The 130,171-nt window shown below is 42.8% G+C and overlaps 1 protein-coding gene across 1 annotated transcript; it reads right to left on the minus strand.

The window, feature by feature from the left end:
* Nucleotides 1-33,439: 33,439 nt before the first annotated feature.
* Nucleotides 33,440-95,719, minus strand: ZNF366 (zinc finger protein 366). The gene is made up of 5 exons (XM_069492625.1): nucleotides 95,672-95,719; nucleotides 49,283-50,628; nucleotides 45,957-46,148; nucleotides 36,836-37,010; nucleotides 33,440-33,966 (listed from the first exon to the last, which is right to left on the minus strand). The coding sequence occupies exons 2-5, from the start codon at nucleotides 50,612-50,614 to the stop codon at nucleotides 33,440-33,442; spliced, it is 2,226 nt and encodes a 741-aa protein (XP_069348726.1). The 5' UTR covers nucleotides 50,615-50,628; nucleotides 95,672-95,719.
* Nucleotides 95,720-130,171: the final 34,452 nt, after the last annotated feature.

Consider the following 130,171-nt stretch of genomic DNA (forward strand, 5'->3'; position numbering starts at 1 on the left):
CTTTTAGATATTCAAGTGGAAATGTGGAGAAGGCAGTTGACTATTGAGGTCTGGGATGGGGAGGAGATACTGGCTTGGGTGTGGGGGGTGTATGTGCAGATGGTGCTGAGCAGAGAGAGAGGAGGTCCAAGGACCAAGTGGCAGGCACACAGGAGGTCGGGAGCTGGGGGGGCATTGCCCGTGAGGAGGGAGGAAGAAGAAGAGTGAGGAAGCGTCTCAGGAAGGCGGCTGTGACGGGCTCTGTCCAGTGCTGAGAGAGCAGGACAGGCCAGAGGATGGAGCAATTCGGAGGTGAATGGTGACATCAACAGCAGGAGTTTCAATGGGTGCAGAGCGGTGGCCCGAGAGAAAGGGGGGAGGGTGCAGAAGCAGCAGGGTAAGCTTTCCTATAAAGGGGAGCAGAAAATGGGGCAGAAGCTGGAAGACATGGGGTGAAGGGAGTGTTTCTTCACCATGGGAAGTAAAAGTGCTGTTTTTTCCTCTTATGTAGTGTTCATTTATTTATCACACAGAGAAGACAGTATGTTGTAACCACATTAGAAAATACACGTAAGGAAACAAGAAGAAATTTATTGAAGAAACCTTTTCTATTACCATGAAGACATATAATCTCTGTAAACATTTTGGTGGGGAACTTTCTGGACTTTTTCCCATGCTGTTTAGTTACCTCCTTTTAAAACTGAACAGTAGAATCTTAACATGTTTTCATGTCAATATACACTTGTATCATCTTTATTAAATGGCTACATAACACGTCATTTGAATATATGTGGATTTGCTTAGCCAATCTCTTTTTATTAAATATTTAAATTGTTTTCTTCTTTTTAACTATTAAAAATATTTCTTTGTACTAATGTTTTTGTGTACTGTCCAGTGATTTCCTTAGGACAAATTTAGGAAGTAGAACTGCTGGATCTATACACATTTTAAAACGATGTTTACTATATGATAGACGATTCTAATGTCCTGTATCTTATTTTCCAAGAGCATAAACAGCAGTGTGATATGTTCTCCGTGGACTCTGTAGAACTGAAAATTAAAAATCTCCAAGTCTTTAAAGTCAGAAATTGGAGTGAAACCAAAGGTCATGGTTTTTAAATATCAGAAACTTTGAGGAAGGGAGAAACTTTGTTGGCAAAAGGCCTTGAGAATACATCTTTTACACAAATAAAGGTAAAAGAATATGTTTAAATCGGATATTTCGAAGACTGAAAAAATAAAATTTAGTTTGAGTAAAATTTGTTTTAAATTGTCAAATATATACGTATTCTGTATCTTGTCATCATAAAATTTGGTCTGGACTTGCTTATTTGTAAGAAGCATTTCTATGACATGCTAATTGCCATTGCTTTTTGTTGTATAACCTTGTCTTGAGAAGACGATGTTTATTTGTTTTTGTAGGAAATTTTATTGACTTCTTGCATTTTTGTTAAAGGTAATCAAATTTCAATTTATTCTCCAACCTCGTAACTTTTAACCCATTGACTATACCTTCACGTAATTGATCCTGTTTTAATAAAACCAGCCAGGATAAAACTTATTCCAATTCTCCTGGAAATAAAAATTTCCCCCTTTGTATCCGTTATGGTAGATTCTTGGCTTTTTCCTGACATCACAAAGGCTAACATTTTTTTAATGACCTGGCACTGACCTAAGAAACATAGCATAGTAGAAAAGCTTCATGTCCTGGTTCTGCTAATTTGATTGTGAGATCAGCAAAAGGGAGATGATACCTACCTCTGAGGTGTTCATTTTCCATTACTTAAAAAGGTGAATGAAGGCCTGTGGGCTTCTGTGTCATCATTTCATAAGCACTCAATGGAGACCTATTGATTTATGGCTGGGCACGGTGGCTCATGCCTGTGATTCCAAAACTTGGGAGGCTGAGGTGGGAGGATAGCATGAGGCCAGAGGATGGCTTGAGGCCAAGAGTTTGAGACCAGCCTGGGAAATGTAGTGAGACCCCATCTCTATAAAAAATGGAAAAATTAGCTAGGCATGGTGGTGAGTGCCCATAGTCCCAGCTACTTGGGAGGCTGAGGCAGGAGGATAGATTGATTCTAGGAGTTTGAAGTTATAGTGAGTTATGATTGCACCACTGTACTCCAGCCTAGATGACAGAGTAAGACCCTATCTCACACACACAAAAAAAAGGTACATGAAATCCTGTGGGCTGCTGCGAGGTTACTTTACCAGGCACTCTAGTAAACATCTACTGACTATAACATGCATCAGTCGTGTCAGACCACTTCAGCTTCAAGAAGTGACAGATGTCTTTGCTTTTCTACAACAGATTCTGGCCCCAAGGTCCCACTTGGGAGGGTCAGTGTCAATTCAGTATCTGTCATTTTTCATGTTCTCCCTTTCCTTTGGTTTGACAAGGACAGTGGCTCCTTAACAGTGTTTCTCCAAATATGTGTGTGCACACGTGTGTGTAGGTGTGTGCGTGCATGTGTGTTTGGAGGGGCTTGGAAAGGCATCTGGCTATCAGATCACACTGGTCACCCTCAACATCAGAGCTCCTTTTGCTGCATGCTGCTATGGTGAGGTGTTGGCCACCTGCTCCTCAGTGAGACCACTCTAGGCAGGTTTCAGCAGAGCTCTGCCTTCGCTAGAGGCCTGGACATAAGGCCCCAGCTCTGCTCCGAAGGCCGGGAGAGTCATTCAACATCTGGCCTCTGCAGGCAGCACACAGGGTGTACAGGTCAGAGCTTGCCCCATGAGGAACCCACAAGCGCTACCTCTTTCCTAGTATCCTGGAAGCCGACGACCCCGTAAGAAACACTTTCCTCTTTTATCTTCAAAACACAAAAACATTCTCCATGAAGAAGAGACCCCCAGGCTTTTGAAAATAAGGCCTCTTTGGGGTTGTCATTATTCTTTTGTGTGTGTGTGTGAGAGAGAGAGAGAGAGACAGAGAGAGAGAGAGAGAGACAGAGAGAGAGTGTGTGTGTGGCATCACTGAAGCACATAAAAGTGCTGCTAGCTCCCTCATGAAGGTAGGAACAGACACGGAATTGCCTAGCCTTTATTTGTGGGCAAAGGCAGTAAAATCCTTTGTTTCTGTAGGAAAGGCTAGAGTGAGGAGGAACAAAACAAACAGAAAGACAACAATGAATATGACAATAACTCATCTTATTACTTGTGAATTCAGTCTAGACTCAAAATCAGGTCACATCTGGGTTCCAACGCGGAAATAGATTCGAGCCAAAAGAAAACAGCAGGGCGGTGGTGGTGGAGGGGGATTGCGGGAGCCGAGACGGCGTTCATGCCGGTGGCAGGCAGGGCCTACTGCGTGTCGGAGCGCTGAGATCTAGACTCCGAGATCCTAGAAAGTGGGGAAATCACTGGGACTGTCACATCCCTCCCCGCTTACAGATCTATTTCCGACATGCCTGGCAAATGATCACCTCCACTCACACCACATATTAAATAGGCACCGCCAGAAAGAGCTCACTTCTTCAGGAGGTGGCTCATTCCATCACAGGACAGACCAGTTTTTAAAGTTCTTATCTTAAATCAAAAATATTCTAAATTCTATCTGTTAGCCTTAGGTTTTTTTGTTTGTTTGTTTGTTTGTTTGTTTTAGCAGTAACGTGGAGTAAGGGCATCCCGGTGTTCAAACATTTAAAGCCAGTTGTTACACTCCACCTCCGGCTCTCTGAGAGCCCCAGTCTCTACAGCCGGAACCGTGTACCCCTCCTTGCAGGCCTACTTAACAGATAGGCCTAAGTCCACCAGAATATTGCTGAATCCCCACTCTCTGCTCTAGGATGTCTCTGATACTACTTGCTTTCCTGGGCCTCTATCAGTTGCCATCTATAAGATGTTCCTGTTCTCCATCTGACTTCCTGGGCTTCGGGATGCTAGAAACTTCCCTAATCACAGCCACTGCATGGTGGGTTCATCTGGGCTGCAGATTCTACTCTGTCTGTCCCGCCACTGACTGAGCTGTGGATATGGCAGCTGTCACATGTACCTTAAGTCTTCTCTGACGTAGGACAATTAACCTAGGTCACATGTTCTCAGGTGATGTGGTTTTCGACCTGGTTCTGTTCAGAACACCCTCCTCCGACCTTTCTCTAGGCCTCTGAGGCTCAGAACTGCACACACTGCTCCATATAAGGTCTGACCAGTTCATTGGAACCATCACTTCTCTTTTCCCAGACTTTGATATTCTACTAATACTGCCTGGGATTGCATTCGTCTACCCTTTTGGCACATACTGACTTTGTGTCCAAGACTTCCAAATATTTTTCAAATAAACTGTTCTCAGACCCATCTTCCCTCCATTTTACACTTATATAAGTACCTTTTTTTTTTTTTTTTTTACCTTGACACAGAATTTTACAGTTATTCACGCTAACTTTCGTCTGGTTTGTTTTTATATTCTTTTAGCCAGTGCAATTTTTTTCTTCTTGAAATAGATCTCCTCTTTTATTATTTTTTCTCATTATGAAAGGAATATTTGTTCATTACAAAAACATCCTAAAGTACAAATAAACAAAAGAAGAGCATTAAAAATTTTATTATGCCACCCACCCAGAGTTGATCATTATGAATACTTTTGTGTGTATCTTTCCAGAACTTTAATAAATATCTTTCCAAATTATCCATAAATAAATAAGTTTCTGTACATAAGTGGCCCATAGAGATAATTTTTAGACTCATTTTTATATTCAGTGGATTTACTGTTTCTTCTATTTCTGAATCAGCCACAAAGTGGCTTCTGTGTTTTGGTGGTTGTTGATAAATACTGTATAGGATGGGCAAGAACAGAATCCTGTAGTCCAGCCCAAATCCTGCCCTCCAGAGGCTACTGAGTCATCACTCAGCACTTGCTGGGTAGCAGTTTTCAACCAGTTAGAAATCCACGTACTTGTACTCTTAGTCCAGTTTTCCACGTGATTCTAATGGACAGTGTGAGGGGCTTTATCTGTTTAAGTCGTGATAATATGCAGCCTGCAGACCTGGTGATCTAAGTCTTGATATTCCCAGATAACCAGGCTTCACATTAAATAGACTATTTGTCGATTCTAAGCCCCAATATTGTACTACTTTACCTTCTTTCAGAAATAAAGTCATTTGTCCATTTTCAATTTTCAGGCACTTTTCCCATTCTTTTTGAATTTTCAAACATTAATGGAAGCCATTCTGCAATTATTTAGGGTAGCTCCCTCAGCACCTTGAGCTAGAATTCATCCAGGTCTGAAGGACTGACTTTTACAGAGGCTTCCTGTTCTCTTATTATCTTGGGCCCTATCTTAGACTTCAGTTACCTTTTAATCACGTTTGTTCTACACTTTCAGGCCTGAAGATCTTTCACTTTCATAGAGAAGACAGAAGCAAAATGAAAGTTGTAAAGAAGTTCTACTTCCCTCTCTGCCATCAGTTAGCTTTAGAACATGAGCCTCAGAACACAGTTCTGGCCTTTTTTATTCCGGTCATTTCCAACAAAAGACCATTTGATGCCTCTAGATTTTTTTCACAAGTTTTGATTCTTTTTCTTTCTTTCTTTTTTTTTTTCCCTTGGCTTTAGCTTCCAGCTATGACTTTGACTCTTCTACACCAATCTTTCTTTTCCCTCTTACTTGTGCTCTGTTCTCTGATCGTGTGTGTGTGTGTGTGTGTGTGTGTGTGTGTGATCTTTTATAGTCTGATTCCACTGAAGTGGAATCCGCTGCTCATTTCTTCCTTCCATTCCTATCTCTTTTCCTTTACACCAAGATCATTTTTTAAAAAATAATATTTTCATATTTTTAGGGGGGTAGAGTCTTAAACCACTTCTCCTTTTATACAAAGGCTCTAGCTATAGTAACACACATATCTCTTTCTTGAATATTTGAAATCTCAGAGAGATGCCCCATTATACCTGCTGTTTTCCTCTGGCTATCACAAAATGAAGAATGGATGGATGTCATAGTCAATAAGGTTATTAGGTTAGTAGAAGCAGAAACAGACTATAGCTAAGTTAAACAAAGGTGGAATTTTCAGGGAGGGTTTTCAGGAAGCACAGAGACTGCTGAGAAGGTTCAGAACCAGGCTCTGCAACAGATAGAACCAGGGTGGCTCCAGGAGTCTGCTCCTCAGGAATCAATCTGTACTGGTGCCCATATACCTGAGACCCAAAGTCCTAAGAGAGACAGTGAATCTGACTGCCCTAGCTTAGGTCATATGCCCATCCCTTGGCTAGGGGAGGGCACGGAACCCTGACTTACATACCCAATAAGACCACACACCATGGGGAAGAGGTAATGGCCCCAGAGGGAATTAGGGTGCAGTTACTTGCAGTGGGGTGAATTCATGAGAGAATGCTGAAGAATGACAGATGTCCACTACAGCTACTGTCTCCCAAGACTCACCTCACTGCCACTTTATTAATAAGTTCTACCTTTTTGCTCAGAAATCAGAGTTGGTCATATTGCTTTTATTGATCCCTCTGCTTCTGAGAAAAGATGTTATTAGCAAGGGACATTAGGACTTTATTAGATGTTCTGCTTTTAGCAAGATGAGACTACCTGCAGGTATCCGAACAGTGGAAGTCCCAGGAATACCAGTAATCTCTGTGCCAGTTCTAGCAATACCTCTGAAATTCTATTACCTTGTGTCCCCAAATCTTTTAAAAAGAAATATCAACAAAAAAATACATGTATGTCATATTAAAATATTGAATTACTTTAACAATCATATTTTGGCTTATTATATAGCCATTAAGAATCCTAAATATTACTTCTGAAACTTTCTCATTATTTCTTCCTGAAAATTATTAATTGTCCCCTCAATAATATAAATGACCCCTCCCAGATGGGTAGTGACTCTGTGCCAGCTGATACAGTTTGATCTTTCTTTTATAGCTGGTACTCTTTATAATAATCGATTTTATAGTTTTTCTTAGACTTTCTTCCTCCCCATCATTTCTGGGTTGTCGTTTATCCTTTTAAAATATGTTCCTTCAGGTCTTCATAGGTGGCCCTAGATCTTCACCAGGAACTTATCCTGAACCATGGTATGCCACCATGTAGCTGGCCACTCACTTCTCACGCTCATCTTCTTTTGAAGACAGAGTCTTAAAAAAAACAGATAAAAATATTATTGTGGTGCCTGGTTCTTAAATTTCCTATTTAGGATTAAGGATGTATGTAAGTTTCTCCTAATTTTATCATTTGTTCCCATGTGAGCACACAGATAGGTGGTGATTGATGTAGGCTGGGCTCTCCTTTTTAAATATCTCCAGACAACACAGTGCTGAATTAACCAGGTCAGATTAGCTACATTTATCTCCTTACCCTCACTATGGATAAGCTCCACAAAACACACCTTCCTTCTGGAAAATTAGTGGGCATATAGATATTGGAAAAGTAAAAGTAATTCTTAGAATCACCGATTCAAAGACAAAGTCTTAGGAGGTGAGAATAGTGGTTGGAAGAATGAGATTAAGGGAGTAGCATCGTAACAGGAGAGAAAAAAGTTCTCTTGATAAGTTTTCCTGTAAATGAGTTTTCTCATACCACCCTGGAGATCTCCACTGCCTCACAAATTGGAATTACAGTTGAACTGGAAAGTTATTTTTTAAAACCTTCTGACCTCTGGGCACTGTGTTTGAAACTGAAGCAGGGAACACAAAAATCCCAAATGTCATGTACAGGTGTCATCAGACTCAGAAAGGGTTGCACTTTATTAGAGAAGTTGGTGACTCTTAATAAGTCACAGCTGCCAAGATGGGTTGCAATTCCCATTAGGAGTCTGCATTGGCGTCTCTCACTGGGATGCCCTTTCAGCTTTAGAGACTCTAATCTGGAAATTTGAAACTTGCTGATGACTCAGTTTTTCTTTCCTCTCAGCTGTCTTTAATGAAGTCATAAAGTGACTGACAATGACAAGGCAAGCAGCCACAGAATGGATCCCAGGCTCTGGCACTGACTAGGCAAAGTAGTTTTGGGGATACTTAGCCACGAAGGAAACTGAGGGTGAAATAATGTCTAAGAGAGTCACTAGGAGTCAAAGTTCAGGGAGCCAAATCCACGGTTCAGGGATTCAAGAACAGTGCAAGAAGAGGATAGAAAAGGCAGAAATAATGAAAGACCATTTTTGCCATAAGTGGGGCTAGGAGTTGAGAGCTTTCTCTTTCACACAAGTGACTCCCCGGCATATGGGTTATGGGCAGCCAGGGTTAAAGGCACTGGGCAGACTCAATAAGAACCTCTGTTTCCAAAGACAGAAACATCTTTCATTCTCTTCACCTGCAGCAAAGTACAAATCAAGAGCACTAGAATCTTAGCATCAGGAGCTGCTCCACTCAGTGAGCAGAAGCTGGAAAGGTGAAGGTGTGATGTGTCATGCACTATACCAAGACCGGTGGCCGCTCCTGAACATCCACATAGGATGGTCTCGGGCATGACAGTATTGTTGGAAGAAGGGACTGGGGGCTTAATTGAAGTCAGATTTAGTTTGATGGTATATTTACTTTGGGGTAGCTTTAAGGTTGATGGAGTTGGGGTCTGATGGCTATGGAGAGGCAATCTTGGCACTAATTTCTTTCACAATCAATAGGTTAACTCCACTGATAACTAAGGCATGCTGTGAGAGACACAGAGAAGGCCTGTGGAAAAGATGTTTGTGGGAGCCATGATGGACAGGACACACGAAGATACTTCCTGACCCTGATAATATAATATATATAAATTATTCCAATGGAATACAATTCAGATTTCCAGGCTGTATTTTCATTTTTGTCCATGCAGGTAAGAAGATAATGAAAAGAATGGCGAAGGAAAGATATATATTAGGAAGGAGATTATTTCTTCCTATTAGGGAAGAGAGAGAGGAGTTAATCACTAAGTCTAAAAAAGACGTTGGTGAGCACATATCTCCAGGTCCAGGGTAGACATAATAAAAGGAAGCAGGCTGAAGTCCATGGTCAGAGGGGAGATTGACCTGGGTAATAGAATTTCCTTCTCTGGAGACTGTTGGAACAGAAGAGATGCTCTTTTTCTAGTACAGCTTAGTTGTAGCCCCTGCCCTTCAGCGATGCCCATCCCTCAGGCACGGTAGGCATTGTTGGTCATCTTCACACCCCTTTCTGCCTGGGGTGGAAGAAACAGACCCACTGATGTATTGACTACATGCTCATGAGAGACCATCGCCACATCAACCTAGGTAAGCCACTCAAATCTCTGACCCACAGGATAATAATGTTTACAGTTGTTTTAAGCTACTAAGTTTTGGGTGGTTCATTACGTAGCAATAAACAAATGCTATAGCATGTGTGGAAAGAAGAGAAAGCAATGGATTTAGACAGAGGGAGAAGCTGAGCTCTGACACAATTTCAGTGAGGGCCTCTGTTGACCACATGAGAGCTTCAAAAGGTGGGACAATGCTTTGGAGTCATAGTTATTCTTTTCTTGAACTATGAGTGACTATTCCATATCTGTACATAAAGAGCTTCCTTATTTCTTCCCACAGCCGTATAGTATTCCACCGTATGGAGGTAGGTGCCATAATTTATTTAGACAATTCACTAAGGATGGACATGTAGATTATTTTGGTAGTTCAAAACATGCTTCAATGTGTGTTTCTTTGTGTACAGGTGCATACAAAAGCATGGGGCCAATGCCTGGGATTGGGGTTGTGATATCCAGGCTTCTCATCTGTCATCTGCAGGAGGGGCCTGTCCTTCAAGCATCGTCTCCTGCCCCTGGTTCTCACCCAGGTACCAGAGTCTCTATCTACTGGGAACTGCCTGGAGATCCCACTCATCAACGAGAGCATTTTTCGTAAGCTCAGAGAAAACAGCTGAAAACTAAAACAGGGCTATTTCAACAAGTCTATCACTGTGTCCTGTATAGATTTTCAGGTCAATAAAAAGTTCTCAAACACCTACTGTGACAAGATACAGTGAGAGCCAAAAGAAATAAAAGACTTGGCCTTCGTTCTTAGGAGCTGAAAATCAACTCAACCCACCAGTTGGGACCCAGAAGAGCTGAATCCGATCAGCTGGTTTTTCTCCCTCACTGATACAGCTCCAGTTACCAGGTGGGAACTGCCCTGAGGTCTCTGGGGACGGGCACACACTCTTTGGTGGACTAACTCTCTCTCTCTCTCTCTCTCTCTCTCTCACACACACACACACACACACACACTTTCTTTTTGTGATGCAGTAAAACTATACCATTATGAACACAAGGCATGGGCTGAATGATTTGGATTTCCCACATCTTCATGCAGTTCTTTAATCCAGAGTGGATGCTTTCCTTTATTTTGGTAAAATGACCATATGTTATGTATATCTAGTGTTTCAGTGGCTTTCAAACTATTTTGAGCATGATCAACAGTAAGAAAGACATTGACAATGCAATCTATTTAACCATCCACCCATCTGTATGTATCGAAAAAAAAAAAAAGCATCACCAAAAGCACTTAGGCTTCTTATGCATAATACTCACTGATGGTTTCTATTCTAGTCTCTTCCATTTTGTAAAAATTGCTGGTCTCAACCTGCTTGATTTCATGATCTACTAATGGGCAGTGACCTGTAGTTTCAAACACACCGCTGCTGTCTGTGCTGCACCACAGGCCTGAGGTAAAATTCCAGTGTTTGCCCTGAGTAATAAACACCTTAAAAGCCTTTGCTGTCTGCTTGCTAAGTTTGTTCTTCCTTTAAAAGTTAAAAGTTATCCCTGCTAAATGCACCGGGAGCAACATAAATCCGAGACTTTCTCAGAAGTCGGCATTAATGTACCGTAATTTGGTGCTGGCACTGGGACATCAGTAAGTGCACCTGGCTCTGTCATTCTGCTCGATTGTCTGTCACAGTTGGAGAGGTACTTTCCTCCAGATGCCCTTTGATGGAGTTCATAGGAAGGGAATGCAGATGCTCCTCAGCCCCGGCCAAGAATCTGTCTCCCTGCAGCTGATTGGGTTACACGGCAGGGAGAGGCGTGTGCGTCTCCGTCACTAGGAAGAGTGATCCGATGTATGAAGAAGCCTGGGGAATGGAGTAAAATGAGAAGGTAAGGACATGGGTGTAGATGTGGGAGACTTCTCCCTAACTTTCTGTCGTCACCCCCAAAGCAATATTCATGATCTCACATTTGTGTTAGGTCAGTGCAGGGACACGGGAAGGAAACTGGCATGATGGCTTGTGGGGCACCTGGGTGTCAGACCCTGCTCTAGGCTCATGCCTGTGTGGTCACCGGGGTCAGTATAATAACAGCTAACGTGGACTGAGTGCTTATTTTGCTTTAGGTATTTACAAGCATTATCCCACTTAAATCTCACAATTCTGTAAGATGGATGCTAAATGACTCCCAATTTGGCAGATGAGGAAACTGAAGCTTAGAGGGAGAGAATAATTTCCCCGGGGTACCATGGCCAGTGGGAGATAGAGCCAGGACCAGAGCCCAGGTCTGCCCAGGGCCACAGCCTGTTGTTGACACCACCCTATGTTCTCTCTATATTATAGGTGGGAAACTGGTTCAGAAAGGTTAGTTTGTTCAAGGTTCCACAGCTAACAGGTGGCAGAGCCAGGAGTCACAGGGAGTCCGTCCTGACACCAGAGCCGTGTTCTTTCACAAGAACCACTTGGCTCTGCTGTTTCCCAGGCCCATGGTGACTGGCAGTAATTTAAGGGGACATGTGGTTCTTTCAAGGGTTGGGTGGAAAGACCCCAGGGCTGCCATTGAGAAACAAGTATTCCCGCGTTGACTTTCCACAAGCATGCTGGGGGTGAAGGGCGAGGCGAGGGAGTCTTAGGTAAATCATTCTATGTCTTTAGACAAGAGACCATGCAAGCTAATGGACTTTCCTGAGCTCCCTAAGGATCGAAACTAAAGGTGTGAGGGATTGGAACATTTTTAATTTGAAAATAAATGTAAAACTTGACTCTTAAAATTCCCTCTTAAACCATGTACCTTATGCCAAGAGAAATGTTATGCTTCATTGCATGGGTAAATAGAAATAAACTGCTTGTGGGCAGGAGCCATGGTTCATGGTTCCTAGAAGACTTAGCACTCAAGTCCTTTTCACTGTTACCTTGTAAAACCCCAGAAAAGGAATTTCCAGTGCCAGGGAGGACATTGAAAATTTGGGGGAGAGGAGAGGTGTCCAGATTGACAACTCTACCAATACCACTGAAGGCATTGAAGTAATAATTATGATTGTTGTAAATATTATATCTAATTAATTTATTTAAATAGCATTCTAGAATCATTATCTCAACAGGCACTTAGTTATTCTGCTTATAATTTGGGAATTTTCTATGTAGCTGATGTATTGTTGTTTATTAGGGTAGTCACATCAATGGCCTTTTCATAGAATGGCCTACTTATAAAGGCCACACAAAGCTATGAGTTCATTTAGGACGGTGTGCCTGGAATGCTCATTCCAGTGTCTCCAGAACCTCCCCAGCACAATGTCTGTCACATAGCAGATGCTCACTGAACATTCATGGAACGAGCACATGAAGTTGTTGATCCTTTTGTTTTGATTTCAAATGGAAAAGTCATGGTTGGCAAATACTACAGACAGATTTTTAGCTTTGAGACAAAGTATTAAGGTTTTGGTAAATTATTACTATTTGATATTTTTAGTGGCTAAGTGTAGACTTTGATCACTAAATGCCTCATATGAGTAGTAAATTAGCCACATTGGTTCTTTTTCTCTCAACAAACAAAAGCCCATAGAAGTTTTTTGGGTTTTTTGTTTGTTGGCTTGCTTTTTGAAGTTTGTTTTTTTTTTTTTTTTTTTATAATTTAAAGAGGTTTATTCTGAGCCAAATTTCAGGACCAAGGCCCAGAGTGGCCCAAGAAGCCTTGAGCAAGTGGACTCACTGTGGCTGGGTTATAGTTTGGTTTTACACATTTCAGGGAAACAGGGGTTACAGGTGAAGTCATAAATCAATACGTGGAAGGCATACATTGGTTTGGCCCAGAAAGGCAGGACATTTCGAAGTGGAGGCTTACAAGTCACAGGTGGGTTTAAGGATTCTTTAGTTGACCATTGGTTAAGAGAGTAAGGCTCTGTCTAGAAGACCAGGAGTCAGTAGAAAGAAATGCTTAAGGGAAGGGTCTTCTATCTTTCATGTAATGCTATGCTGGTAACTATCAGGTTGGGAAGTAAACCACATTATATTGGGTTAACAAATCCTGTTCAGTGAGATTTTATCATTTGTTTTTTTTTTTTTTTTGAACACTGGTGCTATATTTAATCCCTTTTTTTTTTCAATTTAATTTTACAGAATCAAAGAGTCTAACAGTATATCTTGTTAGATACAGTATGTCCTCATAATGTATACATTATTTCTAGTACAATGATATGAAATAATATGGGAAATATTCATGATAAATTATTAAGTGAACAGTGCAAGTTAAAAACAATAGTTTCATATTTTTTTCCCCACTCCCCCTTTCCCGAGTCAGCACCTTCAAGTGTTACCACTCTCCAAACGGTGCACAATGCACTCATTGTGTAGGCATACCCCCATCCCCTCCCCCACCCCCCACCTCAGTCTGATGTCCAATTGGTGTCGTTCCCAGATTTGTATTTAGGTGATGATCAGGGAAACCAATTTTCTGGTGAGTACATGTGATGCTTGTTTTTCCATTCTTGGGATACTTCACTTAATATAATGGGTTCCAACTCTCTCCAGGAGAACCATAGAGATGTCGTATCTTCATCATTCCTTATAGCTGGGTAATATTCCATGGTATACATATACCACAGTTTACTAATCCAATCATGTATTGATGGGCATTTGGGTTGTTTCCACATCTTTGCTATTGTGAATTGTGCTGCTATAAACATTTGGGTACACGTGCCTTTGTTACAGAATGACCTTTTTTCCTTTGGGTATATGCCCAGTAATGGGATTGCTGGGTCAAATGGCAGGTCTACTTGAATCTGTTTAAGATACCTCCATAATGCTTTCCACAGGGGTTGCACTAGTTTGCAGTCCCACCAGCAGTGTATTAGTGTTCCTGTCTCTCCACACCCACGCCAACATGTGTTGTTTTGGGTTTTTTTGATAAAGGCCATTCTCACTGGGGTTAAGTGATATCTCATTGTGGTTTTGATTTGCATTTCCCTGATGATTAGAGATGTTGAACACTTTTTCATATGTTTGTTAGCCATTTTTATATCTTCTTTTGAAAAATTTCTATTCATGTCCTTTGCCCACTTTTTGATAGGGTTGCTTGATTTTTTCTTGCTGATTTTCCTGAGTTCTAAATAGATTCTTGTTATCAGTCCTTTATCTGATGTGTAGTATGCAAAAATTTTTTCCCATTCTGTAGGTGGTCTGTTTATTCTCTGGACTGTTTCTTTGGCTGTGCAGAAGCTTTTTAATTTAATCATGTCCCATTCATTTATTTTTGTTGCTGCTGTGATTGCCTTGGGGGTCTTCTTCATAAATTCTTTGCCTAGGCCAATGTCTGTAAGAGTCTTTCCTACATTTTCTTCTAGAATTCTGATTGTATCACGCCTAAGGTTTAAGTCTGTTATCCACCGTGATTTGATTTTTGTGAGAGGTGAAAGCTGTGGGTCCTGTTTCAGTCTTCTACAAGTGGCTAACCAATTCTCCCAGCACCATTTGTTGAATAGGGATTCTTGTCCCCAGAGTATATTCTTTCCCGCTTTGTCAAAAATTAGGTGACTATATGAGGATGGTTCTATATTTGGATTTTCTGTTGTGTTCCACTGGTCTGTGTCCCTGCACTTGTGCCAATACCAGGCTGTTTTAAGAACCACGGCCTTGTAGTATAGTTTGAGGTCTGGCAAATTAATACCTCCCATTTTGTTTTTGTTGCTTAAAATTGCTTTTGCTATACGGGGTCTTCTTTGATTCCATACAAAGTGTATAATTATTTTCTCTATGTCTGTAAAGAATGATGTTGGTAATTTAATAGGGATTGCATTGAATCTGTAGATCACTTTGGGTAGTATAGACATTTTAACAATGTTGATTCTTCCGATCCACGAGCATGGTATATTTTTCCATCTATTTGCAAGTTCTGCTATTTCTTTTCTCAGTGTTTCATAGTTTTCCTTATAGAGGTCCTTTACCTCTTTAGTTAGATATATACCTAGATATTTTATTTTCTTTGTTGCTATTTTGAAGGGTATTGAGTCTTTAATTTGGTTTTCCGATTGACTGTTATTGGCATATATAAATGCCTCGGATTTGTGTATATTAATTTTGTAGCCTGAGACTTTGCTGTATTCGTTAATCAGTTCCAGGAGTCTCTTGGTTGAATCCTGGGGGTTTTCCAGATATAACATATCATCAGCAAAAAGTGAGAGTTTGATCTCTTCCTTCCCTATTTGGACTCCCTTGATTCTGCTCTCTTGCCTGATAGCTCTCGCAAGGACTTCCAATACTATGTTGAAAAGTAATGGAGACAATGGGCAGCCCTGTCTGGTTCCAGTTCTAAGTGGGAGTGCTTTCAGTTTTTCCCCATTCAGTATGATGTTGGTTGTGGGTTTGTCATATATGGCTTGTATCATTTTTAGGTAGGTTCCATCAATGCCTATTTTGTTAAGCGTTTTTATCATAAAAGGGTATTGAATTTTGTCAAATGCTTTTTCTGCATCTAATGAGAGTATCATATGGTTTTTGTTTTTGCTTCTATTTATGTGGTGAATTACATTTATAGATTTACGTATGTTGAACCACCCCTGCATCTCGGGGATGAAGCCCACTTGGTCATGGTGGATTACTTTTTTGATAAGTACTTGGATTCGATTTGCTAGTATTTTATTGAAAATTTTTGCATCTATATTCATGAGGGAAATTGGTCTGTAGTTCTCTATTTTTGTTGTGTCCTTTCCAGGTTTTGGTATTAATGTTATATTGGCTTGGTAGAACGTGTTGGGGAGAACTCCATCCTTTTCAATATTGGAGAATAGTTTATGTAGGATGGGCACCAGTTCTTCTTTGTATGTATGGTAAAATTCAGGTGTGAACCCATCTGGACCAGGGCTTTTCTTTTTGGGAAGGTTTTTTATTGCTGTTTCGATTTCAGTTCTTGATATTGGTCTGTTCAGGTACTCTATTTCTTCCTGGTTGAGCCTGGGAAGACTATGTGTTTCTAAAAATTTGTCCATTTCCTCCACGTTCTCCAGTTTGTGTGCATAAAGATTTTTGTAGAATTCATAGATGATATCTTGTATCTCTGTAGCATCAGTTGTGATTTCTCCTTTCATGTTCCTAATGGAGGTTATTAGAGATTTTACTTTTGTGCTCTTGGTTAGTCTAGCCAGAGGTGTGTCTATTTTGTTTATCTTTTCAAAGAACCAACTTTTTGTTTTATTAATTTCCCTTATAGTTTCTTTGTTGTCCTTTTCATTTAGTTCTGATTTGATCTTAGTAATTTCTCGCCTTCTGCTGGGTTTGGGATCGTTCTGTTCTTCTTTCTCCAGCTCTTTGAGTCTATTTGTTAGGTTGTCTATTTGCATGTTTTCTGTCTTTTTGATATAGGCATTTATGGATATGAATTTTCCTCTCAGGACTGCTTTAGCTGCATCCCATAGATTTTGATAAGTTGTATCTCCATTGTCATTTAATTCAAAGAAATTTTTGATTTCCATTTTGATTTCTTCTTTTATAGAATAATTATTCAGGAGAAGGTTATTTAGCTTCCATGACTTTGAGTAAGAGTGAGGGCTTCTGTTTGTGATCATTGTTACTTTTATTCCGCTGTGATCTGAGAAGATGCATGGTATAATTTCTATTTTTTTGAATTTTTGAAGACATGATTTATGTCCTAGGACATGGTCAATCTTAGAGAATGTCCCGTGAGCTGATGAGAAGAATGTATATTCTGTGGACTTTGGGTAGAATGTCCTATAGATGTCATCCATGCCCATTTGTTCTAGCATTCTATTTAGGTCCATTATGTCTTTGTTTATTTTCTGTTTAGAGGATCTGTCCTGTACTGTCAGTGGGGTGTTAAAGTCTCCAGCTATTACAGTATTGTTATCTATCATTTGGTTGAGATCTAGTAGGGTTTGCTTTATGAATCTAGGTGCACCTAGGTTGGGTGCATATATATTGAGTATAGTCATGGCTTCTTGATGAATTGTGCCTTTAATCAGTATGTAGTAGCCATCTTTGTCTTTTATTATTTTTGTTGGTTTGAAAGCTAAGTTATTGGAAATTAAGATTGCCACACCAGCTTTCTTTTGGTTACCATTTGCTTGAAATATCGATTTCCATCCTTTTATTTTCAGTCTAAATGCATCTTTGCAGGTTAGGTGAGTTTCTTGAAGACAGCAGATACTTGGATTGTATTTTTTTATCCATTGGGCCAGTCTATGTCTCTTGAGCGGGGAGTTCAAGCCATTCACATTTATTGAGAAAACTGATAAGTGAGACAGTTTTTTGTTCAGCTTGTTGGGTAGAACTTCATTGTGATGTTTTCTCTCCTGGGCCATTGTGGTATCTGGAATTTGATCTTTAGCTCTTGAGTAGTTTTACATTCGTGGATCTTTCTTGTGCTGATCCGTGTATAATTCTCTTTTGAGTACTTCTTGGGGGGCTGGTCTTGTCTTGGTGAATTCCCTCAACCTTTGTTTATCTGAGAATGTCTTCATTTCTCCTTCGTATAGAAAACTTAGCTTAGCTGGGTACAAGATTCTAGGCTGGGCATTATTCTGTTTCAGAAGCATGAAAATGGGGCCCCAACCTCTTCTTGCTTGTAAGGTTTCAGGTGAGAAATCTGGCGTAATTCTGATGGGTTTTCCTTTGTAAGTTACTTGTTTCTTTCTCCTTACAGCTCGGAGAAGGGACTCTTTAGTGGATATTTTGGTCAGCCTGATGACTACGTGGCGTGGTGTTTTCCTATTTGCTATGAATCTCCCAGGGGTCCTTTGAGCTTCTTGAATCTGTATGTCTAGAGTATTGGCAAGGCCTGGAAAATTTTCCTCGATTATGTCTTCAAATAGCTTGTCCAACCCTTGCTTGTTATCTTCTTCACCCTCAGGAATGCCAATAACTCTCAAGTTAGGTTTCTTCACATAATCCCACATTTCTTGAAGACTCAGATCATTTCTCTTACTTTTTCGATCTATCTCTGTGACTAACTTATTTAGTTGGAAGGAGTTATCTTCAATTTCTGAGATTCTTTCCTCTGTTTGATCTACCCTGCTCTTGAGACTTTCCACAGTGTTTTGTAGCTCTCTGAGTGAATTCTTCACTTCTAGGAGTTCAGTTTGGTTTTTCTTCAATATTTCAATTTCTTTAGTGAATTTTTCCTCCAAATCCTGTATTTTTTTTGTGTTTTCCTTGTGTTGTTTATCCATTGATTCTTGTATATTATTCAGCTTGTTTATAATCCATAATTGGAATTCTTCCTGTGACATGTTGGTGTTTTGAGTCTGGTTTGTGTCAAATGGTTGGGAGCTGGTATTTCTCTTTGGGGATGAGCTTTCCATTTGATTCTTTGTGCTCTCCGTGTTTTTTCGCTGGGCCCTTCCCATCTAGATTTATCGTTGGATCTTTACTTATAGGTTTAGTCTGGTTAACAGGACTCTTTGTGCTCTATTCTTAGGCTGTGAAACAGTCTAGGTATGTTGCTTCTTTTGGCAAGAGGGGGAGACTGTTGTGTATTGTTCAGAGATTTTTCTGTTTCCGTTGGGGGACTGCTTCCGATGGGTCCAATCCTAGAGGATTGGAGTGATCCAGGACCGCTTTGGTGAGTTAGGACACTGTGTTGTGGTCTTTCAGAAGGCAGGCAGGGTCCACACTAATAGTAGACCGAAATTCTCTTTGTTTGTTTGTTTCCCTTTGGTTCTTCCTCTATAGGGGAGGTTTCTGACTCTATCTGCCGGCAAGATACTAGCTATGGGGAGAGGACGGTGACTTCGCTTGCTCAGCGCCCCAGTTGCTGTAGCTCCCACGGGCAAAAGTCTGTCTTGGCCCAATGTCCCCAGGGATCAGGTTCCACACTCTCGCTTCTGGAGAAGTATTCAGTGTTTACACTTCGGCGGGGATCCTATATAAGGTCCGTGGACCAGGGGAGAGGGCCGTCCAGGGAGCCTCTTGGTACCCTATTGCTCCGCAGTGACTTGGCTGTGGGCCCTAGAGTGGCGATTGCGTGCCCGCAGATCTCCGGCCCTGGGAGTGACTGCTCAGGATCCGGTATGTACCAGAGTCAGGGACCTGGCCCCTTCCGAAGCTCACCGTGGGTCCCCAGTTAGAAGGCGAAAAGAGAGGAGAAAGAGAAGAGGAAAAAAAAAAAAAGAAAAAAAAAAAGAAAAAAGAAAAGGAAAGAAAGAAAAGAAAGAGGAGAAAACGAAAGAGAAAAGAAAAAAAAAGAAGAAAAAGAAAGAAAGAAAAAGAAAAAAAAAAAAGAAAAATAAAAGAAATGCAAAAAGCCAAACCAAAAAACACCAAAAACGCCAACAAAAATGAACAAAAACAAGCTACATAGCACCTCACCACACCGCAAGGCAGAAAGATACACAAATCTGAAGTATATAATTCAGCGACTCAATGTTTTTTTGTTTGTTTGTTTGTTTTACGCCTTAGCACAGCTCCGCCCCTTCACTTCCGCTCGGCTGGGTCCGGAGCGGCCATTAAATGTTTTTGTTTTTACGCTTTAGCACAGCTCTGCCCCTTCACGCCCGCCCGGCTGGGTCCCAGGCGGTTTCGCAGTGGATTTCAAGATGGCGTCTGCGCGCCCGCACAGCTCCGAGGGTGGTGGGGATCCAACCTCCGCGCTCAAAAAGGCGCGGCAGCCAGAGGCCCAGAGGGCAAAGGTGCCCGCCGAGGCTGTCCGCCGGAAAAAAAAAGAAAAAGAAAAGAAAAGGAAAAAAAAAAAAAACCCCAAAAAACAAAAACAAACACAAACAAACAAACAAAACCCAGAAGAAATTTACCAAGAATAAAATATACAGTTCGGCGAGCCTATTCTTCTTGTTCGTGGTTTTTTTTTTTTTTTTTTTTTTGCCTTAGCGCAGCTCTGCCCCTTCACCCCGAGCGCGGCCCCGGCATATCCCGCACTCCTGGCGTTGGTTCAGAGACCAGCGGAGGGCGCCGGGCAGAGAGAGCCGCTCGGCACTTTATGGCTCCTGAGCGGTTTCGCCCTCGCTTTCAAGATGGCGCCTGCAGAGCTCCGGAGCTGGAGGGGACCGGCTCCCCGGCAGGCAGAGACCGCCACTGCCCAGGGGCTGGCGAGCAAGGACGCGCACTGGGGGTCACCGGCTGGAGAACCGCCGAAAAAGGCAGCACGGGCAGAAAGAGCCGCTGGGCACTTTTTGGCTCCCGAGCGGTTTCGCCCTCGCTTTCAAGATGGCGCCTGCCGAGCTCCGGGGCTGGAGGGGACCGGCTCCCCGGCAGGCAGAGACCGCCACTGCCCGGCGGCTGGCGAGCAAGGACGCGCACCAGGGGGTCACCGGCTGGAGAACCGCCGAAAAAGGCAGCACGGGCAGAAAGAGCCGCTGGGCACTTTTTGGCTCCCGAGCGGTTTCGCCCTCGCTTTCAAGATGGCGCCTGCCGAGCTCCGGGGCTGGAGGGGACCGGCTCCCCTGCAGGCAGAGACCGCCACTGCCCAGGGGCTGGCCAGCAAGGACATGCACCGGGGGTGACCGGCTGGAGAACTGCCGAAAAAGGCAGCACGGGGTACGAAGCTATTTGCTGTCCGGGAGTCTTTTGTGTTTTTCTGCCCTGGGGCAGATCCGTCCCTCCTCGCCAAGCGCTGTCTCAGCTGAGATCCCCCAGGTTCTAAGGTAATTTCGCAAAAAAGCCTCCTGTCTCCAATGCACCACGTATCCCTCAGTGATTCTGCGCTGGCCTGGGTCAGGGCTCTGTTCAAATGGGAGCGGAGGGCAAGCCGCTTTCCCGAGAGGCTGCACCCGCCCCGGCTGGGGGCGGGTGTATCCGACCCGCGCTCCGCTGGCTAGTGTCTGTCCCGCGTTCCCAATTTTCGTTCACCTCAGACCTCACTCGCTCTGTTTGTCCCACGCTGATTCTCCGTGGATTCACACCGCTGTTCCTGTGTGGGAGCGGTCTTCTAGCGTTGTGGCAGGTCCGGATCGATGCCTTCCTTCCCGGGAGCGCAGATTCAGGCCGTCACCACCACTCCGCCATCTTTGATTCCTCGAGATTTTATCATTTGTAGGTGTGACTCACCAGGCCCCCCGGAAAACCTCACAACCAGTTGTTCCCTAGTGATAAGACAAGGCCCCAAGCTGCTCTCTGACCCGGAGACTCTGCAGGACACTCTGAAGTTTTCACAGTTTAAAATTTGCAAGCTTGGACAAAGGGCTAAAAGGTTCCCAGCAACTTGAATCCTGGTTGAATACATGTTCTACTGTTTCCCTGTGCATGCATGTCACTGTCACCACCACCTCCACCCACCCAAATGGAAGAGGCAGTGCTTGCCTCATATTCACAGACAAGTCTCAGGAAAGACTAATCCCCAGTCATTTTGATACAAGTTCTACAGAGGTCAACCAAGGGCACAGTCAGCTTGCCCTAGCTATTAGGTCACCTTGCAATGCAGGGTCAATGGAAAATAGGATCAAGGGTCAAAAAAGAAAGTGGAATGGTAAAACAGAAGAAAATGTCTTAACTAGAATAAAGGCTTCTATTCATATGACCCAGTAACTCCACTTCTAGGTATATGCTATGGTTTGAATGTGTTCCCCAAAGTTCATGTATTAGAAAATTAACCCCCACTGGGACCTTTAATAGGTGATTAGGTCATGAGGGCAGTGCCCTCCTGGATTAATACTGTGATCTTGGGAGTGAGTTAGTTATCATGGCATGGATTCCTGATAAAAGAATGAGTTTGGCCCCTTTTCTTTCTCTCTCTCTCTCTCTCTCTTTCTCTCTCATCCATGTGATGACTTCTGCCATGTTATGGTGCAGCAAGAAGGCCCTCACCAAATGCTGGTCCCTCAATCTTGGACTTCCCAGGCTCTCAAACCATGAGCCAGATAAACTTCTATTGTTTATAAATTACCCAGTCTATAGTATTCTATTATAGCAGCAGAAAATGAATACGTATAATTTTTATACTCAAAATTAAAACCCAAAGCATTGAAAATTGGCACTCAAACAGATATTTGTACACCAGTGTTCATAGCAGCATTATTCACGATAGCCAAAATGTGCAGACAACTCAAGTGTTCATTGACAGTTAAACGGAAAAACAAAATGTGGTATATCCATACAATGGAATGGTATTCAGCCTCAAAAAAGAAGGAAATTCTGAAATGTGCTACAACATGGATGAACTTTGAAAACATTGTGCTAAACAAAATAAGCTATACACGAAATATTGTATGATTCCACTTATACAAAGTACTCAGAGTAGTCAAATTCAGAGACAGAGAGTACAATAGAGATTCCCAGGGGTTGGGGGAAAGGGAGAGTGAGAGCTATTGTTTAGTGGCTACAGAGTTTCTGTTTGGGATGATGACAAATTTCTGGAAATGAATAGTGGTGATGGTAGCACAATATTGTGAATGTACTTACCGCCACTGAATTGTACAGTTAAAAATGGTGAAAATGGTAAATTTTATGTTTTATATATATTACTACGGTAAAAAAGAATATATTGTAAAACCTATGAATATGCTAATTGTATTCACAATGTTGTACAACTATCAGCACCAGCTGCTGTCAGCTCCCCCAGCATAGGTTTTCCAAAGCACAGAGCCAGGGAAATGGGACTTGTGATGTTCACTGGATGCTTGGTTGTTCTAGAATAGCTTTCCTATGCCAGGAAACTGGGGGAGATGGGAGTGGCCATTTGGCGCCCGAACCCGCTAGGACGGCTCTCCCCAACACAGAGTTGTGGGGAATGAGGGGCTGTGCTCTCCAGCAGCTGCTCCACCCGGCTCCTCCCCACTGGCACCATCGCCCAGCCACCAACCCAGGGTAGCTCTGCCTGGGGCTGGGGAGGTGGGTGCTGCCTGGGGCTGCCAAGCCCGCTGGAATCACCTTCCACAACCTGGAGCTGGGGAGTGGGAAGAGAATAGCCGCCAGCTTGGTGGCCATGGCCTCCCACTGTTCCTACTGAGATTCCATAGATTTGTTGAATAAATATTTGTTAAATTTTTGCAAGCCCTTTGGTCAATCACCAGAGATTTTGAATGATTGTCTTTGCCAATTTTCACCAGTTTAACAGACGTCTCTCTGAGTGAGAGGTTTCCGTGGGGTCCTCGCATCACCATTCTGGGAGCCCCCTTCTTCACCATAGAGTTTAAACTAACCATAGTGGAAAGATGCGTATTTTTGAACAGCAGCATTCTGTACCAGTCCTCTTGAAGGCTCTTCCTGGAAAGTTCATGTATCAATCTTACACTTTTCTGGCAGCATCCCAAGGAGAAGCTGAGATAGCGACTACATCCAATCTCAAGTCTGTCTGAAACCCTACCGAAGATGGTGTAGTGGTGGCCAAGGCCTTTGCTCAGAGAGCTAATAGCTTGAATAAGGCAAAGTATTTGAGTAGATAAACCTAGGATCAAAAGTAAAGTGTTCCTGCAGGAAGGTAAGGAGATTAACATTGTGGAGGCACAGGGAGCCTTTGGAAATACAAGCCCTTTGAAATCCACAAAATCACCTGTGTCTTCAGATAGGGGCTTAGAGTGACTTCTAAGGGGATTAGACCCTGTCAGCAGTGCTTGCTTCAGAGAGATGCATCATTATACTCGAGGAATGTTTATTGAATGTCCCTGGGGAGCTGACATTGTGATTATCTGTTTCTAAGGCTCTGCATAACCTTGCTTTGATTTTTGCTTTCTCTTCCTGTGGGACTTTGCCCATTGCTGGGGAGTTCGTATTTCTTTTATTTTCAACTAGTTTTTAAGGACTGAGAAGAGACAATTGACTCAATGCTGTATGTACACAGTCTTACGAAACCAGAGGTGAGGATTTTAAATATTATTCTGAGTTGAATAACCTGCCACTCTAAGTGAAGCTGTTTTCTTTGCTAGACTTGCCACAGTTTGGAAGGGAAGCTGTCCTTCGACAATGATAAATGACACCGTGATTGTCTCTGCAAGTCCAGAAGGATTAATAGATTTTACCTCATCCATCCCCTCATTTGACACAAGGTTGAGACCAGTTTTATGGTTACTCTTTCTAGAAGAAGAAACAAAATTATTTGCCGGCATGCTTAATGTGATGAATTGCTAAACTGAAAGCAGTATCCTTATAATCCTTTTAGATGTCTCTTAATGTAGCTATCCATTTTCCACCCAAAGACCATTTGTTTATTAAGATCGACTCCCCAAAAAGACTCGCACTGCATATGTCAAGCATCAGTTTAAAACGATTCTTCAGGTGTAATGCCAGGAATTTTAATGCCCTCCCCTTCACATTGCCTCTGTGGTCTCCGGCATGTCCTGCCAAGTACACTCACCTCCTCACCCCTCTCACCCCAGTGCCTTCCGTGCAGCAAGGACTTCTGCTTGGACTTATTGTTTGGGTCGAGCTCAGAGTGCTCTGTGTTTCTTTCATCATCTAATAACGATGAGGGGTGGAGGTCAGGGGAAGCACGTCTTAGAGCTGAAGGGCAAAGTGAGAGCTTTGGTTCAAAGACTCTGGCTCCATCACTTTCTCTTACATAAAAATTCTATTCATTCCGGCACTTCCTACTGCAAATCGCTTTGGTACAACATGACAATGTGGCAGATACACAGGGACCTTTCCCACATCACACTACAAACACAGCCACCCTCTCTGGGGAGCGTAAGAGAAACTTTTGGGTTTCCACTTCCCCTGCATTTGTTTGAAGGATCAAGAGAACACAGTTCCATTTTCAACAAAAATTAAAAGGGAAAATCATGAAAAGAGCCAAACTCCTCTTTTTTTTTCCTCCCTTAATATATTGTTGCATCCAGGGAAGAGGAAACAGTGAGCGCCACTGATACTGGGTCCCCAGGGACCCTACGAGGGTTACTCCCCAGCCATCAAATGAGCATGTCTTCCTCCACTTGCAGAACAAGTTTGTAAGGGGAGTGGAAGTTACTCTTGGCTCAGCAAAATAAAGTGCAAAAAAATAAAATGCCACAGTGCTTCAGGGAACCAGCCTGTGTTCACACACTGGGTTTTCACAGGGCAGACAGTTTTTAGCTTTAAGGCTTTGGAGATTGGAGAAAGGAGATTTGAAAAATCATTAGCCATGTTCCTGCTAGCCTTGGCAGTCAGGCTAAGAACTGTGTGTTCCTTAAGGGCAGGGGCAAATTCCTTCCACGTGTTTGTCTTTTGTTGTTGTTTTTTTGTTTCTCCTTAAGGTGCTATCAGTGGTGCCATGGGCCAATGGACTTTGGGACTTAAAATATGACAACATCTCATTGATTCTGCATTGCTGCTAAATAAGGTGTGCACTGGATAAAATTTTCCACATAACCAGACTGTCAACCTTTGAGAACTGAATTTTTAAAAATGGAAATGTATTTGGACTGCATTTTAGTGAATAAATATGAAAGAGATGATTAACTCTTTGACCAAGGGAATTCATCATCATGAACATATGATTTGGCTGGCCGGATCAGAGATGTCCTCAGGGACTATGAAGATGAAAAAGACTCTTTGCAGCCTCCTGCTGTGGTCTTTCGGTCTAGCCTCTTTCGTCCGGTTTTCTGATTTTCTAGCTCTGTGTTCATTTGGCTTCACTTCTGCCATTTCTTCCCAGGGTCTGTATCTGAGAAGCTTCCTTGCCTTCCTCAGTCTGGACTATTTACTTCTTCACCAGTTGCAATGTAGAACAAAACTGAGAGAAACCAAATAGACTTAATTTTACATACATTGCTTAGTAAATACGCTCTCCTGCCGATGAGAGTAGGATTTTTATGACAGCTGCAAAAATCTAATTGCTCCCTTCGGTTGTTATGTGAGTATACAGACTTTATATCAAGTGTCATTTTATTTTGAACTTAGAAAAATGTGCATCTTATCTTAAAATTTGCCTTCAGTATAACAAGTTAATTTGGACCCCCCAAATGGATTTTGAACTAGCCATTTCTAAGTTCTTTGCTACCTCCTTGGTCCAGGCCAGTATTCTGTCTCACAGGTGATTGGAACTGCCTCTTGATGGTTTCCCAGCATCAGTCTGGCTTCCTTCCAACTCATTCTCCACACTAGAGCAAGAATGAGCTTTCAAAAATGTGACCCTCATTTTTTCACCTCCATGCTCAATGGCTTTGCGTGGTCGCCTCACCTTGCCTCACCCTCCCTCTGCTGTGGTGTTCTGCCAACCGTCTTAAGGAGTGAGGAGAGGCAGTTGGCTCCATGCTGTACGTATACAGTCTTGTAAAACCACAGCTGAGGATTTCAAACATTATTCTGACTTGGATAACCTGCCACTCTATGTGAAGCTGTTTTCTTTGCTAGACTTGCCACAGTTTGGAAGGGAAGCTGTCCTTCAACAATGACAAATGACATAGCTATTATCTCTGCAAGACCAGAATGATTAATAGATTTTACCTCATCCATCCTTTCATTTGACACAAGGTTGAGACACTTAGTATCACTACTTTCTAGCAGAAGAAACAAAATTACTTCCCAGCATGCTTAATATGAGGAATTGTTAAACTTGCCTTGGCCATGCTCCTTTATACCACAGGACCTTTGCATATGCTATCTGCTCTGCCTGTAATGCTCTTCTCTCTTTCCATGACTGTCTCCTTCTATCCTTCAGCTCTCAAATTAAATGTTACTTCCTCAGGGAGGCAATTCCTGACCCTTCAATTCATCTATTAGTGAATAATACATATTCACTATTATTCTCCCTCTAGGGTAGAGTTACGTGGATAGACATATGGGAATGAACACAAAATAGGAAATCCTTGTATCACATGTTCATACTCACAAAATAGCATCCACCTTGGAAGAAATATTAGATAACCTGGCAGACAAAATGACCTTGCCAGTTGACTTTAGCCACCCCAGTGCTGGAACAGAACACATGAACTAAGTAGCCACAGTGGCAGAGGTAGAGATTACACACAAGCCCAACATCCTGAACTGCATTTACTAAGGCTGATCCAGCTACAACCACTGCTGAATATCCCACAGGCCAACCCTGAAGACTGACGCTAAGCTTCCAATATGACACCCTTGCTCAAGAAGACCAATCAGTCACTTGGTGAGAAGTTGACTATATGAGCTTCTTTCGTCCTGAAGGGCCAGCAGTTCATTGCTACAGGCATAGACACATAATATGGGTATAAGTTTGCCTTTCCCACTCGTAGGAGCTTGGCCAGCACTACTATGCAAGGGGTGGAGTTATGGAGTGTTCGTTCTGCAGACACAGAATCCCATATAACATCACATCAAACCATGAGCTTCACTTTATAGTAAATAAGGTGCAGAGATGAGCCTATGGCCACAGGATCTACTGGTGATATCACATGTACCACCCAGAGGTGGCCAGCTCCTTAGAGTGCTTCTTGGAGGACATACTCTGTGTGGATGGGATGCCATCCTCCAGTATATGCATTGGATCAAAGACTTTTATATGGTGCTATGTCCTCTATAGGAAGACTGAATGAGTCTGGGGACCAAGGGAGGAAGAGGGAATGGCTCCACTTTCCATCACTCCCAGTAACACACTAGGGGATTTTATGCTTCTTATCCTGTAACTCTGAACACTGCAGGGTTAGAAGCTCTCATTCTTGAAGGAGGCACACTTTCACCTGAGAACATAGCAAGAGTATCATTGAATTGTAAGCTGTGGCTACCACCTGGGCACTTTTATTTCCTGTCTCCAGGGGCCAGAAGACAAGGGGAGGAGTCATCATATTGGCAGAGGTAATTGATCTGATCACCAGGATGAAGTAGGGCTGTTGTTACACAATGGGTCAGGAAGGAATAGTATGGAACCCAGGTGACCCACTTGGGCTTCTTTTGGTTCTTTCTTGCCTACTTGTGATTGTAAATGAATGGGCACAGCAACTCTATTCTGTGAAGGGCATGTGTCTTAGTCAGTTTGGGCTGCTATAACAAAATACTATAGCCTGGGTGGCTAAAATGACAAACATCTCTTTATCACAGTTTTCGAGTGGCTGGGAAGTGCAAGATCAAAGTGCAGCAGATTTGGTGTCTAGTGAGGACTTTCTTCCTGGTTTGCAGACAGCTGCCTTCTTGCTGTATCCTTGTATGGCAGAGAGAGAGAGAGAGAGAGAGAGAGAGAGGGCACCTAGTCTCCTCCTGTAATTCTAATAGGGCACTAATCACATCATGAGGGCCCCACCCTCATGGCCTCATCTAAACCTAATTACTTCCCAAAGACCCCACCTCCAAACACCATCACACTGGGGACTGTGGTTTCAACATATGAATTTCAGAAGGACACAAACATTCAGTTCATAGCAGTATGGTGACCAGGACTCAGATTCTCTGGGGATGAAGATTTGGGGGAAATCACCAGGAAAGCCACTGAGACTGGCAGAGGTGATATCTGATGGTAAGGAGAATCTAGAATGGGTAATGGAAGAAGAGAAAAGGAGTATTGGTTTTGGTCCCTAGACTCATTGCAGCTGTGGGGGCTGGAGTTTGTCCTCACCTTCTTCTTCTATGTTTTTCATCAGGAAGAGAGGCCTGCTGGAACCTGCAGGAGCCATGAATGCTCATGAAGAAGTGGACTGGGGTGATGCAGAGATGAGTCAGCTGGTCTCTCTTCAAGGAAGCCCTTGCTCCGGAGCTATGAGAGTGCAATCAGCAGACAGCCTCCAGCTGCCAGCCCCTTCAGGGTCTGGCCCAGCTGCAGAGAGTCACGCCCTTCCCGGGGAAGTCCACATCTGGTGACTGAGCAAGGCTGGGGGTGTAAAGGCCTGGACGTTTCTGGGACAAGCTTTGCCCCAGAGCTTCCAGGAAGGCTGGCTGAGGCTTTGTTGGGGCTGCACTACAGGTTGGTTTCTCTTTCTGCTCAATCTTCTTTTCTGCTCCCTTCTTTTCACTGGTGTTAAACCTTAATAAATACCTTGCATCCAAATTTTTCTCAGCATCTGCTTCCAGAGAACCTAACCTGCTACAGGCTATATACTTTGGATGCCAAGGAGAAAATCACTAACTAGGTAATTTGGGGAAAGTTATTTCATTCTCCTGGGGTTCCATTTCTTCATTTGTAAAATGGGGATAATATTTGCCTCCCAGGGTTGTGTGAGGCTTAAAAGAGATGGAGTGTGTAAATCACCTGGCACAGTGCTTGGCATATAACAGTGTTCAACATGTGTTGCAGTTTGACCGTTGTCTTAAAGGGAAGCTCCTCAGAAATGGACAATCTCCCATGCTGACGCAGCCTTATGAGTTTTATGTTGAGGAGGAAAAACTGAGTGCTCAGTTTTCTGGTCACGTTGCTGACAATAATAATGCCTTCTTCTTACATAGCATAAAGAGCCAGGCACATTCCAAGTGTTTTGCATATATTAGGTCATTTAACCCATCCAACAACCCAATGAGGAAGGTAAAGTTCCTAGTCCCACTTTACAGATAAGGAAATGAGGCACAAAGAGGTTCATAAACTGGTCTCAGGTCCCAAAGACTGGAAGTGGGAGAGCTGGGCTCTCAACTCATACAGGCTTGGACCAGAATTTGTGTTCTTGCTCTTGCTCTTGCTCTATTGCCTCTTGGTTGAACTTTATTTTACAAAGAATGTTAATGAGATAATCCTGCCTCTCACCTCCCACTGGCCTATGATACCCTTCCAGAACAAAGCTTTCTAAATAGAAAAGAGGAACAGGATGAGGAAGATGTCACCTGCCTGCAAATGGGCTGAGGTTCATTAATCTTTTCTGAAGCCCTGAGGGATGGAGAATCCAACACACTGTATCCCTGGGGCTGCGGAGCCAACCACTGGGAACCACCCTGGCAGGGGGTATCGTGGTAGAGTGAGATGTTGACAACATCAGCTTCCTTGCAAAATTTCAGGTATTTGCAAATAATGAACTCAGCTTTTCAACATGTCTTTATTTGCTTAAATTAACAAAATATAGGTTACATGCTATTTTCAGGTAAACTGCTTTTTCACTGAAGCAGAAAGCAATATTCACAACTTGGGCTGCTGTATACTTTAGTTTTAGTTTTTAAATAGCAAGCCAGAGTTCTGTACAAAACCAACATTTGGTGTAATGTTGTCCAAATATGCAAAGGATCTTCAGTGTTAGCTCTGTTACATTTTGTTCCAGAAAAGCAGACAAAGATCATAATTCAAAACACAATGTTAATATTTTATTAAATGCCTTCAGGGCTTAATAAATACAGTATGCATACTGAGCTTTCTCATGCAACTACTCATATACAAACGTAACAGTTACTCTCATGGGTGTGTGAAAGGTCAGCCTCAGTCTCATGGCCAACGCAGAGTCAAATTTTTGAAAAGAAAGAATAAAAGAGGAATTGAAAGGCAGCAAGAGTGGTAATATAGGAATGAATAAAAAAGATAAAAGAAAAATATGCCACTTGGCTGGTCCATTGGTTGGTTCAAAGTAACAGTGGTCAAAAGCCTGGAAAGCATTTGGTAGCGACCTATTTTCAGAGTGTCACATATGATGAGTGTCATGCTGTCCTGGCCTTGGTGTGCTGGTAACCTTGGAAGGCTTGATCCCCCAGTTTTCTGAGATGGCCCCATGGCTCCCCTTCTGGCTCACCTCTGGTTAATCAGCTCCTTAGCCAAGGTTGGCCAACTACTCCCTCAGCTCTGTGCTCATGCATAGGGTGTCCATGTCATTTTTCACCCAAACTGGGATACTTTTGAGAATAAAGGTGACATTATTAGTAATCACCCTTGGGACAACAGGTCTAAACCAGTTCTGTCCTGGGAAAACCAGGATGTTGGCCTCTCAACATACAAAACCAAGGTTTTAGCCTTGGTTCTCAGAAGGTCAGTGCTATATTAACCATCAGGTTAGATTTAATTAAGTCTCTCCTACCCAGAGTCAAAAACTAAAAACAGGCCTTGGAATACACTTCATAATAAATTTTTGTTACTTCTCCTAGACCTATCTTTTTTCTTCCCTCCAAATAAAATGTGACTTGGAATGCTAACATTCAACCCAGGTGAAACTCGAGCCGCTCTGAGAGAAGTGAGCACGGGGCACTGAGGGTTTCTCCCCTCACGCCCCAGTAGCCCTTCGGGGGCCTACGGGTGACCTCTGGCTCCTCAAAACACAGTTGGAAAACCACCATTCTAGACCGCACTCTCTTCATCTCAACGTTAACTGGTTCCTCAAACATTCTCCCGTGATTTGTTTTGGTTGGAAAGGACTAGAGCCTGCTGCTCTAGATCTTGCTTGTTCCTATTCCAACCAGGCACACTTGGTCCCAGTCCGCAGCACGTGTGGTCAGGCACAGCACCCAGCAGGCCCTCCACACACGGCTGCTGTATGAATGAATGAATATGTAGCTGGACCCTGAGTGCTGGAGGCCTCACAGACTCCTCTGCCAGCCTCCAGGGCACCTTCAGCAGAGGCACTGATGAGCTACATGAATCATGAATGGAAGGGAACTTGCCCTTCTAAGGAATTGGAACTCTTGGCCCAGAGTCTTGCCACAGAAACCCACATCTTCTCTTCTCCACCCCCTCTGCAGGTGCTCTGACCTCAGGGCTTGGTAGCTGTAGCACTTGGTGGTAGTGGTGAGGCCGAAGGAAGGAGCTGGAGGCAAGGCGACGGGAGACATGGGTCAGGAACTGACAAGCACACAGTGAAGGATGAGGTCAACAGGGGAGCACCTAGGCCCACAGAAAAGGCAGCGCCCAGCAGCTGGAGAGGGACGCGTCTCTAAAGAAATGTACTGGGAAGTGTGGGAGGAGAGGAAGCAAAATAACAAGCAGTACCTAGCTCTACAAATAGGAGTTGAAACTACCAAGAAAGAGGCAGTTTTTACATAAACCCAGACACAGTACCAAAGGGTCACTGCTCACGGTCGGTCACATATGCAACACCTTGTCAGTGTCACTCTTCTCAGGGTCAGTGCTAAGTAAGGCCACCTTGCAGGGACCAACACACCCTTTTAGTTATCATTGCTCACTGGAATCAAGGTGCAGCGTCTGGGAGGAAATAGTCACCATAGGCCAGCCATGCATTTTTCAACATATGAGGTGACCATAAACATCATAGGCATCATCTTCTACTGCAAAAAGTGTGTATCTTTTTAGTGTGTGTGTGTGTGTGTGTGTGTGTGTGTGTGTCTTCTTGTGAGGCTCTTACAGAACAGGCAAGAAGGCCTAAGTCAGCAGTATGATTGTGTGGTCGCCTGTTCTTATCTTAACAAATCTGAAGCCAGGAACAGGAATATTTACTGAGTCCCTGGGAGGAGCCCTGGAAGCCACAGGAATGGGTGAGTGCTATTTTAGCCCAGTCAGTCTTTCTCAGCCTTGGCTGCACAGAAGAATCACCTGGGGCAATCTGGAAACTAGGACTCCTGGGGCTCTACTCCAGACCAATTAAATCAGGATCTCAGGGGATGAGGCCCTGGCCTTAGTATTTTTTAAAAGGCTTCCCCAGATGATTGCAATGTATAGTCAGTGCTGAGAACACAGCCCAGAGGCTTCCTTGCCAGTGATTAGCTGATGATTATTCCAATACTCCGAATAAATCAGAGCTGAGATTTCAGGGAGAATTCCTCAAAATCGCCCCCTTAGCTCCAGCACTGAGGAGTGATGCCCTGCTCACTGGTGACAACACTTCTTGCAGCTGTCTTATGGGACATGAGGCTTTGGAGCCAGGTGGCCATGGTCTCCAGGGGGGAGCCCTGCTTGGGACACAGGGGTGGTCTGGGGAGCCAGGGCCCCTGAGCACTGTTGGGGCATCTGAAAATAGGCTCCAAATGCCTCACCCCACGAAGGTAGCTGAAGCAGAACAAGAAAATCTAAGTATTCCAGGCAGAATATAAGTATTGCTGCTTTTCTGGGAGTCATAATTGTTCATCTTCTCCTGAAATTTTATCTAACTGCAGCAACTACTTGAAAACATCCTCTTTAATAGCTCATCCTCCTGGGTCATTTCTGGTATTTTTGGTTATTTAATAAAAGCTATTTTTATATATACAACTACTAATATTTTCATCTATCAGGAAAAATATTATAGCTTTCACTAATTCAACTAAATAGTTATTAATAAGGTAACACGTCAAGCACCATTTTTTGCAACTAGAAATTTACCATGTATTGCATATTAGTCAAAGGAAAATAGAATTTCTAAAGCACCTCAGCATCAGCTTACAATGAGATATCTAGAAGAATATGCACAGTTCTTTATCCTACATAAAATCACACCGCAGAAGACCCTGCATGTTTTAGCAGTAGCAAGGGCCCAGTGAATGACCTGAGAAGCATTTGCATTGCCTAGGACGGTCGGTCTCCGCTCCTTTCGTCTGAGCCATTTGTGAAGACTGGCACTACCCGCCAGCCCCAAGCAAATGACAGTTCATGCAGAAAGCTATATTTGAACTGCCTCGCTCTCATTTTCCAAATGTAATCTTAAAACTGTTCACTTAGATACCTAAAAGCACTGCTTGTTTTTCCATTTTCCTCTCCAGTAATTCTTTTAAACTTCCATCTCTGTGCTTGAAGTATAAGTAATCAGAAAAAGAGGGGCCCCGCGGGGTGCTCTGAAGAGCCCTCAGGCTGAGATTCTCATCCCTGCGGGCGCAACCCTCCAACCCACGGTCGCCCTTGCTCCTCTCCTCCCACTCTTCTCTGGGCACGTCCTCCTCTTCCTCCTCCTCCTTGCAGGCTTCCTCCTGCACCCCCGGAGCCTGCTCAGGCTTGGTGGACAGATCCTGGGGCGTGCAGCGCTGCTGGCTATGGGGGCCCAGGCCAGGGCTGTAGGGCTCCACCTCGTAGCAGTTGTCCTCGTCGTCGTCCTCGTGGCAGGGGCTGCCCCTGGCGCTCTCCCCGTCCGACTGGAACACCGGCCCCTTGGTCCCCCGCTTCTGAGACAGATCGAAGGGTTCCTCCTGCTCCAGACTGCGCAGGACACCGACCGTCTGCGCCAGGGCGATCCGCCCTCTTCCCAAACCTAGCGGAGCAGAGCGAGAATTCAGGGAAGTGGGGCCTGGGTGGGGTGCGGACCCAGTGCCGGCGTACGTATTCTGGCTGTACATTTAAAAATAGATCACTCCCAGTAAGGGTGCGGACACGGGAGGCTTGTCACAGACACTAAATCGGTATAACCCCTTTCAGGTGAATTTGGCAACATGCACCAAAAGCTTTAAAAATAAGCTTTGACTTAGCAATTATGCTACTGAGAATTTAAACTGTAAAAAATAGGCAGGCAGGTGCACAAAACGTATGTGTAAGGTTGCTTATCTCCACATTTTTAATTATAGTGAAACTGTGAAAACGAGTTTTGCATTTCACAATAGAGGTTCAGTTAAATAAATAATGGTATAACCACACAATGAATCATGTGTAGGTGATGCAGAAACCTACTAATGATCATGAAAAGCTATTCTCTATATATTTTAAGTAAAAAACATATATACACATGTATGTATATATATTTATAATGCAGACCCAATTTTATCTAGCTAGCTAGCTATTTCTATCAAAAAATGTCTGGAAGGATGTATGCCGAAATCTCAAAATTGATGAACATTTTCTTATAGTAATAACTTCTAGTGTATTTATTTCTTATTTCATTTTTTATAGTGAGCATATATTTTTCCAAAGGAAAAAAGTAAAGCAATAAAAGGTATTTTCATCTTGAAGAAAACAGATTCCCTTTGGGGCTGCGGAGGCCGCCCCATGACCATGGTCCCTGTGCACTGACAGAGCAGAGAGGGCACAGAGAGCTTCTCTGGGGAGCCCATAAAGTCCCTGCTGTTGGGCACAGTGATTTGGGGGGCCTCAGTGTTCATTTCCGTTTGAGGGCCCGTAGGGATGGGCTTTTCAGAGTGGTAGTGTGTCGTTTGATCGGATCTGTAAGGCCCTGAGGAATAGTCAGGGATGCTAAAGAGGCAAAACAGAAGGGCGGGTCCTGGGGTACAGCCCAACCAGGCTTCTGGGGAGAGGGTGTAAAAAGGAAAAGTCCGGGCGCTGATGCCCAACTTTGCAGACTTTATGGTGCTGTCAGGCGATGAAGCTGCTTATATCTTTAATCTTGTCAGGGGAGAGGGAGGACCTTTTTAATGATTTTTGAGCCATTTCAAAAACTAGAGTAAAAAGAAAAATGCTAACACCCTTTGTAGATGAAAACATTAAAATTATTGCAAGTCTGTTAAACATTTTCAAAGCAACCCTCTGACACATAGTGATGCTCTTTATTTTCCAGAGTGACAGAGCCATTTGGTGCCTTTTAGGGTCTGAGCGTCAGTCAGTGTGGGGTACATCCCAGTGACCAGGCCAGGCTTTGAGCTGGAGCGTTTTCTCCTCATGGCCTTGTATGTCTCCTGTACTGAAGACTGAGCACACTTCACCTCTTCTGGAAAAATCCAGGCCTCCCTTGGGAAGTGGCTCAGGCAACTAGAGATTCAATGAATAATTCAGGAAGACAACATTCTCAGGAAAAAAATTGCTTTTTTTTTTTTTTTTTTAATTTTAACCAGAATTTTTCAGGGCTTTTGCATAAAGTCCAGCCCTTGTTTTGTGATGACCCAGGGGTCGCCTTAAACTCAGTGGGTGCTGTGAAAACCTGAAAGCTACAACCATTTTGTTTTATGCTGTATGTGCATATGTGTACCTGATTTCTGAACATGTGTGCCCATTTGACTCCCTCTTTGGTAAGGGAGTGGGAGAAGTAGCAAACACAAACATAGCATCCCACGTTTTTGCCTAGGGTAGTGAGCACTGGCTCGATTTAGAAATTCTTGAGTTGGAATCCCAGTTCTGCCTTCAGACTTGCTTTTGACCTTGAGGCCTGTGTCTCCTCTTAAATGAGAATGACACAGTATCTTTTATGGAATCATTACACTTAATACGATTTTATAAATTATATGTAAAACTGTCTTCTCTCTCCCCCCACAGACCTCCTAGAGGAAAAAGGTGGTCTCATTCCCCTCATATCTGCCACTGCGTATACCTCACTGTGTTGGACAGAGGTGCATTTATTGCCTGTTTATTGCAGGACTGGTTGATTAAGTGACTAAGGAGCAACCCTGCTGAATTTAGGAGATCTGGAACATACTCTCTTCACTGCTAAGGGCCCTGGGACTGAGACGGTAAAAGATGAGAGACTTTTTCAATAGTTCAGCTGGGACTCAGCTGGGGAGACATACGCCCCTGCTCTGCTTACGGGCCTATCAGCCTACCTGCCCGAGCAGGAAAATCATCCTTGGGTGCGCTGGGCGTGAATGGGTAGGGGAGACCTAGCCTGCTACAGCACACTTCTGCTAACAGCGGAGCTTGCAGACCTGTTTTCTAAAAAGGAAAGGAAAATCACATGCCCTTTAACAGCAATGTGATAAAGTGGATTCAATAAAGCCTGTAGAGTCAGAAAGGACTGGGTTCATATCCTGACTCTGCCACTTTTCAGTTGAGCAACTTTGGGAAAATTAATCTCTTGAAGCCTCAGTTTCCCCATCTATAAAAGAGAGACAACAGAAGTCCCTCCAGCCTGGCGTTGCCATGAAGATTAAGGGAGACAAGGCATCTGAGGCAGTGTCTGGAACAAAGGAACCAAAAATGGTACCAGCTGGCATCACTATTGTGTGCCAGTTTACTCTCATTCACTTTTACTTGCTTCCTGCAGATATCAGCGTTATATTTCTTCTAGTAGCATTATAAATCTCTTCCTGCTACTCTGCTGTGGTCTGGAAAATTATGCTCCCCTTTTTGATAAGACTAACTTCCCTCCCACAGCGATGCCCCATAAACCCAAACGCAGCTCCCACTTGTTCCCCACTGGACTTTATAGGCAGCACGGGGCTTCCACGGGGCCCAGTGATTACCTTGGGAATGAAGGCCCCGCTCCATGACACCGTGCTTGACCTTCATGTGGCGCGTCAGGTTCCCCTTCAGGGTGAATTTGCTCGGGCAGTAGAGGCACTTGAAGGGTTTGCTGTCTGAGTGCAGGTGCATGTGGCCCATCAGGTTGTGCATCCGGTTGAATTCCTTCCCACACAGCTGCGGAGACAGAGAGAAGGAGAACACAGGTTACCCTGCCAGGGTGAACCCCCATCCAGGCCCACGACGGACAGAAGTGCTGCAGCCCACACCACTTCTACTTAGTGTGGACCTTGGCATTTTAAACTGCTTCCAAAAAAAAAAAAAAAAAAAATGTTTCCATGGAAGTCAGGAAGGGGCAAGATTCTGCCCAGCCTCAGGGGTGGAGCAGGTAAAGATGGGTTCACAAGATTTATTCCTGGAAAACAGGAATCTTTAAACTCAAGATAAACATCTCAAAGTTTGTGAAGTTTCTTCTGAATGGAACCTTTGGAAAAGGAGAAATGCTGATCTGAAAAGCAGTGACTAAAATTATGCTGCCTTTACTAATAAGGATACAATCATGTGTTTGATATTTATGGAGCGTTTACAACATGGAAGGCATTGTTCTAAGTCTGCCATGGAATATCTTATTTAATTCTCCTACCAATCTTATGAGACAGGTACTGTTGTCACCCCCATTTTACAGATGGGCGAGCTAAGGGCTCAAGTCACTTGGCCAAGGCACACAACTAGTGGGTGCTGGGGCTGGGATAAGGAACTCAGGCCACCGGACACCAGAGGCCACAGGGTCAACCACCACACCACATTGTGTCTCCCGCAATATAACTCTTCTGTTAGACTGCATCAAGCAATGCTTTTCCAATTTTTAAATTTGCTAATTATTAGGATGTAGTAAGAGTATTACCTCGGGTAAACAATAAATAAACATGTTTTATTCATCTCTTTCTTTTTCATTATTTCTTTTCTTTTCTTTCTTTCTTTCTTTTTTTTTTTGAGACAGAGTCTTGCTCTGTCACATGGGGTAGAGTGCAGTGGCATCATCATAGCTCACTGCAACCTCAAACTCCTGAGCTCAAGCAATCCTCCTGCTTCAGCCTTCCTAGTAGCTGGGACAGACTACAGGCGCTCACCACCACACCTGGTTAATTTTTTCATTTTTTGTAGAGACAGGGGTCTGGATTTTCTCAGGCTGGTCTCAAACTCCTGGCCGCAAGCGATCCTCTCGCCTTAGCCTCCTGAGTAGCTGGGATCACAGGCGCGCACCACCAAACCCATCTAATTTTTTCAATTTTTTGTAAAAAGAGGGTCTTGCTCTCACTCAGGCTGGTCTCAAACTCCTGACCTCAAGTGATCCTCCTGCCTCAGCCTCCCAGAGTGCTAGGATTACAGGCATGAGCCACTGCGCCTAGCCTTTTTCATCATTTCTATTTCCATCAACGTGCAAATACATGATGGACCACAACAGTGGTCCTCCAACTTCTTTTGGAAAAGCAGAACCTTTTTTCAAGGGCAACGTAAGCAGATGCAGAAAGTGTAAACCAGAAGTAGCTACTTGGGCGAGGGGGGTGCTTTTATTGTCTCCAAGCCTTAGTAGAGCAGAGTTTGGAAACTCTAGCACTTCCTAGGCTGTGCTGGGAGGATTTTGTGTTTGTGCTTGGAGCAGAGTGTTTAGGGAGGAGCATTCTCCTTCCCTCCCCAACCTCAGAGGCCAGTGTAGCTGGGACAGCAATGTGTGGAGAGAGATGCCAGGGAGAGAGGACTCGAGGTGTAGCATCCTCTGACACTTACATCAGTTCTGCTTTCTCACTGAGCTATATTTTCAGGACAACGCTGGGGATTCTGGATTGGATTTTTATTAATGAAGGCAACATTTTCTTCAGGTGGCTGTGGAGGTCAGGGTTGAGCTGGCCTTGGAAAAGTGGGTAGACCTAACAAATGATGATTCGGGGAGATTAGCCTCCAAGAATGCCGGGTGGTAAGAGGAAACCAGCCTGGGATTATGCATTTGCCACAGATAATCCACGTATGGATAATGAATGGTTCTGTATTTTTGAATGATTCATATTTGGGGATTTTGAAGTACTTTTCCCCCTTTTGCTTCCTTACTAGTAAGAATGAATTTGGCATACTGGGTGGGGTTCCAGGCTCAGCAGCTAGCGCACCTGTGCACCACACTCATGGAAAATGGTGACCCAAGAGGGGAAAGGATGAGAGAGTTGGTCTAACCCCAACTTCCCACAGAGAAGTAATGTGTGGGATGGATACTTGTTTTCTTTTAGTCTCAACAGAGGTAAGTTATTAAGATATATCAATCTGGGCCTTGGTTTTGCACATGTATAAAAGTTCTCATGGAGATGTTTATTAGCTTAGTTTATCCACTTCTTCATCAAGGCTAAGGAACAAAAGCTTTAAATCTGGAGATTCTACATTAGGTATTTCTATTCATGGGTCATTTTTAGAAAAAGTATACCTCACTGGGTTTGTGGGATGGTTCCTGATTATTTGGAGTGACGTTGCTGTTGTGATTGCTGAGTGTGACCAGAATTTGTCTTAGATATGTTCTCACCCAGTAGGCTGAAACATTCATCAAGGCTCTGCCTGCCTTTTTATTGTATTCCCTGCCTAGTATCAGCCTGACACATGATAGGTCCTCAGAAAGCATCTGTTGAGTGAGTAAAGGGGTGAGCTATCTTGCAGCAGAAAAATTCATGAAAGAAAAAGCTGGAAGTGGTTAGTTACAAGGTGTGTAGGGGGAGAGAAGCTGAAGGCTGGAAGGTCGATTAGGCTACTGCACAAGTCCAGGCATGAGTGGGGTCTCATGGTCCTCTAGGCCAGAGAGAGGTCATCGAAAGGAAGCGATGGGTGCCTTCTGCACTTGGCTCCCATGATGGGAGGAACTTCTCTTTCAGCTATTATCTGTGGTTGCTGAGGTATTACGAGCTGGGCTGGTCTGAAAGGGTTTTATAAAGGAGATGGAATTTTAGCCTAACCTTGAAGAATGTGAGAGTGCACTTTGTTTTTGTTTTGACATAACAATAAAGGCTCTTCATTAGATATTTTCTGACACTTCAGTCAACCCTACACCACAGGAAAGGTAACTATTACCACTGCGGTAACAGTCAGCTGCTTGTTGCTGCCACACCTGCTGAGACTTTGGGGGCGGTGCAGCCTCTGCAGTTCACCTGCCCCCGGCCCCCATCTAACCCCAATTGCACACACAGAGATATGCATTCATCATAGTGGTGTCTGGGGCTCTAAACAGCATCCCAGGAAGTCTCCGATACAAGGGCTGCCTTCCCTTTCTGTGCAGCCAACCTCAGCGTCAAGCCCAGGGCTACACACACAGTGCACTTCATTAAGTATCTAAGTATTTGACTGGGGAAATAAACAAATGAGTCAGGAATATATCATTACCTCATGCAAAGTGCTAAAGAGCAGCTCTCTTCCTTCCCCCACGACTCCTATACAGAGTAATTTGCAAGCTAAAATCCTCAGTGGCAGGAGAATAAAGCCAATTCACTCAGGACCTGAGGTAGCTGGGCTCCATTGCCATCTTGGTGGTAGGCACCTAGCTCCCTCATCTCAGCTCTGAGCCCCCACAAAGCCCTTTGGTCCTTACCCAGAACATCTTTCTTGGAAGATGGTCCTCACGTGACAACATATAAGCGTATAGAGATATTTCATGTCTGTGGAACTCAGAGAGACACCTCTCGGACACTGTTGGTGAAGACAGGCCAAAGAGGATGGTGAATGACAGTGCTCTTGGGTGGAGTTCGAGACGTGAGCTCTGCGCAGAATCACTGCACTGCGGGAGGGGAGGGGAGCTGGGCTGGAGGGAAGAGGAAGGCAGCCATGGAAGCCAAGGCCTCTTTCAACAGAGATGTGAAGCCCAGGGCTTGCCCATGTCGGGACTTGCTGAATCATCTCCTGCTAAGGTCTGTGGAGATTAAAATAGGCGTGGGTGTTGGTGCAGGAAGCCACCGCAGTGGTGAGGACACTGATTCCGTCTTGCAGGTGGTCATCCCAACCAGCGTGTCCCCAGCTTGAACTCACACTCACGCTAACAGGCAGCATCAGTGTGCCTCTGACATCAAATCTCAGATTCTCCAGACACCCGCTTTCTAAGAGGGCGGTGGCCCTCAAAACTGAATAAAAAACTGAAAGAATTATTTGGAACTGCCCTTTAAAAATGGGTTGCATGGATCATTAGGCTGTGAGATGTCAGGGCAGAGAGATGAGGTGAGAACACAGAAGGATAGAGAACTTGCTCCCTTTTCTCGTCTGTCAAATGTTGATAATCATTGTTTCTTAGATTTGTTGTTGTGAAGATCAAAGGAGCTAATTCATGTAAAGGGCTTGGCAAATAGTCAAAGCACAATAAATAGTTGCTATTACTATCATTGTTGGTGTACATGGTAGGTTCTCTTACATGGAAAGACCTTTGTAGGTGAGGAGAATATTAAAGGAAGGACCAAATGAGGAGTCCTCTGCGTGCATGCCTGCCAGGCTGCTTGAGGCACAACAGAAATGCAAGCAGCTGTGCCTGACCCAGCCCTGGGAAGTGTGGACAGAAAGAGAAGATTCGTCCTCCATTGCAGCCCATTATCTGGCTCTCCCAGTCCTCAGTCTGCCTTTTGAATAGCTGGCAGATGTCTGTTTGCTCCAGGCCTCCTGGTCCTGGCCTCCTGGTGTCATTTTCCTCCCTGGTCCAGGGCCTGGAGGCCCCTCTGGCACTTCCCACGAGCCCCAGGGGCTGTGCTGACAGCCTGCAGCCATGCAGAGGTGGGCTGTGGCCGGAGACGGGGTGATGGTAGCGGGCAGCCACTGGGCTGGGGCCAGAGGCCGCAAAGCCAGAAGAAGCACACTACCTCGCTCCAAGCAGCCTGATGCGAGCTTCAGAACCGAGATGCACCAGGAAGCCTGTGTTTTCCTGTTCTGAGAGAAAAGGTCAGAGAGCCACAGCCTGCTGCTGAGGACTACGGCCTCCTCCGCTCAGCTGCCTTCCCTCGCATTCTTCTCCCTCTCTCTCTTTTCATAAGAAGGGTGTTCCTTTCCTCAAAGGGAGAGAGAGGGAGGGAGGGAGAGAGAGACTGTAAACTGTCCAAAAGGACCGTGAGAAAACAGGAAGCTCTGAAAAGTACAAGAGAAAGCAAGATGAAATCTATTTGCAGGCGGGCCCCTGGGGACATGTGAGGCATTGTTAAGCAGGCAGTTCATACAGCTATATCCTTCCTTCTACTGAGGAGCGCTTTGCTGCCAAAAGGCTGCTATCTGGTCACTGCCTTAACCCCCTCAATGCCAGCCTGAAAACCCTGACCCCGAGCATAGGGCCCCCCGAAGCCCCCCATCGGATTTCTCCCATCTTAGAGCATCAAAGAGCGTGAGGGGAAGACGGAGCCAGATGGGCAGGGGTGGTGGAGACCTTTGGAGAGAGACCTCATCCCTCTTCTCACAGCTCTGCCCTCCGGCCTTCAGCTCTCTGCTGCAGACAAGGCTGCAGATGACCTGGTGATTCATAACTCAGGCAGCTCCCGGCTTCACCCATCTCAAAAGAGAATTTGTCCCGGAAATTCTGGATGGCTGCTGCTTTTCCTGGACAGGTTTCCCAAAGACGGCAGCTGGTTCTTTGCTGTTAGGGAGTGCGGCCACTACAAGGATAGTACCCAAATCAACGCAGGAGTGCTTACCCACAATCTGGGAGGCATATTTCTGAAAAGTGGCTTAAGTCTACAGGCACAGGTCTGTGGAAACACTCCAGCTGGCTCCGAGAAGCAAGGAGTCCAGAACTAGAGCCAATAGCAAAAGAGCCCAGAAGGGCAGTAACTGTTTTATAAGGGGAAAAAAAAGAAAAAAGAAACATGGAATGGAAACCTTTCTGCTCCTCTAATTTTCCATCCTATTGTTAATGCCTAAGCCCACAGTGAGCGAACATTTCTGCTTGCTAGAGACAGCTGTTTCCACTGAGCACAGGGCTGGAAAGAACCAGTTCATGTTGCAACAGGAGGCGGGATTTATGTGAGGGAGAAATTTTAATGGTGAGAATCCCAAGAAATTAGAATCTGTTACTAAAAGAATCTTGCTTGATGTGAGTTTTTGAGTAAAGGAGGTAGAGCTAGTTCTTGGAGTGAGTCTGTAGTGAGGCCTGCCTCTTCTGTCCAGCCATTTCAATCGTGGGAAGTGAATAACTCTTCCCTGTTACCACAATAAAGCTCCAGTGCAGTCATCTGGGCCTGTTCTTCAACATCATTGAGCAGCCAGCCAACCATTGATCTCGGATGGCCATGAGCCGCATAGCGACGAGCACATGGCCCTTGGTCCCTCTTCTGAATCCCACGCCCCCAGCAACTGCCACCCAGGGCCAGATTTCCAAGAATCCAGCATGGCACGGATGGGAAGCCAGGTCCACAGGACACCTCACAGTGGGATCTGGAGCTAGTTTACAAACATGAAGAGCTTTGTTACCTATCTGGGAACTCAGACCTGCTCTGAAAGGCTTTTGAAATGAAGAACAGTGATGGTTCAAAGAGGACACCAAGCAGGGTGACACTTTGCAAGGAGACAGGGACAGGGAGAGAAAGAACCTGGCAGTATGCCTTTGGCACTTTCTAGAAGACAGAGGGCTCTGGGTCGAGGTGATTGACACTCATTCTTGTTTCAGAAATGTCTAAGAACAGAGAAGGACCACCTACGTTTGATAAGAATGCCCTTTTACATCCAATTCTTTTTGTCTAATGGTAGATAACACTCTCTAGGCAGCCTCCTGACCTATATAGTGTGGTCTCCTGAGAGGACTTACCCACCAGGAAGAAGTGACCTTTGCAAATGACCAGTCCAATTCCTGTGCTGGGCCCATCTCCCATTGTAACATATAAATGTGCATTGTTTAAAAGCTGGCATTCTACTTGATAAACTACTGTACACTACTCTCTTATGGGTTCTGATGGTGTGGGCCAGACATCCGGAGCCTAATCAACTTTCAAAGAAGAGATAAAACGGGGTTTCTGAACTGTAAAGCTGACCACCAGGCACCTTTGAGCCATGCATGGTGCACCACCATTGGGGTGGAGGACGAGGGGGCATTGTTCGTGAAGGGAGGCCTGAAGCATCAACCTGGGTGCCTCACTGCATCTTAGGGCCCAGGCTGCATCACACCATGCAGTCTTCTGTGCACTGGTACTAGAGAGAACCCTCTAGATCCTCAGATACTATCTGGCCAAGAAATCCTCCAGGCTCCCCTGAGGGTAGAGAAGCAGAACTGCCTCTGTGCCCCCAAATCATACACAGCCTGCATTGGCTCTGCCCCTGACATATCCTTACATTTCAGGGACATTTTCTGCCTGGTTGTACCACCTACTGCTGGACCAGAATTGATGAAGTGGAGGTGGGAGATGGCTGGACTGGACAGGTGTGGATTTTTAGGGGACTATAAACCATGCTAATGCCTCCCTTCATGTTTTCACAACTTTACTCCATCACCAGTCCATGAGATGAAAAATACAGTTCATGCTTGAAGCTCAAGAGTAAACTTCCATTGTAGGAGACATTAAACCCCTTGCAGTCCTGTTAAATGGGAAGTGCTCTGAGGCTCAATGACGGGGAAAAAAAATCAAAGAAGTGCCCAAAGAGAGAAAGAAGAGGTGGTCTGTAGAGTCTAGCCAGGGCTGGCTGTGTGGGCATGCAGCACAGCGTCCATACTCAAGGGGTCCTCAGTTTGGTTTAATGCTCTGCTTTCATCATCTGAAATTCCTAATAATGTTGGAACATGGGGTCTTGCATTTCCATTTTGCAGAGGCCCTGAAAATTACGTCGTCCATCCTGCACACAGCAGCTTACTCCCCCTTTAGATGGACATAAATTGACTTTCAAGCCACTGGAAACTTGAAGAAAAGGAGGGGAAACAGAAGTGGGTGGCAGGAAAAGGGCTGGAGGGAGAAGCCTCCATCTCCCCCCTCTGGACAATGCCCGCACAGGTCTAGGGAAGCTCTGCTTGCTGACCCCTCACCCCATCCGAGAGTTGCCAACACAGGAAAGAAGTCAGCTTCACAGGGGATTCCTTCAGCAGGGACACGCTGCAGAGATTATAGCAGGAACAGCCCCTGGAAGCAGGGGACCCGGCTTCAGGAATATGGATCAACAGAGAGCAGCGTTTGGACCCGTCAGACACAGTGCGAGAGAAAGAAAACTTGCAGTTGGAGCAGATGGGCTCTAATGCCATGTGAATGTGGTGTTTTCCCTCTTCTACCCGCTCAGCGCTCTTCATGACAGGGCGACCCTCGCCAGTACGTTACTTGAATTAAACCCAATCACGAGCAAGATCCCGTCTCATTGCAGAGGTGGAGAAGGGAAGCAATGCTGGGGTGTAGGGACAGCCCTGAGAAGCACCGACATTTCTGAGTAATGCTCAGTAACGCCTGGCGGTGCCTGGGGCTTTGCACATCTCCGGCTCACACATTTTCTCAGCTGATGAAACAAAAACCCAACCAAACCAAGGTAGTCTGACACAGAGACTTCAACAAAGATGCTCAGTCTCTGTGCTACATGGAACTTAGGCACAAACGAAAAACACTACAAATGACCATGCTTGCAGTTATGCCATGGCCCAAGCAAGCACTTCTGAGGGCCTCGGAGGGGCTCGCTTTGGAATGCCTGTTGTCATCTCTGGGCGGCTGCCCTCAAATATACCTATGGCTCAGCCCAAGTGTCAGGAAGGCAGGAGGGGAGGAGGAGGAAGGAGAAGGGACTGTGCTGGAAGCTTCTCTAGCTCCTTTCTGTGTCCTACTCGCTGTCTTGCAAGGGGAAGAGGGCCACACCTGGTTTGTCCTCTCTAAACAAGAGCTCTCCACATCACCTTCATCCTTTAACAACCTCATCTCCAAATGGGTCTCCCACTCTTAGGCCTTCCCCTACTGCCTGCCTCCACCCCTGAGCACTCTGGGCCCAGGCTGGCATGAGCATGGATGTGGTGGCCAGAGGGACAGAACAGCAGATGGGACCTGGAACTGGCCATGGACCCACTCTGAGCCCCAGCAGTCCCACTGATGAGTAGAGTAGAAGATTCCCCGGGGACCCTTCCCCATCAGGCATTGGCACAACCCTCTGGGTCCTCCCCAGGCCGCTGCCCACCTTGCATTTGAAAGGCTTCACATCCGAGTGGACAATCATGTGCGCCTTGAGGGTCTGTTTCTGCACGAAGCTCTTGTAGCAGAGGTGACACTGGTAGGCACGGATGTTGGTGTGGATCAGCACGTGTCGCTTCATGTTGGCCAGCAGGGTGAACTCCCGCCCGCAGATCCCACATTTGTGCTCCTTTACGCCCTGCAGGGAGACAGGATTCAGAAAAGGGGGGGCTGACAGGAAACACACTTTCACTGGGGTTACAGGCTTCGTTTTGCCTAAGCCACCTAAATCTACGAAGGGCTTGGTGATAGATGTGGAGTTTCAAATAGTGACCCTTCAGCCTTGTTAAATTACTATTTTCTTGAAAACTATTGATTATGTAATCTTTTTTTTTTTTTTTTATCTGAAAACCATAAACTAGCCAGACCACTAGAGCAAAAGAAGGCTATTGCTTTTGGTGCTGCTGGGGTTAATTCTACAGTAATAGTTCTTGGGGATTAATAGGATTCTGGTAAGTGCCCTGTAGAATGATATGCAAAATGAGTCTATAATCCAGCTTTCATGATAATGAAAAAAGTAAAATCTTCTAAACTGATTACTATCATTTCCCTCCTGAAAACCAATGCCCTCTTGAGTTCTCATTAGTGACTTGAAAATCCCAGAAGAACAAAGCATATATATCCACACTTCAGTAAATTATATCTTGATAATCACCCTCTCGAGTTGGTCCCCTGGGTTCCCATAGGCCCTACTGACCTGTGTGTGACATGGTTATAGAGCCTCCTCTAAGCCAGCCACTTTCCTCAGAGAAATTTGGCAGGAGATAGCTGTCTGAACTGGAAAACAGGACGGGAGGTTTTCTAGCTTCCTTGCTGTGTGAGGAGGAGTGTCTGATACTTTAGCATCAATGCCCTCCACGGAGAGCACTTCCAGGGACTCGGCTCGAATAGAGTGCTCGCTAACCCAGATTAACCACCACTTTCCTGAAAAGGTCTTTGTAAGACATCTTGACCCAGAATGACTTTGGGGAAGAAAAACTTAGAGAACCAGGACACTAAAATGAAGATTATTCCAGGATTAGGACAAGTTACTTAGTTAACAACTGTACCTTATGAAACCTATATTGCCTGATAGCCGTAGTGGCTAAGGAGGGAGGGATTCCAAGCTCAGCTCTGGCTCTCTCTGCCTATATTTCCATTTCTTTAATTTGGGGCATGGTAAAAAAGTACCACTCTTCAGTTCTGGTGAGCCCAGGGCACTAAAAGGTGGATTCAGGTCTCTGTCCCACCATTTACTGCCTGCAAAGCTTTAGATCACTTCCGCAGCCTTTCCTGGTGAAGGCTTTTCATCTCAAGATGGAAGTGGTGGATCGTGACAACTTTGGGGTTCTTTCCAGGTCAAACACTCTGTAGTCTAGATGATTGCAGGTAAGTGTGGATTTATGCTAAGAAAGAGATTTAGAAATCAACCTCCTTCAAAAATTAAATTTAATGCCCTCCCTAAGAAGATGAATTTTTAAAATGCACTGCATACTCAAACAGTGACTTTAGAGTTATAAAATTAAAGAAATATATTTTCTTAATGGGTTTCAAAATTTCTTCTTTCAAGATTTTCTTTGGGCTTGGCTATGATCCAGGTGTCCTGAAAACCAAGGAAAAATCTCTACTTATGACTGGTTTTGGAATTCTTTAGAGAGACTTGTGCATCCAAAGTAAGATTCATATGTGTGCTGGCCTAGAATGCAAGTGAACAGGAGCCTGGACACAACTCTGTGGCAACAAAGGAAGCTGTTGTTTCTCTGATAGGATCAGTGAAATCACAGAGAGGGAGCCTATGGGGGTGGAAGAAGGAACGTCTTGACTATAGAGTGTTCAAGACTCAGGTGCTGGTGTCAGAGACCCCTGAGTGACCTCACCATACCCTGGTGTCCTTATCTGCAAATCAGGAGTAGCTCTTAGAGTTTTTGAGAAGCAAATGAGAATTAAATGGAAAACAAAAATCTGCCATACAGCACGTGTTCAATAAATACTACCTCTCAGGCTGACACCTCTAGTTACAATGTATTTTGCTTCCTAATTCGAATGAAACTTATTTCGGACAACAGGCTGTTTCTCCCATTTGACTTCATTTTCTACTATCCCATGGACTCTTATATGTTCTAAAATGTACCTTTGATTCCTTTTCCACATAGGCAGGAGCCCCTGAAATAAGCGAATGGTCCCCTTTGTGGCTGAATCTCAGTCTAGGTCCTTTGTTGATAGTTCCTGCACGCGATAGGCCCGCCCCCCTATCTACAGGTGCCTTTTGTAGGGCAGGCCACACATTTCATCTCTGCTGCAGAGCCAGAAAAGTGCCCGGTGTTTTGTCCTAACCTAATGAATGAAACTCATTATAGCAGAGCAGAAACATTATCTGGGTTGGGCAAAGTCCTCCGCTGACCTTTCGGAATTAAAGAATGTTTTAGAAACTCCAGCTTGCTAAAATTCTCTCCTGCAAAGCAAACCACTTGAGGTCAAGGGCATGAGGGTAGGGGTTAGTGGGGCAAGACTCCTGTCTTGAAAGCTCAAAGCAGACCCAAGTCAGCTTAGCTGGGGTAAGATTTCAGGGATACCACGAAGGCCTTGTTCTAACTCAATCTGAATGACTCCAGGTTGCAAACTAGGTTAAACTCAAGACTCTTGGGCCTGTATTTCTCCTAGAAGACCTGAGTAGCAGGGAAGATAAAATCAAACCCAAAACAGAGAAGAATGCTTTCTCCTGCCTCCTGCAATACAAACCACAAGACACTGAACCCAACCAGGAAGGGGTGCAGCCCAGGGAAGCACAGGCTCTGCTGGACTTGGCCAAGCTCTGTTCCCCCCAGAGACCCTGCATATGAAGCAGGTCTCACAGCTGAGGGAGAAAACAAACCAAAGGTAGCCACTGCTTAGACAGCAAAAGACTAAGAATTTTCTAAAAGAAGGCTCTCACTGGTACATCCCAGGCACAGAGGTGATCTGTGCTAGTGCCCTAGATGAAGCTTCTAGAAACTGAACTGTGGGGATTCCTGGGGGCTGGGAAGCAACAGCACAATAAGCAGCTGTTTCCTTCATCCTTCCTCATCCTCTGCTCCAAATGTCTGCATTATTTATCTCTAGGCTGCCTTAGACTCTGGAAGGCTAGATGGGGAAAGGGTTTGATGAATGTATGGTCTCTAGCCTCATCGTTCCTCCCTATTTAAAGCGAAGGAAGGACCTCAGGGCTGGGGTAAGGGAAGCCGCATGGCCAGGGTGAGAGCTCCTCAGGGTCAGAGGCGGGGAGCAGCGCGGGTGTCCCCCGCGGCCCCGCAGTACCTTGTGGGTGAGGGAGTGCTGCTTGAGGTGGTGGGGCTGCACGAACTCCATGCCGCACTCGGAGCAGATGTAGGGCCGGATGTCCTTGTGCTTCATCATGTGGTTCTGCAGCTGGCTCGGGTACTGGAAGGACTTGTCGCACTCAGAGCAGTTGTACTGGATGGGGCCGCGGTGCGTGGTGAGGTGCCTCTTCAGCTGGGCCAGGGTGGGGAAGTCGAGGCCGCACTCCACGCAGATGTTCTCCCGCCCGCTGGCGTGCTTGGCCTCGTGGGCCTTGAGCTCGCTGGGGTAGGCGAAGCCCCGGCCGCACACGCGGCAGTTGTGCGGCTTCACCTCGCTGTGCTGCATCATGTGGCGCTTCAGGTGGCTGGTCTGGGTGAAGGCCTTGTGGCACACCTGGCATTTGTGGGGCCGCGTGCCCTGGTGGGTCAGCATGTGGGTGTGCAGGTGGCTGAGCTGCTTGAAGAGCTTCCCGCAGCGGGTGCACGCGTGCGGCTTGATGCCGCTGTGGCCCAGGATGTGCGTCACCAGGTTGTACTTGGAGGTGTAGGACTTCTCGCAGGTGGGGCACTGCCAGCGCTTCTGCGCGCCGCCCACGTCCACGTAGTAGCTGTCGTCAATCTGGACGTTGACGTCCACCCTCTCCACCTTCTGCTTGGTCTCCTCGCTCTCCTGGGGCTCCGCTTTGCGGGGCAGCAGAGGCTCCGGGGGCTGCTTGGGCAGGAAGGTGTGCCGGCTGAAGGGGAAGGGCGAGGCCGAGGGCACGAACAAGGGGAACACGAGGCCCGGGTGGACTTTGGGGTAGCAGGGGAAGGGCGTGGGCAGGAACGGAGGGGGTGTCGGCTGCGGCCACACGGCGCTGGGCTTAATGGGCTCCTGCTTGACGGGCCTGCCCCCCAGGTGCTCCAGGCTGCGGTAGAACTGGAAGCCCACGTTGCACAGGTCGATCATCTGAGAGTCATACTTGGGGCGCGGGGGCTGCGGGAACAGCAAAGGCAGGTTGGGAAGGCCGTGGTTTTTGCTCTCCTCAGAGTGGAGGGCGACAGTGGCTTCTTCTGCAGGGTGGCTGTAGGGCATCTTCGTGGGCATGCTCTTCCGTTTCCGAGACCCACCTCCTTCGAAGACCCCAGGGAATCCGTCTAGATCTCCTGGAGGAGGTTCATATCGGAACTGGGAAAAGGGTCCCCGGAGAGCTTCTGGGAAGGGATGTCTTGGGGGAGCTTTCCCTCGGGAAGCCCCTGGCTGCAGGCAGTGGGGAAAGGAGGGGGTCCTCTTCACACCCAGGTTGAAATGCACATCCTCATCTTTGATCATCTTCATTTCCTTCTGCATCCTTGGCAATTTTCCTTTAAAGAGAAAGAAACTTATTGTGCGTTTTTGTTTTGTTTTAAATCCTCTTTTTCATTAAGGGTTTTGACTATTTATCGGTATTAATATATGAAGAGCAATACTTGTTTAATATGAACCCTTGTTTATTCCAGGGTTATTCAAACATCACTTTTCTTTCTCCCTGTAAACCGGGTTACTAATGTGGAAAAAGCACTGGCCTCCTGGAATGGGACCCCAGGGCCGAATCAAATTGGACTCCAGTGAAAACCCAGCTACAGAGCCACAGGGGTAGTGGGGAGTGGGAGTGGCCTTGTTTGAGAGAAACCTGAGAACTCATCTGGTACTTCCCCCATTTAAGATGAGGGTAGCAAGGCCCAGAGGGATGAAGTGATGTGCTCCAATCACACAGCCACTCAGTGGAGGAGTCAGAGCTGAACACGTTCTGCCGCAGCTTTTCGATCTGACATGTGATTATATCTGCTAAGGGTGATTCAAATGTGTCTTTTTCGGTCATTTCTTCTATAAGGAAACCCATTTTCCCTGCTACACCTTTACTCAGACCTTTGCTGCTGGACGATGGGGCTATTCAAGGGTACGTAGAAGAAATGTTAATGCACAACTGGGATCTCATATTTTCCGAGGATCCACTCTGAGCAAGGTGTGCTGCTGAGGCATATCAAGCGAATGGGATCAGCAGGATTAAGAACAGCATATTGGGCAACCCAGTGTTAAAAAAGTCATCTTGGCAATATATGCATTCTAGTCCTCATCCTGAAGCAACTTCAGAGGAAAAGTTCCAAGACTCTTATAAACCTGCACTTGGGTCTCTCCTTTCCTTTCCCCTAGGTGTCAAAGTAAAGGGGAGCCTTGGTGACTACTGTGGTGCCTGACATTTCCCCACTGAGCCACTCACTGTGCCCTGTAACCACATCAGGCATGTCTGAAAGAGCCAGTGAGGCTTTCACATGTCTCCTTGCCATTTTTCTATCTTCCTCACATGGATACTGGCAGAATGAACCAAGTGGCTGGCTCCACACTTCGTGTGAGGGTCCGTTCTACCCAAGTGCTCCGAGTTTGAATGGGATAGACCCCCTTTGCTCATCAGAGACTCCCATGGAGCCAGTTGGCCTGACCAGGTGCAAGGTCAGGCCTAGGGCCACTGGAGACAGGGCAGGCACAGGGTCCTGGACTAACCCCAGGCAGCGTGGGGTGAAGGTCCCAGGGGTGAGAAGGTCAACAGCTTTCAGTGATTTTCTGCAGTTCATGGTGAGGCAGATGCAGTTTTTACAAGTATCCAGATATTCCAAAATTGTATGTGTGTCTTTTTGAGAGGTTTGAGAACTGCAGTACAATTAAAACAAAAATGAGCCTTTTTAAAATTTAGTTACCAAGTCCATACACAGACAATTCAATGAGGGAAAAATAAATGTTCTTATTATATGAATATCTGGGCATTTTTAAAAACTGTTACGTGAAATTGAACAGAGGACTAAAAGATAATGTGTGTTAGTGTTTGCTTTGTGTTTATGTGAGTGGGAAGATAGCCCTGGCTTGTCTTTCTTACCATGGGTTTGGGGCTTAGTAATGAAGAGCAAGAGCTCATGTATCCAGCCAGTGGGAGGCCCAGCTGTGTCCTCGCCTTGCGTCTTCCTCAAATTCTTACTGAAACCCTAGGTCTTCTTCCACTGCTGCCTCAAGGACCAGGCAATTGTAGGAAGTGATGAGGGCAGTAAGAGAATGGAATGTGTAGCTTTATGGGACCCGGAGGGGTGTGGGTAGGTATTGAAATGAGAGTTGTGGTACTGCTGCTATCAGAAAGGACCAGCAGGAGGATGGGGAAGCAGAGGCTCTTTGATGGCTTTTCATGTTTACTACATCGTCTCTTGGCTTGCAATTCAGCACGTCCTGATCCCCAGATTCACATAGAGTTATAGAGGGTGTGGCCCTGGTCCAAGAATTTGTTGCACCTATAAAAATAAGTGGCTTTCAACAGGCTAAATGTGTCCCATTGAATTGGAAGGGAAAATGGCAGATCCTTTCTCTGTAATTTCATTTTGGCTGCCGTTGGTTTTATAACCCCTTCGGAGATAAGTTCCTTTTTGCAGAAAGGTTGCTCAGACTGGAAAAGACTCCTCCAGGCTGTAAGTGCTTATAACAAACCATAGAAGAACTCATCTGAAAGCAAACTGGCTCTCTTTGTTTTATGCTGATCTGAATCAGAGAGGCAATAATTCCTAGTTCATATTAGAGAGCTTAGTTTGAGAACTAGTGAAAAAGAGACATGTCAGAACATGTGTCAAAGCTGACTGTGTTTCCTGTGTATTTTATTTTTAAGAAAGTATTTGAAAATGCATGGCTAATGATGTGTGGTATCTTTATACCATGTGCCATAGCTTATATCGGAAAGCTACCTACTTGGAATGGAATGTTATCACTAATTTTGAAACTGAAGGTATTTCAGTTGTTGTGGCCTTTGTTTAATGTTTGATTTAAGTTGTGACATAATCAACTAATTGATTCCTTTTAATATATTAGGAGTGGTATTCCTAATAAAATGATAATCTCAAATGCATATTTATTTTCAGTGTTTGCATTTTTATTTTATCACCGCTGACCTAGTAATGCAAAGAAACATTGTTGAACAGAGATGATGTGTTTTTTTAAACATAAATGGCACAATTATGTCCCCAAATGCAAAGACTTTATATATATATGTTTTATTTCTTACCTATTTTAATGTCATAAAATTAATTTTCCCCAGTTTCTGTTTTGTGTATATTGATGTTTCTCCCACCTTTAAAATAGTAGTCTGCATGCTCTAGAATAAAATCAGTAACCCAGGAAGTTTAAACATCACGATCCATCCATGGAAATTTTTACAAAGCTTTAAAACAGCAGTCCCTTTCTGCATGAAGATCTTCAGGAGCATCACCAATCTCTACAGAGGTCAAGGAGAACTAGATCTGCTTTCCACTTGGCCTTCTTGACAGAGATATCAACAGTGCTGCTGCCAGTTATTAATATCCCTGACTTTCAGCACTGGGTGATAAGGAAGGAGAAGCGCTAGGGGGTAAAACAACAACAACAGCAGCAATACCCAGAAAACAAACCTGTATTGAGGTTGGGGTGTGTTGAAGGGAAGAGTAGGGGAAGGAAATCTTCCTCAGGAGGTAATCTATCTTGAAATCAGTCAAGTTAAAACTCAGAGTGTCCTCAGCAAAAATATTAATAGACTCCTAGAAAACCTCAATGTGCACCACCCACATGCTCTCCTCTATTTTTAAAAATAGATCCACAGGCATCCATGACAGCTACAGGATTCTTATGCAGGAGGCAGGAGAGGCTTGGGGACAGCAGTCTGGTTAGGAGACCCAGGTGGGGCCTGGAGGTGGGAAGGGAAGTAGCCACAGCCCCCCTGTGTCAGTAATCTATGGCTGCTTCCAGAGCCCCTGGGGGACACCAGCAGGTCCTAGCACAGTTCCTCACCAGGATGAATTGAAACAATACAAAAAGAAAGAAGAACTGGAATTGTAAAAGTAGGCAGCCATGGGAGAGTGGAAAGAGCATTGGTTTGGAGCCTGAAGTTCTGGGTTGGAATGTTGGCTTTGTGTTAGCAGCTGGGGGAGACTGAGCAATTAATTTTGAGGTTTGATTTTCTCATCCATAAAATGAGAAATCCATAAAAGGAGTTAGAATATCCCCATAGGGTTGTTAGAGTGTGTATGAGAAAGTATGTTAAACACCAGGCAAGGTGGTGCCCTTGAGGGATAAGAAAGCGTGGATAGAAGAGGAGGGCTGGCTTGTGATCTGTGGATTGATGCTGGCTGACATTGCATCTGTTTTCCAAGCTGAAGTGCTGAGTCACCCACTGACTGGTGTCTGGGCCTCTGCTTTCCCAGCTCCAAACCAAGACTTTACTCATTTACCCAGAGTTGGTCTTATCACAGCAGTGAAGGTGAACCACACTCAAAGAGGCTAGTGGGTGTGTGGCCAGGATGAGTTTACTGATTCAGTGTGAAGGCAAACCTTGTAGTTTATGAATACTTCCCCACTCCCTCTCTATGGCTCTCTTTCTCATTGTGGAGATATATCTTCAAGCTCACATTCATAACAGATTGCTTTGGTGAGTGGGGAGCTGAAGCAAGGGGATCGGCTAGTCCTGTGAGCTCTTTCAGCCAGTGTGTGAGAAGCTGAAGAATTGCCCCTAATGTAATAGCAGAGGTCACCTTCCTAGGGACAGGAGTCCTAGACTCCAGAGCAGTGTTGGGTCAACATTAACGAAGTAGCTCTTGCAATTCCTGCTGAACTGTGAGGACAGGGACTGGGTTTATTTTACTCACTGCTGTATCTCCAGTCCCCAGCATCACGCCTGGCTTAAAGTAGATGCTCAATAAACTGCTTTGGGATAAAAGAAGAAATGAATGGTTCTTGTTTTTAGAGTTTCTGCATGCAACCTTAACTTACATTGTTTAGACTGCGGGTGACTTTTGGCATGTCCCTCATGAGGTCAGCACACTCATAAGCTCTTAGGCAGTTATTGTGGGAAGAACTCGATATGCACCCCTTGTGTGAGCTATTGCTTACCCTCCTCAGTCTTTAAGGGCACCATTCTCTGAACTTAGATTCAGGGTAAGCCCTAAATCCTTAGATTCAGGGTAAGCCCTAAATCCTGGCTAATGCTGGGGAGCTATTTTCAAAGGGCCACAGGTTCTGCAGCTCAGCCAGGAAACAGATTCCTAAAAAGCCCAGAGAGTAGTGGGGAGTAGAAAGACTGACTCCTGGATTGAGAATGGGAAATGTAAACCAAGAGTAGGTGGTCACCTGCTCTCTCCCATCTAGAGGAAATGTCTGGGAAATCAGTAGCAGTCTACCCTTTGTACCAATCGTGGGGAGAAGACTTTCATGTAATCATACATTCTCATTGCTATAGTCAGAGAATGTTCTAAGGCTTTCTACCATGTATCACCAAGATCCAATAGGCTATACATCAAGAAGCAAATAGTTTGAAAAAAGAAACTATTGTGTTAATCTGTTTTAAAGGAATCTGGGACTTAAGATATCATCCTTATCTGGCATTATTCATGAGAGTTAGTTATGAGGAAAGAGGAGATGAATGAATTTTAAAACCAAAACAAAAAACTCCTCTTTGACCCATAAGGACCAATTAGAGATTCAAGGTCTAACCAAGATGAAACCATATTTAGTTTGGGGGAAAAATGCTGCTAATAATGCTCTGCCATTGGGAATTCACCTACTATACCAAAATATAAATATTCCCCAGATAAAATTACTGGTATTTTGTGGTTCTCATTCAAATTGAAGGTCATTCCAGTAAATGCTGTTAGAAGAGTCACAATGAGTCAGCATGCCAGGGGCAGATCTGTTATCTCTACTCCAGGACACTGATTTCTGTTCATCCTGACATTCATGAAAGAATATTCGCTCTCACATCAAAGACAGAAAATATGTTCTTTATTCCTTGAAGCTTTCTAACGTTTCATCGGAAAATGTTCCGTTTTATTATTGGAGGCCCTGGCCTCCCTTATGATAGTATGAGACAGGGGCAGTTTACTTATGTGGTTTACCTGTGAGCTCTGCTCTCAACAGACAGAAGCAGGGAGGAGGTGAGAGTCAAGGAGAAGGGTGAGAATAAGAAGCAGCCGTTGGAAGAGAAACGCAGGGAGGACAGCAGGAAGGCAGGACACACGGACGGACTGTCATCCTGTCTCTGTTCACGCAAAGGGGTCTTGTTATAAGGCTTTTCTGAAGTGGGATTTTATTGGCTCCCCCAGTTCTATCTGAATTTGTGTTAATGGCTGGAGACTTTGAATGTCAAAAATAAATATTCTACTGTTTCAACATAATTGTCGTAATATATCTGTAGTTGCACTACTGAGTTTTTCATCTGTGGGTATTTGGCAAGTAATGATTCAGTCCTGCATTCCTTCAACCAACAGGAACAGAAGACTCTATACCTGTCTGGCAAATGGAACAATATGTTGTCGAAGAAATGAATGTTCTGCCTTGTCTCTGGGTCACTGGTAGAGCCAAAAAGAGGTGACCATACGCCTGGTGGCCAGACAGACTCCAGGGCCCTTCTGATACCCTCCTGGCCCCCATATAATTTATAAACCCAAATTTCTCCCATTTTGTTATACAAAGTAATCTGTCAGCCCATGGCATGGTCTGAGTCCTCTAAGTGGCCAGAAAATATTAATTAGTGTTGAGATTTGTTCACACATGAAATAGTCAATTGAATTCACATAATACATTTTTTTCAAAAGTTGCTGAATACCACCAAGACATAATACAAAATCAAGTTCAGTTTTTTACTATTTAAATTGTCCATTATGAGCATCCATTATACCATTTTTATATATTTTTAAGAAGCTTCTAAAAAAATTTACAACAACAAATCCAGCTACTAATTTGCACGGGTTAAAATTAATGCTGGTTTCATTTAGGAAAGATAAGTTTTTAAGTGCTGAATACCTAGTCCTACTTTCTGGAAAGTAGGAGTGAGTGTAATTATTTGAGCACTAGAACAACTGCTAGCATGTTGGGGTTATCTCTGTCCTCGTGACCCGTTTAAAGGAAGGAAATGAATTGGCGATATGACTTAGCAGTTCTCTTCTGCAACCCTCGGAGCTAATGTATCTCTTGTGGATGGAACTCCAACTAGAATGTTAGAATTTTTCTCCAACTTTCTTTGGGGGAAATGTTCTTAGAATATATGTTGGTTTTTTTGTTTCATGTTCTTAGATCAAAGAAACTTGATAAACTTAATCCGAGCTAAGCAAAAATAGACATGCATATTAGAAAGCTTCTTTTTGTCCAACTCTGGGAATGGCAGCATATTCAGGCTGGTGGACCCCGTGATTGGTAGATATGCCAGAAAATATACCACTTTTACTTGCAGTAAGAATCAGCACATAATTGATAAGATTAGCCATCTATGAAAGGAACCCATTTTAAAAGTGTAACTCAAGGAAATATTTGGGGGGAAGGTAATGGAGATGTTTTGTATTTTTATTGTGGTGGTAGTTACTCAACTCTGTGTTTGTCAGAACTCAAAGAACTAAAAGAATGAATTTTACTGAATGTAAATTTAAAATAAGTTTAAAAATATAGAAGAAATATATCAAAAAATGCTATTCTGCACATCATTATAAAAAGAGTATTTTTATACTGAGGATATTTGGGAAATATCCAGTAATAGTTGAGGTGCCCAGACCCACCCTCTAATCAATTCATATTTATGGAATGTCTCCAATAATATGCATATGGTATATAAAGAGAACTGAGTTATAATAATTTAATGATATTAATTCCTGCTCTATCCCAGGGGGAGATTTTAAATATGGCAGATACCAGCATTTTTTTGTGTATATTCTATTCAGCAAGAATATTGTGGGGCAGGGATGGTGCATTAACTTATCCTTCAAGGTAATCTTTGCCCTGATTGCATGTTCAGTAAACAATCTTCTATAATTGCTCCAACATTCTTTCAAATGTAAAGTAGTCTGCCATCAGTGGACAGCATCATTCTGGTCATTAGAAAATATACCCCTTCCCCTTGTAAATCAATAAATGCGTATTGACATTCAGGTCCATAGATCACTCTTGGGCATCATTTCCCCTAAACTGGGTTAACTGAGTTCTCTGACAAAATGGAAGTTGTTTCTTAATCTCCACTCCCATGGGCCCAGTCCTGAGTCGTGATGCCCCCACCAAGTGCTGCTTGCCCATCCAGCCAGCTTCCTTCTTTCTTTGACACATTTCATTGGATATATCAGCCAAATTGCCACAAGATTCTGCAGGGCAGGAGGTGGAGAGAATCTCCCCAGTGGAGTCTTTATGGGGACTTAGAGGCGAAAATTTCCTTTCTATAAGAGTTGGAAGCAAACCCTTCACATCTCTGAAATCTATCACAATTGTTTCATGCTCTGCTCATTGGCAGGGTCCTGTGCTGCCGTCAACTTTCTGTGTGGTGGATATCTTATGTTTCTAACATAATCTGATCCGAAAATCAGAAGTTTGCCTGGTGCCTTATACATTATATATACTTGGGAATATACTTGACAACCCCACGTTCTAACTTGCTCTTGCTCCCTGATCCCAAGCAAAATTTTGATGTTTCCTGAACACAGAACTAGCCGGTTTCTTGTCCTGTCCCGGTTTATGCCAAGCCAACCTCACATAAATTAACTGCCAAGACCCTCTCCAGTAAGGAAGGTGGGTTAGCCAGGGTGTGGCAGGGACTGGGGCAGTGCCTCTCAGAAGGTCCAGCCCTGCTTCATTCTGGCTCAGGCTCCTGGGCCAATGTGTGCCATATTCTTTTCACATGAAAGGTGAAATATGCTGTTTCACTGACATAATATAAATGAATGTGGGAGGGCTCTGGAAATGCCCAAGGTGACCGTGGTCAAATGCCACCGAGCCTTGGAGAGAGTGTGTCATCATAGAGTGCCCCATGTTCCAGTAAATAGTGTCCTGAGAGGGCAGGACACCACAATTTCCTATTTATTCAATAGTTTCAGGTTCCCCCACAACTCTCCATGCGGATGCCCACTAGCTTTGTGGAGATGCCCACCCTTGTGGGCAGATGGACCCGGGATCCCAGCCTATCTTTGTATTTTATGTGGATAGACTTCCTGTTCAATTTCTGCCTTCTGATGAGCGATCACTCTTCAGCTTGATACCTTTTCTCCCCGCTTACAATTTTTAGTTTAAGGTCTTCTTATTCACCTGCTTTGTATTGATTTTTTCTATTGATTCTGCTCATTAACATCATTCTTATAAAATACATATACTTATAAAACATATATACTTGTTTCCTCATGTCCATGTACAGATAGCTTGCTCTGGAAGGAAATGCGAGAATCCGGCCGTATGGACTGTCTCTGGGGAGACGCACTCTGTAGCTGGAGTAGGCGGGCTGACTTGAGAAGGGGCCATTCCCACCCTCCTCTATAGAAAGAAGCCTCCCAGGCCGGGCGCGGTGGCTCACGCCTGTAATCCTAGCACTCTGGGAGGCTGAGGTGGGCGGATCGTTTGAGCTCAGGAGTTCGAGACCAGCCTGAGCAAGAGCGAGACCCCATCTCTACTAAAAATAGAAAGAAATTATATGGACAGCTAAAAAATATATATAGAAAAAATTAGCCGGGCATGGTGGTGCATGCCTGTAGTCCCAGCTACTCGGGAGGCTGAGACAGGAGGATTGCTTGAGCTCAGGAGTTTGAGGTTGCTGTGAGCTAGGCTGACGCCACGGCACTCACTCTAGCACTCACTCTAGCCTGGACAACAGAGTGAGACTCTGTCTCAAAAAAAAAAAAAAAGAAAAAAAAAAAAAGAAAGAAGCCTCCCAGATGTGCAGGGCCCTGGGTGGAAAGGAGAAATTTGTGTACCGTTTCCGCTTATACTTTTATACACTGCACATGGCTTAGCTATTCAAACACTTGCATTGAAAAAATAAAAATTCATATTGGCTTTCAAACAGCAAACATTCAGACAAAATTAGACTTGGGATCCCCTTCCTTTTGAGCTCTGAAGAATTCCCTTGGTGCATTTCATTGAATGCCTGGATTTTTTCTGCTTAAGGTCTTTTGATGCCCCTGGCAGACTTTGCCCTGGTTTATAGTTTGGCGTGCAGCTTTCTGACTCAGGCTTAGATCATCGGGAAATAAGTATAAACAGCAGCGAAGAGTCAGAGTGGGAAGAGCCTCCCCAAAGGTATTCACTCAGCAAACTGTTTCGGGTGCCTCTTCTGTGCCGGGAAGGCGATGTCTAATATGCCACACGCTAGGCTCAAGGAACTCACCATCTGGTGGAAGAAACTGACAACCAGATATGGAGTAGAATGTTCCAGGAGCCACAGTAGAAGCATCTTGAACTGAAAGGTTGATTTACTGAATATGAAAGAAGAAGAAGCAGAACTACATTTCTTTGACTAACATAAGAAACTATTTTCTTTCAAAATATTCCTTTTTTTCCCTTTTTTTCATTAAAACATCAGTTAGAACAACATGAAAAGAATGAAGACTACCTGTGGATGTGAAGGAAGAGAGGAAACCTTCCCCCTTCCCCTGTGCCCCGGCCTGCCCTACCAGAGTGTTCTGTAGAACAGAGGAGGAATTTGGGGACTTGCAAAATTAAGCTGACCTTTAATTAACTGCATTAAGAAAGCCAAGTGTGTATAAGTAAAAAAAATCAACTACATTTAGCCTTGAAAGTCCCGGTAAAGTGGCCTGTGCTGTGAAGATTCATGGCAATTACAGAATTACACGCTACAAATGTGACTGATCCGGTTTCTCCGCTCCACCCATCCATGAGTTTCTCCTTGGCTTCTTCCCCAATGCTGAGAAGGAATCCAAAGGTGAGACCCTTAGATTTTTGTCATGTCAGGTCTTTCCCCAGGGCCCTAATGTAGTTGAGTTGCTTAAATGCTCCTTTCGGGCTAAAAGTCCAATCTGATTTGTGCCACTATAGAAAAGGGATGAGTTAGGGATGCTGAAGTGCAAACTGTGCCTCAGCCCTCGGACAGAATTAGTCCCTCCTTCCTCTCAGCCTGTGCCTACAGCCTTGAGGTAGCTTCCTCATGGGCTACTAGGATGATCTGCCTCCCACAAGGCTGGGATCTCCTTGAGGCTGGGGACCATTTCCTAAACCTTTCTGCAATTTCATTGCCTTGCACCATGACTAATACTTAATAACATTTTTAAACGATGCATTTTCACATTGCAATAACTTTCTGGTCTTAGAAGGATTATTCTCTTCTTTTACAATAACTAGTAGATGAAACTAAAAAAAAAAAAAAAAAAAAAAAAGTCCGTGGAATTCCCTCCTTTTTACTCTTCCCTTGCTACTGAATGCTTTCTTTGGTTAGGATTAGTCCGTCATTAAAGGGATGTAATTTGTTTTCAGATCTGGTTAATTTTGCATTTTAAGCACAGTTGTATTCTAGAGGCTATGCTAACGTTCTCCTGTGTGTTATTTTTAGAGAACGTCCCTAGAAAGCAAAGAGGAGCACATTCATCTTAGAATTCTCTGACTTTGAACCTCACTCATTCCTTTTCTACCCCCCAGGAGCTTTCTACGTTAACATGCAACAAACTCCAGCATTTGTTATTGCCTCGACATGTCTCTGATTCTTGGATTTTTCTTTATCAACTTCTCCCTTCTGTAAGTTCTCTCTCATTCACCCCAAATGTTAACTTTATGCATAGAAGAAAAAGATAAAGGACCAGAAGTCAATTTGCCAACACCCTCACCTTGTCCTTTCATTACTGTGTGGCTGTCACAACATCTTTTTCATTGTTCCCTGACAATGACTGCTTGCTTCCCTCTTTCTTTCCATTGTCATATTTAGTACTCTAGTCTGAGTGCCCACAACTTCACTCCTAGATTATTTGCAACAGCTTCCATCCACCCTCCCAGACCCTTCTCCTTCCTGCCAAATCCCTTGCATACCAATGCCAAATCTCGTCTAAAAAAGTCATCACTTTTTCTAAGACAACTTTCTGTTCAGGAACCTACAATAATCATATATAGAGATTGCTATACATGGTGTATAGAGATTGCTATTTGCCACTTCAATATCCATTTACCCTTCTTCCTTAAGAAACAGAACTCTGATTTTGCTTGTGGTGACAATGTGTCCAGCAAAAACATTAGCTTTCCCAGACATCCTTTCAGATAGGGGTCACCTTGTACCACAATTTGGCTAATGAGATATAAATAGAAGACTGCTAGGGATTTCTGAGGAAACTTTTGCATTCCTAATGCAGACACCAACCGCATTGTCTTTTCTTGTCTTTCTCCTTTCCCCTGGAATGTGGATATGAGACTGGAGGTGGAGCAGCCGTATTGGAGCCATGAAGCAGCAAACTTAATGACAATGCTTCCCACCAAGTAGGATAGAGGGGTGGAGGGAAGGTCAGTGTGGAACTCCTGTACCCGCTTGGTGCCGGTGGTCATGCTATTTGAGAAAATGAATCCTTTACTTGGTTAAGCAAATGTATCCAGAGTTCTGTGGCTTGTAGCTAAACATAGCCCCTACCTGATACACAGAGCAAATCAAATGTAAACTCTACTTGACTTTCAAAGTTCTTTATATTCAAGTCTAACTCTACTCCCCTTCTCTTTCAAATCCTGTCAACTGTAGTGAGACTAGGCTTTTGCTATTCTCTATGTGGGGCAAACTAATCCCTACCTCTTTCCCTTTGTTTAGACTGGTTGGCCATCCAGGAATATTCTTTTCATTGATCCGTTCCATTCTTCCAGGTTGAACTTAAGTTCCACTTCTTCCCAAAAGCTTTTGCTCCCTAGTGGTGTGCCCAATTATCTCTCCCTTCCTTCAAAGCCTGTTGGATTACCCTTGCTGAGTCCTGGGTTTTCTCCCCCGTATTGCACTCTGATTATTTCATGATTAGGTTTTGTTTTCCCAACCAGTGTGTAAGCTCCCTGCAGCCTGGGATTCATAGTCTTCCTTCTCCCATGGCACCTTGCACTGTACTTGTTACCATGAAGATACTCAATAGGTATCTCTTGCTTGTTTTGATTCCCTTACTCTGTGTGGCTATATCTGCTTTTTAAAACAGATTTGTCTGGGGCTTTAAGAGTACACGCGAGTTTAGGTTGTATCTTCATCTGATAAATTAATAGTACCATTGGTTGCCAGTTCAGAATCAGAATGAATTAATTTGCCATGTGGAGAAATTTGCAGCAACAAGCCTTATCACTGTTGGCTATTTATTGCTGGGAACGTTACGTTGAATACGCACATTATTTAAAGAACACTTGTTGATATTGGAGATCAACTTCTAGCTCCTTAAATCTGGGTTTTTGGCATCAAGAGATTGAAAGATCAGGACTCCTTGGTGCTCTCAGAAGCACACAGAGGCCAATGAAAAGGCTGAGCTCTCAAGCTCCTGCGCTCAGCTGGGGCACGATGACCTCGGTGAGTTGAGCCATCCTGAAAGTCTCCCTGGAGGGCTGTGGTCCTCCGCTGGACACAAAGGAAAAAAGGAGAGGAAATGGGGGGGAAACACCACCATTGATTAAACCTCTGGGGGCTTAATTACTCTTCAACTAAATTGAGATAATCACAGGACTATATCTTGGACAATTTTATGTCTCTCTTAAGGCACTTAAGCCGTGAAAATCAAAAAGGACATCAGAGTGAAGGAGTGAGGAGTCCAAATTCAGAAAAGAAGGTTATTGTAACTTCTCAATTTTCTATGTTAATTTTTTTCAGTGGGATGTCACCACATTCATATCCTCATTTTCTTTCTCTGCTTCAAACATACACAAAGGAACACATCCCCCCCACAAGCCATGTAAAGTCTTCTTTTATCCAAATTGCTATGTTCTTTGAGTGTGTCACCTTTACAAAATCGGGCGTTCCCTTCAGAGGTCCAGTTCCCTTAGTAACCTTACCCGAACTGCCTTCTCTGCCTGGAACCCTCCACCTCCTTAGCTACAGTGTCCACTTAGGACTTGGAATTCAAAGTTGGCCTTATTGAATAATGAACCCTAGGCTAGGAATTGCATTGGCTCTTTATTTGGTGTTTTAATCTCAGTTTTTAAAAGCTTAAGAAAAAAAAAAGGGGGCAAGGAGCATAAAATAATTGTTTTTCTTGAATTTTTCTCTCTAGGAGACATGTCATGGGCAAACACTGACAGAACCCATTTAGAAATGCCTGTGAGGTGCTCTGGGGATGCTCTGAGAAGTCTCCTTGTTGTTTGCTGAGGACTCCAGCCGGGCGTCTTGAGAAAGGCCAGAGTCACCACCTTTGCCGCAACACACGGGAGGTGATGAGCAGGAGTACACCCGGCCTCCAGGGTGACCGGCAGCTGCCTTCACAGACTGGTCTCTGATGTATTCATTGCCCACCGCAAGCACGGCCCATGGCGGGTTGGCGAGAAGGAAGTCTTCTGCAAAGATGCGTAAGGTGAAATGCCTTTCCGCAGGGAGCTTGCCACCTAGTTGGGGAAACTAGCTAGAAATCACAGGACCACAGATTCTCTGAGCTAGAAGGGACTGAAAAGGTCTAAAAAGGTAAACCACATTGTAAGTTCCCTTAGCCTTTTGGAGCCTTGGTATCCACAGTTATGGAACGAGGCTGATAGATAATGCCTACCTTAGCAATGGGTTAAATGAGATCGTTATCTTGCAGCATGCCTGCACTGAATAAGTATAGCTCAGTCTGCTTTTAGTATTATCAATAAACAATTCAGAAAATTATGTTCAATAAATAATGCTAATAATAGGATATTACTTCAGAGTGGAGGAGTCAAAAAAGTTCACATTAATGGTGAAAACAGGCCGGGCGCGGTGGCTCACGCCTGCAATCCTAGCACTCTGGGAGGCCGAGGCGGGTGGATCGCTCAAGGTCAGGAGTTCGAGACCAGCCTGAGCAAGAGCGAGACCCCGTCTCTACTAAAAATAGAAAGAAATTATATGGACAACTAAATATATATATATAGAAAAAAATTAGCCGGGCATAGTGGTGCATGCCTGTAGTCCCAGCTACTTGGGAGGCTGAGGCAGGAGGATTGCTTGAGCCCAGGAGTTTGAGGTTGCTGTGAGCTAGGCTGACGCCACGGCACTCACTCTAGCCTGGACAACAAAGTGAGACTCTGTCTCAAAAAAAAAAAAAAGGTGAAAACACACAGTAATAAATTTTTTAAAAAACAGGATTGTTCAAGATTTGCCCTTATTTGCTATTTATTTTATAGTAGGTAAATGAGAAAGAGGGCTGGAGCATTCATTCTGCAACCAACCCCCTGAGGGTAAGGCATGCCCTCCAAGGTGGCTTCCAGTTACAGTGGTTGATCTGGGCTGACCTGTCCAATTGGGGTCCCCAGTGTCCGTCAGCCTGCAGAAACTGAGCTCGGGGAACACAGTGACTCTAACCACCTTGAACAAGGAGCAGACTCTGCCCCAGTGTGTTCCTGTCGCTGGCCTGAGCACTAACAGAGCTTACCATACACAAAGAAGCAAAGCATGACCCCACAACGATGATGCCCTGACCACTCTGAAGTTACAAATCTCCCCACCCTCCAGCTCTCTCTTTCACAGCCTGAATTTTTCTTTTCTTAGAACACTACCAGAAAATATCTTGGCCATGCCTTTGTTTATTATCTGTCTTGCCCTGCTAGACTATAACCTCCACGAGCCCAGGCACCTAGTTTGTGTTCACTATTGCCTCCCCCTAAAACAGTGTCTGGCACATAGTAGGTCAGCACATTAGAATCACTTGGGAAGTTTCAAACATGCAATGTCCCTCTCCACCTAAAAATGCAATGCTTCGGTCCGTCCCTAGACCTAAATAACCTCAGGATCTCTAGGGTGGGTCTCAGGCATTGACCTTTTTTGCAAGCTCTCTAGGTGAGTCTCTTGCTCACCTGAGGCTGAGAGTCATCCCTCCCTTCCCCCACCTGCCCAAGCTACTGAGGATGGGGAGAACATTTTTCTCTATGCCAAGGCTGAGTTGATGAAGCACAGCCAATAGCAATGGCCATTTAGCAGTCCAGGTAATCACAAAGGGAAGCATCTGGACAGGTCATGCTATAGCCTCAGGGTGGTAGTGGGGTGCTCACAGGTGCACCAAGTGCACTATTTTCATGCACGTGAGTCTCGAGCTGGAGACCTCTCCCCATGCCTTTTTCTCCTCCTGTGCTTCCACCAAGGCCCTGCCCAGCTGCCTGGACAGCTCTTCTAAGCTGCAAAGCTTGACAATGAGGAAGAGGGCAGGAGGTTTTCTCTCTGCATGACTACAATACTTCTGAAAGGTTGGGCTGTGGGATTTTTATTTTTTCACTTCTCTCTTGGAAATCACCTCCATGTGCTGACTGGACTGCAGGATAAGACTTCTTCTTACACTGAGAAAGCATTTCCCACCATATATAGGAGGCAAAGTGGGTATGTTGGTTTTGCAACTCCCTTAATGGCTTTCAAAGCCATTTGTCAAAAGGTTGGTTTTCTTTACAACAATTAAAAAACAATTTCTAACAACAAACAACTAAATGCAAAATCCTGCCTTGTACTTTGATGGTTCACACCTTTTAGAATATCTAGCTCATATATTTAGAAAGAAGCAGCTGGTACTCTTGACATTTAATTCCAACAAAATGCCTCATTCAATTCCCCCTCTTCCAGATAGGTTACACAGACTATTGGAAAATATCCAATGACACTGATCTAAATGTCTACATTAAGTGTGGGGAAATGGTAGAGTATGTTTTAATGTCCTGGAAGTTGAGCTAATGGCATTGAAATGGTTGATCTTAAGAAAACATGATTGTAGCAGGGGAGGGTGACTATTTTGGCTGCTATTGATATCTGAGGATGAATAAACAGGTTTTTATTACTGGGTCAGGCTGAATGTTTTAGCCTAAGAGCTTTGCTGTACATCAATGTCATTGGTAATAATAATGGTAGCTATTGGTAACTGAGGGACTTACTACATGCAGGAATTTTACACGGATTATCTTGTTTAATTAGTACTATTATTATTCCTATTTTATAGATAAGGAATTTGAGACACAGTGAGTATATATGACTTGCCTAATGTCACATGGCCTGGAAATAGCAGCTCTTGCACATGGGTTGGCAAACTTTTACTGCAAAGGGTCAGATAGTAAGTATTTTCAGCTTTGTGAGGCACAGTCTCTGATGCAATGCCTCAGTCCTGCAGTTGTAATGAAGGTAGCCAGACTCCCCATGTCAACAAATGGGAGTGGCTGTGTTTTAATGAAACTTTATTTACAAAAGCAGGTGGTGGGCCGGATGTAACTTGGAGGCTATAGTTTGCCAACTTCTGCTCTTCATCATGACACTAAACTCTCTCTTGAGGCTTGTTACTGGAATCTTTTATCTCAGGGAATGATCTTTTCCACTTACATACATTGAGCCCACTTACATAATGGCCTACTGGGTAAATAATTGAGGGTTTTCTTAATAAATGAGTCATATTTCTTAATGCCAGCAACACTCTAAATGTTTTGATGGAAAAAGGCACATGAATAAGTGGGAGGGTCAAACCACATAAGGAACCTTCAGGGGAAAGCCTCCAAGGGCACCATGGCCTCAGGAGTTTGTGAGCTGGGTGGGTGGGGGAGGAGTTAGGTGGATGCAGCGTCTGCTCTATTCCAGGCCCTGTGCAGGCCCTTCATGCGCTCCCATTTCTTCAGTGCCTTTACATACCACTCCTTCTACACAAGTTTCAAGGTGGTATTCAAGAACACATAATACCAAAAAGATAAAGGATTGAAGGAAATGGAGCATGATATTATTTAACTCCCACATCAATCCTGCAAGATGGGTGCCATTATTCCATTTTATAGATGAGGAATAAAAGCACAGAGGGGAAGGGACTTGCCTGAGGTCAGAGAGCAAGCAGGTGGCTGAGCTGGCATTCCACCCCAAATGTGCCCACCTTCTGTTGGGCCACACTGCCTCTGTGTAGTGGACTGAACGCTTCATCTTGCTTAATTCAGTCACTAAGTAAGTTTTAAAATTCAGTTAAATTTGAGATTCTATTCATTTCTACCCTGTAAAAAGAATAGGAAACCTTGGTGTACCCTGCTCATTTACATAGTTGCTATAATAATCAAACAAGGTAGAGTATGTGAAAAATCTTTGCAAAGAGGGGAAACATTTTGCAAATGTAAAGTGGTGGCATCTGCCAGGGAACTGGCCTCTAGAAAACCCTGTCCACCAAATCATTCAGATTGCTCAAGTCTGGGGAGAAATTGGCCCTCAAAATCCCCTAAAATCAGCCCAAAGCTCAGGAGCTTGGAAAAGGTGACAGAATAGTCATTCGATTTCTAGTCACATGAATGACTCTTATAAACACCTAAGTTTTATCACCATTCCCATGCCCCTCCCCACTTTTCTTCAAGAGTCTTTCCTCTTACGTCTATTCTTCCAGTTTCAGAATGGACTCTTCTTCCTCAGGATGAGTGTAAATCCAACCCTTTCTCCCAGACCTAAACCCTGCCAACAATAACAACAATGTAGTAGTGAACATTGTACCAGCTTCATTCTAAGTCCAAAGCTACAACTCAATGGTAGAGAGGGGTTTGATGAGTCTGTGCCTTAGCCCTGTGATCTTTCAAAATCTTTGGTTAAAAGTTAGAAACTAGAAAAGTTGAATAGATGGATTACAAAAGATCACATAAAATTTAAAAGGAAATGACAAATTGAAAAAAAAATTTACAACATATGACAGATAATACTATTCAATGTCAAAGAACATCTATAAATCAATGACACAAGTGATGATTTAAAGTGGAAAATTTGACAAAAGCCATCAAAAGGCAATGAACAAGAATAATACTAATGACAAATTAAAGAAAAACAAAACTGTTTTGGGCTAGTTTCAAGTAACGCCAGCTATCCAATTATCATGGAATCACCAGTAATAGAAATGTTTAGACAAAACATACAGGATCCTATCTGGCATGTTTATGCTGTGTGTGTGTGTGTGTGTGTGTGTGTGCTTGCATGTGTGCAAGCATGTGTAATCTTTCTCTATAAACATACACCTGCCTGAGACAATTTAAATGCCTGGAGGGTATGAAACTGGAGACAGAGATTGGACTGAATTTCAGATTTAAAGCTTGTGAAAACAGCACATTCAAATACAACCAAGATTTCAACTCTGAGAATTTGAACAAAGGGAGGAAAAAATAGATATATTTAAGGAGAAAGATGCAAGCAGCCCCACAAACTCTTGTTTTGCAACAATGTCTGGAATGTAGCAGACAAGGCCCCAGGCTCATCGAAGGCCAAAATCACATTCATGAAATTAAATCATCCTAATGCAAATGTCATTTCATGAGTAGAGACTGAAACCAAAGTGTGAAGGACACTTTCCAAATCAATGTAAAAGTGTGCAGAAATAGCTGGATCTAAATTGAATGAGAATTGTGTGACAAACTGATGAGGTGGTGAGGAAAAGCCAGTTAAGATACTGAGGGGACTATTCTGAGAGCCTGGATACTATAGACCAAATCTAGAAGAAGAAGATTTTAGGTAAATAATATTTTCTTGGAAGATTTGGCAAAAGAAAGAGTTCTTTTAAGTGCTTTCTCAGAACCTATTTTCTGTTCCTTGGAGCTTTTAGACTTTGAGTGGTTGGGAATGACTTGGTTCTGGTTGATTTCAATCAATACATCTCCCTTCCTCCCTCCCCTCCACTCCCACCCTTCTGTCTTGGTTATGAGTTACAGGCTGATTCTGTTAGATGATCATTAACTTTCTCTGGCTTTCTTATAAAAAGGGTACATTTGATAACATCATGTAGTGGAGCATTTGGGAAATGGCCCCATCAAGCTTTCATCTTCATTTGTTTTGATTGAAGAAATGGTGAGGCTAACCTGAAACAGATTTAAGCTGAATGAGTGAATAATGGAGTGAATAAATAATAAAACACCTTTCTACTGAGGGGCTCACCTGGACACAGGTAGCTCATTTGGGTCTATTTAATAAGAACAACATATGAGTGAATTTAGCCTAGAGTTTACAGAACTGCCTATAATTTCTAAAACCTTTGGGCTTTCTGAGTGAACCCCTATTCTGTAGAAAGTAATGAGAAATTCAGCATGAGTGAAGAATGTTCCTGCCTTAGAACTTTTTAGGGAGGACTAAGCAAGACACACTTTTAGAATGTCCTTGGTATCTCTTATTCCAGAAGAAAAGAGTCCTGAGTGATTCATGTCTGTGAACTTCATGTGGACAAAGAATGTGGGGGGTATTCAAGGGAGGAATGAGCCCCCTGTGTGAACCCTAACACCTCTAACAGTCAGCTCACTGGGTGTTAGAGGGCTGTTGGCAGACAGTTTTACTATAAAGCCCACACAGCTTCATGGTGAGCAAGAGAACAAGAAGAAAGTGCTGAAAACAGTTGAGATAAGCTGGCTATTGATCAAGACATATTAAAAGACAAAAGATATTGGCAACAGAATTAGATTAAGGTGAACAATTCTCTATAATTTATTTTTAATGACCTTTAAATAATGTAAATTCATTACCATTATAAAATTTAAGACTGAAATATCTAAGGAAGAAAATTAAAATAATCAATACTACCACCACCAAGAGTAATTGATAATATTTTGGTTTGTTTCTTTAAGTCTTTTACCATGCATGAATGTTTTCCTTTACAACACCAATTATTTACTATATATTTCTACACAAGGTATAAATAACACTGCTGTAGGCAACTTTGTTCATAAATCTTTGTTGCATCATCATCATTTCCTTAGATTCTCTAGAAATAGAATTACAGAGTGAAAGTATATGAATTTTCAGGTCTTAATACATACTGCTAAACTGTTTTCCAGAAAGGTCAACCTCATTTATATTTAAATTGCTCATTTCTTTAAATATATCTTTTTACCTTATATGACTCCTTTCATGTGCTTCTTATTTAGGTTTTATTAATGTTTCCATCTGATAGAGGCATGGGGAAAATATGCAAGTTTTGAAGTTCTATAGCCCAAGGGTCTGAAATCTCAGCTCATATATCGCTTTTCTGCCAGAACTATCCTGGTCCTTATAAGGCTTTGTGTCAGTCCCAGTTTCCTACTCCCCTGCGCTGTTTCATCAATCCATTGGGAAGTACACCATTAGATTTCTCCCTGTTATAGGAGTGTGAAAATAACTAGGAATCCAGATTCTCACTCATAAGCAGAAACAGAACAATCTTGACATGAGCGTTTTATCTCTGATGTGGACGATGACCTAGAAAACAGCCCTCAGGAGCATCTGGATGCTAATGAGCCACAGGAGAGGAGAGAGTCAGATCTGAACTTAGGGTGAACATAATAAACTGAAACGGTCAAGGGAAATCTAGTAAGGACACATATAGCTGCAGTCCCCAACCCCTGGGCCACCCCTGACCCCCTGTGGAAAAACTGCTTTCCATGAAACTGGTCACTGGTGCCAAAAAGATTGGGGACCGCTGACATTTAGAGTTCCAGGCCCAACATATTTCAGCACCAGACTATTCTGATCATGAGAACCACCAAATGCTAGAGTTGGCTGAGACTTTTCATCTAAATATATATATTTTTTAATCCAGAAGGGGAACTCTTTTCCTCTGAATAATTCTCACCTGCACATCTGATTTAGGTAGTTTAAGTGAGTTCTTTCAACAGACAGGGGTAATCTCCAAGGGAAACCACATACACTCCTTCCACCCCAAAGATTTGGACATTCTTTGTTGCAGAATATCATCTGATTAATGTTCCATAGGATTACAGCATATTGTTTCGAAGTTAAAACAGCTTACTGCTGACGTTTGGCTGTCAACCCATGGTCCGCCATGGACTCCAGTCCCTTGTTGCCTTTTTTTCCTCAGGAGTCAAATTCTTTTTATTTAGAAACATCACAGTAGCATTCCCACTTATTTTTTGTGTGTGTAATTTTTGATTCTGAGAAATCATTTCTTAAAATGCCTGACATTTAAGAAAATCTGGCACTGTATTACCATCACTGAAGCCAAGTATCACATGTGTAGAAAGTAGCACAGTTTAGCGTGCTGAGTGTGCCAAATTTTCCTTAAAATTAACATTTGTGCCATATGTTGGTATCCTAAACTCAATACTTTTTTGGCTGATGAAAATGCAAAAGGAAAACATTCCCAGACTGAGTCCTGTTCTCTTTTTTTTGTAGCCACTGTTTAAAAGAAATTAGCAATCGTCTTCCCTTGGAAGTAAAAATGAGTGCCTGTTCTTCAGTTCTTGGTGAGGGAGGGGTCAAGCAGCCAGTGGGGGTCAAAGCCAGAAGATCTGAGCTTGTCAGGTGAGTGTACCTGAAGGCATTGGCCCTGCAAGATTGTCCCGTGCTGTCAATTCACTATTCAGCTCCTCATAGTCTTGAGGAACAACTTGGAGGTGGAGTCCAGCTCCTCCTCCCCTATTATGATGTTCAACAGGGCAAGGTAGACTGGAGGAGGCCAGAAATCTCTCCCTGAAGGGAGAGAGAGCCTTATGCCAGAAACTTAGTGCCCAAGCAACCCGAGATGACAAGTGACCTATATACCTCTCCCTTGTGGGTCCAAGGTGCTGGGTCTCCTGGCCTTTGGGGTCACATTCCCTCTGACTTCCTTCCTCAGATAGCCCCTGCCTATCTCCGTAGCATGGAGCTTCCAAAACATGAGGAAGAAGTAACATGCTTTACACTTGTGAGCCAAGCGTACGCGCCTTTCTGCGTGCTGCAGTGTGCTTTGTCCAAGCTGTGATGCACAGCCGTGCTCCCGGGCACCCGCAGGGCCCCGGCGGAGTTTGAGGCTTGCCTTGAATCACAGGGGCACAGCCTTTTGCTTATACATATTGACCCTAAACTGTACCCAAAGGGAAGGACAAGAGGGCAAAGTCATGTCACCACTAAAAGCACCAGAAATATTTAAACTATGATGGGAATTATGTGCCTAGGGCTTCATTCTATTGTATTTTTAAATAAGAATCGCGTGCTCCTGGCACTCAAGCGGCTTTTTCATGAGGCATACACAGTATTTAAGGGGAATATTTGAAATCTGACCAGTAGACAGTCTGAAAAGCTGCTTTGAAAAAAAACTTTTTGTTATGGAAAAGTTCAAATTACAGAAGTGGAGAGAATCCCATAATGAATTCCTATGTCTCCCACCCAGTTTCAATTCATGATCAGTCTCATTTCGTCTATACCCTCCCCACTCCCCCACCTCCCAGTTAGGCTGACTTTGAAGTAAGTCCACAATATCATATTATTTCATCTATAAATATTTCAGAATGTATCTCTTAAACATAAGGATTTTTTTCTTAAAACTTAGCCGCAATACTATATTGTAGCTAAAAAATCAATAGTTTCATTAACATTTAAATAGCTGGTCAGTATTTAAATTCCTCTAGGAAACACAGCTTTTTTGCTTTGGAATGAAACCATTCTTGGAGTTTTGTCAGTTTACTGTTGAACTAGTCATTTTCCCACCTTGTTCATATATCATAGAAGACTTTAGAAGGTTGGAGGGAAAGGTCTCTTCAGTAGCCATGACAAGATAAAGAGAAGGAAACATTATTTGGTTTTCCTTAACCTGGAGTCAATAATTGTTAAGACTGAAATGGTACGTACACGTTATCTGGCCCCACCACTCTTCTTTGTTGTAAACTGAGGCAGAGAGAGGTAAATGGATGCCCTCAAATACTCACAGCTAATTAATGACAAAGTATTCAATTTTAAAATTTAAGAGGCTCTATTTAAGGCATTACTTACTTTTTAAATTACTATAGAAGGACCTATATTTCCAGAGCTTCATGCATGGCTTTAAGACTTGTGTGGTGGCCTGGTGGCTTAGAGCTATGCTGTCCAATTCAGCACTCACTAGCCATGTGTGTAGCTTTGAACACCCCAAATGTGGACGATCTGAATTGAGACAGGCTGTACATGTAAAATGCACACTGGATTTCAAATATTTAGTAAAAAAAATAAAAATAAAAGTATCTCAATAATTATTCTATTGATTACATGCTGAAATATTAATGTTTTTCATTTATTGTGTTAAATAAAATAGGCTATCCAAATTAAACCCATCTGTTTCTTCTCACTTTTTAATATAGCTGCTAGAAAATAAAAAATTACCTTTGTGGCTTGAATTATATTATGTTTCTGTTGGACAGCACTAGTTCAGTTATTGTGTTTCAGATGTGGGATTGCATTAGTTCATTTTACAACCAGGCCATGGGGCTGGAGAGGGCTGTGGGACGTCATCTGTCACACCAATCTCTCACAGGTAAGGCCGGACACTAAATCATCTTACAGCACATCTTATGTTTAAAGATTTGTAGGAAAAGTCAATTTTCTGACTTTCCCTGTGGGTTAGTCTAACACAAGTAGGTGAGGTCTACAGTAGTTGAGTCTTACATCCACTTAGATAATTTTAAACAAAACACTAGGAATTATTCTTGGACTTTCCCTCTTCATCAACCCTCATGGCCAATCCAAAGCCATTCCTACTTTATAAATACCTTTCAGATCTCTGCATTTATGCTCTCCTCATCTCCACAACCTACTCCCTGGTCTAAGAACCACACTCTCACCTGAGCTGCTGCTATTGCCTCATGCGCAACCTCCCACTTCTCTCTTGCTGCACTCCCATTGTTCATTCTCCACACAGCAGCCATAGTAAGCTGGTTAACGGGCAGACCTGACCATGCCATTCCCCGGCTTGAAGGCCTTCAGTCGTTTCTTACCGATCTTCGGAGAAAATTCAGACTCTGAACATGGCCTGCACGCCCTCTGTAGTCTGACTCCTGCTTGTCTCTCCAGCGGTGTCTGGCCCCTGACTCCAGGCTCTGCATTCAACTCATGCTGGCCTTCTCAGTTCCTCACACACCCTGTGCCCCTCCCTCCAGGGCCTCTCTGCAGGCCGCTCCACGGCCCAGAACACTATTCTCCTGCCTCCGCCTCCCTCTGCCTGGCTGGTGCATATTTGTTCAGTTCCCAGCTCCATCTTCCCGTCCTCGGGACCTCCTGACCAGGGCAGATGTACCCATTTTGACACTCGGCACATGTCAGAGTGGTCATCTTCCATTTATTTGTGTGATTATTCATTTAACATCTGACTGTCTCAGTAGACTGCTTGTTCCATGAGGGCAGGGATCCTGTTAGGTCAGGGTCACTATAGTGTGTGACCCATAGTAGACTCTCCATTAACAGAAGGGAACAAAGGAAGAACAATGAGAATGTGGCCTGCTTTAGCTGTGTCTCTTCTTCCCTTTATTATTAATACCTCTTGAGTGGGGAGGGGACACACCCATCACCTTCACAGCTAGCATCCTCCTGCACAGGCCACCCGAGGGCCCTGGTATGTGGACGAGCAAACTCTATGGGCTCTGTTTTCCATGTCTGTCCAGAATCCAACCACTTCTCACCACCTCCGCTGCCCCTACCGGGGTCAAGCCACAACAGCTTCCTTCCAGGGTTATTGTAGTCGCTTCCTACCTCTTCCCCTTACTTCCACCTTGGGCTCCTGTTAGCCTGCTTGATACAATAGCCAGACTGATTCCATTACACTGTAAATCAGATCTTGTCACCTACTCAAAACTCTCCAGCCACTTTCCATCTATTTCAGAGTAAAAGCCAGAGTCTGCACAGCGGCCTGCAAAGCTCCACGTGATGTCACTCCCTGCCGCCCCTCTGACCTCACACCCTCCCATGCTTTCCCTCACTCACGCCATCAGGCCCTGTGGCCTCTGGTTGTCCCTGGCACACACCAGACATTCTCCCAGCTCAGGCCCTCTGCACTGACTGTTCTTGCTGCCTGGGCAGCTTTTCCCCACATACCTACATGGCTCTCTGTTTTGCTTCCTTTAAGTTTTCACTCAGTATCACCTTTGCTGTGGGGCCGCCCTAACTGTATCCCCCAAACTCTCCATTCTTTCTCCTTCCCTGCCTCATTTTTCTCCATATTCTCTGTCACACTATACAGCTTATTCTGTTCATTGTCCATGTCCCTCTACTAGAGTACAGGTTCCATGCACATAAGGATGTTTGTCTTCTGTTTCCTGACATGTCCCTGCCGCCTAAAGCCGTGTCTGGCAGGAGGTTGCTGCCCAGTAAATATCTGCTGAATGAGAGACTGAAGTTCAGCTTAAGCACGTGAAAAATTGGCAGACTTGGGTGAGACCAGCCATGCAGCATTGAGCACGCAGAGCTGGCCTGCCTTGGCCTGTGAACTCTGGGGTAGTTCAGGACAGCTGGAGGCTCCCTGCGCTCAGGCTGGCCACCCAGTCTGCCAGCTCGGCTCTGACTGTGAGGCTCAAGGAAACAGTTGGGATCCAGAGAGTGTCTCACTGGCTCCTCCCAACATCCTCCCCAGCTCCCCCTCCTCTACCCCACCCCACACAACTCTCTCCCTTTCCAAGGACACAACTTGGGCTATTTCTAAAAATGAGATTCTGATCCAAAACAGTAGCCAACACATAGTGCATCTCCATGTGCACAGGAAAAGACGGGAGACCTCTGAGCAATTTCCTGGCCCTATATTTTTCCATTCCAGTAAATGAGGCCTTCTTTAGCTCAGGAATCTCTCTTTGAACCAAGTCACTGCCTTAACGGTGCATGCTGTTTGCTACTGCCTGGCTTGTTTCTTTGTTCTCTTATTTTCCATTTTAAGTGGTCAACAACTGGGTCCCTTCTGTTGTGAAACTTTGACAACCAGCTTTACCAGGTGTTGACTACTAGCTAAGTAGTCACATATAATGCTACTGGAAGAGCTTCCTACCTAAATAGACATTTTGTTCAATAATACATTATACCCAGATTGCACTCTCTGACTTCAAAGAGTTTTGCAAACTTTGCTCTCTATTAGGTTGAGCAGCACTGGAATTCATGCTTTATGTATTGGACACCAGCAAGGTTAAACAAATTGCCTAAGGCTACAACTTGCTTTGCTTCAGAGAAAGTATTAGTATTTTGTCTTTTTTAATGGATAAGAAAAATATAATGAATAAAAAATGTAGCTTTTTAACATCAGTGTTAATAAGTAAATTAGTTCTGAGTTATTTCCATGTGCTTATTGGGGCCATATTTGGGGTTCTTCCTTGTCTCCTGGTATCATTTCATGGTCATCTTCTCCCTCCTCTCCACCTCCTCCCTCTCTCCCTTCTTACCCTTGCCATCTCTGGCTTCTTGGGTACAGTAGCTGCCGAGGGCACCCACCATACCCTCAACCTGACAGCAACCCTTGCCCTTCTCCCTCAGGGACCTGCTTTCAGATAAGTGTATTGTTGTTAAAGGATGGGGAAGGCTTAAGGTCAAGTTCCTAGGGGTGGTGGAAATCATAGAAGAAGTTAGTATATCTTCTGGCCTATCACTTTTATGTAGTGGTGAGTAACTTAAAACCTTTTAAATACAAACAAATGAGTATGTTATGGAACAGAATGCAAAAAAGCAAGACAAATTAAAGTCTGAAATTCCGTCTGTAGCAGATCACTTAGGATTTCTTCTTCAGATTTTTCTCTCCCATTAAGGGTACTTGGAATAGAAAAATGTAAGAAGGACTGACATTACAGGGTGCTTCCTCTAGGCTCCAGGGAGATAAAATTCTGGGATTGATTTTCTAAGGGCTAGTGGAATCAATCTTGTTATTTTATTGTTTCTTTGAGCAAAAAAATTTTTTCCCCTAGAGACTGTTTTGGCTGAAAGTAATAGAGGGAATCTTGGGCATTCTTTCCCCAGGATTATAAACATCCACCCGGTTGCAGTCTTATCAAACTAAGGACAGAGTGGCCCTTTCCTTATTATTTAACAAATAAAAGCAATAACCAAGGAAACTTATGACACTTGATATAAAGATTAAAAGAAAAATCTGGCATATGTTCAAAGATAAAAATTCTGTTACATGTGATTTCATACTGAATGTGTCAAAGCCCTGAAAGGAGAATTGAAATGGGTAAAATGAAATAATGGCTGATCCACAATGATTTTGATTTGGCTTTAACCTGTCCACATCCCGGTGTACATGCATACCCTCCTAACCCCCAAGAACACTTCAGCGCAGCAACACCGTTGAGATGGGAGGTTGGGCACCAGGTAGGTAGAGAGCTTGTGGAATATACTCACTGTAGGAGAGCAAAGATCTCAGGAGACAACAACGTAAAACCTGGCTTTGCAAACCGGCTCCCCCACTTACTGACTTTCCTAGCCTTCAGTTTCCTCAGCTACAAAACAAAAGTAATAACCCTTGATGCAAGAAATATTTCTAGCTGTTCTTCCAGGCATGTGGTTGGATTGCATCTCCCTATCCCCTTTGTAGGTGGGCATTGCCATATGACCTACTTTGGATAATAAAATGTGATCATAAGTGACATGCTTGTCACTTCTTTGTGGAATCTTTGAGAAGTAGTCCATGATTCCATACAATTTTCTTTCCCTCTGCCATGGCAACCTGAAACATTTCAGATAATAGTTGTTCTGTCAGTCTGGGGCCTACAGTTAAGATGACCTGGGTCAAAGCCACAGCTGATCTATATAATAGATAAGTAATGGAATTGAGGCATTAATCCTTGGGTTTTTTCTTTCTTTCTTTCTTTTAAGCTGTGGAGATGTGGAGGTTGTTTATTACTGGAGCATAGCCAGTCTATCCAATGTACTCCTTCATGGATCTGGAGGAAGATTAAAATAAGGTACCTAATAGGTTACGTGCATGACTCATGGAAAGCACTGAACAAATGCTAGTTCTTTCCTCCCTTACCAAATTTCTCTGCTTCATGGTTCTTCCCAGCCCATCCTACCCAGCCCTGAGCTATGCTACTCTTCAGAGAGTTGTTTTCAGTTCGAGAAGAATGAACTTTGTTTTAAGACCTTTTGAATTATTCCCTAACACCCTTTAAAAAAAATGGGAGAGTCCCTGAGTGGAGCAGAGTTGGGAATTCCCATCATGGGAAGAGAATCTTCTCTCTGAAAGTTACAAAAAGGAAAGGAGCTAAGGGTCTTCTCAAGGGAATCAGCCAGAAAACTCTGAAAATTTCCAACCACAGAGAATACTTCACGCTTCAGCACCATGCTGCGATCACAGAGCTGGGGTCAGGTACAGGATCTCCTGGGGATTCAGTGCTGGCTGTCCTCGAAAGCCACCTGTCCTGGAGGGAGCTGGAGCCCTTCATCTGCTTGGAACCTGCCTTCCTGACATTTCATCCTTAGCTTTTTCCTCACTGGCTCCTTAAGAGGCCCCCTCCCTCTCCCCATTCCAGGCTGCAGCTTCAAGCGTGTGAGAGGGGAAGCCGACAGGGCCACTGTTGCTGCTTTGGCTAAATCACTTAATCACTTAACAACTTAATCCATTAGACCATCAACCTAATACCATTTTAGAGTGTTTAAATCTACTTTGGAGATAAAAGTTCCTACCTAAAATTACTCTAGAAAGCCATATCTTTGAGCTTTATACAAAGGGTAAATTATAATTGATCGATTTAGAAGGCATTCATTAGGGCTGTGTGCCTTCAGATTGTTGAAAATTTTGAGAGGAGGGGAAGGAAAGAGGAAAGAGGAAAGGAGGAATAGAATACAGAAGAGATAGAGTTGAATAAGGCCTCCACTTTTGAAGTCAGTTCTCAAAATGAGAGGCAAGCAGGACAGTCCTCTTTCAGAACCTCAGTGGGGAAGGAGACATGCAAGATGACAGGGAGAGCTTTCATTCAAGAGATTTGTATGAAGCATCCATCCAGGGCAGGTACTGTGCTGGGCATGGAGGGACAATGGTGAGAAGACAGTTGTGGCCCTGAACTTCTCAAGGAGGGGGACAGCATTGCCATATGGGGTTCATTTATCATCAGGCAAGACTGTGTGTGCATTACGGAACTTGAACATCCTTGCCCACCACCAACCACTGGATGCCAAATAGTGCCCCCTAGTCATTGTGATAACCAAAAAGCACCCTCCTTATTTCCAAATGCCTCCAGGGGGACTGGATTGCCCCCAGTTGAGAACTACTGAATTTGAGTATGACAGTTGCTGTAGAAAATTTCACATAGAGCTTTCAGCAGGGCTAAAGGATCCCAGCATGGGTCAGTGGAGCCAAAGGGAAGTCACACGGAAGCCCATTCTGAGACTTCCTTCCTCCCCCTGAGATGGCACTTGCTCTCTACATCTTTTCCTGACCTGTGGACTCAGGGTTCCAGGGAGGCAGGACCAGGTCTGAGGTGCTGTGGAGCTCTCAAAAGACCTAAATTTAATTGGTTTGGGGAGTGAATAGAATTATTTGAAGAAATAGGGAAAAGCTATATGGGGTGGAGATTGATTAAAAAGAACCCCCTGACATTCCTTGATAGTAAACTAGTTGGCCTAGTAAACAGATGTAGAGCTGACCCACAGTCCCATGGAAGGGGCTTAGAGGCTAAAGGTCCATCACTTCAGAATTCACGTTATCTGACCACTTCAGGGATCTGGTGCACACTTTTATCAACCTGAAGCCCTCCTCCTCATTTTTAGGTTGCATATAATTATTTGGGAGAAGAGGAAGCATGATGAGAGAAAGGGAATCTAACATTTATTGAGCACCTGGTATGGCCAGGCAAAGCGCTAAGTACATTCAAGAGAGTTGTATCACAGACAGGCTGATCAATGTACAAGGAGCATAAACCTGGGAGTCGGGCAGCCCAGGGTTTGAACTCTAGGTTTTCCCCTTTTCAACTGGGGCAAGTTGCTTGATCTCTGAGCCTCAGCTTCTTCATATGGAAAATGAGGATAAAAAAATACCAATAGCCCAATGTGCAGAGTTATTGTAAGATTTCATAAAATAAGACATTTAAAGCACCTGGTACCAGAAAAAGACACTCAATAAATAGTAATTGTCCTGGTATTTGGTTTTCCTAACACTGATAAGAAGATATCTTCAGGGTTATACAGAGGAAGGAGAAAGGCCTAAGACAAGATTAGTGCTGGGATCTAGAATAATAATAAGGCAGACCAATCATTTTTATTCCAAGTTTCTTATTTATTTATTCCAGGCCCCTTCACTGGGCGTTTTGAGGAAGAGTCCCAGCAGTTGCTCTATATTCTGTACTGGCCAAAACCATCGGGATGGTGGGGGGAGGGAGTGTTCTAGGTTAAACACGACAGACAGGGACAAATTAGAGAGTATGCAGAGGAATGCGACCTGCTAGAGAGGAGACATGCACCCGTACCTTATTGAGATGCCTGCTGCAGTCACTTGGTATTTCAGAAGGAAGTATGCTGGAGGCCTGTGATTTGATAGGGTATGTTTAAATACTTCAAACTGACAAAAGAATTGGATTTGTTTCATTTGATCCCAGTGGTAGAAACAGGGCCAGTGGATGGAGGTAACTGGGAAGTATATTAATCTCCAGTGAGTATAACTGGAAAGTATACTGGAAAGTTCTAGAAGGCTCAGACTGGGTCTTACCGCTTTGGTGTCTGTAGCATCAGCACAGAGCTGCCCCAACATAGGAGTGCCAAGGAGCACTAGCTGCTGTCATTATTACTGCCTGGTCCTGGAAAAAGCAATCGATTCCGAGAAGCTGATTGTTTCTTCACTGGCCCATCTGCCTGAGACCTTTGTTAAGAAAAATGTCAGCTGGCTCTAAAAACTCAGAACAGCCCATCTTTTAAAGTCTAGCAATAGGTTCTTTTTTCCTACCCTCAAAGTTTCACTTTGCAAACACACACACACACAAAAAAAAAAGGCAGGGGGGAGCGCAAAAACAACTGTTTATATTATGTAGAAGGTTGATTATGTAATAAAGCTAAGTAGCCATCCATGGGATGATATGAAAGTGAAATTTTAAGCTAATGTTGAGCCTGCTATGAAAGGTCATTCTAACTTCCTTTGACTGTCTCATAACTGTGGTCCTCAGCATTTTGGTTTATGGAAAGAGAGCATTGCTTCTCTCCTATTTAGACAGTCTAATGGGCTTGTTTCCTCTTACGGTTTTTAACGCAGAACAAAGCCTGTACTTCATATCGGTTCTAGGCCCAGACTCTTCTCGCCTGATCCCTTAAATGCATGTTTTGATGCATCTAGCAGATAAGTTGGTAGACTGGTAAAGTCTGCTGGGCCAGAAAATACAGCAACATCATGAGCTCTCTAGCTTGAGCTCAAGTACATGCTCCCGAAACACAGCATCTGTGTAAAGGCAGCTGTCCTGCCTGCCTGCCTGTGACTAAGGAAACGCAGGTGAGGAATCACATCTCTAGAACTGCCCTTTAATCCTACTTTACACTTTCATTTATTCATTAATTCATTCCAAGAATGTCCATTGAGCTCCAACTGTGTCAAAAACAGCTGCAAGTGGTGCTCACCAGCCATCATATTTGCGGAGGATTTCCTGCATTAACATGCATTATCAACTCATGCGGCTCTTGCAGCTCCCCATGAGACAGGTACTGCTCTTTTGCCCATTTTGTCAGTGAGGAAACTAGACACAAAGAGCTTAAGCAAATTGTCCAAGCTCACACAGATAATAAAGAAAGGAACCAGGATTTTGGGGGGAGAGAGTTGTTAGACGAAGGAATAAATGAAGCACCAATGATGAATACTTCCAGGCACTTTCTAATCAAATATACAAACTTATTATAGGGAGCAATTTAAGAATTGAAATGTTCTTTGGACCAGAAGACCCAGATTATTCAGAACAATTTGTTAGTGAACCCTAGCTCTGGTCTACTTCAGTGGATTGCAGACTTCTCAGCTCAAGGACTTCCTTTGTAAATTTTAAAAACAAACTCATTTTGAAAATCTCTAATGAGTTAGAAAAAATACAAATAATCAAAAGTTAAATTGAGCTTAGTAACATCTTCACGTTAATTTATGTTGAATGAATGAATGAATTACTATAACATAACAGGATTTGAAAAACAGAGGTACGTATACCTCTAAAACATTATTTTGTCAATCCAAAAGCATTAAGTGCTTGACATCCACACATAGACTCTTTGTAATAACTCCACATTCCCCTGAAGAGCCACAGAGCTGTAGGACTTCAGCTGAATCATTTATCCTCTCTGAGCCTCAGTTTTCTCATCTCTAAAGTGGGGATAACAAGAGAGGTTATTTCAAAGGATCTGAGAGAATTAATGTGAGACTAACAAGAGTTTGGAGGGCTCTTGTCCCAGAAAGTACAAAAATAGTTTAAGACACAGTCCCTGACAAATATAGTCCTAATGCAGTTAAGGAGAGCAGACACAAATGAAAGAATTAGTAAGCAGGGGAAACCACTACACTAAACTGTGCCTTCCAGAATCTAGTTCTAGAATGTGATCTGATAATGCATAAGGCAAAGAGTATTAAAAAGGAGTTTTCTGTCAACTTATATACACAATGGAAATTCGATTCCTTCAAAAGTTGTAGAGTTCTGTTGTTGTCTTTGTTTTGTTGTTGTCTTTGTTTTGGTTTTGTTTTTGGTGGTGGGAAGGCTGCTAATCTATGGCTGAGACACTTGAAGGTAGAAGGACCCACAGAGAATTGTCGGGATTCAGACAAAACCCCTGCTGTGCTACACTGGGACTAAAGTTGGGAAATAGGGGTATGCACATATCACAGTAAGTGAAGATTTTTTGTTTGGTTTGCTTTGATCTGAAGCAGCAACTCATATTTATTGAATGACTACCATGGAAAGGAGGTTATGCAATGGTCCTAATATTAATATTTAATAATGTTTTGATACAAAGGTAATTTAAGGCACATTTATCACATCAATTGAAACTCACTATAACTTAACTGGCTCAATCCCCCACATAATATCACAATCTTGTAATTTTACAGTCTGCATCCATCACATTTTGAGGATAAAATTGACTCCACGGGATGGAATCTTGGAAGAAGTTTCCCTCAGTGATACTGGCTTGGGAGCAGCAGAATTTACTCCAGCCCCTCCCTTTGGGTTGTTGGGTTTAAAAAACAAGCTTTCCCATCATTGCCTGGACTCTCAGTTCATATGGTAATGAGTCCACACCTGTCAGCTTAGATGCCTCTCTTTCCCCTCAGCCCCAGCAAAGCTCCTGGTCCCATGAGCAGGAGAGTTCCGATCGATAATTCAAAGGGCTAACAATTTGTTAAATATTACTATGAGACAGGTACTGTGCTAAGCAATTACATGAATTATCACTCTCAATCCCCACCCAAGGAGCGTGATGCTATTTTATACCTGTCAGATGAAGAAAAGAGAGGTGAACTAACCGTGGTCACATTGCCAGCCAGTAAGATGGTTGGGATTTCATCTCAACCAGCTGCCCCTAAGACCTGGGTCGTAACCACTCCTCTATATTGTCTTGCCACACACACCCCCACCCCCGCCCCGGCTCTCTGGGCTGCCATCTCACCCTGGTTGACACTCATATTTTACATGTTGCCAAGAGGATGGGGACCCAATAAACTGAGAGGCAACTGAATGAGAAGGAATAAAGCCTTTGGTTGTGGCTTTCTATGTGGCATTTGGTGACATGCTGGCAGGCAAAGGACAAGAGGAATATAGATGATCATCCTTAAAGAAATTCTCAGAGCATGGAACTTGAAATCAGAAGCGTACTTAGAGATCCACTCATCCAAGCCCTTCATTTTACAGGTGGGGAAACAAAGGTTCAGACATTTGCCCACTATCACAGAGCTGGTGTGGCTGACCTGGTCTCAAAAAATTCCTCTCTCCACCCTCTTGTGTGCGTGAGCATACATGTGCACACATGAAGCAAAATCTATTATTAACAGTAAGTCTATTGTATCCTTCTAGAGTTATTCTGTACATATCAAAAGTATATATATATATATATATATATATATTTTTTTTTTTTTTTTACAAAAATGATAGCATTGTCTGCAATGAAAGCACCTTGGCTTTTTTACTTAACTGCGCAGGTGGGAGAGTGCTTCCTTATGGGAATGTATAGAGCTGCTTCATTCTTTTTGTTTTTCCCAATTATTTTAAATAGCTTTATTGAGGCATAATTTACATAATATAAATTCATGCCTTTTAAAATATGCAGTGTGATGAGTTTTAGAAAATGTATACAGTTGTGCAACTATCATCAAAATTTAATTTTGGAATAATTTCATCCCTCCAAAAAGTTTCATTGTGCCTGTTAGCAGTCTATCCTCTCCCCTCCCCCACCCCCCCAGCCTCAGAAAACCACTAGTCTACTTTCTGTCTCTATAGCTTTGTACTTTAAGAAATTTCATATATATGAAATAATTCAATATTTATTGCATGCCTGATTCCTTTAATAATATTGTGTCTGGCTTCTTTCACACAGCGTGATGATTTTGAGATTCATCCATGTTGTTGCATATATCAGTAGCTCCTTTTTAATTGTTGAGTAGTATTCCATTGCATAGATATAGCAAATTTTGTTTATCTACTCACCAATTTATGAACCTTTGGATTGTTTCCAGTTTGGAGCTATTATGAATAATGCTATGGTGAACATTTGTGTTCAAGTTTTTATGTAGACTTATGATTTCAGTTTTTGAGGATAGTTACCTGGAAGTAAAATTGCTGTGTAGTATGGTAGGTTTATACTTAATCATTTAAGAAACTACCAAACTATTTTCCAAAGTGGCAGCACCCTTTTACCAGCAACATACAAGAGCTCCAGTTTCTCCACCTCACTACCAACACTTAGTATTTTCTATTTTTTTGGTTTTCAACATTTTACTAAGTGTGCAGTTATATCTCATCATGATTTTATTAATAGTTTACATTTTCACAGTCTAATGGTATTATGTATCTTTTAATGTGATTATTTGCTATTTTTGTATCTTTTTGTGTGTGTAAGTATCTATTTAAAACTTTTGCCCATTTTAAAATTGGGTTGTTTGCCTTATTATTGAATTCTAAGAGCTTTTTATATATTCTGGAAACAAGTCTTTTATCAGATATATGTTTTACAAATATGTTCTCCTACTTTGTGGCTTGTCTTTTTATTTTTATAATGGTGTCCTTTTACTAAAGAGCAAAAGGTTTTAATTTTGAGGAAGTCCAATTTATCAATGTTTTCATTTATTGTTTGTGCACTTTGTGTCAGAACCAAGTCATTGCCTAACCCAAAGTTACAAAGATTTTCTCCTGTGTTTACCCTTAGAAATTTTATAGTTCTAACTCTTACATTAAGGTCTATGATCTACTTCAAGTTAATATATGTGTATAGTGGGAGGTAAGGGCCAAAGTTCATTTTATTCTTTTATATATAGATATTGAATTGTTTCAGTACCATTTGTTGGAAAGACTATCCTTCCCTCATCGTATTACCTTTGCACCTTTGTCAAATCCATTGGTCATATACCTGGAGTCCATTTCTGGATGCTACTCTGTTCCCTCATTTTTTAGGGCTGCATAATATTCCATTGTACAGATGTACTATGTACTTACTTTAGTCAATCTGTTACTGATGGAAAATTGTACTATTGCAATTTTTTTTCTGTTCCAAATAATGCTGTGTTAGATATATTGCATTGTAGGTATGTCTTTTTGCATCTCATATTTGTGGAGTAAATTTCAAGAGAAGTAAGTAATGTTACATTTTGATAGACATTCACAAAATGCTCTCTGTAGAAGTTTTGCTAATTCAAAATTACCCCAAAAATGTCTGAGAGCACTTTCCAGAGCCCTTGAAACAAATATGCTAACGAATGTTCCATCTTTGCCAATCAAGTAGATAAAAATCGTATCTCATGGTTTTAATTTGCATTTTCTTATTATGAATTAAGATGAGTATCTGTTATTTTTTACATGTTTAAGAGACAACTATATTTCGTTTTATGTGAAATATGTGCATCATGTGATTTGCTCATTTTTTTGTTCATATTAAGTTCTTTGTGATACACATTGCAAATGCTTCCCCCCATTTTGTGTTTGTACTTTGACTTTGTTTATTGAATTTTGACCCTGCAAAAGCTTTTTGTTTTACTGTAATAAAATGTATAATAAATATTAAAGGCTTCTGGGTAAAACTAGAAAGACATTTCCTACTCTGAGATTCAAAAAAACCAAATCTCTCTTTTTTTCTAGTGTTTTTATGTTTTCACTTTTTTAAAGACAATTTTTTAGTAGAATTTTAGATTCACAGTATATTTTTATTTTTAACATTTTAAGTCTTTGCTCTATCTGGAATTTATTTTAATTTAAGAAATTAAATTGGAATATAAGTTTTTTTCCCAAGTAGCTAGCTAATTGTCCCAACACTATTAATTACATAATCCAAACTTCCCCTCTGATACGCAGTGCGATTTTTATCATACACCAGATTCCCATATGCATTTGGATTTGCTGCTGTCATCCATTCACACATCAGTAAGCACACTCAAACCTCTGTCCTCTGACTCCAGTGTAGCATTCTTTCCTGTATTACTTACATTCTGAAAACAATGCACAGTAAGTGAATGAAGTGCTTTATGAATTGTTTGCAATAACACTTAAATCTTCTCTCACCTTCTCCCTGCTGCCACTAGCTAATAGTATTCAAACTCTTTTTAACATCCCTGAGAAAAATATAAGTAGGACAGTTAATCTGGAAGTGTAGGGGACTGAAAAATCAGACACTACATTCTTGAGTCAAATAAACAATTTGGAGCTAACCTACTGGCTCCTAATCTTTTATAAGAGCCAATGATTATGGATAGATGGGTGTGTGTATGTGTACACTCAAGTGTGAGGCACATGTACCATGTGCTTAAGAGATAGCACTTTATTAGGTAAACCAACTCCCCTTCCCAAACTATCCATGTTGGCTGAAGAACAAATACATTTGGCATTTTCTGTCCTAATCCTTCTGAGATGGGATTTGCTCACCATTAAATGTCCTTCCCAACTGCATGTATTAAAGATGTGATGCTGAAATTCCTCTCCTGGGAGACTCAGAAGGGGGAAAGGAGCCAACATAACTCATGCTAAATAGTGGGATGTGTCTGAGCACATGGAGCTTGTGAAGACACGCTGAATGGGATTGCCTTCTTCAAAAGGGTGCAGAATTGAGCTGAACCTTCTTTTCCTAAATCTGGGCTCTCTGCTCCTCCTCCAATATCCCCATTCAAATCTGGAGCCCAGGCTGCAGCCAGAAGATAAGAACTCTCTGTCCCTGGAAATCCTGACCCAACCTGAGGCAGGTGACTGAGCCGTGACATCACTGCAGTGCCAGGAGGGCTGTGGCCATATCAGAGGAGACTCCCACTTGCTTGCTGCATCACTGGATATCTCCCCATGTCAAGAAAGACGATGCTCTGATGCTCGTGATAGTCTCTCCTTGCCCAGCTCTCTGAAAACCAGGTAGGAGGTGGCAAGATCCTGGATATACCTACTAGCAACCTCTTAAAACTTCTTGTGTGGTCCTCACTCTAAGAATTCAAGTTCTAGCACTTCAGGAACCCCATCTTGATTAAGTATAGTGCTCCTTAGCACCTTAAAAGTGCTCGATATATACATCTTTTAGGATAATGCTGGAAGACCCCTCTTTGTGCTTTTTTTTAAAACTGAAAAAGTTTTCTGGGAGCGGAGGGGAAGAGAGAGACGCTCCACTAACTACGCTGTGGGGAAGAAAATGCCTGAACTAGAAAAACAGTCAGCAAGAAAGGAGTGGTGGGCACTATTGTGGTGGGTGTTCCGTGAGACTGTTAAAAACCCAAAGTTCCTCCTCTCCCTGCGCGTCCCGTGGAAGCCGGCCAGAGGGCCTCGGTGGGGGGGGGGGGGGGGGGCCAGCCGCAGGCTCTATCCAGGCAGAGGCCTGGTGTGTACAGGCTGCACACACCAGAGGCTGTTCCGGTCCTCTCCCTCGCTCTCTTCCTGCCCTGCTTCCTTCCCCCACCCCTCCAACAATAGTCCCCTCTTGATTTCTGTTCCAAGAGAGAACGGTGAGTGCCCGATGCAGAGGAAACTTCTAACTGGGAAGAGTGAGGTGCCTGTACTGGCATCTCCTCCTTGGCTGTGGCGCTGGAGACTGGGGTCCTCCCTCTTTCCCCCGAGGAAGACACGTGGCAGATAGCAGGACTTCTTGCCTCCATTCTCAAGCATTCAAGGGAAGAAGCTGGCAGAGTCCCTTTTCTTCCTGGAAGGACTCTGGTGCGCTCTCTTGCACGCATGCACTATTGTTTTTAAATATTTTTTTAAGCTGTTGAAAAAAGCTCAACTTTTTTGTAAGGTCATGTACACAAACTACGCATCACTGCTCTCCCCAGGGACTTCTGTACCCTGAGCCAGTAGCTTGGGTAATAGGCAGCACCTTGGTCCTTTCCCCAGATTTACTAGATCTGGGGAAAGGCCTGGAAAACTGCCCCAGGTGATTCTGATGATCGATGCTCCAAACATACCTGAAAAACAATACCCCAACCCTTTCCTCTCTGAGAATGTTAGGATCTCACAGTATGGAGTTAACTTGCTAGGGAGACCACAGAAATCATGCCTGATGTTGCTGAGAACTGAATAGAATTGAGACTTGTCTAGTGATGCCACTATCTTATTAGAATTATGTTGTCTTGGACGAGGGCAAAGTTAACAAATGGCTTTGTAACTCCTTGGAACAGGGATCTACATTCCAAGTTCAATCTGTGTGCAACAGATCAAGATCCAAAGGCAGTGTAGCTCAAATTGGATGTGCAATGGAACCACATGAAGAAGTTGTTAAAATGCTGATTCTGGTTCAATAAGTCTGGGGCAGGGCCTGAGAATCTGCATTTCTAACAAGCTTCTAGGTGATGCCAGGCTGCTGGTCCTTAGACCACATTTAATGGGCACCTCTTTAAAGGACACTTAATTATTAGCTACAGATGACACTTCCCCTTAATGAGAAACCTGAAAACAAGCAACATCAATTTAGTCACCTTGAGCAAATCATTTACTTTTTCTACTCTGTTAAGCAAGGTGATTGCCTTTCTTCATCGCCAAGAGAAGAATAAATCACTTCCTTTTTAGAATGGAAGGGTTAAGTGAAATTATGTACATAAAGTTCTTAGTAGGCCCCAAACCTGGCAATGACTCCTCCGTGAATGTGTCATTGGTGGTGATAGTAGTGTTAAATCATTCTCCCATTTAGTATCAGTGGCCATCACAGAATAAGGTCAAAATGGAGCCATAATATATCAGGGGAAAAAGGGAGCATGGTCCAGAATTGCCTTTGTGTGCCCCTAGTACTTGACGCTGAGGAGATAGGCTTTATCAACGTGAACAGAGAGAGCTTTTCAGTTTCTACTATTAACAACAGAAACCTAGGACCCCAACATAATCAGCATCATCCAAAATCCCAATTTGTCATTAGGCATTTATATTTATCACTTTAAATTTGCCAAATAAGTGTAAAACTGCCTCAATCTGGTATTTGCTCGTCTTAGCTGTCTCCATTGCCTTTAATTAAATAAAGGAAAGGGTGTTGTGCTCAACAAGGATATCACATTTCTCTCCCTGAATTCACCCCATGGTGTTTTGTAAACTCAGTCCAAGTGGCATTCCTTTAACTCGGATTTACAGCCTGTGCCTATAACAAACTAGAGAGCTCTGAGCATTTCCTACAAGGCTGAATCCTGGCTCACAGCTCTTTTAGTCAAGGAAAAACAAATGACCATTCTCCCTCTCGCCAAAAACAATTTGCTAACCCATCATCTGCCCAGAAAATAAATGGAAAATATAATGTAACCAACAGTCTTTTCTGTGTATCTATCTTATAAATGTTAATCTTCCATGAACAAGTGGGCGGGGGACTTGCCAAGATGACAGTTTAATATACATGTACCAGCCTCATGCACACAACAGCAAAACAACCCCATTCCAGGCAATTCAGGTGAGGGATAAATCTGTCAAGCTGGCAGTTTGGCATTGTCTAGACTTCAAAAAAGTTTGACTAACTTTTTTAGTCATTAACTACTTCACTTAGTGTTATATGAAGATAGCATCTTTCACTCTACAGCCCACTTATTCATTAACTCATCTATTCAAAAATACTTCTTATGCATTTATTGCATGCTATGTGCTATTTCCTGCAGTCTCTGGGCAAACATTAGTGCACAAAACAAACCCCCTGTCCTTGTGGTACTTACTTTCCAGTGAACATGTTATGCGCAGCACCTAATGAAGACATGTTCCTATTCTTTTATCTAAATATCATTGCTTTATGTAAATGTATTTGGTATTTGAATAGTCAAAAAGACCAGTCATTATTAGGCTAGCTGTTTCCGAGGGTGCATATCAAAATATTTGCTGTCTCTGTGGTCTTATAGGACCTGTACCTGTGCCCATTGCCACTCTATTTCATTAGCCATATAAATACATTAGGGGAAAAAAGTGATTTAGGTAGAGACAAAATCAGGAACCTCAGAACAGCTTTTTCTATAAGGTATGTATTTTCCTTATAATTAAAGCAGAGTTAATGTGACTTGTGAGTGCTGGTTTTTTAAACACCTTTATCAATCTTTTTGTCTTTCCATGTCACCATCAATTTAAGGACAAGGATCTAACTTCTAAAATAGTCTCAGCACAGCACACATTGTAAAAGTTTTAAAAAAAAAACCCTTATGAGATCAAATCTACTAATATTTTTTAAAAGTGAATAGAAAAGGTTTAATATCTATTTTTATTAAACAAAGAATACATGCTCACTATAAGATGCAAATAATATAGACATGCATAAATCAAAAAGTGCTATTTATATTGAATTATAATATTTATCGATCTATAATCAATCTTTTTATAATTTATATATGGTTGTAGGACATTAATCAGTATCATCAGATTGCTAGGACATTCCTTATTCCATAATACTAATCACTTCTAGAATAACAATTGATATATTCAAAGCTAAGTTCTGGAAAGAATGGCCAATACTGAGTTGGAATCCCGTTTAAAAGCAAGGCTCTGAGTACATGCATTTATAGTTAATGTCAATATCATCCTGAAGAAGACGGAGCAAACACTGACCTGCCATCTTAGAGAACCACAGGATGCCAGTAGCAGCATCTCACACTCATCCAGAAGTCACCCCCCACCCAGGTGAATTCTGATACACACTCTCACACATGGACCATCTTGAAAATCACTTAGGTAGTCCAGCCTGTCATTTCATAGACAAGAAAACTGAGGCCCAAGCAAGTAAAGAAATCTTTCGAGTCACGCATATAGGGAGTGCAAAGGTTGGATCAGAACGGAAGTGTTCTGACTCCCCATCTATCTTTTTTCTGCTGCATGCACCGAGCCACAAGAAAAGGTACCTTTTGCGTGTTAGTGCGGTACAACTCAGCTTCAATCTGTTTTCCTAGGGTTAAGTGTCCAAACAAATCTCTGTTGCATGAAGACTCGTATTCTAACAAAAGGACCTCAATGATTATAATAACAAAAGGTTATTAGTGGTAGATTTCTGGTTGGTTTTTGCCTTCAGAAAGTGAAGGGATATTTAACTAAGACCTAAGTAAAACTATCATTATTGCTTGACAGATCAATGGGCATATGAGTTTTAAAGTTTAGAGTGAGAGACAAATAGCAGTTGGGTCAATCAGGTACCCTACCCTTCACCCTGCACACACCCGCATGGGGATACGGTGTTCTGTTTATCTGTGTGAGGGTGAATGGCTCGCTGCCAGCATGTTTGAGGAGAGAGAACTCCAAGTATGCTCCTCCCTGGGTGGGGGGAGAATATGTCACTTCAAGTCCTTTTCTCTCTGGCTGAGTCATGGCACAGTCACTATGGTCTCCAAAAAAGGTGTCTACAGCCTTCTATGGCCAGGGAAAAGGTCACCCATGACACAGAGCTCTCGAGCTTGGGGAAGTAGGTGAAAGGGATAAATGTCTACAATATAATTAAGATCTGTTCACACATTCATTTAAATAGAAAAATTTCATCCTAGACAAACTTTCCCCTGCATTGAGCTCTATTGAATACAGCTGGTATAATCAACGAAGCTAAATCTGGCATTTCTGCCATTAGCAAAATGAATATCAATACATTAAACTCTACCTGCTTTTATTTTATAAGAATTTGGGGTTCATAATATCTTCACTCAATATGTGCCCAACTCGAAAGCTACGAGAAATCATTTTTGTTCTGATAAATCCTTGATATAGTCTTAAGCAAGAATAATCACAGGAATTATAAAGACTCATTCTAGTCTCTACATTAATAAAATACAGTACTCTTAAAGGTTAATATATGAATTAAAAAATTACAACTGACATTGATTGACTCCTATTACTTGCCAAGAATTGTCTTCACTGTTTTATATCAATAATCATATTTAATCCTGACAACAACTCCATTGTATTCATGCAATTTTACACTTGGGGACACTGAGACTTAGGTTAAACACCTGGGCTACGGCCCCTAGTCAGTAAGTGACAAAGCTGGAATTCAAACCCAATCTGTATGACAATATAGCCTGTACTCTACTGTAACTTGATTCACATCCCAGCACACAGACCTAACATGATTTAAAATTAAATTTATAATGTAGTTGTGTGTATAGTTTCGGCAGAAATAAATTAATGAAATTTTGTCTGTGTCAAATTCTGGATCATTCCAAACTGGAATTCCCCCAATGATATCACGAAACAGCCTCTGATGACCCCAAGGAAGAATCATCCACTGGAAGTTTCCACAAATGCCAACTCACTCCTTGGAGTTGAGTAGAGAGAGAGAGACTGAGTAGTAGCGACTTAGATTAAACTAGTCGATGGCTTTTTTCTTCAGGTAGCTGATTTTTTTTTTTTTTTTTTTACCCAATATCCAACAAATACTCTTATGGCAATGATTTAACTTGAATGGAAACATTGAATATATATATTTTTTTCCTTTACAGAAAATAGCTTACCCCCAGCTCCTTAATCTCGAGCCGCAATGAAGATGTATGCTAGCGGGGGTGCTGTTTTCTGGGCCATTGGCCTACCCCCTTTTTGCCTTCCTTGTCTTTAGTCTGAGCACTCTGCTGTCAATTGTTTCTTATTGCATCTGATGCTTTTATTCAATCACCAAAACTAGAGAGCATTGCGTGATGTTGTTTTAATTGGGCACAGAATTAAATGCATTATCGAGAGAAATGAAACTGAAAGGAGCAAGTCAAGATCGAAGCCCTGAGTTTTCTTCTGGGGTCACAATTGCTGATAAATGATGCAATAATGCCCAAGACGGTCAGCCCCGGCTACCTTTTGACCTGAAGATCTACAAAAATGGAGTGGCTAGGGTCACTGGTAGGGAAGCTGGAAACCACTCTCGACTGTCACTAGAATAATTTTGCATCCTCAAGCCGGCAAATGCTAATCACGTCTCTGTTACATTGTTCGTTTTATGGTGCTTCTAAGGAAAATCTCTTGTAAAAAGGAGAAGAGAAAGGAGGTCTGACTATTGGAACAAAACCTACACACCAGTCTAGTTCTATCATATTCTCTCATCCTTATTAAGATGATGGCTCAGTTGTGAATAAAAATTAATTACTGGATTGTGGCTAAAGCATAGATTGGCCAAATTAATTTAAAAATAAGAGTCCAGATATTTTTATCATACTCTTAATAGCCCAGGTCATTTCACTCAGTAAATTTCATAGAAATGAGTAATTTTAAAAAGTATACTTGGCCATTGCCTTTCACCCATTCGGCGCCTCTCTAAATTAAACTACTCACATTAGTAAACACACACTGTCTTTCGGAGTGATCTTGCTGGCCTATTTTGACAACATGATCTCAGCTCCCTCATGGCTTGCCATGATGAGTTCTTGGTAACATTATCCTTTATGACAAATTTAATGGAAGCAAGTTAGACTTTTAAAAACTAGGTATGTGTATGAGCTTGAGTAGCTTGCAGTACTCTATTTGGTGCTTGGAAAACCAAGCACTGGCTGAATGTTTTTCAGTTGCATCTACAGCTTAGCTTTTTCCCTCCTACTGACACAAGCGAATCTTAATCTTCCCATTCTAGTTGCATGTTGTTTACCAAAACTAAAGCTATATGCCCTAAAATCTCTGCCTTCTTTTGTGTGGCAGATGACGTCTTCCATTGACAGCAAATAATAAATTTACACTGAATCCACATGTGGAACCTGAGCACACAAGCCCCCCCCTACACACAGTACTATTGCAAAGTGACATTCCTTTCTTTTTTCAGTGATGCAGAATAACAGTCACAAAGTAACAATCCTCTTTTGGGGAATGCTACATGGAAAAAAAGAGAACAAGAGAAGGGGACCTCAATCCAGACAACATGTAACAAAACCTCCAGAGCAAACCACAATTCTTAACAGACACCCTGATAAGGTTCCCAAGACACAGAGCTGAGGAAGAGTGAACTCTCCAGTGGGACACATCACACACTCCAGTGGCTCCTGGATAACCTGGCCACATTATCTGTGCCAAAATTCAGATTTAACACAGTGTCCTCCTGAGCCCCAGTGCAATTCTATTTCCAGTTCTGGCAGCCTCAGCTCTGCAAAGCATCAATATTCTCTTAAAAAAAAAAGTATAAGCTGAAATTCTGGGCCATCCATCAGTCATCCCCTTTGATTAAAGACTACACCCAGCAAGGTATTTTCTGTTGAAGATGCCCACAGCAGTATCCATCCCAGGGACATCGAAATGGAAGCAGAAATGAGTGCATGGGTAACTTACCAGCTCCTGAGGTCTGAATGGCTGCAGCAGCCTCAATCCTGTACCTGATCCCTGCTCTCTGTGTCTCTCTCCCTCTCTCTCTCCCTCTTTCTCTTGTGTACAGATTACAGGGAACTTAAAGAACTCGCAGGGACAGTGTTTCAAATGACTTAAGAAAGAGAACAGGAACAATACTTCGTTCTCTTTTTCTCAGATGAGTACCTTCGGGAAGAAGGAAGGAAGGGAGGGGAGAGGGAGGAAGTCAACAACCCTTTGCTTTCCTGAAAAAAAATAAGGAAACAGAAGATAGACATCTCATTTTCTCTTAAACAAAATGTTGGAAGGGGCAAAAAAAAAAAAAAAAAAAAATCTTTGAAAAAAGGAATTCCTCAGATATGCTCTCTGCCCTGGGAGCTTTAAAGAGATGAAAACGCCTTAGTGGCCTGTCCTGTCCAAACAAATGGTGTTCCAGAAAGGCAGGCTCTCCTGAGCTTGCAGACTCTGGTATCTGGTTTGCAGAACTGACACAGCCAAAAGGGAACAAATCATGTCATGTCGACTCTGAGCAAGGGAAAGTTTAGCCTGCTGTGCTAACTGAGGCAGACCTGCAGCCTGTGAGACAGGGCACCGTGGCTGGTTAGCCCGGACTTTTGGCTTTTCTAGGCCCTTTGAAACACCAGCATTGCTGCAATCCCTCAGCTGACTCTAGATCCTTAGAGTTTTTCCAAGATCGAATAGCAGATTTATGCACCGGTCACTGCACTTTATGCAATGGACCAAATCCAGCTTCCACCTTTGCTAGTGGACAAAAAAGGGAAAGAATAACTTTCCATAGTGCTGCCAGACACAGTATCTCAAAACCATTGTTTACGTTGTCCTGTCCTTTACATTCCTAAGGCTTCGTGGATTTAGTCACCTCTGGAAAACTGGAAGGAGATTTCTAATTTGTTTTCAAAATACTGTGAAGCAGCCTAGGTCTTAGATAAATCAGCCACAGTTCTGGAAAGGGATGGGGAGGCTGGCTGCAGGCGCAGAGGGAATATCCTTTGCCGAGGTAGGAGAACCTGGAGGCCGGAGGGCAGGCATGAGCTTTGTTTCGGCTTAACTGCACTTAGAAATAAGCTTAGTTTAAAATTCTCTGATTTCTGTTGTGTGTCCTCTGGCCTTCATTCATTTGGTTAAAACCATTTTCACTGTGAACAGGAACCAGCAGTAATGTGGACCTTTGCGGTACAAAAAAAAAAGAAAAAGAAAAAAAACAGCCTTAGGCTACTTCCGTATTTCACCCAACTGTAGAGAGAAATACACCTGATTGCAGGAGCCATGAAAGTGAGTTCAGGGAAAAGGTGATCTTGGTTCAGTGTCCATGTAAGACTTTTATTGGGTGCTGTGGTCTATAAAGATGGGTGAGCATCAGAGAGAACATACAGACACTGCCACTCAGCAGGTTGTAGGGCCGGGGCAGAGGCCCCCTCTCTGCACCCGCCCTGGCACCAGCACTGGCACAGCCCAGGCACTGGGGCCTGGCACGGGGACCCCGCCCCACAGGGAGGACACCGACGTCCACAGGCAGCGTCTCCACCGTTTGCCCAAAGTCACACACCGACCATTCCTCCGCGTCCCGGCTCCAGCGCTGGTGCTCTTGGCCCTCTGCCGGCCTTCCTCTGTGTCCTGCCTTTGTGGACACGGGAAGGGAAACGCAAATAAAAACCCAAGGCAGCCAGGGAAGAGCACGGGACAACGGAGCAGGGAAGGCTCAGGGACGGAGTCTGTCCGAGGGGCAGCAACACTGGGGCAAACCTCTGAGCAACTGCGGGCTGGCGGGCGGGCAGCCGGGAGTCACGGAAAGGAAGAAGCATCCGCAGAGCCAGGTGGGGTGGGTGAGGGCGACAGGGAGCAGGCGGGCGAGGGGTCCGCGGCGTCCGTCAGCAGAGATGAGGGCACACGAAGGCGCAGAGCAGCCCAGGCGACTGAATCCTCGCAGGCACGACGCCCTCTCTGATCACCCCAAGAGCCCCTCCCAGCAACGTGCAGCCCTTTCCAGCTTTTTCTTCCTCTTTGCAGCCTCAGGACACTGCCAGGGCTGAGCCCCAGGAGTCCAGTCAGAATCCAAAGGATTTCCCTTTTAAGTCTGCAGAATGCGGGGACTGTCACGTCAGAGCCCTGTTGTTTTCTCCAGGCCAGCTGACCCGCCCAAAGGCCGCCTGGACGGGGACAAGTCCCATTTCAGTCTGCACAGCTTTGATGTCCTGGGGCACATCCAGCCAGGGCCTGCGGACTTCAGCCCCGGAGCTGACAGGGGAGTCTCAGCCCTGCCTCGTGCCAGGCTGCTCCATGCACACACCTGGTTGTCACCCTGCCTGCGAGAGCCACAGAAAGGGCTTTTCCCTCTTTCGCTGCGCTGCCAATCATGTGAAAGTCACCCTCTAACACTTGTGAAATCACCCACAGGGTGTCAGAAGCTGAAACTACTTCATCCCTCCCACCAGCCTTGGCGGGAGAGATTTCTAACCCGGCCCCGGGAGCTCCAGCTCCCTCCTGGCTCACCTGGGTCTGACCAGAGTGAAAGGGGACGGACGTCTGTGCTGAGCCACCCGAGGAGTCGTGTGGGCAGGTGTGGAATGTGGCCTTGCCTCGGACCCGTCGGGAAAGCCCCACATTGCGTGGCATATTGTAGAGATTAACAACCCACAGTAAGTGACTGAGACAAAGATTTCAATCCACGGAGGCTTATTTAGCTAAAGTTTGATGGCACTCCTGGGAAAAGCACAGAAGCATCTGCGACATGTACTCTCCAGAGAGGGAGGTGGAAACTCAGTATGGAAGGGCACAGGACACACAGAAAGAAAAAGGAAGAATGGGGTGTGCAGTGAGGCAAATGGTTACATTCTTTTGAGACATTAGTTGATGCACAGGAAATCAACATTGTACATAGGATAAGGTGAATGTTTGAAGAGAAAAAGAGAGTTAAGGGAGAATCAATTATGTAGGTGTCCCTGGGTAGGTAGAAGAATGAGTGATCTTGTCTCATCTCTGTTCTGCACTTGGGAAGATAAAGTTGTAATCAACATTATTAGAGTGGAATTGAAGAGCCTTTGGTTTTAGAAGCTAGACTTAGCCTGCAGACCTAAAGTCACAATTTGCACGTCCTTGTTTATAGGAGACCAGTGAAGAATTTGCTCATGAATGATCTGTGGGGGCAGTCCTTGTAGAAGCCCGAGGCTGTTTACCTTTCCCTGGCATCTGGCTGATGCACCCTGTTAGTAATGCTATTAAGCAGTAACAGCTATTCCTTTGGAAAGGGGTGTTGCATGACTCAGCCTCCAGGCTTGATCTTCCCTTTGCATGAGGAGTTGAGGGAGTGTTCCTGAAATTTTTATTTTCCCTTATATTTCCCCCCATTCTTAAAAATCTTTCAGAGAAAGCATTATAGAAAACATGAGTTTTTGGTTGTATGTTTCATCTAATCCCACATCACTAAGATGGCTCATTCTTAGGAGATCGTGTCCCACAGAGAGGAGGGAAATTAAATCAGAAAAGGACCAATGCCAAATTATAGGCAAATAATAAAAATCCAAAAACAATGAACAAGGCCAGAATCTAAAAACAGTTGTACTGTAGTTTCTTCTGAAATATAATTTTTTCTCTCTCCAGTTTCTCATTTTTACCAAGGCTATATCATAGCAGGACCAATTTATTTGTGAAATAAATTTTAGTCTTATTATAGTTGGCTTGATTATTTACATAAAGTGCAGCAAGAATAATTATTAGCCATATAGGCTCCTTTTAAATTGCCTTTGCCGGAACTTTTTCATAAGGAATCTCAGATTAGACTTTTGTGGCTAGAAAGTCAAGCCATCAGACTATCTATTATACTTGTATGAATTGGGAAAATTACTTTTTTCTCAAGGTCCCAAAATAACTTGGAGCTCCTAGGCCTGTCAGAAAGTGACATTCTTTACTTATCTACATGTCAGGAAACCTTGTAAAGGATAAAGTTCCAAGCCAGTCTTTCCAAAGGGCTTTTTTTATCAGCTCCATAAGTCAGCCTTAATTCTTCGAAGCAATCAGGACATATGTGAAAATATGCCATTCCAGTCAAAACCTTGGTAAAATAACCAGTGTCTCCAATTGTGTCCTGTTATAAAAGAAATCGGATTCTAATTGAACTTATACAAATAATGATATTGTCGTAAATTTACAATACTCACAAATAGTTTTTAAATTCTGGAGAAATCAAGTACAAAGAAAAATAAATGCTTCAAATTTTGCACACAAAAATACATTTTATCAATTTGTTGTAAGGTATAAATAGCTGAAAAGAAGAACTAACACAGTTTTCTTGACTCTGGACTGGAAAACAAAAACAATCAGTAGTGTTTCAGCCTGGTGTCCCTATGCCTTTCCATGGCCTAAAGGTTTAAATCTAAAGTCATAAACTCATAGACTAGTTAAGCAAGGATCAAAAGTACCACAAAGCAAGTTTTATGACATTTGACCATCTAGCTGAGATAGTATTAACCTGCCTGACCAGTATATTCAGCGGGAAAATGTCTAAATTAAATTTTGAAGAAGTTTCTATTTTATTAACAATTTAAAAACTATATTTACCAAAGATTACTAAAGTCACATGAACTTGAAAAGCACTTGGGCTAGTTATCATTTTCAAATTAATTTGGTACCACATATAGACAATATATAAGCATATGTTTGGATATATATACATATATGTAGACTCAACATATTAATATAACATACACATGTACACACAAAGACTTTATAGTGTTGATTTTAGAACTTTAGCCATAAGACAAGTAAAACTTACTAGTTGGAAAGGACAGTTGGATTTAAACTGTGGCTTTGTGAATGGAAAAGGTTAAAGTTTATCTGGAGAAGCACTTAAGTTTTAGAGAAAAAGGGTAGCAAATTTACATCTCAAGGCAGAGAGAGAGAGAAAGAGAGAGAGAATCTAAGCCTTTTTTCCTCTCTTCTTGGAGTTTGAGTGTGTTAGTTAGAAGAAGATTAAAAATGGATGCCAAAGTAACACAAAATCTTAGGACTTTGCCATAGGATTTTATAGGAGACATACAGATGAGCTCAGAGGAAATTCAGAAATCCCTCTGAATTAAGCAGCTAGATATCAGAATGTCTCACCTTGACTTTCATAGTGTACTTCCTTACAAAGATATTTTTTAAGTGTTTAAATTTGACCTTTTCTTATTTAACGTGTAAAGAAATGAGAAGCTCCTATAGTGTAGTCAGTCTTCTCAGACATTGTCCTTCTTGCCTAGCCATTACCCACACCAAGGTCAAATTTTCTCATGATGCAAAGTAATTTCTGGTACCCCGAAAAGCCAAAGAGGTAATGTAAGCAAAAAGCATTACAAAAAGTTACAACAGAGAGTTACAAAAGCAAGCAGAGTTTTACACTTGAGAGGAATCTGACTCTTTAGACATCATGAGGAAAACATAAGACCCCAAAAGGGGATGAGTGGTGCCTTTTTTGAGTTTCTTAAGGGGTCTGAGTCATTAGAAGTTCCCTCTAGGTCCTTTCATGCGGTACTGAAGGCAGAAAAGGGGGGAAGGGGGAGTGGGGGGGGTAAAAGTAAATGGGCGCAGATTTTAGCAGGGACAAACAGCTGATATTTCTGGCTTTTGAATGTTTTTTAAACTAAAGATGCCTTTTAAATTAACCTTAACCAAGGTTGTGACTTAACCAAGGTTGCATGAGGAGTCTCCAAAGAGATGGAAAGCCGTTGTCAAAGATCCAGAAACACCACAAAAACTGCTCTAGAAAAGTTTCCTTACAAAGGGGGTACAGCCCACATTGCTGTCTGGCCATATTCTTATGGCCTCAGCTTCTCGCTGACCATCTACATACAAAGGCCCTAAAGCCTCATGGGCCTCCCACAGACGGAAGAAGACAGGAAATTAAAGGCTGTGTAAGGAAGGGAAAAAGATCGATAAAAAATGAGTACCTCAAAAAGTTCAAAGTTATATAAATATAAAACCAAAACAGACCCATTCCCTGCCTGGGAGTCAAACCCAGGTTACTGGGGTGGCAGTACAGAATCTTAGCCACTAGGCCACAAGGAAGATAGGCCTCTGTTGCTGTTTCTACAGGGGCAGCTATTCCCACAGCATATAAAAGATTTTATCCTTTAGGTCAGGGTTTTGCTCTTTAATTTTGTCAAGAGAATTTTTAAGGTTAGCCAGATGTTATTACGTGTCTTTTTTTTAGGTAGACAGCTAGGGACCTCGGGCCCCTCCTGGGGACAAGGCGGGTGACTGCCATACCTGGGGGAAAGGGGAACATCCTATGAATCTACCAGTCAGAACTTAGTGCACCAGCTGCAGAAGAATGCAGAGGACTCTCTAGCCCACAGGCCAAGCAGCATAGGTACCATAGAGTCTGGAAAGTGACCTAGAACAGATGGCTTTCAGAGAGGCTCATGGGAGATCTGCACACATAGTAAAACTCAGGTCATATAAGTCCCAATTGTCCATCAAAATGGTTCCATGATGACGTATAAACCACAGGGAGGTCCCTATCTGGACCCAGACCATAACCAAGGTCTCTTCTGCTATAACAAGGGGTCCAGTTGTCATCTGTGGCTTATGTATCTTCCTCTGTAAACCTGTGTCTTGCTCTTGCTCTATAGTCCTGTTTTGCTCCCTCTCAATAAATTTCACCTCGTGCTTGCCTTACCTTGCTGTGTCTGGTCATTCTTCAGCCAAGAGCACACCAAGAACTAAGAACACAGAACAAGGTTGCCAAACCTGACATTTTTTCCAATTTGCTCTTCCCATAAATACAAATGCAGTAATTGTTTAGAACAAGACATCTGTGAAATTCATTTTTTTTAAAATTTAGGAGTCTTTCTAATTTAAAGGATCCATCTTTTGGTCATTAGTTTTCAATGATGTGCTTATTCCAAAGTGACTCAATCTCATAGCCTCTTCAGAGATGAAGAAATCCCAAAGACCCCCTCATTCTCCCAGAAATAGGCTAAGCTAACAAAAGAAGACTCTTGTTGCCACAGACAATTAAGGACAGTGTTGACCCACAAATTCGTGTGTGTAGGGGCGGGGGGAGGGAGGTGCGGGGGTAACTATTCACAGACTGGTTCATCTGTGACACTGGGTAGGCCCTCCCGGGACTGAGCTTTCCCAGCACTAACCAGGCAACAAGTGTCTAGAGGACAAAAGACCCTATTGATGGGATTTCTTATGCCAAACTCTCCTAAGTGCTTGACATGTTCAGAACAAAAAAATCTCAGATTCCCAGCCATTTTCATGCTGGCCACCTGATGTAACCCCAAAATTCCATCCCACAGATGGTGGAGACCAAGAGGGAGTGCTCCCACATGGTCACAAGACAAGCTCTTAAGGACATAAAACAAGATGAGAAGGAACTTTACCTGGTACCCCTCTTTATGACGGAACACAGACCAACAGAGCAAAGAAAAAACCGTGGGAGGAGGGGGAATCAAGCAATACGAGTTCACATCACGAAGTGCCAAAAGTATAAAAAGTGTACCAGAGTCATTAAAACCCACGACTAGTCACACAAAATCTTTTTCTCCCATTAGTCAAACCCTTGCAGAGGCGACAGATGATATTTACCATCTGCTCCATCAAATTGTGCAGAGAGGCCAGGAGCCCAGCTGGTAAGACATTCTCACTATTTTTGCCGGCAGATGAGGTTCCTGGGTTCTCTTCACTGGACCTTCCTTCCAGCAGAACTGAGTGGTGTTGGTGACCCTGCTCACTGCTGCAAGCTGTAGGGACCAAGGCTCTCGGTCCCCTAAAGGTTCACTAAAAAATCACTGACAAGAGGCAGACTGGTTAATAGGAAAGAAGGCAAATGAATTTTAATTGGCGTGTACACACAGAGGCCTTCAGAATGGAGACTCACCCCCCTACCCACGAGGTATAGAAGTTTTTAAAGAATGGGGGCTTGGATTGTGGCAAAACAGGGTTTTGGTGGCAAGACAGGTTATGGGAGGGAGAAAGAAAGCTTAGTTAAATAAAGCCTGTGAGGTAGCAGCCCTCAGAGAGAAATACATGATAAATGTTTGTTTTCAGACCTTCAAGGGTGTCAGACTCTCATTTAATATTTCCTGGATCAGAAAGGAAAGACCTGGGCGCATTAATGGAGATTCTCTACAGATGTAAAATTTCCCCCACAAAAGACAATGTTGCAGTGTTACTTCTGTCTGCTGGACTTATGGCAGCCATCTCAAAATGTGTCAGAAATATTAATATATTTGGGGGTAAAATATTTTTATTTCTTTTAAGTGGCTGGTGTGTCTAAAGGTAGAACTTGACTTTCTGCAGCTGGGCGGTTTTAGTCAATTTTAAAGGTCTTGTTTCCCATAATTTAGAGCTTCTAAAGCTAGACAGACTGAAACCAAAAACAGAAACAATCACACAATTTATATATGGTTGAGATGTCTAAGCATAAGGAGAAGTTATAGCCAGCTGAAAATAAACCTTAACCTTCAGCTATTAAATTCCAAAACAAAACCTTAAACCAGTTCCTTATCTGGAGAAGGGACCCAAGGTGAAAACTGCTCTCTGTCATCACAGAAGCAGGAAACTTGCCTTCCTTCTCAGAAGTGAGCAAAACTCCTGATAACCCAGACTGAGTGACTGAGGCAAAGATCTCCATCCATGGAGGTTTATTAAGCAAAGTTTGAGGGTGCACCTGGGAAAAGCACAAACCACTGAAGCATCTGTGACAAGCACTCTCCAGAGAGGGAGTTGGGAACTCAGTATGGAAGGGGACAGGGCACACAGAAAGAAAAAGGAAGAATGGGGTGTGCAGTGAGGCAAATGGTTACATTCCTTTGAGACATTAGTTGGTGCACAGGAAATCAACATTGTACAAAGGATAAGGTGAATGTTTGAAGAGAAAAAGGGAGTTAAGGGAGAATCAATTATGTAGATATTCCTGAGTAGGTAGAAGAATGGTTGATCTTGTCTCATCTCTGTTCTGTACCTGGGAAGAGAAAGTTGTAATCAACATTATTAGAGTGGAATTGAAGAGCTTTTGGTTTTAGGAGCTGACTTAGCCTGCAGACCTAAAGTCACAATTTGCACGTCTTTGTTTGTGGGAGGACAGTGAAGAATTTGCTTATGAATGATCTGTGGGGGCAGTCCTTGTAGAAGTCTGTTTACCTTTCCCTGGCATTTGGCTGATGGGTTATATTAGTAAGAGGTATTCATTTGGAAGGGGGTATTGCATGACTCAGCCCCCAGGCTTGACTTTGTCTTTTGCATAAGGAGTTGGGGGTGGAGGGAGTGGTCTCGAGATTTTTATTTTCCTTTACAAGATTATTTGAGCAAAGAGAGGGGGCTGCATGCCCCTGAGACTGGATAGAAGTACAAAGAGAAAAACCATAGTCAGGCCAAAGCAGTGACCCCAACAATCAGAACCAGCACCACAGGAATATGAGCTCCACTCAAAATGGCTTCACGCCTCTGCAGCATCCTCACTGGTATGTCTCCAGCTTCTGGTGATACAGAACTCTAGGGCTATCTGTTGAGCCCAGGACCAACCTGACCCCAGATCATGGAGGTGGGGATAGAGGAAGGATTGAAATATACATTCAGACAAGTACACCAAAAAATAAGTGCACAGGTCAGTGAACTTCACAAAATGCACACATCTGAGTTGTCAGCATCCAGATTAGGAAAAAGGACAGAAGACCCTGGTGCCCCTCCTGCCGTGACCTCCCCTCAGGTATCCTGACTTCTGACATCTGACACAGGCGAGTGATACCTGGTTTGAATTTACATAAAAGTGCATTGGTTTGTACTTTTTTGTTTGGGTTTCTTTGCCTCAATATTGCATTTGTGAGATTCATCCTTATCGTTGAATGTGCTTGGGGCTGTATAGGATTTTATTGCTATATGGGATTTTATTCTGTGAATATCCACAATTTATACGCCTGCTGAAGATGGACATTTGGGTTGTTTCTGGTTTGGGGCCATTACAAACGGGCTGCCAGGACTATTCCTGTCCCTGCCAGATGTAGGACTCATCTCTCTCCAGGAAGACTGTCCACTTCAGTGATTCACAATCTTTTTGTGTGCTAGCCTTTGGCACCCACTTCCTCTCATATGGGATGCATGGCATAGATTTTTTTTTTTAATTCAGATGAATTTGATTTGAGGACAAGGCAATGCCCTTGGAGACGCTGGCAGAGTTCCTGAGGAGTTTCGGAGTGGGTTGGGAGCACCGTTCTCGCTTCCTGCGGCAACCTGGAGGTGCCAGTTCTTGCCGCTCTGAGTCACGCTCCAATGCCTCTCCATCGCCTCTGCAGATTCTGCGGAAAGTGTCTCTCCTCTCCCCTCCGGGCTTCTCACGGACATGCTAAGTTTCATTATACTGAAGTGCAGGAGGGATGGCCAAGTTCCTGGCCTGAAACTGCCTTGAAACTTCCTTTGTTTCTTTGATTTATTGTCTTCATCTTGCCAAACCCCAATATCCTCCAAGCCCCAACTCTCAAAAACGTGAGAACATGCATTTCTTTCTTCCTTTTCAGTTTTATTTTTAGCATGAAAAGATGTGAAGGATTCATTTAAACAAGTTATTGACGAAAGTCTATTTTATGCATCCAGTTTCCTCATTTGACAAGTGGGGATAATAATATACCCTTATTTTGTACAGTATTAGGAGTAAATAAGAATAATAAGTAACATCTTTTATATCCTGCCTGCCCACATACCAGACACTGTTCTAAATATTTCACATGTCATAACTTACATAATCGTCGCAACAGTCCCATGAAGTAGGTGCTATTATCATCTGCCTTCCCTCTTCTATAGATGAGGAAACTGAGTCATGGAGACATTATACGATTTCCTCAATATCTCACAACCAGTAAGATTTCAAACCAGGGACTTCTGGCTCACAGCTCTAATTTTAAACCACAAAGCTAACTTGCCTTGCCCTCTATACTAACACTGCTTGTCACATAGTAAAAACCCAGTAAACAGTCCCTAAAATTGGAGAACAGCATGTTTTATAATATAAAAGGCACAAAGGCTCATTAAGCAACCATGCAGTGAGCATGTCTTATGCACCAGGAAGCCCCATGCTAGACGTGGTTAATGCACTTCCGGATTCCATTGCCTGGCGGAGGAGAGATGCATTAAACAAATCAAACAAATCATACTTGGATAACTAAACAGTTCTACGGCAGTCAGTGCTCTGAAGATGAAGTCTGGGAGTTAGGAGGGCATAGAGCAAGGCACCAAATCTGGACGAGAAGGTCAGGGAGGATCTTCCTGAAAATGTGGCTGAGACCTGAAGACACCAGCCAGGCAGCGAGGACAGTGAGCAGGTGGCAGCGCCTGCCAGGGCCAGCCTGGCGGGTCTGAGTTCAGGTTCTGAACCTGGTCCTAAGAAGGATGGGAAATCATTAAAGATTTCAAACAGGGGAGGGAATGATCAGATTTGCATTTCAGAAAGACTATCTTGGTCACTGTGAATGGATTATAGAGGGGCAAGAGTGGAACCGATGAGCAGTTGTCAAGTCTAGGCCAAATGTGATCATGCCAGTAAGGACAATCAGGAGACACAGGTGGACATGTTAGTGCCTGGGAGGTCATAGGATGACACAGTTTGAGAGCTGTTTGCATATGTAGCATGGCAAGAGTCTGTTGGAGAATGAATATAGGAGATGCCTGGCCTAAAAACAGCTGACTTATGAAAGATCCAATAGCAACATCTTCTACCATGGCCCTGCCTCCACCCCTGTTTCCAGAGCCTCCGAAGCTGAGTTCCTACCTTCCTTTACTCCACCCCAACCTCCTGTCTGCTTGTCTTGCCGTTGTTCCAAGGTGTTATCGCCATGCCCAAATTTCTCAACACTAACCCAAAGGACACTTCCCTCTCCTCTAGCACACACTTGGAGGAAGCTAGTGGCATCCTCAAAGCTGGCCCAGGAGTGGCAAGTTTGAGGGATGGAGTAGAAATCAGTGTTTGAATACTAGGGTTGGGGAAAATGTATTCAAGGCATTCCATGTAGAACTCAGGCTGAAATTTTCTAAGAAAACTGTTACTTGATAGATTGGTAGTGTTATAATGCAGTTCCACCACATTATGGTTGTAAGGACTAGTCTGAGCATGTGGGAAAAAACTGAGTCAGTTTCTCCTATTATACTGTCACAACACAGAACAATTTGGACTTTTCTTTTTTCCCCACACCAAGCAATCAAACATTTCTGCAGCAGACACCAGCTGGGTGTCCTCTAATTCAGTTCAGTTCTAACACCATCTACCTGGAGATACCATCCGATCCCACAGGTGGAGGGCTCAGTCCCACAAGACTGCCCCCCACTTCAGGTGCCAATTGAAAGCCTCAGCCTGTTTCACTTGTGCTTCGGCTATAAGTTGGGGTTCTCATGACCCCCTTCTCAGGTTCAATTAGTTTGCTAGAGTGGTTCACAGAACTCAGGGAAACGCTTATGTTTACTGGTTTATTATAAAGGATATTACAAAAAATAGTAATGAACACCAGATGAAGAGATGGATAGGGCAAAGTATGGGGGAAGGAGTGCAGGGCTTCCATGCCCTCTCTGGGTATACCGTGCAGAAGCTTTGGGACCCAGGCCTTTTGGGTTTTATGAAAGCTTTATGACATAAGCATGATTCATTAAATCATAGGCCATTGGTGATCAGCTTAACCCCTCTCCCCTCCCTGGAGGTTGGGGGTGCGGCTGAACATCAGCCTTGGCCTTTCCTGTGACCAGCCCCCACCCCAAAGCTACCTAGGGCTGCCAGCCACCAGCCAATTCATTAGCATACCAAAGTACACTTATCACTTTGGAGATTCCAAGGATTTTAGGAGCCCTATGCCAGGAAACCAGGATGAACACCAAATACATATTTCACAATATCACAACTGGCTTTTAAACTTAACCACCAAGGAACAGGCAGTTTCTACAGGAAAATGCATTAGATATACAAATACTGGGCTCCAAACATCTGCTATGAGCAATCATTTTTGTTTTGGAGAGTGGCTGTAGTTATATTAAAAAGTAACCATGGGTTTATTATTAGGCCAGAGGTGAGTGGTCATTCTCCTCCAATACTCACTTTTATGATTGAGTAAAGCCCCATCTTTTCATAGTCTTCCTCAGAGAGGTTATAAAGGCCTTTTCTTGCTTCCAGCATCCTAAGTGCTTATGTGTCTGTGTCTGTGGCACACAAGGGGCAAGAAATAGCTTTCTTTGTACATTAAATTAAATATGATTAGAGCTCCCCCTCCTTGCTAAAGTTGGTTTACATTCTATATCATCATTTTTCATGGGTCCCACACCCTTCCTTAGGTTTTACCAGATCTAGGACTCAAATCATGCTAGGAAGACAGCACTGATCCTTGATCCACCCTGGGTAGTGCATGGTCCTCTCAGAGGTGGCTGGTCCTGCTGGTGCCTCTACAACCTCAGTGTGAAGTTCTGTCACAGGAGCATCCACTGAAATCTCCCAAGACTGATTCCGTCATGCCCAGATCTCCACAGTTAGCCCTGTCATCTCTACAGCCCTACACAGGTGCAACCCAAGGTTGCTGCTACTCCAGGAAAGCCAGCAACCTGTCTCATTTCCCAATCTTCTAGGATCCAACTCACGCCAGGCATCAGCCTTTTCCCTTCTTCAACCCCATTGCCACTTCTTCCAGCCTCATTAGATGTAGACCAGTATTTAAATCTAAACTTAAATACTTAACTGAGGTAAGCAGGTAACATAAATGTGTTAAGTAATACAAGAGGGTTTGGTGGGAGGCATGGCAAATCAAAGAGTCCATGCTCCATCTAAAGTGGTTTGTGACCATGGGTGCACATAGGCCTAATGTGATCAGATATTCTTTTATTTTTTGAGACAGAGTCTCACTCTGTTGCCAAGGCTAGAGTGCAGTGGCATCATCATAGCTCACTGCAACCTCAAGCTATCCTCCTGCCTCAGTCCACCCAATAGCTAGGACTATAAGCATGCACCGCCATGCCCAGCTAATTTTTCTATTTTTTGTAGAGACTGGGTCTTACTTTTGCTCAGGCTGGTCTCAAACTCCTGGCCTCAAGCAATCCTCCCACCTCGGCCTCCCAAAATGCTAGGATTATAGCCATGAGCCACCATGCCCAGCCCAGATCTTATTTTTTAAGAATAACACATAAATCTGTATTTTTATGTGGAATATATTAGTTTTAAAATTTTAGAATTGAAAATACACTGGTTTTAAAAGATATCGAGGCATTATTATTAGTTTTGTTGGCTGTGATAATGACTGGTAGTTTTGCTTTAAAAATATACAGTGAAGTAGTAACAGATAAAATGATATTATGTCTGTTCTTTGTTTTAAAATTCTTCAAGAAAAAATAAATTACATATATGGAGGGAACCTGATGTGATAGTTTTAAAATACGTTTCCAATTTTTTTCATATTCCTCGCTTTGAGAGATGTTGTTTAATTCCCCATCCTTTCCTTATGGCCTGGACTTGGTGGTTTGCTCCTAAGAAACAGAATAAGGAAGAAGTGACAATAAGGGCCTTAGGAGACATTGAGGCTCCCTCCTCATTCACTCTTTCTTGGATTGCTTGCTCTGGGAGAAATTAGCTGCCAGTTCCTTTCAGGACAGAAATGAGCTGTCCTCGTGACGCTCACGTTAGCAAAGTTTCCTTGAGTGTCCATGTCATACTCAAGTAACCTATGGAGAGGGCCACATGGAGAGAAACTGAGTCCTCCTGCTAACACCCCTTTGAGTGCACCATCTTGGCAATGGATGACCCAGCCCAGTCAAGCCCCCAGATAACTGCAGCACCTGCCACATTCTCACTGCAACCTCATCAGAGATCCTGAGCCAAACCACCCAGCTAAGCTGTTCCTGAATTCGTGATCCACACGAATTGTGAGATAATATATATTTATTGTTTTGTTTTGGGTTTTTTTGTTTTTGTTTTTGTTTTTGTTTTTTTTCTTTTGAGACAGAGTGTCGCTTTGTTGCCCTGGCTAGAGTGAGTGCCGTGGCGTCAGCCTAGCTCACAGCAACCTCAAACTCCTGGGCTTAAGCAATCCTACTGCCTCAGCCTCCCGAGTAGCTGGGACTACAGGCATGCGCCACTATACCCGACTAATTTTTTCTATATAGATTTTTAGTTGGCCATATAATTTCTTTCTATTTTTAGTAGAGACGGGGTCTCGCTCTTGCTCAGGCTGGTCTTGAACTTCTGATCTCAAGCGATCCACCGGCCTCGGCCTCCCAGAGTGCTAGGATTACAGGCATGAGCCACCGCGCCCGGCCTATTGTTTTTTTTTTAAATCACTAAGTTTTTGGTATAATTTGTTATGCAGCAGAAGATAACTAATATACTTAGCACCCAGGAGGCTGCTAGTTGACAATTTTTGGCTTTAACTTTTCAAACCAAAAAGCCCAGGTGGGAATATTCACAGGCGGGTGGCTCTCAAAATTTGAAGCTGAAACTAACCAAGGCTGTCAACTGCTACACCCAACTTCACTGCACCACCAACCAAAGGGGTCAATTGTAAAGTATTCACATATTTTTCCACCACACTATTATATATGGGATAACAGGGAGGCAAATGTAATAGCGGCCCCTGGTAGACTACAGACTATAGGAGTTAAGCTCACCATCCACACCATCAACTTGTTTCTTTCTTTCTTTCCCGTGTTTGTCAGTGAGTGGAGGTGATATTGTCTAGGCAAGTATCTTTTTCAGTTTCTTTTCTTGATAAATTTTAAATTGCAATGGGTTGGAGGATCAGCAGTTCATTTGCTTTACGTAGTATCAAAATCTATACTGTTGCAAGTGCTTAATGAATACCAGTTAATGCTCTGACAGCTTATTTAAAAGAAAAAAAATTAACAGAACCCTTTCACCAAAAAATAATTTTACTTGGAAACTAATACAAATAACAGAATTTGAGTTTCATGGGAATCAGACTTTTCAGGTTTGCTGCAGTATTTCCAGTGCCTGGACGTGACCTGGTGTGTGAACGTTGCTCAGTTCGCATTTGTTGAGTGAATGTATGAGTGAGTAGACCAAAGAGAAGAGGTTCCATGTGGAGGAGGAGGATGGGGCTCCGTCTGTCCGTTGGGCATTCTCCTGGCTCCTCTCCTTCCCCATCTCACTCTCAAAATGTCATCATCACTGAGGCATATTTGAAGAAGGCTAAGACTTCTTGAGAAATGCAGTTTTAAATCTCAAGAGTGGGAAGAACACCTTCAGACTAGACATGAGCAGATCTGGCTTCCACCCCCTGGTCCTTCCACTTACTGACCACAGGGCCCTGGCAGCAGGCCTTGGCCACTCTCCTTCGGTCCTGATTTCTTCTTCTGCAAAATGAAACGGAGGCTTCCAGCCTTAACACCAGAGCTTTCACAAGTCTGTCCCAGGCTTCCCCTTCTTTTAACACTCTCCCCAAAGGAGACAAGTCACCACTTGCGAGGCACTTTGAAGCTGGAAAGCTGGAGGCCTCAGAGCGATGTGACCAGAGGCACACAGCTTGGCAGATGACCTGATGTGACTGATGTTCAAAGCGGTTGTCAGTGAATAGAAGGCCGTCTGCACAAAGGAGCCAGCCAAAAATAATGAGAGAGGTGAAAAGAAAAAAAAAAAAAGAAGAAGAAAAGAAAAGAAAGGAACACAGCAGGGCAAGGCTCTAGGGTCACTTCTGTTTCCTCTGGACTAAACACCCCCCTCTTCCTCCACCCGGTCCTCAAACAACCCCCTCCTGCCTCCTCCAAAAGAAAAGTTAAAAGCTTTCTTTTGGGAACAGAATCGTTTGCTTAGCGCTGCTGTTTACCTTTGGTAGGACAGCCATTGGTAGTGAGTTCAAACACAGGAAAAGGCCTCTGTTCCAGGAAGAGCTGCAGACGGGCCTGGAAGACCTGCCATGGTGCCGCTGGGGTTGCTCTTCTCCCCGCTGGGACTCAGTCCTGGGGTCTCACACTGGGCCTCTGCCCCGGCCGCGGTCAACCAGCGATTTCTTGGACTGTTTCCTCTCCTTGGCTACATTGCCCCTAAAACATAAAGGTGGTGTGGGAGGGAGGAATGGGGAGGGGAGAGAGGACGGAAAGAGAAAAAGAGACTTATATTACAAGCAAAAATGCAATAACTTTATTTCTAGTCTAGTATGGAAAATATAGTTACAACTAACAGCAAACTTTGGGTTTACATTTGGAGGTTTTGTTATTTTTTTTTTTTCAATCATTAAAATAATCCTCCATGAACTAAGGAGGCCACATCTGTCAAAACAGGGCCACAATTCTGCCCAGGGAAACCGATTTCACTAAAAGCCTACCTCCTTACGTTTCAAAGCACTTGCTCACAAACTTCCCCACCCTAGAAGGGTTAGACCGAATTGTGGGAGAAGGAAGGGAAAACATATTGAGGAAACAGATGCTGTTAAATAATCAAAATCTTCTGGGCCTTCCCCATTTCCCCCAAATTTCTTTCCTCTAATTCCATTTCAAAAATTCCCCTGGCTCCAACGCACTAGACTTTCTGGTCAGGTCATTCCCAAGTTTACTGTGAAGATCTCACTTCTCTCTTTCCCTGATTTTTGGGTTGTTTATGTCAAAATCTTTCTGTCTTCCAGAAAGAGAGCTCACAGCATCCTGTCTCCTCCAGAAGTTCTTCCTTAACCAGCGTAGAAACGAAGGGCTGCTGGTTTCTTCTCTGACCTCCCACCTCCGTGGTACCTCGGTTTCAACACCCCTCACACACAGAATTTGTCTCTCTAGTGAAAAGCACCAATTTCTCCTCTACTGAAAATTTCCCAAATGCTCAAAAAAAAAAAAAAAAAAATCATGAAACTTTTGATGCATTATTTTGCTTGGTGTGAAATGAATCTGTAATAAGATCCTTTGGTTTCTTTCAAAATTTTTCTTCTTAACTTTGATTTTCAGTAGTTAGACTCTGATATTCCTGGGTGTGTATATGTGTGAGTTTGTGTGTGAGTGTGTATGTGTGTTTTTAAACCTAGTCTACTTGAGGTTTGCTCTCTTTCCTAAATCTATAATTATGTCTTTCTCCAAATTTGGAAACTTTCTCCCTATTCTTTTTTTTCAAATATTTTTTTCTGCCCCATTTTCTCTCTTTTCCTTCTCTGACTCCAATTGCATATGTATATTAGACCTTTTGATATTGTCTATAGTTCCCGGAGGATCTGCTCATTTTTTCATTCTCTCGTCTGTTTTTCATATTGGATAATTTCTATTGAACTATTTTAAAGTTCACTCATTTTTCTCTGTTGTCTCTATTCTACTGTTAAGTCCAACCAGTGAATTTTTTTATCTTAGTTTTGTAATTTTCAGTTTTAGAATTGTTGTTTGTTTCTTTTTTAAAAAATAGCTTTTATTTCTTTGCTGAGATTTCCTTCTTTTCATTTATTAGGAACATATTTTCCTTTATGTCCTTGAGCATAGTTATAATAACCATTTTAAAATCTAGTCTGCTAACCCTATCATCTGTGTCATCTCCAGATGGTTCTCGATTGACTGGGTTATATTTCTTGAGAATGGGTTATATTTTTGTTTCTTCAAATGTTGAGTAATTTTGGTGTGTATCCTGGCTACTATCAATGATACATTGTAAAGACTCTATTCTCTTATGCTATTCTGAAGAATATTGTGCTTTTATCTCTAGGCAAACTGTTGTCTTGGCTGAATTCAAACTGTAAACTCTATATTCCCTGAAGTAGGCTGCAGCTCAAATCCAAATTCAGCTTTTTTAGCCTCAGCTGGGAGGCTTGAGATCTGCCCCACACACGTGAGAGGCTTCAATCAGGGATTTATAGGCAGTATCTGGGCTCTCTCTCTCTCTCTGATTCTCTCCTTCATGGAATTTCTCACTTTCAAGAAGCTGTGGTTCCCTTGAACTCTAGCATCTGATTCTTCAAGCCAGGAAGACTGTGGGTTTCTATCTAAGTTTCAGTTACCTCCATGTGCACCAACTATAGCCTGCTCTTAGGATAAAAGCCATAAAACTGAACCCATACTATTCCCTTCTTCAAGTGTAGACTCTCCTCTGATATCTGCCTGCTTTTATTTGCCCTCCAAAGCCATCAGATAGTTTTTATATTTTTCTAAGATTTTAAATTATTATCTGCAGCATGGTAGGATTGTTTTATACTTTGTGACCAATAATTTCAACAGATATTATTTCCAGTGCTTATGGGTCTATTTGTGTTGTCTGTTGTTTTTTCTGGTTCTTGTTCAATGTGTTTTGTTTCCAGGTATGACTGGATATTTGTGACAGTGTGTTGGACATTATGTTTTAAAAATTATTTGTAAGAATAAATTGAGGCCTACCATAAGACCATCTTCTTCCCAGGAGGGCTTTCATTTGCTTCTGCCAGATATCTGAAGTGCTGTCAGTCTGGGTCTATCTCAAACCAAATTCAAGGCTTACAGTTTCCTGGACCACTGAGATGACAAAAAGCCAAATTGAAATTCTTTTCAGGGATTAGTTTATTCATAATTTACCTTACCTGAAGATGCAACTCTTTGGGATCCCAATTTAAAGTGGGAATGATTAGAATTGATAAACAAGTTCAGTAGTTGCAGGATACAAAATCAACTATTATGTTTGAAGGAGAGAGAGAGACAGAGACAGAGAATAAGCCAAAGGCCATGTTTTAAGATCTAATAGCCAAGAATATTTATAACTAATGAAAGACATCACTCCACCTATTTAAAACGTCTAATATCCTACTCAATATAAACTTAAAGAAAAGTACTCCTAGATGCATTGTAGTGAAACCATAGGAAACCAAAGAAACTTAACTGTATATATATCATATGTTAAAAGCAGCCACAGGGATAAGGATAATTTACCTTCAAAGAAGTAAAGTGAAATTGACAACTGACTTTTAAAAATCAATTATGAAATTCAGAAGACAGTAAAATAATATTGTCATCATTGTGAAAGAAAACAATTGCCCACTTAAATTTATATTCCTGGCAATAGTATATTATATATTAATTAATATTATACATAAGTATTATGTATACTATATACAATAAAGATAAATAAAGACTGTTTTTTAAATGAAAGAGTTTGGGAAATTTTAAAAGCTATATTTAAGGAACAAGTAAAATGGTCCAGATGGAAAGTCTGAGATGCAGAAAGAAATAAAGACCAAAAAACAATGAAAGTGTATTGTGAAATTTAAAAATTATATGAAATTTTAAATTGTGACCATAGCAAATTAGTTGGGTTGTAGATAAATGGGGTTACAGTGTTCTAATGTTTCTAAATTGTATAGGCCAATGATACAGATCAGTATTTATATTGTACTTGGGTAAGTTAATGCCAAGTTTAAAATAAAATAATATGTAGCATATAATAATAATTTTTAGTCCAGCCACTAAAAGAATAGATAATTAATGTAAATCTTCGAAAATAGTGAAGGGGAAAGATAATGATAAAAAAAGTCTTAGTCGACCCAAAAAAGTCTAGAAACAGAGAAAAAGAATCATAGAAGAGGTAAAACACACAAAAATCATGAAATAAGATGATAGATTAAAACCAAAATATGTCAGTAGTTACATTAAATGTAAATGGGCTAACCTTACTATTTCTAATAAATATTTCCCAATATATGCATATTAAAGAGCTGTGGGGAATATTAGGGTATGCTCTGGGCTGAGGTTAGGAGGACTGAATTCTACTCCTGGTTTAGTCATCAGCTAACTATGGAATTCTGAGCAGTCCTCTGGACTTCACACAGGAAATGAGGATATTAAATTGGATAAGAATGAGTTTCATTCTGTCCTTTTAGACTTAGAGACTTCTCTCATGACCTCTTAGTTCCCAGGTCTTAAGATAGCCTCTTGTTGCTAAGAGCTTGTGACATTCCTGGAAGAAAGCGGTGCCCTCTGCTGAGGTAAAACTGAATGCTCTTAAGCCTCAGATTGCGTTCTGGGAAAGATCTCTAAAGTGGCATATGGAAATCGTATACGTTAGCCGTGACGCAAATGGGGCTAAAGGTAGCATAAATACTCCCTTTTAAATGACTGTTGATATGGATGCCAGAATCCTCAATATTGATTTACTTGGTTAGCAAGCAAAAAATCCAACTCACTGGTCTCTGAAGAAGAGTGTGCAGAACTTTCAAAGTTATTTATATTCATCCTTCCCCGTAAGACTGAGTCTGATCAACATTTAATATACCTAATGGTACTAGTACGCTTACTGGGTCCATATGTAAGCCTGTCATGGGTCACAAACAGAACTTGAGTTATTCTGAGGGAAAAGTGGAAATTGCACAGCATGAAGTGGTTGGCCATTATACTATCACTTCTTCACTGGCGTTCGGTGCATTGTGACATCATATAGCTTGTATGTTGGCAACTAACACTTTTTTAAAAGATTCCTGCCCTCCCAACATTATACATTAAATTAAATTACAAATTGAATAGATTTACAAATTAAATAGTATAATAGTGCAATTAATAATGGTGCAAATTCAAAGAATAAGAAAATGACAGAGCTGACATTTTTCCTGGTCCTGCAGTCATATTACAAAGTAAAAAAAAAAAAAAAGCTAATCAAATTAGATCTGTAAATAAGCCTGTAAAAGAAGCCAAGACTACTGAACCCTGTCGAGAAGGCTACTTGAAGTATAGGTTTATGCTATTATCATTAATGAAAACCTCAACTAATTCAGCTAATATCAGCTCATGATAGAAAGGAACCATTGTAATTATCAGGAAACTTTAAAGTATGGTTAATTACATTTTGTCATCCTTTGAAGAGTTATTTTGTGTGTTTTATAATGAACTAATATGATAGTTTGTGTGTATAATTATTTAATGGTAAACAAGCAGACAGACAAATAGACATTTTGGGAATGTGTGCTCAAATTGAGGGAGGAGGTAAACAAAGAAATCTGGACATTCCTGGCTTAGTTGAAAAAGCAGGTCGTGAGGTGGACCTGCAGAGTGACATGAATTTTACAGGGCCACCGGGGAACTGAGTGGCCTCGGGTCCTTGGACAGCAGGGTGGGATACCCTAGTGTAGTGACTGTGAAGTCAGACAGAGATGTCAGCCTCAGTCTGTGCTTCATCACTGTAGGACCTTGGGCAGAATATGTATCCTTTCTATGTTTCTTGTTTCAAAAATCTTAAAAATTATTTTTAATAGTTTTAATTATTAAAATATTTGAATTATATTATATTTAATATTTAATATAATAATTTATATTTACTATTGAAATTATAAAATATTAATTATTGGTATTAAAATATTTTTATTTCAAAATGTTTTTGGTTACATGGATAGCTTTTGTAATGCTTGAGTTATGGCTTTAAGCGTGCCCATCACCCAAATAGGGTTCATTGTACCTGTTAGATAGGGTTTCACCCTTCTCCTCCTTCCTCCTCCCCCTCTGCTTGATTTCCACTGAGTCTTACTTCCCTCTGTGCACATGTGTGCTCATCGGTTGATTCCAATTTAATAGTGAGTACATGTGGTGTTTATTTTTCTATTCTTTAGATACTTTACTTAAGATGATGGTCTTCAGTTCCACCCAAATTGTTGCAAAATGCATTAATTCATCCTTTTTATGGTTGAGTAGTACTCCATGGTATACATATACCACATTTTGTTAATCCACTCATGAATTGATGGGCACTTGAGTTGATTCTACATCTTTGCAATTGTGAATTGTGCTATTATAAACATTCAAGTGCAAATATCTTTCAAGGCTATAGTAACCACAATAGCAAGGTATTGGCACAAAAATAGACAAATAGACCAATGGAACAGAACAGAGAACCCAGATATAAAACCATCCACAGACAGCCAACTGATCTTTAACAAGCAGACAACAATATACACCGGGGAAAAGAAGCCCTATTCAATAAATGGTGCTGGGAAAATTGGATAGCCACATGCAGAAGAATGAAACAGAATCCATATCTCTCACCACTCACAAAAGTTAATTCAAGATGGATAAAAGACTTAAATGTAAGGCATGAAACCATAAGAATTCTAGAAGAAAATGTAGAAAAAACTCTTCTAGATATCAGCCTAGGGAAAGAATTTATGACTAAGATCTTAATGACAATTACAGCAACAACGAAAATAAATAAATGGGACTTGATTAAATTAAATTAAATAGCTTTGCACAGCTAAGGAAACAATCAGCAAAGCAAACAGACAACCTACATAATGGGAGAAAATATTCACAAGCTACACATCCGATAAAGGGCTAGTAGCCAGAATCTACAAAGAACTCAAGCAAAAGTAGGCAAAAGACATGAACAGAAGCTTTTCAAAAGAAGATAGACAAATGGCCAATAAACATGAAAAAATGCTGAATGTCACTAATCATCAAAGAAATGCAAATTAAAACCACAATGAGATATCACCTTACCGCTGTTAGAATGGCTTTTATTAGAAAGTCCAAAACCAACAGATGCTGGAGTAAATGCAGAGAGAAAGTGCTTATACACTGTTGGTGGGACTGCCAATTAGTACAACCTCTATGGAAAACAGTACAGAGATCCCTCAAAGAACTAAAAGTACACCTACCATTTGATCCAGCAATCCCACTACTGGATCTACCCTTTCTGTGTTTTTAAAAATACAGTGCTTGGAACCTTGCATAGGAATTGATGCATTTGCTAAAAATCCAGATTCCTATCCTGCTGTCTGATCTCCCCTACCCGCTCCCTGGGCCAAAAAAGGACATTTAGTATTATTGAGCATGTTCTTTGTGTCAGGCACTTTCTCATATTGTTATTTTGTTTGATACTCATAACAACCTTGTGTAATACTGTTCCTATTTTATAGATTAGGGCAGTGAGCATGATGGGCAGACTGGTGACTGCCAATAGTTCCTGCCACCTGGTGTTCACATCCTGTATAATAGATTCTCTGGATGTGTGGATGGGCCTGTGACTTGCTTCTAACCAATGGAATATGGCAAAGGTGATGGACTGTCACTCCTTCGATTAGGCACCAGGCTATCAACCCATGATTACGTTGTGAAATCAGTTTTAGCAGGCTGGAGCAAGACTCTCCTGTGGGCCTTGAAGAAACAAGCTGCTGTCATGTCAACTGCATATGTTGGAGGCCACAAGGCAGAGAATTGTGGGAGGTCTCTAGAATCTTCCAGCCTCAGCCCTGTATCCTCCAGGAACTGAACTTTGCCAACATCCACCCAGGCTTAGAAGAAGACCCCTGAGCTCCAGGAAGGAATGATTCCTGGCCAATTGTTTGCAATCTTGTGAGACCCTGAGCAGAAGATCTAGCTAACCGGAGTCTTAGGTTCCTGACCCACAGAAACAGTGAGATAATAAATGTGTGTTGTTCTAAGCTGCTAAATTTTAAAAATCTGTTACACAGCAATAGCAAATAAATACAGGAAGTGATTCCTAAATACTACTGTGTATCAAAATCATCTTGTTCGAAGGTGGGTAGTGTTCTTCAATCCAGATTTATCCATAATAAAGCTTACATTTTAATCTTCATTCTCCATCTTTTGTGACTACTTCTCAACTTGTGCCAAACTTAGAGGTTTGGGGGGGATTTGATTGAGTATCACCTCTTACCACACCCCCGGTCCCCAATGCACTGTTCTCTGCAGGGCACCTTCCCACCCGTCGTTCATGTGAGCCTCCAAACAATTTTGTAAAATCAGGACAACCACTTTAATTGTTTAACATTCATTTTAATTTTAGGACATTATGTCTAAATGTGAATTTTATTTTTATTTGTTTTTGTCCTCCTCAACATTCAGGATGATTTTTCAGTCTGAGAATTTATATATTTTTTTTCAATTAAAATTTTCTTCAGCTATCGTATTTTCAATTTTTTTTTTCTGTCCAATTCTCGCTATTCATTCCTTCTGGAACTCCCACTGGATGTGTGAATAGAGCTCCATCTGCTTTTCTTTCCTCTTAATTCTTTTGTTCTCTCTCCTCTTTCTAGGCTGTGTTCTGTGTGATTCCGCAGCTCCATCTTCCAGTTCTTTAATTCTGTCTTCAGGTCTGCCCAGTCTCCTGTTTAGCCCAAGTATTGAGGTTTGCTTTTGTTGTTATTTTTCTTAAATCAGTGAGTAAAATTTAATTTCCAACTTTTCCAACAAGCTTATTTTCATATCTTCTTGCTCTTGCTATATAACCTCCCATTTAGTATTGAAAGGGTGCTATTCCCCGTTAATCTTTAAGGATCTTAAGCATATTAGGTTTAAAGTTATTTGAAGATTTACATGTCATTCCAATTTCTTTGGGTATGAATTCTCACTTGTGGAGTCTCATAATGGATTCATGTGGTGACAGATTTCTTTGTGTGATTTGTGAATTTTACTTGAGATTTCATCTTGTGTGGAGCTTTTTTTGGATGCCTGCTCCTTCCCAGGGCTGCCTCAGCCTGGCCTTCTAAACACTGCAGTTCCAGAATAATCTCAAATTAAAGTTTAGGGCGTTCAGCAGGGAGTGTATTACACCTGGTGCAGGCCTGGTTGCCTTTGTTATATATGGGTGGCTCTCTAGGCAAGTAGAAAATTTCTAGCCATAGCTGAGAAATCAAGCAGTTATTTCAGTCTCAGGTCTCTGGTTGGAGGTGCCGTCCCAGCCCCCTGCTTAACCCAGAGAACCTGGTTGCTCAAGATGCAGAGTCCTCTTGGCCCTCATGTCCAAAAGACCTTTGACAGAACATACTTCCCACATGCCCCATGACTTCGACTTTCCAAACACTTGCTATTTTTTTATTTTAAAAAGAGATTTTCCCTTTTTCTCTATGACATGTATTTTTTGAATGTGTTATATTCCATTTATATCACCATTCCTATGCATTTGTATTAGAATAGGGAGAAGAATTCATGTGATTACTTTGTCAACTTGCCTCAAATCTTTGGACATTCATTTTAAAGGTTCACCAGCTGAAGCCCAGAAAGGTCAACTAAGCTTCACAGGTGTCATAGCAAGTTAGCTGTGAACACGTTATTAATGTCAGTCCCTTGATTGCTGTCTTTGGATATAGTGCTCTCTCCATTTCGCCACATTGAGCTATGGGATTTTATTTGCTTTGTCTATTTTTAGATAAAGCAAATAAATATTATCTACTTTGTCTGTAAAGTTATTTGTTTACTAATCTACAGTACCCTGGGAATACAAACATGATAACATAACGTTTCTTTTGTATACCACACTAAATCGGCACAGTCGCGATAGCAAAATGCCTAGTAGCCCCTGTGAAACCTATGCCCTCCCCCTAAATTGTCCAAGAACATTAGGAGTTATTTGGTGCAAAATGTTATTTCCTTCTGTTATGGCCCCAGTTCTTTTCTCCCCAACAGATGCTCACTCCAGATTACTCCGAGCCATTCTATATCTGATTACTTTGCCAGCAAGTGGCTCAGCAAGCACTGTGTGACCCAATTGTGGCCAATTAGACATGAGAGCAAGTGTGTGTGTGGGCCGGAGGAGGCAGGGGCTTCTGGAAGGATGTTTTCACTCCTAATAAGAGCCATATGGAAAGACAACTTGCCTTTTGTGTCCTCTGGACATTGAAAGGAGTCAGAGAGGGAGAGTCCCAAAATCTGCCTGTGAACGCAGCTCGTATTTGTGGCTGACTCCCGAATCATCACAGATGAAGCAGACTCCAGGCAACCCAATTAAGGCTGAGCACTGAACTGATATTTAAGACTTTGGTTCCGCCTGCTTTAAAAAAAAATCAATATTCTTTGGAGGAACATAACAGAATCAAGAGCCTCTATAATGTATTTCTCTTAATGTCAGTGATACAATAAAAAATTACTAGACCTACCAAAAAAACAGGAAAATGTGACCGATATTCAAGAGAAAAAGACCATCAAGGGAGACCAACCCTGAGATAACCCAGGAGAAATTGGCAGGCAAGGACTTTAAAGCAGCTACGATAAGAGAACTTGAAGACATACAAAAAATAAAATGCATTTGTAGAAAAAATAGTTGTGTACATAGAAAAATGCTAAGAAATATACACATTAATAAGTGATTTTAGCAAGGTCACATGATATGAGGTAAAAAAATCATTTCTATTTACATATATTACAATCAAGAATTGAATAATGAAATTTTTTTTTGAATAATGAAATTTTTAAAATTCAATTTACAATAGCCTCTAAAAACATGAAATATTTTAGGATACATTTAATAAAATTTGTGCAATACCTGTACTGAAATCTAGAAAATACTGCCAAGTAAAATTACAGAAGACCTAAATAAATTGAATGATATGCCATACCCCAAATTAGAAGACTCAATATTGTTAAGAAGTGAATTCTTCCCAAATTGATATACAAATTCAATGCAATTCCAATCAAACTTTCAGCAGGCTTTTGTATGTATGTTATGTAATAGAAATTGATAAGCTGATTATGTACTTATTGGGAATGCAAAGTAAGCAAACCAAAACAATTTGAAAAAGAAGAACACAGTTGAAAGATTTACACTGCCTTGTTTTAAGACTTACTATAAAGCTAAAGAAATCAAGAGAATCTGGCATCAGTAGGACAACAGGCATTTAGATTAACATAGAGTCCAGAAATAGACCCACACATAAATGGTAAATAGATTTTTTAAAAGATACCATGGCAACTCAATGGGGAAAGGATAATCTTTTCAACAAATGGCGTTGAAACAATTGGATATTGATTGTTGGGCAAAAGGTGAACTTTGACCCTTATCTCACATTCTAAATAAAAATTAATTCAAATGGATCATAGATTTAAATATAAGAGCTAAACCTATAAAAATAGGGTAAAACAGAAGAATAAGACTTTACAATCTTGGAGTAAGCAAAGATTTCTTAGAACACAAAAAAACACAAACCATAAAAGAAAAAGTTGATAAATTAGACTTCACCGAATCAAATTTTTATTTTTTGAAAAATATCATTAAGAAAATGAAAAGACAAGTCACACACTGGGAGAAAGTATTCATGATATATATATTTGATGAAGGACCAGAATATATTAAGAACTTTTAAAACTTAGTAATAAGAAGACAATCAATTTAAAATAAGCAGATTTGAGCAGTCACTTCACAAAAGAAGATATAAGCGTGGCAAATAAGCACATGAAAGGATGCTCAATATCATTGATCATCAGGGAAATGCAAAGTAAAACTACAATCAGTTACAACTACATACCCATTAGAATGTCTAAAATAAAGAAAACTACAGATACTATGCATTGGTAAGGATGTGAAGCAACTATTAAAAAAACTCTGATAATTGCTGGTGAGTACATTTTATTATTATATCAATAAAGCTTTAAAAAAAAGGAGTTAAACCAATGAAGTTTCAAAACAATGGCTGTGATTTATAAGAAAAGGAAAAAAAAAAAGCCCCAAAGATTACAAAGGAGTAATGGGATAATTGCTAATGTTTATAGAAGCACTTTGCTAAATGCTTGCTATATATTTCCTGGCTCAATCTTAACAGACTCATGAGGTAAGTATATTTACCTGAATTTTGGAGCTGGGCAAACTAATAGCGATTAAGTGGTGAGGCCTGAGCAGGCTGACTACAGTACCTAAGCTCTTAAGCATTAAGCAAAAGAAGCTACAATTGTCACCCTGCAGGGCTTCTATAAGGCAGGTCATAAAACTGGGTGGACACAATGCTTAGAAATATATACTAAATTGTCTTTGAACCTAGCTCCAATTTTGTACATAACACTGTAGGCAGTAAGATCTTTATGGAATTAAAATGATTTGAAAAGGCTTGGGCTCCAGTTCTGGCTCCACAATATACCAGCCTCATAACCATGTACAAATCCCTTATCCTTGGGTTTCTCACTATGAAATGGAGATCTAAGCCCTGCCTTCTCTACCTCAAAAATCTACTGTGAAGATGAAACAAACATTGCATTTGAAAGTGCCTTGTAAACTATACAGCCTTAAACAGTTGCAAAATCATTTGAATAAGAAAGCAAGCCATGGTGGAGATTCCATTCTACATGTGATTTCCTTGCGTGGATTCTCAATTAGGTTTAAAAACCTGCAGGTACCGTATTTACTGTTGCAGATTGCATGAGTGAATCAACTAGCCAGTATTTATTGATTCTTACTATGTGTTCAGTGCTGGTTTATGGTAACCACAAGAAGATGCTTCAATTCCAGCCTTCGAGGGCTCACGGTCTAGCTGAAGGAAAAAATAGCTAGAATATACATGAAGCAACTGGGGTAAAATTTACAGCTGATCAGAGACTAGAAAGTTCCACTGGGAAGTGTATCCTGGGGATATTGAAATCCTCTTTATCAATTGCTTTTAGAAAAGTCTAAAGAATATACCAAAGAGAAAGAGAACTTGATGAAGTTTCAGAAACTAGAGACAATACAGGCAAAACTATTAATAATATGAATTAATAATATGAAATATGCCTTTGACATGGTCTACAAGGAAATCCAATTACTTAAAGTTGAAGTGCACCAGCAGAAGACATTTTTGATAGAAGAGAATCTTGCATGTGTCTGGGAACACGAGATGTGAGCTGGGACCAGTTGTCTTCCTGGTTTCCAACTCTCCAGTCCCAGCCTTCATGGAGATCTGGACATCTAGGCTTCAAACAAAAGGATGCAGCCTGCTTTCAAGAACATAGAATGCATTATCTGCAGCAAGTCTTGTTTCGAGTTCTGTGGGCAAATAATTGTAATTAAGCAGGTAGATTTGAAAATTATTCAGTTCATATTCTTGTTTATATCTATCTTTCCCATCCACTCAAGTTCCCAGGAGGAAAGAGATCAAATGAAAACACAATAATTTTCCTCATGTTAATGGAAAAGAGCCCAGACTTTGTAAAATAATTTGAAAAGCTTCATTCTGAGCGACCATAGCCTAGAGATCCACGCCCAAGAAGCCTTGAGCAAGTGGTCTCTCCGTGTTTGGGTTACAGATTGGTTTTATACCTTTCAGGGAAACAGGAATTACACGTAAAGTCATAAATCAATATATGGAAGGCATACATTGATTTGATCCAAAAAGGCAGGATATCTCGAAGCAGGGGATTAAAGGTTATAGGTGAGTTTAAAGACCCTTTGATCTGTAATTGGTTAAAGAAAGGAATCTTTGTCTAAAGGCTTGGAGTGTTTTAAGCTAAGGTAAGTCTGTTAATCAGAGACAAGCCACCAGACATATACCAGACATATACCCAGATTCAGATGATCTGTTAAGTAAATCGATGACCTGAAGGTGTGATCATCAATTGTTAATGATTTTGTATCTTATTGTTACAAAGAATATCTCAAATGGGACAGGGCATAACTAGGCATGTCTGACCTCCCTTCTCCTCATGGCCAGTAACTCAACTTTCAGGTTTTTGGGGGGACGGGTCCCCTTGGCCAAGAGGGGGTCCATTCATCAGCTGAGGGGCTTAAGGTTTTATGATATGAACAGCTACAGCAGACATGCATCTTAAGCTGGTGTTTAACATCAAGCTAAAACCTCTCTAACACAGAATAGTGGGCAGGAACAAGGCAAGCAGTTGAGGAGGGGTCTTTTCATTAGTGTCTTCATTATTTTATTTCTAGTCACCAGTTAGTCTCATAAACAAATGAAAACACAAAGCATCTTTTAAAGCTATGAAAAATTTTTGCAGTTATTTGAAATTTTGAGTTTATATTATGCCAGTATAACCCACATTCAGTACAACTATCTTGATTGATGCCACATATAGAAAATGTAATTTGTTCATCAATATATATGATTTCCTTTTGTTTTTCACCTTCTGAGTATAGGTCTGTTTATATATTTGTCTTAGTTTGGGCTCTCCCAGAAACAGAATCAGAGACAAGGATTAGAGTGCTAGTGGCTTATTTGGGAGGTAGAGGGGGTGCTGCTGAGGGGGTGGGCAAGTGGGATAAGACAGTGACACAGGGAAGCTGACTGCAGGTGCATCATCACGCCAGCTACTACTGTGGCTACTCAAGTGAACTTCCACTGGGGACACTCTGGGATCCAGTACAGAACACCTGCCTCCGAGTCATCCCACCTGAGAGGTGAAAGAGCCAGGATATTCACACTCCTGTCAAGTTTTGGCACAAATTCCAAACAACACAGATGAAAGAGAATGTGGTTGAGGCTTTGAGGAATGAAACAGGTAATTCCAAAGACAGAAGAGGGGCAGGCCTTCTCTAGGGAGAGCCCCTCTTTGCTTAGTTTTGCATGAGCAGAAAAGAAAGAAGAAAACCCCTCTGTAGGAAAGGCAGAATTTTAAAAGGATGTAGAAAAAGAAAATAAGGATCAGAACAAAAAGGCAAAATTAAAAGTAATAGTTTCTTCTCAAAATCAGATAAAATTTGAAATATCTTTATTGCCGATTAAAATGGAAATGAATGGATTGGGGTCAACCACTGCACAGGGTTGAATTTCCCATCCTGAGCCAGGCAGCCCACAGCTCCCTTCTCACCCTGCCAACTTTGTCTTTCGTGGTCTCTTGCCACTCCTCCCTTTGCTGTCTGTCCTAGGATGGATTCCCTAATCAGACCTCATCCGACATCCATCTAGTTGCACTCAGTTGAATTTTATTCACTCATTAACTCAACATCTTCCTCCACCTCTGTTATATACCAAATATGTTCTAATTGTTTCATGTCTGTGGCTCTAATTTCTCTCAAACCAGTAAGCTCCAAAGGGAGGAATCATCTTACTCCTTTGTAATAGCCATACCGCTAGCTCAGCACCAGGAACAAAATGAACTAAGACTAAACTGTGGTGACAGAAGATGGCAGAGATGTGGTTTGGTGAGGTCACATGCTGTGGTGTGGCATGGGTTACACATGAATTTTTGCAGCATCCCTCACTTCGGAGTGTGGGTTACAACTGTGGCTTTGGCTTTATAGCTGCTGTGTCTCCTCTTCAAGTTTCCTCATTTGTAAAAAGGGATCAAATATCTCCTTAGAGATTTATGGTCAGGATCAAATAACTTAAAGTATGTGAAGTGCCTAGCACATAGCACACATTAAGATATATTTATTTTCTTGTCCGGCCTAATAGAAAACAACATATTTCCTATTCTGACAGAAGTTAACCCTTAGGTCATATTGTAGTCCTGAGTCCAGAATAAACTTGACACTCTTTGCCTTGGATTTTGAGTATTCACACAGATGTCTCCATTTATATTAGTCTCTCTACTTTGAAACAAAATCCCATCCCCATGTAAATTGTTCTGAAAGTGAGAAATGTTTATTCTAATTAATCTTTGATGTTTGAAGGTCATCAAGACATACATCATATCAGGGTCTGAATGCAAATACAGGAAGAATTGGGGTTTGGTTAATCAGAAGAACGCTGTCCTTTTGTGCACGGGAGTTAGTGGAAGCCATAAGGCAACAACTAGGAAGCAGGTCAGGTGGATTCCGCAGAAACTCACATGTAACCCCATGTTCTTCCCTAGTGCAATTCTAGGTCTAGCCCTGCCAGACTCGGCTCTGTAAATCTCTGATTGGCTATGTCTGATTGCATCTCTCTGACTCTGACTGCCATGTCCTTGATCTGCTTTGAGGTCAGGACAACAGGCCATTTTCACCACTACAAGGACCCAGGAATTATGTGGACATCTGTGACAGCAAAAGAAAATCAGCCTTGAGTTCATAGCTTTATTTCACCAAATTTTGAAAACTAAACAGGAGTGTAGAGTCATACCTGACAGCAAGGAGCCACTAAAGTGAGTCAAGCCTAAGAAACATTCTGATTCAGGCTATAGGGGTGTGTGTGTGTGTGTGTGTGTGTGTGGTGTGTGTTTATGAGAGAGAGAGAGAAGAGAGGGAGCGAGTGACACACACACACACACACACACACACACACAGGTCGAGGGGTGCGAGGGAGAACATACAGACACTGCCACTCAGCAGGTTGTAAGGGACGGGGCAGAGGCCCCCTCTCTGCACCCACCCTGGCACCAGCACTGGCACAGCCCAGGCACTGGGGCCTGGCACGGGGACCCCGCCCCACAGGGAGGACACCCACGTCCACAGGCAGCGTCTCCACCGTTTGCCCAAAGTCACACACCGACCATTCCTCCGCATCCCGGCTCCAGCGCTGGTGCTCTTTGCCCCCTGCCGGCCTTCCTCTGTGTCCTGCCTTTGTGGACACGGGAAGGGAAACGCAAATAAAAACCCAAGGCAGCCAGGGAAGAGCGTGGGACAACGGACAGGGAAGGCTCAGGGACGGAGTCTGTCCGAGGGGCAGCAACACTGGGGCAAACCTCTGAGCAACTGCGGGCTGGCGGGCGGGCAGCCGGGAGTCACGGAAAGGAAGAAGCATCCGCAGAGCCAGGTGGGGTGGGTGAGGGCCCCAGGGAGCAGGCGGGCGAGGGGTCCGCGGCGTCCGTCAGCAGAGATGAGGGCACACGAAGGCGCAGAGCAGCCCAGGCGACTGAATCCTCGCAGGCACGACGCCCTCTCTGATCACCCCAAGAGCCCCTCCCAGCAACGTGCAGCCCTTTCCAGCTTTTTCTTCCTCTTTGCAGCCTCAGGACACTGCCAGGGCTGAGCCCCAGGAGTCCAGTCAGAATCCAAAGGATTTCCCTTTTAAGTCTGCAGAATGCGGGGACTGTCACGTCAGAGCCCTGTTGTTTTCTCCAGGCCAGCTGACCCGCCCAAAGGCCGCCTGGACGGGGACAAGTCCCATTTCAGTCTGCACAGCTTTGATGTCCTGGGGCACATCCAGCCAGGGCCTGCCGACTTCAGCCCCGGAGCTGACAGGGGAGTCTCAGCCCTGCCTCGTGCCAGGCTGCTCCATGCACACACCTGGTTGTCACCCTGCCTGCGACAGCCACAGAAAGGGCTTTTCCCTCTTTCGCTGCGCTGCCAATCATGTGAAAGTCACCCTCTAACACTTGTGAAATCACCCACAGGGTGTCAGAAGCTGAAACTACTTCATCCCTCCCACCAGCCTTGGCGGGAAAGATTTCTAACCTGGCCCCGGGAGCTCCAGCTCCTCCTGGCTCACCTGGGTCTGACCAGAGTGAAAGGGACGGACGTCTGTGCTGAGCCACCCGAGGAGTCGTGTGGGCAGGCGTGGAATGTGGCCTTGCCTCGGACCCGTCGGGTATGTTCCAAATTGTGTGCCATTTCATAGTCTGAGTAAGATCCAGAGGTCTGAAAGCCCTCGTGACAGGGTGGGGAGGAGAAGGAGAGAGACCACAGTGTGTGGTTGGTGGGGTATAGGCAGCCACAGCAGAACTCTGAACGGGCACCACAAAATCCTGAGCTCTGCTCACAGCGGCTCCCGCCTCTGAGGCTCCTGCATTCCTACTTCGTGTCCGGTGATGCAGAGCAGCCGGGCAGCGCATTCAACCTAGGACCAACTGAACGCCACACCACCGCTGCTTTGTTTATTTTTAAATGTTGTAGAAGTGTTACATGAATTCATGAAAACACACAAATCATAAATAGTCAGCTCTATTACTTTTCACAAGGTGACCACAGCCCTGTAAACAGTTTCCAAATCCAGAGGCAGAACATGCTCAGCACCTAGAAGCCCCCTCCAG

Source organism: Eulemur rufifrons, chromosome 17 (assembly GCF_041146395.1).
Source record: "Eulemur rufifrons isolate Redbay chromosome 17, OSU_ERuf_1, whole genome shotgun sequence".
NCBI lineage: Eukaryota > Metazoa > Chordata > Mammalia > Primates > Lemuridae > Eulemur > Eulemur rufifrons.

Bases quoted from the DNA above. Each gene is read 5' to 3' on its own strand.
- ZNF366 (XM_069492625.1), bottom strand. From the start codon at position 50,614: ATGCAGAAGGAAATGAAGATGATCAAAGATGAGGATGTGCATTTCAAC. The intron at 37,011-45,956 runs GTGGGCAGCGGC...CTGTCTCCGCAG, and splicing joins TGAAGCCTTTCAAATGCAAG to CTGTGTGGGAAGGAATTCAA. The intron at 33,967-36,835 runs GTAATCACTGGG...CTGCTCCGCTAG, and splicing joins GCGGGGCCTTCATTCCCAAG to GTTTGGGAAGAGGGCGGATC.